At 44.8% G+C, this 144,179-nt stretch overlaps 1 protein-coding gene across 1 annotated transcript; it reads right to left on the bottom strand.

The window, feature by feature from the left end:
- Positions 1–80,239: 80,239 nt before the first annotated feature.
- LOC109908671 (protein FAM135B) lies at positions 80,240–143,972 on the bottom strand. Its single transcript, XM_020507324.2, has 20 exons — positions 143,566–143,972; positions 133,462–133,558; positions 125,282–125,361; positions 120,027–120,181; positions 117,595–117,665; positions 116,421–116,594; positions 116,001–116,133; positions 97,227–97,380; positions 96,985–97,034; positions 95,900–96,055; positions 92,492–92,565; positions 92,133–92,287; positions 89,579–91,874; positions 89,234–89,400; positions 88,881–88,972; positions 88,582–88,679; positions 85,752–85,903; positions 85,079–85,189; positions 84,489–84,602; positions 80,240–84,324 (listed from the first exon to the last, which is right to left on the bottom strand). Exons 2-20 carry the CDS (start codon positions 133,536–133,538, stop codon positions 84,119–84,121), a joined length of 4,515 nt encoding a protein of 1,504 aa, XP_020362913.1. The 5' UTR covers positions 133,539–133,558; positions 143,566–143,972; the 3' UTR covers positions 80,240–84,118.
- Between the last annotated feature and the right edge of the window lie 207 nt (positions 143,973–144,179).

Raw genomic sequence — 144,179 nt, 5'->3', positions numbered from 1 at the left:
GTATGACTGTGGCAGTGAGTGTTGGACAAAACCCAATAGCTCGATGATGGCTCCGAAAGCATTTTGGAGTGGGTCTGTGGACTTTTCCATGTGAATATTAAAGTCACCAAAAATGAGAATATTATCTGCCATGACTACAAGGTCCGATACGAATTCAGGGAACTCAGTGAGGAACGCTGTATATGGCCCATGAGGCCTGTAAACAGTATCTATAAAAAGTGATTGAGTAGGCTACATAGATTTCATTCTGGTTTTTTATGTAAATTGAAATTTGCTATCGTAAATGTTAGCAACACCTCCGCCTTTGCGGGATGCGCGGGGGATATTGTCACTAGTGTAACCAGAAGGTGAGGCCTCATTTAATACAGTAAATTCATCAGACTTAAGCCATGTTTCAGTCAGGCCAATCACATCAAGATTAGGATCAGTGATTAGTTCATTGACTATAACTGCCTTGGAAGTGAGGGATCTAACATTAAGTAGCCCTATTTTGAGATGTGAGGTATCATGATCTCTTTCAATAATGGCAGGAATTGAGGAGGTCTTTTTTCTAGTGAGATTCCTAAGGCGAACACCGCCATGTTTAGTTTTGCCCAACCTAGGTTGAGGCACAGACACGGTCTCATTAGGGATAGCTGAGCTGACTACACTGCCTGTGCTAGTGACAGACTTCACTAAGCTGGCAGGCTGGCTGACAGCCTGCTGCCTGGCCTGTACCCTATTTCATTGTGGAGCTAGGGGAGTTAGAGCCCTGTCTATGTTCGTAGATAAGATGAGAGCACCCCTCCAGCTAGGATGGAGTCCGTCACTCCTCAACAGGCCAGGCTTGGTCCTGTTTGTGGGTGAGTCCCAAAAAGAGGGCCAATTATCTACAAATTCTATCTTTTTTTTTTTTTTTTTTACCTTTATTTAACTAGGCAAGTCAGTTATTAAGAACAAATTCTTATTTTCAATGACGGCCTAGGAACAGTGGGTTAACTGCCTGTTCAGGGGCAGAACGACAGATTTGCAACCTTCCGATAACTAGTCCAACACTCTAACCACTAGGCTACCCTGCCGCCCCTTTTGGGAGGGGCAGAAAACCGTTTTCAACCAGCGATTGAGTTGTGAAACTGCTGTAGAGCTCATCACAGAGACAATTACTCGATGCCGACACATCTTTCTAACTGATTTACACGCTCAAGCTATGTTGCTTGACCTCTGACTGTTTCATCCTAACATCGTTGGTGCCGAAATGGATAACAATATCCCTATACTCTCTACACTCGCCAGTTTTAGCTTTAGCCAGCACCATCTTCAGATTAGCCTTAACGTCGGTAGCCCTGCCCCCTGGTAAACAGTGTATGATTGCTAGATGATTCATTTTAAGTCTAATACTGCGGGTAATGGAGTCGCCAATGACTAGGTTTTTCAATTTGTCAGAGCTAATGGTGGGAAGCTTCGGCGTCTCAGACCCCGTAAAGGGAGGAGTAGAGACCAGAGAAGGCTCGGCCTCTGACTCCGACTCGCTGCTTAATGGGGAGAACCGGTTGGAAGTTTCTGTCGGCTGAATGAGCGACACCAGTTGAGCATTCCTACAGCATTTCCCTCACGAAGCCAATAGAAAGTTGTCCGGCTGCGGGGACTGTGCGAGGGGATTTATACTACTATCTGTACTTACTGGTGGCACAGGCGCTGTTTCATCCTTTCCTACACTGAAATTACCCTTGCCTAACGATTGCATCTGAAGCTGGGCTTGCAGCACAGCTATCCTCGCCATAAGACGATCGTTCTCTTGTATATTATGACTGCACAGTGACTGCAATAAGAAGGCATCATGTTAATGTTACTACTTAGCTTCGGCTGGTGGAGGTCCTGACGAACCACGTCCAGATAAAGCGTCTGGAGCGAAAAAGTTGAATGAAAAAAAAAGAAGTTGAGTGAGGGAAAGCAAAAAATATAAATGGTAATTAAAAAGTAAAAACCGTAAAGTTGTCAGGTAGCAGAGTAAGGTTAGCAACAAAACGCACAGCAGCAAGTAAACAAGTCTGCAAGTTGTGTCAAAATGACATGTGTGGTTCTCACCGTCCAAAATGTATTCCATTTTTTTCCCTCCACAATGTAAACACAATACCCCATAATAACAAAATTAAAAAATATGTTTTTACAAATGTTTGCTAAATTATTCAACATAAAAACATGAAATATCATATTGACATAAGTATTCCGACTGAGTTCTTTGTTGAAGCACCTTTAGCAGTATTACAGCAACTGTATTTGGGGAGTTTCTCCCATTCTTCTCTGCATATTCTCTCAAGCTCTGTCAGGTTGGATGGGGAGCGTTGCTGCACAGCTATTTTCAGGTCTCTCCAGATATTGGGGTCAAGTCCGGGCTCTGGCTGGACCAAGGCACCCCCAATGCTCAGTTTGACCGGGCGGACAGCTCTAGGAAGAGTCTTGGTGGTTCCAAATTTCTTTCAATTAAGAATGATGGAAACCACTGCGTTCTTGGGGACATTCAATGGGAATAGGGTAGCATTCGGCACACAGGCATTGTCTGTTTTGTTGCTGATGTACAAAATAAATGATTCATAAAGAAGGTTTAGTGACCCAGAACACTTCAGCAAAATCTTGGTGTCATGAAGGCATCCTAGCAAGAAATGGAGCAGAACCCACTCAGTCAAATGGACAACTCAATATAGTCAAATTTATTTAAACTACCCTCAATACACTTGTACACAGTTCGATGGATAAATATTCAACCCAGAACATCAACATATTCTTCCTCTAACATGCTAGCGTGTACACACACACACACTTAGAAACACAGACACTTGCACACACACACATGCAGGTGCGCACACACACATGCAGGTGCGCACACACTTGCAACATGCAGGTGCGCACAAGAATGGGTAAGCCAAAGCGCAACGTGGTACGTGTTCATGATACCTTTAATAGACTGAACACTGAATACAAACGAACAAGAGAATAAAGGAAAACTGAAACAGTCCCGTATGGTGAAAACACTGAAACAGAAAACAACTACCCACAACCCATAGTGGGAAAACAGGCTGCCTAAGTATGGTTCTCAATCAGAGACAACGATTGACAGCTGCCTCTGACTGGGAACCATTCCAGGCCAAACACCTAGAAATATCACACAAGAACAAGAACAAAACATAGAATGCCCACCCCAACTCACGCCCTGACCAAACTAAAAGAGAGACATAAAAAAGGAACTAAGGTCAGGACGTGACAATGCAGACATGCACAGTAACTAACCAACAATCAGTCAACTCATATTCAATCATTACTGAGGGCCTGTTATGCACAGTGTTGGTAATCAATATCCTGGTGAATCTCCTACAGGGTATATGCCACACACACACAGCCTGAAGGAGCATAGAGGGGTCTGGTGCATAGTGGTGGAAAAAGTATCCTATTGTCATACTTGAGTAAAGGTAAAGATACCTTAATAGAAAATGGTATGGTTTTAAATATACTTAGGTAACAAAAGTAAATGTAATTGTTAAAATATACCTAACTATCAAAAGTAAAAAGCATAAAATAATTTAAAATTACTTATATTACAGTTCTTTGCGATTGCTTACACACGGAATTTGTCTCATTGTGTCAAAACTCTCCCCACAAGCCAAATAAGTGTCACGACTTCTACCGAAGGTAACTCCTCTCCCTGTTCTGGCGGCGCTCGGCGCTCGGCGTCGCCGGTCTACTAGCCGCTACCGATCCCTTTTTCTTTTTCTGGTTGTTTTGTCTGTGTTCCTTTTCACACCTGGTTTTCAATTGCTTTGATTTCTGTTGGTATATAGGGCACCTGTTACCTGCCGTAATTCGTGCAGGATTAGACTTGTGTGTATTGCGCTCGAGTGTATTTGATGTTTGTTGTTTTTTCGCTATTACGCACGTGTATGTAAAGTGTCGGAACTGTGTTTGTTCCTCCGTGAGTATTCGAGAGCGTAGTTTTGGGATTTGTTTCTGTGCCGTTTGTATTGGTGGACTATATTATTAAAACACGCTTCTCAGACATCCCTGCTCTCCTGCGCCTGACTCCTACACCTCTCACCAAGACGCATGTTATCACAGAATCCTGCACCAATATAATTATGGAGTCAGCAGGAGCGGACGCACTTCCAGGGTCCGTGGAGGAGCGAGTTCAACACCACACGGCAGTGTTACACCGACCGCCATGGATCAGGTGATGGCGACGATGGAGAGATGGGAGAGAGGTGGCCTTCCCACACCGTTATCAGCTACACCCCAACCAGCACCACTACCCTCTCCTTCATTGCCTGAGCACAGTGGAATTCGACTCGCCCTCCCGAGGGAGTATGATGGGACGGCGGCCGGGTGCCAGGGCTTCTTACTCCAGATGGACCTATACCTGGCGACTGTTCGTCCGGCTCCTTCGGGGGGTGAGAGCGTGAACGCCCTCGTCTCCTGCCTCGCAGGTAAAGCCCTGGAGTGGGCCAACGCGGTATGGAACGATCCTGACTCGGCGAGGGACCACTACCCAGAGTTCACCCGCCGCTTTCGGGCCGTGTTTGATCACCCACCTGAGGGTCGAGCGGCGGGTGAACGGCTGTTCCATCTGAGGCAGGAGAGGAGGAGTGCTCAGGACTTTGCTCTAGAGTTCCGGACCTTGGCCGCTGGCGCGGGATGGAACGACAGGGCCTTGATCGATCACTATAGGTGTAGTTTGCGTGAGGACGTCCGTAGGGAGCTGGCCTGTAGAGACACCACCGTGTCCTTGGACCAATTGATCGACATGTCCATTCGTTTGGACAACTTGCTGGCGACCCGCGGACGTCCAGATCGGGCTCTGTCAGTTCCATCTCCCAGCTCCACCACTCCAACACCCATGGAGCTAGGAGGTGCTTCAGCAAGGGCGACCGGAGGAGGGGGCCTTTCCTGTGCCAGCTGTGGTCGCAGAGGGCACACTGCTGACCGGTGCTGGGGGGGTCCCCCCGGTAGTCGAGACGCCAGGCCGAGCACTGCCCGGACACCTCAGGTGAGTCGGCACCAGGCTCACCCAGAGCCCCCTGTTGGTCACATGTATGTATGGATTGTTTTTCCTGAATTTTCCGCTCTGTCCCGGCATAAGGCGCTAGTAGATTCAGGCGCGGCGGGGAATTTTATTGACCGTGGTTTAGCGAACAGGTTAGGGATTCCCCTTGTTCAGCTGGACAAACCCTTCCCAGTGCACGCCTTAGATAGCCGACCATTAGGGTCAGGGCTAGTCAGGGAGGCCACTGCTCCACTGGGAATGGTTACGCAGGAGGGTCATGAGGAGAGAATTAGTCTCTTCCTCATTGATTCTCCTGCGTTTCCGGTGGTGTTGGGGATCCCCTGCTTGGCCCGTCACAACCCCAGGATTTCGTGGCAACAGAGGGCTCTACAGGGGTGGTCGGAGGAGTGCTCAGGCAGGTGTGTAGGAGTTTCCATCGGTGCTACAACGGTGGAGAGTCCAGACCAAGTCTCCACCGTGCACATTCCCTCAGAATATGCCGATTTGGCTATCGCCTTCTGTAAAAAGAAGGCGACCCAATTACCACCTCATCGACGAGGGGATTGTGCGATAAATCTCCTGGTAGGCGCTGCACTTCCCAGGAGTCACGTGTATCCCCTGTCACATGAGGAGACGGTGGCTATGGAGACATACATATCGGAATCTCTGGGGCAGGGGTTCATTCAGCCCTCCATCTCACCTGCCTCCTCGAGTTTCTTTTTTGTGAAGAAGAAGGAGGGTGGTCTGCGTCCGTGCATTGACTATAGAGGTCTAAATTCCATCACGGTGGGGTATAGTTACCCGCTACCTCTCATTGCCACGGCGATTGAGTCATTTCACGGAGCACGGTTTTTCACAAAACTGGATCTCAGGAGTGCATATAACTTGGTGCGTATCCGGAAGGGAGATGAGTGGAAGACGGCGTTTAGTACCACATCCGGCCATTATGAGTACCTCGTCATGCCGTACGGGTTGAAGAATGCTCCAGCAGTCTTCCAATCTTTTGTGGATGAGATTCTCAGGGATCTGCACGGTCAGGGTGTGGTGGTTTACATCGATGATATTCTGGTCTATTACGCCACACGGGCCGCGCATGTGTCTCTGGTGCGCAGGGTACTTGGGCGACTGTTGGAGCATGACCTGTATGTCAAGGCTGAGAAATGCTCGTTCTTCCAACAGGCCGTCTCCTTCCTTGGATATCGCATTTCCACATCGGGGTTGGTGATGGAGGATGACCGCATTGCAGCCGTGAGTAATTGGCCGACTCCAACCACGGTAAAGGAGGTGCAGCGGTTCTTAGGGTTTGCCAACTACTACCGGAGGTTTATCCGGGGTTTTGGGCAGGTGGCAGCGCCCATTACGTCACTGCTGAAGGGGGGGCCGACGCGTCTGGGGTGGTCGGCTGAGGCGGACAGGGCTTTTGGTCGCCTGAAGGCTCTTTTTACCTCTGCTCCCGTGCTAGCGCATCCGGACCCCTCTTTGGCATTTATAGTGGAGGTGGACGCATCCGAGGCTGGGGTTGGAGCCGTGCTCTCCCAGCGCTCGGGTGCGCCACCGAAGCTCCGCCCCTGTGCTTTCTTTTCTCGGAAGCTCAGCCCGGCGGAGCGAAACTATGACGTGGGGGATCGGGAGCTGCTAGCTGTTGTCAGAGCCCTGAAGGTGTGGAGACATTGGCTTGAGGGGGCCCAGCACCCTTTCCTCATCTGGACTGACCACCGTAATCTAGAGTACATTCGGGCAGCGAGGAGACTGAACCCTCGTCAGGCAAGGTGGGCCATGTTTTTCACCCGATTTAGGTTTACCATCTCCTATAGACCAGGCTCCCAGAACACTAAGGCAGACGCACTGTCCCGTCTATATGATACAGAGGAGCGGGCCATTGACCCTGCGCCCATCCTCCCGGCTTCTTGTCTAGTGGCACCTGTAAGGTGGGAGGTGGACGCAGACATTGAGCGAGCATCGCGTGTTGAGCCCACTCCTCCACAGTGTCCAGCGGGACGGGTGTATGTTCCGCTGGAGGTTAGAGACAGGTTAATTTGGTGGGCTCACACATCCCCCTCCTCTGGTCACCCGGGGATTGGGAGGACGGTGCGATGTCTTAGTGGGAAGTACTGGTGGCCCACTTTAGCCAAGGACGTGAGGGTTTATGTGTCCTCCTGCTCAGTGTGCGCTCAGTGCAAGGCTCCTAGGCACCTGCCCAGAGGGAAGTTACAACCCCTTCCCGTTCCACAGCGGCCTTGGTCACACCTGTCGGTTGACTTCTTGACCGATCTGCCACCGTCACAGGGCAACACCACGATCCTGGTCGTTGTGGATCAGTTTTCTAAGTCCTGTCGTCTCCTCCCTTTGCCCGGTCTCCCTACGGCCCTACAGACGGCGGAGGCCCTGTTTACTCACGTCTTCCGGCACTACGGGGTGCCTGAGGATATTGTTTCTGATCGGGGTCCCCAGTTCACGTCCAGGGTGTGGAAGGCGTTCATGGAACGTTTGGGGGTCTCGGTCAGCCTGACCTCTGGGTTTCACCCCGAGAGTAATGGGCAGGTGGAAAGAGTGAACCAGGATGTGGGTAGGTTTCTGCGGTCGTATTGCCAGGACCGGCCAGGGGAGTGGGCGAAGTACATCCCCTGGGCGGAGATGGCCCAGAACTCACTCCCCCACTCCTCTACGAACCTGTCGCCCTTCCAATGTGTGTTGGGCTATCAGCCGGTCCTGGTACCATGGCATCAGAGCCAGACCGAGGCTCCTGCGGTGGACGATTGGGTGAAACGCTCAAGGGAAACCTGGGAGGCCGCCCACGGGTACCTTAAACGGGCCGAAGGGCGGCAGAAGGCCAGTGCCGACCGCCATCGCAGCGAGGCCCCGGTGTACACACCGGGGGACCGGGTCTGGCTCTCGACCCTCCACCTGCCCCTCCACCTGCCCTGCCGGAAGCTGGGTCCGCGGTTTGTGGGGCCATTCAAAGTCCTGAGGAGAATAAACAAGGTGTGTTATAGGTTACAGCTCCCCCCGTATTACCGTATTAACCCCTCGTTTCATGTGTCTCTCCTCAGGCCGGTGGTGGCTGGTCCGCTTCAAGAAGATGAGGTGCGGGTGGTCCCTCTGCCCCCCCTGGACATCGGGGGGGCGCCGGCGTATGCAGTTCGGTCCATACTGGACTCGAGGCATCGGGTGGGGGGTCTTCAGTACCACGTGGACTGGGAGGGGTACGGTCCGGAGGAGAGATGCTGGGTGCCGGTGGAGGACGTACTGGATCCACCTATGCTAAGGGAGTTTCACTGCCTCCATCCGGATCGCCCTGCGCCTCGTCCTCCGGGTCGTCCTCGAGGCCGGCGTCAGGGGGGGGTACTGTCACGACTTCTACCGAAGGTAACTCCTCTCCCTGTTCGGGCAGCGCTCGGCGCTCGGCGTCGCCGGTCTACCAGCCGCTACCGATCCCTTTTTATTTTTCTGGTTGTTTTGTCTGTGTTCCTTTTCACACCTGGTTTTCAATTGCTTTGATTTCTGTTGGTATATAGGGCACCTGTTACCTGCCGTAATTCGTGCAGGATTAGACTTGTGTGTATTGCGCTTGAGTGTATTTGATGTTTGTTGTTTTTTCGCTATTACGCACGTGTATGTAAAGTGTCGGAACTGTGTTTGTTCCTCCGTGAGTATTCGAGAGCGTAATTTTGGGATTTGTTTCTGTGCCGTTTGTATTGGTGGACTATATTATTAAAACACGCTTCTCAGACATCCCTGCTCTCCTGCGCCTGACTCCTACACCTCTCACCAAGACGCATGTTATCACAATAAGACAACACTTGGAGATAAGCATCTCACTTCTATGTCAAAATGAATCTCTGCAATCAAAACCTAACAATCCTTTTTCTAAATGGCATTTTTCCAACAAAATGATACCCACATGCACCGTTTGAATGACTCTTTCAAAGCAGCAACACCACACTGATGTACTTTATACAAAACACTGTCTTTAGTACTTTGTATACCTTTTTGTTCTCATACAGGCTTCTGTGAAAGATGGTTCCAGTACAGTACATTTACTCACATTTCAATAAACACAAAAATAGAAAGGCTTCCGAAAAAAATATATTCAGCCTATTTTTTTGCCATGGCAGGTTTCTACAACAAAAAAACATAAAGAATAGTAGAATTACAGTACAATCGTCAATACAATATGTTACTGTAAACTCAAGGAAACAAAAATACTAAAATTACAGTGCGATAAACCCAAAATAGTATTGTATGGGATTATATGGGATTGTAAGGGATGGTGTGGATGGTTTATGGATCCCGCCTTCTATTAGGGTCTGGCCACTTCACCTCATCCACATGAAGCAATGTCATCCCTGGCTAGGCAACAGGGAAAATGTCGCCAACCCTGGACTGACCCCCAACTCAATGTCTCCGCATGCCTCTACCATTGCTCGCAGAAAAGGCAGGCGGGCATGTGGTTGGCGTTCAAACGCTTTCCAACGCCAAGCAGAAAATAATTCCTCAATCGAATTGAGAAATGTGGAGTAAGGGAGCAAGTACACAACTATGAATTGTATTGTGGTTGGTGAACCAGTCCTTGACCAGAGCAGCCTGGTGGAAACTAACATTATCCCAGATGACAACAAACCTGGGCTGCTCTGGTCCGTCCTGTACAACTGCATTATGTAGTGCATCCAGAAATATGATTATGTGTGCAGTATTGTAGGGACCGAGGGTGGCATGGTAATGGAGAACTCCTTGCAGACTAATGGGGGCAAACAAGGTGACATTTCCCCCCCTGCTGCCCAGGGACATTCACAACGGCTCTTTGTCCTATAACATTTCGGCACCGACGCCTGGTTTTAGCTAGATTGAATCCAGCTTCATCAATGAAAATGAACTCATGAGGCTGTACAGTTGCATCAAAGTCCTGGACTCTCTGTAACAGAAAATGCACACACTGTATCGTGAATGTGGTGTACCTCAAAACACAGGACTACAATGTCTACATTTTCACACAAGGATGGGAGTGGGGGGTAGGTTGGGTCAGACACATTCAGTCAAAACTACATGCTACAGGCAAGGCAGGTGCCCCACCAGACAGCCCCCCACCCCCAGAATGGGGGCACCTGCCTAGGTCACATAATGCTTTGTCTGAATGCATCTATACAGTGCCAAATGGACACAATCTACTGCCATTACTGTATTACAGTATAGTACAGTGACACTTACTAGCACATCGTCACAGCGAAGGTCTTTGACTCTAACACTGTTCCTCTCAAATGGAACCCTGGACAGCTGCTTCATCGTAAGTTGGTGTTGACGCAAGACGCCGAAGAGTGTCGACATACTGACATGGTTGATATTATGGAATGTTGTGTGATCTGAGATTATTTGCTCTCGTGGTTGATGTCGGCGGATGGTGTTTGCCAACACTAGATTGACAACGGCCAGTTCCTGTTCATGGTGAACAGACGTAGCCTTTCACCCTCAGGAGGTCGTCTGGCCGTTCTCTCGAAAATACAACAGTATGATGTCATTGGTTAGGTTCTTTTTTACATATTGCACTGTCATACTGTACACAGTAACATCACAACTGTATTACATGTACTTCACAGCACTATACCTATTTTTTTTATCCACTGAGGATATATTGTAGGACTACATTGTACTGGGATGCAGAATGACAATTACATACGTACAGTCTAGTGTAGAAAGTTGAAGACATACCTGTTCTCCAGTCTAAATGTCCGTATTATGGATGCTGCCGTGTAGTGGCTAAGATTTGGCTAGACTCCCTCATCGTCAGGCCATGATTTATGACATGGTCCATCAAAGTGACCCTAATGTCGTCGGAAATATGTCTCCGTCTATTGCCTGGTCCCCTTCTTTGTTCTTGTCCTCGTCCTACTCCTCTCTTTCTTCCTCTTCCTCTACCTCTTCCTCTTCCTCTCGCTCTCACTGCCTCCATGTTTGCAAAGTTCTCACAAAAGAGGTGAGCTTTCCTGAGCTCTATTTGTAGTGTTTTCATGTTTGTTTGTGTGTGTTGCCAATTTCAGGTATGTTTTGCATTAAGAATATAAGTGTTTTCCCAATGATTGCAAGAGATTTCATTCTTGAACGAAGTGTCTAACGTAAGACTCGTTGTGTAGTGTTTTACAAGTGTGTTGCAGAATTGCAAACAAAGTGCAAAGCAGAAAATGTGTTTGTATTTTTGGTGCCTTTGTTTAAGGGATGGTTACACAAGTTGAGGGTTTGGTGCCTTTGTTTAAGGGATGGTTACACAAGTTAAGGGTTTGATGCTTTTGTCTAAGCATTCACTTTCAGTGTGTAAGCAATCGGCAAAAACTTTAAGCAAACCAAACGGTACCATTTTTATTAGATTTTTTTCAGATAGCCTGGGGCACATTCCAACACTCATTCATCATTTACAAATAAGGCATATGTGTTTAATGAATGTACCAGATCAGAGGCAGTAGGGATGACCAGAGATGTTCTTGATAAGTGGGGCGGCAGGTAGCCTAGTGGTTAGAGCATTGGGCCAGTAACCAAAAGGTTGCTGGATTGAGTCCATGAACAAGGCAGTTAACCAACTGTTCCCTAGTAGGCCGTCATTGTAAATAAGAATATGTTCTTAACTGACTTGCCTAGTTAAATAAAGGTTATATATAAGTGTGTGAATTGAACCATTTCCCTGTCCCGCTAAGCATTGAAAATGTAATGTGTACTTTTGGGTGTCAGGGAAAATGTAAAAAGTACATAATTTAATTAGGAATGTAGTGAAGTAAAGGTAAAAGCTGTCAAAAATATGAATAATAATGTCCAGATACCACAAAAAAAATATTAAGTAGTACTTTAAAGTATTTTTTAATTAAGTACTTTACACCACTGCTGGCGCACACTGTACAATGTAGAAAGGGATTAGAGTGTGTTAGTGCTCTAGCTAGCAGCTTCTTCTTGTTAGTGGTGTGTGTGTTTGTGTGTGTATTGCTTGTATTGTTGCCTTCTTCCCCTGGCTGTCCTAATGGGCTGCAGAGGCTCCGAGTACACGTTGCTTTTAAGGTCAGGGATGCGTTCGAATGGCACCCTATTCCCATATAGTGCAATACTTTTGACCAGGACCATAGGTCTCTAGGAAAAAGCAGTAAACTGTGTTGGGAATAGGGTGCCACTTTGGATGCACCCCAGCAGAGTATCTCCCGGTCACAGCATTCTGATGCTGCCGTACTGTTGTTGTCGTTGTATTTGCCATGTCTTGACGATATACAATTTCTCTCTCTTATCTGGCATTTTGTTTGTTGAGAACGCGATTTTCATCTATTATTACCACAGTATGGTCTGAGAAATGAAGTCTTTATTCTTACAGCCTCTATAATATCAAACATTGAGTTGTTCTGATTGACCAGCAACACAGTATTCTGTACAAAACGCAGCGTAATGATGTCAGGCTGACGACTGACAGACCATATGTTTAGGTTAGAGATTGATTGTAAGCGGAGGTCATGACGCTGACCTCCAGACAATCTCCAATACAACCTCCACAAAGACCTCAAAACGTCGCACCCAGTTTTCAACCAGACAAAAACGTCATAACACTGCGTACCAAATCTGGTCACACACCTGTAGGCACCCTGCAAGCAATTGATCTTGAATCTCGACCCAGATGGCCTGACCTGTGTTTGAATCTGATGATAACATACGTTACGAAGATGACTCGGATGAGAACCCCCAATGCCTCTATCCTGCTTTTTGATCACAACCCTGCAATTTCATTCCTGGTCCCTCTGTCCCTGTGTCTTCAGTCTGCAGTCTACATGGAGGTTGTAGAGTCAGGTTCAAAATGATTGGCACCTTTGATAAAGATGAGAATAAAAAGACTGCATATAATCAAATATTATGAGATTGGAGAACACATTGGACCGATCTCTTCAATTCAAACCACAGGTTTTCAATGGGATTCATGTCCGGAGACTGAGATGGCCATTGCAAAATGTTGATTTAGAGGTCAATTAACCATTTCTTGGTGGATTTTGATCAGCGCCTGGGGTTATTGTTGTGCTGGAAGCTCCACTTGCGGCTCCGGTTTTGGACCTGGTGTTTTATAAAGTTCATGATGTCGTTGACCTTAACAAGGACCCAAGGACCAGTGGAAGCAAAATAGCCCCATAACATTAAAGATCCACCACCATATTTTACCGTAGATATGAGATACTTTTCTGCATATGCTTATGTTTTCATGTCATCTGACCATAGCACCGGTTGCAATCCAAGTGCCAATGCCGTTTATCAAACTCCAGGCGGTGCTATGTTTACATGACATGAAAACAGAGCTCTTTGGCAACGCATGTCACCGGCAACTTTGGACCTGACTGTATGTATGACTAGCATGCTTCCAACGGTACAGCAACAGCCCAGACCCCATTCTCATTCATTTCATCATTCATTGTTCTCAATTTCCACCACATATTAATTTCTTTCAGGAGGAAGTCATCTATAAAACATTAAATAGCCGTCTAGTACCGACCACTGAGAAACAGGCCAGGATTGATATCCAGCAAATAGAACCGACAAAAAAATATGGTTCTGCGCAAATTGCCTGAGTTTTCCCTGGATGGGAATCATCATGTGTTTTTTTTGTCAGCCATGGTGATTGTTTATTTATACATGCAAAAGATATGCATTCACTCTGATATCTGACTGATCTGAGAGGTTTTCTTAACATTCCCCCTTGAAATGTGTCCCATACTTTATTCATGAAATATACAATAGTACATGGTGTGGTTAAGTATGCTCATATTGGGACTTCCCTAAAATAGCTGAATTGTGAAAAAGCTTTTTGCTAAATGGTATATGCGGTTCTGTACAGGCTCACTCCTCTCAAACACCCCTGTATACAGTAAGCCTTATGCAACGTGAGGTCATGCAAGTTAGCTGAGAGCGCTGTGGAAGTTCCAAACAGAGAAGGCAACAGTACACAACAGTGGGAGTAATGTTAACCTGGCACAACAGAAATATTCAAATATTTTGTAAAAATGGTCATGCATTATGAACTATAGCTTAAAAAGACTCCTATTTCCAACTAACTCAATAAGTAATTACTTTATCTTAGTCGTCAAAGTAGTACTTATGTATGCAAACACCTTGGATGGGGTGAAAATAATATGTATCACTTTGATGGAGAGGTAAAAAGGACAATTCTAGTAAAACATTTTGGACATTGACAAAATCACATGGATGTCCATTGTGTACAGTCCATTTCCCATCCATTTCCTTTCACACCCAACATTTGGCCACATGTAGGCTGGGATTCATTCAAAGGGCCGTTGGACTAGCAAATGCGTCGTTTCCACAACTTTCCCGGATATTACATTCATAGTAAATGCTGCGGATGTCTGCTCAAGCTAGCAAGCTATACATGAGGCTAGCTTCAACATGCTATAGGTGGGGCTAGCAGCTAGCTTTAATATCATTTTGGATATCAATCCTGGCCTGTTTCTCAGTGGTCGGTACTAGACGGCTATTTAATGTTTTATAGATGACTTCCTCCTGAAAGAAATTAATATGTGGTGGAAAATGAGCTAGCTTTAAGATGATAGAGGTGGGGCTAGCAAAAAAATGCTAGATGGGTGCTAGCCCTAACACGCTAGAGCGGTGTTAGCTTAAACACGCGAAAGGGGTGCTAGCCCTAACATGCTAGAGGTGGGTTTAGCTTCAACATGCTAGAGGTGGGCAAACTTCAACATCCTAGAGGTGGGGCTAACTTCAACATGCTAAAGGGTGGGCCAGCTTCAACATGCTACAGGTGGGGCCAGCTTCAACATGCTAAATGTGGGGCAAAATTCAACGTGCTAGAAGTGGGGCTAACTTCAACCTGCTAGAGGTGGGGCTAGCTTCAACATGCTAGAGGTGGGGCTAACTTCAACATGCTAGAGGTGGGGCTAAGTTCAATATGCTAGAGGTGGAGTTAACTTCAACATGCTAGATGTGTGGCTAGCTTCAACATGCTAGATGTGTGGCTAGCTTCAACATGCTAGAGGTGGGGCAAACTTCAACATGCTAGAGGTGGGAATAGCTTCAACATGCTAGAGGTGAGGCTAACATCAACATGCTAGAGGTGGGGCGAACTTCAACATGCTATAGGTGGGGCTAACTTCAACATGCTAGAGGTGGGGCTAAGTTCAATATGCTAGAGGTGGGGTTAACTTCAACATGCTAGATGTGTGGCTAGCTTCAACATGCTAGATGTGTGGCTAGCTTCAACATGCTAGAGGTGGGGCAAACTTCAACATGCTAGAGGTGGGAATAGCTTCAACATGCTAGAGGTGAGGCTAACATCAACATGCTAGAGGTGGGGCCAGCGTCAACATGAGAGAGGGGTGCTAGCCCTAACATGCTAGCGGTTGGGCTAGCTTCAACATGCTAGAGGCGGGGCTAGCTTCAACATGCTAGAGGTGGGGCAAACTTCAACACGCTAGAGGTGGGAATAGCTTCAACATGCTAGAGGTGAGGCTAACATCAACATGCTAGAGGTGGGGCCAGCGTCAACATGAGAGAGGGGTGCTAGCCCTAACATGCTAGCGGTTGGGCTAGTTTCAACATGCTAGAGGCGGGGCTAACTTCAACATGCTAGAGGCGGGGCTAACTTCAACATGCTAGAGGTGGGGAAAACTTCAACATGCCAGAGCTGGGGCTAAGGAGAACATGCTAGAGGTGGGGCTAGCTTCAATATGGAAGAGGTGGGGCTAACTTCAACATTCTCAAGGTGGGGATAGCTTCAACATGCTAGAGGTAGGACTAACTTCAACATGATAGAGGGGTGGCTAACTTCAACATTCTAGAGATGGGGATAGCTTCAACATGCTAGAGGTGAGGCTAACTTCAACATGCTAGAGGTGAGGCTAACTTCAACATGCAAGAGGTGGGGTCAGCCTTAACATGCAAGAGGTGGAGCTAACTTCAACATGCTAGAGGTGGGGCAAACTTCAACATGCTAAATGTGTGGCTAGCTTCAACATGCTAGAGGTGGGGCTAACTTCAACCTGCTAGAGGTGGGGTGAACTTCAACATGCTAGAGGTGGGGCTAACTTCAACATGCTAGAGGTGGGGCTAAGTTCAATATGCTAGAGGTGGAGTTAACTTCAACATGCTAGATGTGTGGCTAGCTTCAACATGCTAGATGTGTGGCTAGCTTCAACATGCTAGAGGTGGGGCAAACTTCAACATGCTAGAGGTGGGAATAGCTTCAACATGCTAGAGGTGAGGCTAACATCAACATGCTAGAGGTGGGGCGAACTTCAACATGCTATAGGTGGGGATAACTTCAACATGCTAGAGGTGGGGCTAAGTTCAATATGCTAGAGGTGGGGTTAACTTCAACATGCTAGATGTGTGGCTAGCTTCAACATGCTAGAGGTGGGAATAGCTTCAACATGCTAGAGGTGAGGCTAACATCAACATGCTAGAGGTGGGGCCAGCGTCAACATGAGAGAGGGGTGCTAGCCCTAACATGCTAGCGGTTGGGCTAGCTTCAACATGCTAGAGGCGGGGCTAGCTTCAACATGCTAGAGGTGGGGCCAGCGTCAACATGAGAGAGGGGTGCTAGCCCTAACATGCTAGCGGTTGGGCTAGTTTCAACATGCTAGAGGCGGGGCTAACTTCAACATGCTAGAGGCGGGGCTAACTTCAACATGCTAGAGGTGGGGAAAACTTCAACATGCCAGAGCTGGAGCTAAGGAGAACATGCTAGAGGTGGGGCTAGCTTCAATATGGTAGAGGTGGGGCTAACTTCAACATTCTCAAGGTGGGGATAGCTTCAACATGCTAGAGGTAGGACTAACTTCAACATGATAGAGGGGTGGCTAACTTCAACATTCTAGAGATGGGGATAGCTTCAACATGCTAGAGGTGAGGCTAACTTCAACATGCTAGAGGTGAGGCTAACTTCAACATGCAAGAGGTGGGGTCAGCCTTAACATGCAAGAGGTGGGGAAAACTTCAACATGCTAGAGGTGGAGCTAACTTCAACATGCTAGAGGTGGGGCAAACTGCAACATGCTAAATGTGTGGCTAGCTTCAACATGCTAGAGGTGGGGCTAACTTCAACGTGCTAGAAGTGGGGCTAACTTCAACCTGCTAGAGGTGGGGCTAGCTTCAACATGCTAGAGGTGGGGCTAACTTCAACATGCTAGAGGTGGGGCTAAGTTCAATATGCTAGAGGTGGAGTTAACTTCAACATGCTAGATGTGTGGCTAGCTTCAACATGCTAGATGTGTGGCTAGCTTCAACATGCTAGAGGTGGGGCAAACTTCAACATGCTAGAGGTGGGAATAGCTTCAACATGCTAGAGGTGAGGCTAACATCAACATGCTAGAGGTGGGGCGAACTTCAACATGCTATAGGTGGGGCTAACTTCAACATGCTAGAGGTGGGGCTAAGTTCAATATGCTAGAGGTGGGGTTAACTTCAACATGCTAGATGTGTGGCTAGCTTCAACATGCTAGATGTGTGGCTAGCTTCAACATGCTAGAGGTGGGGCAAACTTCAACATGCTAGAGGTGGGAATAGCTTCAACATGCTAGAGGTGAGGCTAACATCAACATGCTAGAGGTGGGGCCAGCGTCAACATGAGAGAGGGGTGCTAGCCCTAACATGCTAGCGGTTGGGCTAGCTTCAACATGCTAGAGGCGGGGCTAGCTTCAACATGCTAGAGGTGGGGCAAACTTCAACATGCTAGAGGTGGGAATAGCTTCAACATGCTAGAGGTGAGGCTAACATCAACATGCTAGAGGTGGGGCCAGCGTCAACATGAGAGAGGGGTGCTAGCCCTAACATGCTAGCGGTTGGGCTAGTTTCAACATGCTAGAGGCGGGGCTAACTTCAACATGCTAGAGGCGGGGCTAACTTCAACATGCTAGAGGTGGGGAAAACTTCAACATGCCAGAGCTGGGGCTAAGGAGAACATGCTAGAGGTGGGGCTAGCTTCAATATGGAAGAGGTGGGGCTAACTTCAACATTCTCAAGGTGGGGATAGCTTCAACATGCTAGAGGTAGGACTAACTTCAACATGATAGAGGGGTGGCTAACTTCAACATTCTAGAGATGGGGATAGCTTCAACATGCTAGAGGTGAGGCTAACTTCAACATGCTAGAGGTGAGGCTAACTTCAACATGCAAGAGGTGGGGTCAGCCTTAACATGCAAGAGGTGGAGCTAACTTCAACATGCTAGAGGTGGGGCAAACTTCAACATGCTAAATGTGTGGCTAGCTTCAACATGCTAGAGGTGGGGCTAACTTCAACCTGCTAGAGGTGGGGTGAACTTCAACATGCTAGAGGTGGGGCTAACTTCAACATGCTAGAGGTGGGGCTAAGTTCAATATGCTAGAGGTGGAGTTAACTTCAACATGCTAGATGTGTGGCTAGCTTCAACATGCTAGATGTGTGGCTAGCTTCAACATGCTAGAGGTGGGGCAAACTTCAACATGCTAGAGGTGGGAATAGCTTCAACATGCTAGAGGTGAGGCTAACATCAACATGCTAGAGGTGGGGCGAACTTCAACATGCTATAGGTGGGGATAACTTCAACATGCTAGAGGTGGGGCTAAGTTCAATATGCTAGAGGTGGGGTTAACTTCAACATGCTAGATGTGTGGCTAGCTTCAACATGCTAGAGGTGGGAATAGCTTCAACATGCTAGAGGTGAGGCTAACATCAACATGCTAGAGGTGGGGCCAGCGTCAACATGAGAGAGGGGTGCTAGCCCTAACATGCTAGCGGTTGGGCTAGCTTCAACATGCTAGAGGCGGGGCTAGCTTCAACATGCTAGAGGTGGGGCCAGCGTCAACATGAGAGAGGGGTGCTAGCCCTAACATGCTAGCGGTTGGGCTAGTTTCAACATGCTAGAGGCGGGGCTAACTTCAACATGCTAGAGGCGGGGCTAACTTCAACATGCTAGAGGTGGGGAAAACTTCAACATGCCAGAGCTGGGGCTAAGGAGAACATGCTAGAGGTGGGGCTAGCTTCAATATGGTAGAGGTGGGGCTAACTTCAACATTCTCAAGGTGGGGATAGCTTCAACATGCTAGAGGTAGGACTAACTTCAACATGATAGAGGGGTGGCTAACTTCAACATTCTAGAGATGGGGATAGCTTCAACATGCTAGAGGTGAGGCTAACTTCAACATGCTAGAGGTGAGGCTAACTTCAACATGCAAGAGGTGGGGTCAGCCTTAACATGCAAGAGGTGGGGAAAACTTCAACATGCTAGAGGTGGAGCTAACTTCAACATGCTAGAGGTGGGGCAAACTTCAACATGCTAAATGTGTGGCTAGCTTCAACATGCTAGAGGTGGGGCTAACTTCAACATGCTAGAGGTGGGGCAAGGTGCTTGCTTATCTGTGCAAGACAAACAACAAAAGATCAGTTTGAAGAAGTAAATGTCAGCTATTAATTCATCCTCCCTGAGGTGGTAACTGCCTGTTCTAGTCATCACCTCAGAAGCTTATGTTTCTCACCTCTTTGGCTAATTATTTCCTCCCAAAACGTCGATGAAAGGACCCTGTTTAACCTTTATGGCAGTGGTTCCCAAACTTTTTAGAGTCCCGTACCCCTTCAAACGTTCAACCTCCAGCTGTGTACACCCTCTAGCACCAGGGTCAGCTCAATCTCAAATGTTGTATTTTGCCATCATTGTAAGTCTGCCACACATACACTATACAATATATTTATTAAAACAGAGGAATGAGTATGAGTTTTTGTTACAACCCGGCTCGTGGGAAGTGACAAAGAGCTCTTATAGGACCAGGGCACAAATAATAATACAATAATAATACATCATTTTGCTCTTTATTTAGCCATCTTACATTTAAAACCTTATTTGTTCATCAGAAATTGTGAATAACTCTCCACAGATTAATGAGAAGGGTGTGCTTGAAAGGATGCCCATAACTCTGCAATGTTGGGTTGTAATCTTAACAGCGCGATTTGCCAAGGCAGGATACTGACTGCAGCCCAATCCAGAAATCTGGCAGTGGCTTCTGATTAAATTCAATTTTCACACAACCGCTTGTTGCAATTTTGATGAGGCTCTCTTGTTCAGATGTAGGTAAGTGGACTGGAGGCAGGGCATGAAAGGGATAACAAATCTATTTGTTTGTGTCGTCCATTTTGGGAAAGTACCTGCGTAATTGCACACCCAGCTCACTCAGGTGGTTCGCTATATCGCATTTGACATTGTCCGCGAGCTTGAGTTCATTTGCACACAAAAAAATCATACAATGATGGAAAGACCTGTGTGTTGTTCTTGTCAATGCAGACAGAGAAGAGCAGAGAAGAACTTCTTACTCATAGCCTCAATTTGGTCCCGCACATTGAATATAGTTGTGGAGAGTCCCTGTAATCCTAGATTTAGATCATTCAGGTGAGAAAAAACATCACCTAGATAAGGCAAATCCTGTGAAAAACTCATCATCATGCAAGCGGTCAGACAAGTGAAAATTATGGTCAGTAAAGAAAACTTTAAGCTTGTCTCTCTTCAAGAAAACGTGTCAATACTTTGCTCCTTGGTAACCAGCGCACTTCTGTATGTTGTAAAAGCGTTACATGGTCGCTGCCGATAACATTGCATAACGCAGAAAATACAGAAAATAACTTTAACAAAGTTAATCATTTTCACTGTACTGTCCAAAATGTCTTTCAAGCTGTCAGGCATTCCCTTGGCAGCAAGAGCCCCTCGGTGGATGCTGCAGTGTGCCCAAGTGGCGTCGGGAGCAACTGCTTGAACGTGCGTTACCACTCCCTGTCATGGCTTTGCGCCATCAGTACAGATAACAACACATCTTGACCACCAAAGTCCATTTTATGTCACAAAGCTGTCCAGTACATAAAAAATATCCCCTCCTGTTGTCCTGGTTTACAATTGTTTGTAGAAGAGAATGTCAGAGAACCGCCATCGATAAGAGACAATACTGTGCAGCTGTATTCATCAACCTGGCCAAGGCTTTCGACTCTGTCAATCACCACACTCTTATTGGCAGACTCAACAGCCTTGGTTTCTCAAATGACAGCCTCGCATGGTTCACCAACTACTTCTCAGACAGAGTTCAGTGTGTCAAAGGGCTTGTTTCTGGCAGTCTCTATGGGGGTGCCACAGGGTTCAAACCTCGGGTTGACTCTTTTCTCTGTATACATCAATGATGTCGCTCTTGCTGCTGGTGACTCTCTGATCCACCTCTACGCAAATGACACCATTCTGTATACCTCTGGTCCTTCTTTGGACACTGTGTTATCTAACCTCCAGACGAGCTTCAATGCCATACAACACTCCTTCCGTGGCCTCCAACTCTTGAATGCATGCTCTTCAACTGATCGCTGCCCACACCTGCCCGCCCGCCCAGCATCACTGCTCTGGACGGTTCTGACTTAGAATATGTGGAAAAATACAAATACATAGGTGTCTGTTTTTTGTATTTGATATATTTCACCTTTATTTAACCAGGTAAGCTAGTTGAGAACAAGTTCTCATTTACAACTGCGACCTGGCATAGATAAAGCAAAGCAGTGAAATAACAAAATAAAAAATAAAATGGTTGTAGCAGTACTACCAGTAGAGCTGGTCATATGTACCTCTATGGACACAGGCCTTACTTTTTTTAACCATTTATCAATTTCCGAGCAAACGGAATGAACAGCAGATACGTTTGGCTACATTTGGACCATTAGTAGAATTCCCGCGAGAGTGTAATAGTTAATGTGATTGGATGTTCATTATTTGACTAGACTACCTGTATTTGACATTGTGTTGATATTTCACTGAACACTAGACTAGGTTTCGTTTTATTTTTGGCAGTGAAAAGGAGCTACTCAGGTGAGAAAAAAACATCACACAAATGTTTAGCTCTGTTGTAAAATCTAAATGGAGTGTTTGAAACGGCATTGCGCATACCCTTGGAGGTACGTGCACCCCAGTTTGGGAATAGCCGCTCTACGGGATTGGTGTCCCTGTACCGGGACGGTTGTTGCTCAGTATGCGATAACTTTCCGGGACATAGACGTTTCTTATATGGGCAGAAAGCTTATATTCTTGTAAATCTAATTGCAGTGTCCGATTTACAGTGGCTGTTACTGAAAAAAAATACCAGACTATAGTTTGAGGATAGTGCACAACAACATAACACTTTTATCACAGCAACTGGTTTGATACATTCACCTCTGAAGGTAAATAATGTACTTACATTCAGTAATCTGGCTCTGATTTGTCATCCTGACGGTCCCAGAGTGTAGTTTTGTTTGAAAAAAATTATTTTTGTATTCCAATGTAGGAACTGGGTTCTACAGTTACACCCACCCAGCCCGGTCATCTATATGTGTCCCTCCTGTAGGGAAGCTACTAATCCATCATGCATGACATTTCTGGGAGTGTGTAAACTAAAAAAAAATACAACCATAGAATATTTGTATGTTCTCTATACTTATGTACTTGAAAATTTACAAATTGACAAATTCGGGACATTTGGGCCAACTCCTGGCAGACTTGATACAAAGTGTAGTATTGTAATTATACACTGGATCAGTCTAAAACTTTCATCACACACTGTGACCATCTTGTGGACAACATCTAAATTACACCTAAATTCCTAAATTGACAGCCTTTTTCTTGCGTTTCAAAGATGATGGCACAAAAAAATGGAATGTTTGGACTATCTTTTACCAGATCTAATGTGTTATATTCTCCTACGTTAATTTCACATTTCCACAAACTTCAAAGTGTTTCCTTTCAAATAGTATCAAGAATATGCACATCCTTGCTTCAGGTCCTGAGCTACAGGCAGTTAGATTTGGGCATGTCATTTTAGGCAAATATTGAAAGAAATTTGAAGAAAGTCCCCAGAGCATTGTTCCAACATCTAGTGGAAAGCCTTCCCAGAAGAAGGGAGGCTGTTATAGCCACAAAGAGGGGACCAACTCCATATTAATGTCCATGATTTTGAAATGAGATGTTCGTTGAGCAGGTGTCCACATACTTTTGGTCGGGTAGTGTAAGCCCCATAAGTAGATTTTTCATCACATTTTTCAGGAGGCTAAATATAATACCAAGGAGCTGTATGGTGTACGTGAGCAATGAAAGGAAAAGTGTTGTTATGAACACTTTTCACTGTGTGTGTGTGTGTGTGTGTGTGTGTGTGTGTGTGTGTGTGTGTGTGTGTGTGTGTGTGTGTGTGTGTGTGTGTGTGTGTGTGTGTGGGCGCGTGTGTGTGTGTGTGTGTGTGTGTGTGTGTGTGTGTGTGTGTGTGTGTGTGTGTGTGTGTGTGTGTGTGTGTGTGTGTGTGTGTGTGTGTGTGTGTGTGTGTGTGTCTGTGCACCTGCGTGTGTACCATTATGACAATGTCAGTGTCTGTTGACATCACCCAGTAAGCAAACACACGTACATTGGCACCTATGGAAAGACCCCAAAGACCTGTAGATCCACATGTGATCCTTCCATATTGCACATTAAAGGTGTTAAACAATCCTGTCAATTTATCTAGTCAGTGTAACATGCAATCAGTTGAAGGCAGATACACTCTCCAGTCATATCCAAGGAATCCCTGGTACGGAGAAAAATCAGAGGCCTGCTTTTAAAAGCATCCATTAACTGTCTCTAATGGTAGTTCTGTACATATTGTAAAAGACAGGCTACCTTGATTGATATCATTGTCGTGGGACATATTCATTAATCGGCTGTGGCAGCCTATTGGGTAAGCAGGGTAGAAGGGGTCATGGATAGGGTTGAGGGGGCAGCGGGATTGGGTTTGAGGGGTGTAATTTAGATTAGATTAGTTGATTTGACAATGCACCTGGAGTCCAGTTGAAATAGGATGCTAAAGGTACAGTGCCTTGCGAAAGTATTCGGCCCCCTTGAACTTTGCGACCTTTTGCCACATTCAGGCTTCAAACATAAAGATATAAAACTGTATTTTTTTTGTGAAGAATCAACAACAAGTGGGACACAATCATGAAGTGGAACGACATTTATTGGATATTTCAAACCTTTTTAACAAATCAAAAACTGAAAAATTGGGCGTGCAAAATTCATCAGCCCCTTTACTTTCAGTGCAGCAAACTCTCTCCAGAAGTTCAGTGAGGATCTCTGAATGATCCAATGTTGACCTAAATGACTAATGATGATAAATACAATCCACCTGTGTGTAATCAAGTCTCCGTATAAATGCACCTGCACTGTGATAGTCTCAGAGGTCCGTTAAAAGCGCAGAGAGCATCATGAAGAACAAGGAACACACCAGGCAGGTCCGAGATACTGTTGTGAAGAAGTTTAAGGCCGGATTTGGATACAAAAAGATTTCCCAAGCTTTAAACATCCCAAGGAGCACTGTGCAAGCGATAATATTGAAATGGAAGGAGTATCAGACCACTGCAATTCTACCAAGACCTGGCCGTCCCTCTAAACTTTCAGCTCATACAAGGAGAAGACTGATCAGAGATGCAGCCAAGAGGCCCATGATCACTCTGGATGAACTGCAGAGATCTACAGCTGAGGTGGGAGACTCTGTCCATAGGACAACAATCAGTCGTATATTGCACAAATCTGGCCTTTATGGAAGAGTGGCAAGAAGAAAGCCATTTCTTAAAGATATCCATAAAAAGTGTTGTTTAAAGTTTGCCACAAGCCACCTGGGAGACACACCAAACATGTGGAAGAAGGTGCTCTGGTCAAATGAAACCAAAATTGAACTTTTTGGCAACAATGCAAAACGTTATGTTTGGCGTAAAAGCAACACAGCTCATCACCCTGACCACACCATCCCCACTGTCAAACATGGTGGTGGCAGCATCATGGTTTGGGCCTGCTTTTCTTCAGCAGGGACAGGGAAGATGGTTAAAATTGATGGGAAGATGGATGGAGCCAAATACAGGACCATTCTGGAAGAAAACCTGATGGAGTCTGCAAAAGACCTGAGACTGGGACGGAGATTTGTCTTCCAACAAGACAATGATCCAAAACATAAAGCAAAATCTACAATGGAATGGTTCAAAAATAAACATATCCAGGTGTTAGAATGGCCAAGTCAAAGTCCAGACCTGAATCCAATCGAGAATATGTGGAAAGAACTGAAAACTGCTGTTCACAAATGCTCTCCATCCAACCTCACTGAGCTCGAGCTGTTTTGCAAGGAGGAATGGGAAAAAAAATCGGTCTCTCGATGTGCAAAACTGATAGAGACATACCCCAAGCGACTTACAGCTGTAATCGCAGCAAAAGGTGGCGCTACAAAGTATTAACTTAAGGGGGCTGAATAATTTTGCACGCCCAATTTTTCAGTTTTTGATTTGTTAAAAAAGTTTGAAATATCCAATAAATGTCGTTCCACTTCATGATTGTGTCCCACTTGTTGTTGATTCTTCACAAAAAAATACAGTTTTATATCTTTATGTTTGAAGCCTGAAATGTGGCAAAAGGTTGCAAAGTTCAAGGGGGCCGAATACTTTCGCAAGGCACTGTATATGTGCTGTATATATACTGTAAATATATTTATTTTTATCATTTCCACCAGATCCTCCAACCAGGGGAGGGGATTGCAGGATGGGGCTTGAGGGGGCCAAATAATTCGGTTTTATTCACTGCAGCTTTCTCTCTCCGGGCGGATGGCCCCTAAACGACCGGAGCGCCTTAATGGCCAAATCAAGTTAGGTAAATCACCACCTGTGCCTTAGTGAACAGGATAATAATAGTTCAGCTAGCTGGGGACTGGCGAGCAGAGAGCCGGGGGCCAGGCCAAAGAATGAGCAAGTTTGTCTTCTCGCTCTCGCTCTCTCACTCGGGATGACTGGGCTCTAATGGGGCATTTTGTATAATTCTTTATACAACGTACCCAGATGAGACGATCTGTACCGGTCATTAAATAATAGTTATTTAGTCACTTATCGCCTTATTTATTTCTTCTAATATCGAGATATTATACACATTTGTTCTCACATTAAGATGAAAGGATTTGAAATGATGTTCACCAGAACAAAAGGTTTCTATGTATGCAGACCATACCAAAGTTCCTTTCAGCCCACATCCCGGGTCATTGTAAACAACCAAAAATATCACGAAGAATCATCAAAATGTTCATTTTCAAAAATCTTCTTACATTCTTCTTTTACTAAACCGTACTCACCGTAATCCAGGTGAAGGAATGTACACAGACTACTGTCAGTCCTGAACAATACTAGATGATATTAAACTGTTGGGAGGAAGGTATGCTGTAGGTTTCTATAGCAACAATACTAGATGGTATTGAACTGTTGGGGTGAAGGTATACTGTAGGTTTCTATAGCAACAATACTAGATGGTATTGAAATGTTGGGAGGAAGGTATACTGTAGGTTTTTACAGCAACAATACTAGATGATATTGAACTGTTGGGGTGAAGGTATACTGTAGGTTTCTATAGCACAAATACTAGATGGTATTGAACTGTTGGGGTGAAGGTATACTGTAGGTTTCTATAGCAACAATACCAGATGGTATTGAACTGTTGGGGTGAAGGTATACTGTAGGTTTCTATAGCAACAATACTAGATGGTATTGAACTGTTGGGAGGAAGGTATACTGTAGGTTTCTATAGCAACAATACTAGATGGTATTGAACTGTTGGGGTGAAGGTATACTATAGGTTTATATAGCAACAATACTAGATGGTATTGAACTGTTGGGGTGAAGGTATACTGTAGGTTTCTATAGCAACAATACTAGATGGTATTGAACTGTTGGGGTGAAGGTATACTGTAGGTTTATATAGCAACTATACTAGATGTTATTGAACTGTTGGGGTGAAGGTATACTGTAGGTTTCTATAGCAACAATACTAGATGGTATTGAACTGTTGGGGTGAAGGTATACTGTAGGTTTCTATAGCAACAATACTAGATGGTATTGAACTGTTGGGGTGAAGGTATACTGTAGGTTTCTATAGCAACAATACTAGATGGTATTGAACTGTTGGGGTGAAGGTATACTGTAGGTTTCTACAGCAGCATGAGAAGAGCCGTTTGACAACTAATTACTGTCGGCAGCTGTCAGATCTGTAATGGCGTCGCTTTGAAAGTTTGATACTATGGTTCTATTTTTATTTTTACAGCTCTCACGGCTCTCCCAGGGATGATCGGGTAGCTAGTTATGAATATGCTTCAGAGAGAGGAGCAAAGAAGAGAGAGAGAAAGAAAGAAAGATAGAAAAAGAGAGAGAGAGAAAAAAAATCTGAATTCCCTCCTGCTGTAAATGTGACCACATTAATTATAGAACGGCAGTGCAGTACTTATATCAGTTAGATTCTTGCCACATATTTTTACAATATGAAGGGCTGATTTCTTTCTTTAATGGAGACGACAGGTGTCAGCTCAGCTCCAAAAAAATGACTGAAATGTACCTAAAGTTGTCAGACGGTGACATTCTGAGGAGGTTGAGGTGTGAGTTGTCTATTCCTGTATCCTTAGCACAAGGGGAAAGGGGATGGGGGTATGGAAGAGGCTGGGGCCTGCAGAGTGGAGTGGAGGGTGGGGGATTAGTGGGGGAGCTTTGAGAGGGAGCAGGGTGGGGGATTAGTGGGGGAGCTTTGAGATGGAGCAGGGTGGGGGATTAGTGGGGGAGCTTTGAGAGGGAGCAGGTTGTTGGGTTGGTGGAGGAGCTTTGAGAGGGAGCAGGTGGGGGATTAGTGGGGGAGCTTTGAGAGGGAGCAGGTTGTTGGGTTGGTGGAGGAGCTTTGAGAGGGATCAGGTTGTTGGGTTGGTGGAGGAGCTTTGAGAGGGAGTAGGTTGTTGGGTTGGTGGAGGAGCTTTGAGAGGGAGCAGGGTGGGGGATTAGTGGGGGAGCTTTGAGAGGGAGCAGGGTGGGGGGTTGTTGGGAATGTTGAGTATCCAATTATTCCAACCTGTAACCTATTTAATGTTCTGGAAACCACATCCCCTGTACTGTACATGACCAGCAACACACACGCACACAGATGCACGCACACACACACACGCACACACACACACACACACACACACACACACACACACACACACACACACACACACACACACACACACACACACACACACTATGCACTTCACTTTATTTTCTTCAGAGGGCTGTTCTGTAGCTACTCAAATAATGTTTCTTTCAAAGGCTTTGACGTCAACACAGTAACTCACTGGGTTGTAACTGTAGATTCGATTATAGCAGCCCACTTATCAAATATAATATCCTTCATCAACATCTTTGGGATCTTACACACAAACAAACAAGCAGGTTCCAACAACACGTATCTGTTAGCTATAATTATCCATTAGGTAGAGTAGAGTTTGCTGCTGCATGACTAATGGAATAAGAAAGCCATTAGTGTCTCTCCAACTTGTCCTAAGAGCCACTGTTGTTAAGGGACCAAGTTCTTCTCAGATGACTGGAAGAAGAAGCTATCATGTCATTACGCTTTGGCAGGATACACACAACGCATCCCTCCCGAAGCAATTTGCTTACTACATCAATTAAATTAAAGATGTCTTTGAGGTAATTTGAAATGCACAAGATGAATTTGTCCGTAAGAGTGCTTCCCATTTCTCCTGAGTCTCTTTTGGAAGGTTCACCTTGGGTTGAGGTTTGTTCCCCCATCTGGTGCAGAAGGATCAATACCCAGACTAGCAGAAAAGGGCAGGTGACATGGATGGCTGTGAAGGAGAGAAGTGATAATGGACCCACGGCTTGTCTGATAGCAGCAAGTCTCAACCTCTCCCTCATCCTGTTACATATCAGGTGATTGTTTCCAAGGTGACTGTATTACGATTCAGGGACAAGATGCTTCTGGTGCTGTGTTGCTGTTGTAGGATCCTGTGTGGCTCAGTTGGTTGCCAAAAGGGTGTTTAGCATCCCCAGTGGCTCTGCAAGTGCGGGGAGGATATTCTCCACTGCTGACCTGCTCTCCAGGCACCATCGCATGAGCCTGAATCCACAGACTCTGGTTAAACTTCAAAGGCACTAATAAATGATTTTTTTTGGTTAATTTGTATTTATTTCTAAGTAAGTCACAGCCTATATGCTCAATGTATAGATTGTAATGATTTAATACAATGAAAGGTTGTTTAAATGCTGAGTGCTTTATGTCCCTACCGGCCTATTGTGTCGCACTTGCAAATGCTTCCCAATATAGGCTTTAGCCTTGAAATAATTGTAATAATATAGCCTTAATAATGTATTTTCGTTCCTTCTTAGGCTCCCTGTCTGGCTCCTGACCTATTTAGAGTGTTTATATGCCGTTTAATATGACATGAAGCCTATGAAGCCCATGAAGTCTTGGTGTCCACATCAACATGTGTACATCAACTTGGTGTCCACATCAACAACAAACTAGAATGGTCCAAACACACCAAGACAGTCGTGAAGAGGGCACGACCAAGCCTATTCCCCCTCAAGGAAACTAAAAAGATTTGGCATGGGTCCTGAGATCATCCAAAGGTTCTACAGCTGCAACATTGAGAGCATCCTGACTGTTTGCATCACTGCCTGGTACAGCAACTGCTCGGCCTCTGACCGCAAGGCACTACAGAGGGTAGTGCGTACGGCCCAGTACATCAATGAGGCTAAGCTGCCTGCCATCCAGGACCTCTACACCAGGCAGTGTCAGATGAAGGCCCTAAAAATTGTCAAAGACCCCAGCCACCCCAGTTATAGACTGTTCTCTCTACTATCGCATGACAAGCGGTACTGGAGTGCCAAGTCTAGGACAAAAATCCTTCTCAACAGTATTTACCCCCAAGCCACAGGACTTCTGAACAGGTAATCAAATGGCTACCCGGACTATTTGCATTGTGTGCCCCCCCCACCCCTCTTTTTACGCTGCTGCTACTCTCTGTTTATCATACATGCAATAGTCACTTTAACTATACATTCATGTACATACTACCTCAATTGGGCAGACCAACCAGTGCTCCCGCACATTGGCTAACCGGGCTATCTGCACTGTGTCCCACTGACAACCCGCCAACCCCTCTTTTACGCTACTGCTACTCTCTGTTCATCATATATGCATAGCCACTTTAACCATATCTACATGTACATACTACCTCAATCAGCCTGACTAACCAGTGTCTGTATGTAGCCTCACTACTTTTATAGCCTCGCTACTGTTTTTAGCCTGTCTTTTTACTGTTGTTTTATTTCTTTACCAACCTATTGTTCACCTAATACATTTTTTTGCACTATTGGCTAGAGCCTGTAAGTAAGCATTTCACTGTAATGTTGTATTCGGCGCATGTGACAAATAACCTTTGATTTGATTTGATTTGAAATAGTGTGCTTCTTACGTTTACCTTTTCATGTGTATTTAAATACTTTTCATTCAAATTCAACAGCTCAACTCCACCCACATGGCTCTGGTCAGAACACTGATTTAATTCACTTTAATTTCCTCTGAATTACATGGGAATAAAAGCGCTCAGGGTTCCTGTGACAACCATACAATAACTATATAGGTTAATAAAAGGAAAAATGCACCATGCCACTCACAGGAACTGCATATAGCCACAATGGGAAGAAAGAAAAGCTTTGGGTCAAAACGATTATGATGTCGAGACACGCCCGCTTCTGTCACTTAGTCACTAGTTTAACTCTTACTTTTGTTCAGAAAGACAAACACTTCAGATGAAAGGAGTTGTGCACTGACAATGTAAACGCCATGACAGTCAACCATCTCCAAGTTGTAATGCTTCCGCAGTGACAGTCAATGTTGAGTTGTACTGTGTATTTAACCATGTGATTTTCTACAAGTGGTGCATGTTGTATTGATGTTAGAGCAGAGGAAGGTGTGGCCTCTATTGATGTTGAACTGGGCCATCTTTGGTCAGCAGCTAGGGCAAGGCAGTCCTCAGGCATTATGTTTTGTTTTCCATGACAAATGATTCATTATTGATCAAATATATTTCCTGTACCAGTATTATGACAAGCAGATTTTTATTTAATTTTTTTAACTCCTGAGTGGCGCAGCGGTCTAAGGCACTGCATCTCAGTGCAAGAGACGTCACTACAGTGCCTGGTTCGAATCTGGCCGTGACTGGGAGTCCAATAGGGCGGCGCACAATTGGCCCAGCATTGTCCGAGTTTGGCCTCGGTAGGCTGTCATTGTAAATAAGAATTTGTTCTTAACAGACTTGCCTAGTTAAATAAAGGTTAACAAATTTGAAGCCCATGCCACCGTCATGCATTTAGGAACAGTAACCTGCAATATACCCCATTCTGTGGTTTCAAGTTGAGAACCTGCAGTATCTGGGACTACTGACCTTTCCTGCTCAGAGATAAATGGAGAAGTTTACAACTACATTTTGGCCTGTGGTGAATCACACTTAAATGCTCTGCTTATTATCTAAAATAATGCAGCAACTGGTTTTAGACTCGTTTTTCTCAGGATTCTGTATGGTTATTTTCATATAAGTAATTGATTGCCCTTTAACAGAGCTTGTGTAAGAGAGTATAGGTCACATCATTAAGGTGTGCCTCTCTTCCCTCTCTCCTGCAGATCTGTAGACCATGGAGACATTAGCATAATGTTTCTCCAGCCAATCTGGGTCTAAATTGGAGTCCTAAATGGCACCCTGTTCCTTATGGGCCCTGGTCTAAAGTTGTGCACTATATAAGGAATAGGGTGCCATTTGGGAAGCAGCCTGAGATGAGATGAGATGAGTCGTGAGCTCCGCTTCATCAGGAAATGAAGTGTAAAATAAAGCCAGAGATGAGACCTTGTTGTTTTCCTGGGATGGACAGATCAAAATAGAGAGAGATGGAGACAAAAAGAGATGGAGATAGAGAGATGGAGACAAAGAGAGATTGAGATAAAGAGAGATGGAGATAAAGAGTGATGGAGATAAAGAGAGATGGAGATAAAGAGAGATGGAGATAAAGAGTGATGAGATAAAGAGAGATGGAGATAAAGAGAGATGGACAGATGGAGATAAAGAGAGATGGCGACAAAGAGAGATGGAGACAATGAGAGATGGAGATAAAGAGAGATGGAGATAAAGAGAGATGGACAGATGGAGATAAAGAGAGATGGAGACAAAGAGAGATGGAGACAATGAGAGATGGAGATAAAGAGAGATGGAGATAAAGAGAGATGGACAGATGGAGATAAAGAGAGATGGCGATAAAGAGAGATGGACAGATGTAGATAAAGAGAGATGGAGATAAAGAGAGATGGACAGATGGAGATCACCTCGAATAAGAAGGTGTGAGGTTTATGATACTGATTGTCATTATGAATATCCTTCCTTCATATTCACAAAACAACAGCAGCAGATGGTCTGATACAGTACATGGCTTAAATAATGTGTATAATTCTGTTTGTTGTGTTATCACTTTAAAGCATGACTTACTTACTGAGATGTATTTGCTCAGCAAATAACACTACGGACAGTTACAAGAGAGATTATTACTGTCGTAGTACTCTATACAGGCAATAGGGTGTAATTTGGGAAGCGGACTATATCTGTCATAACATGACTTCAGTTGAAATACGAAAGTCCTCAAGTGTCAATAATGACATTTAGTCCCTATGAGTATATGAACTATACAGTGGTGGAGAAATCAATCATTTGTACCTACAGTCCATGAGGCTCATATATATTTCCCTATTCTTGTAGACGAGTGAGAACCTTCCTCCTAAGGCTCAGCTTGGGTAGCACCCAAATAGTCCCCTATTACCTATATAGTGATATACTGTTGACCAGGGCCCATAGGAATTACTGAAGAAGGTGCCATTTCAGACACAGCTTCGATCTGTAATTAGCGAGCCACTGGTTTCAACCCTTCTGCTGCCACTGACGCATTTGTATCCTCAATTACCTTTAAACATTTTGGACGCGGATCAGACGAGACCCGTCTCCGAGATGCTGCTGTCTCGCTGCCGAGCGCAGAGCAGAGCTGTCATTGATTTGACGCTAATGGAATTTTAAATCTCCCCTCACAGCGGAGTAGTTCTACGTAAGTGCGAGTCCCAATTAAGAGGAGGGTAATTTAGCCTGATCTCCAAGGGGGCGACGATAGGCCGTAATCAATATCTAAATGCAGGGCTTAGCCGCTTAGCAGACGAGCTATTTCCTCTTGTGGTGACACAAGCCAGGTTGGCTACTTCTCCTGCTGCATTCAGAGCAAGAGCACAGGGCAACGTCTACCCACTTCTCTCCCAACCTGGACTCAGGGGTAGACATAACATATTAAATGTAAATCATACTATGTTATGACTAGACTATAAGACCAGGCTGTGGCTTCAGAAATATTCAGAGATCATCTCTAAAGTGGTTGTACGTAACGTGAAACAATACAACGTCTTCAAGAACTAAGAGCTGCTTTTTTAATCAAAACATGAGATTTTAGAGCGTACAACTCAGAAGAAACTCAAACAATTTCGGTCTACAAACACTCTTATGTACAATATACAATCTGCACACACACAAAACAACATTATCATCATGTACAGATGTAGGATCTTAATTTGAGCTAGGTTAATAATACTGCAGCAACAGAAAATGTGAATTATTATGTGGATTATTAATCATGGACATTGTTTGTAAGGGAAAATTACAGTCTTCAGGAGCCTTTTTAAACATCAAATACACTACAAAATGTAGTGCAAAAGTTATCCTGCAACAGAGTGATCAAATTAAGATCTGTAGCACATCATGGGGTGAATTCTTAACTCACATAGACTATCACACACCTCATTCCCATAGTAAATACCCAATATGACTGGTTAGATATATTAGCTGTATTCTATGAATAGGGAGGGTATTATCATTCAGCTCTATTTCCACTCACCTCTTCAATTTTACATTACATTCTTTTGATTTTCATCTCGGAATAATTTCCCCTGGCCGACAGGAGATGGATCGTCTTAATCAATAACTTCAGACAACACAATGAATTATAAATACTATGCGTGTCCCATTTGGTACCTTATTCTCTAAATAGTGCACTACTTTGACAAGAGCCCTATTGGCCCTGGTCAAAAGTAGTGCACTAGAAAGGTAATAGAGTGCCATTTGGGACACAGTCCATATCCCTGCATATCCCTGCCCAACTTTTATTCAATGACTCCCAGCACCATTATTAGTATCTATCTCCCTGTGCCATACACACACTATAACCAGCTTGGTGATGTTAAAACCTTGTCCTAAATAGATTAGCCTCTATTAAAACTACTTCACCGTGACATGGCTCTTCAAGGTGCGTACGCACTCACTGTCAAGGACAGCACGGTAATGAGTCTGGACTTTATTTTCCCATTTTAATGCAGTCTGTGGAGGATAAGGCAGGATAAGGCTGGGTACAGGAATACGCCCTTCACTCAGTGAAAAGCCATTTACTGCCAGAGTAGGATCACTGTTCTGCATCACAAATGGCATCGTATTCCCTAAATAGTGTAATACTTTTGACGGGAGCCCTACGTGCCCTGGTCAACAGTAATGCATTATATAGGGAATAGGGTGCCATTTGGGATGCATTCTGTGTCAGTTGGGTCACCTAACAGAATGTATCCACTTGAGATGCCTGCTGGTGGGGGAGAATGATTTGTGTTGCAGTCTCCTCCTTCACCGGGACTGATTCTGCTGTATGTATGTATTACATACAAAGCCTTTCTTTGTAATACACTTCAGCTTCTAACCACAAAGTCAACACATAGGCTACCCATTTGGACACACACACGTATACAGTGAGAATTCCTGATAATACTTTTCATTTCATTGCTCTTACACCTGTGTATATCCACTCGTATAATAGCAAATACAAAACACTTACCACTGTTACATTCTATTTCCCCTTCATTTCAGTGCCGGTCACTTATTTAACAAGTTTCACTTTAGTAAAGGTCATCAAGATCATAACAGTTAAGATGTTATTTCAATTTATAGAATGAACAAATCAATCAACGAACCAAGACAACCATTTATCTTCCTCATTCAAGATTCTTCTCTCTAATTTCTAATTCTGCTGTAGAATGTGCAAAGCATTTGGCACAATGGTTGTGATAGAAGTTCTATTTTTTAGGGTGACAAAACAGAGTGTTTGTCTCACAATTCTTTTTTTTACCCAACCATTGTGCGGTGTTTCGCTCTCCACAACGCTTATGTAATTACTTTTGCGCAGAAAAACTCTCTGTTGTATCACAACGGTTGTATGCCAAATGTGTTGTACATCGGTTGTACAACTCCAGTGTGTATAGGGCCAGATAAATCTGTTTGTGTTAGTTCATTGGTCTGGATTCATGCAATGTGTTTGTGTCTATTCCAGGGTGTGAACAAATGGCAGCAGAAAAGTGGTGGTTTCTCCTCTGAGGTCAGTAGAGTCAATGAGCATATCATATCACATCAATAGTTATCATGTCACATTCATTTTAAGAGGAAGCCTGAGCGCTCTCCTCTCACTCACACACACACACACACACACACACACACACACACACACACACACACACACACACACACACACACAACTAGTGTACACACTTGCGAGCGCACACATGCACAGCAACACACACCAGACCACTGTGTGTAAGTGCATAATTTAGAAGAGCCTCAAGACATTAATTAAACCTGGATATCCTGGTCCCGGGTATTGCTGAAATCCCACTTCCATCTACGGGAGGTGGGGAGAGAGCGAGGCAGAGATATCGTCACAGTATCCTCTCCACTGCGCTGAGTATGGCTGAGTATTAGGTTATCAGTGGAACACCAATAATTGCATTATTATTTCTCACATAAGGCCTGCTGCAGAATGTCTAGATATTAATTCCAGATGTCTGCAAATATGGGTACCCATAGGGCGCTGGTCAAAAGTAGTGCACTATAAAGGGAACAGAGTGCCATTTGGGATGCAACCTTAGACTGACTCCAGATTAAAATGTCAGCACAGCCAACGCACACCCACCCTGTGACCCCTGCTGAATGTCAATTAATGCGATATTTAGTAGTCGTTTTTTTTCTTCTCTGTGCCCTCCAGGCTGTTTGATTATCCTGAGCAGAGGGGTACGTACTGTACCAGTGTCTATTAATGTTCATCGGACTGTAAATAGGCAGTGGTGGAAAAAGTACCCAATTGTCATACTTGAGTAAAAGTAACCTTAATTGAAAATTATTCAAGTAAAAGTGAACGTCACCCAGTAAAATACTAGAGTAAAAGTCTAAAATGATTTGGTTATAAATATGCTTAAATTTTGTTAAACTCGGACAAAACAGAGATGCTTGTTCTAGGTCCCAAGAAACAAAGAGATCTTCTGTTGAATCTGACAATTAATCTTAATGGTTGTACAGTCGTCTCAAATAAAACTGTGAAGGACCTCAGCGTTACTCTGGACCCTGATCTCTCTTTTGAAGAACATATCAAGACCATTTCGAGGACAGCTTTTTTCCATCTACGTAACATTGCAAAAATCAGAAACTTTCTGTCCAAAATGATGCAGAAAAAATAATCCATGCTTTTGTCACTTCTAGGTTAGACTACTGCAATGCTCTATTTTCCGGCTACCCGGATAAAGCACTAAATAAACTTCAGTTAGTGCTAAATACGGCTGCTAGAATCCTGACTAGAACCCCAAAATTTGATCATATTACTCCAGTGCTAGCCTCTCTACACTGGCTTCCTGTCAAAGCAAGGGCTGATTTCAAGGTTTTACTGCTAACCTACAAAGCATTACATGGGCTTGCTCCTACCTATCTCTCTGATTTGGTCCTGCCGTACATACCTACACGTACGCTACGGTCACAAGACGCAGGCCTCCTAATTGTCCCTAGAATTTCTAAGCAAACAGCTGGAGGCAGGGCTTTCTCCTATAGAGCTCCATTTTTATGGAACGGTCTGCCTACCCATGTCAGAGACGCAAACTCGGTCTCAACCTTTAAGTCTTTACTGAAGACTCATCTCTTCAGTGGGTCATATGATTGAGTGTAGTCTGGCCCAGGAGTGGGCAGGTGAACGGAAAGGCTCTGGAGCAACGAACCGCCCTTGCTGTCTCTGCCTGGCCGGTTCCCCTCTTTCCACTGGGATTCTCTGCCTCTAACCCTATTACAGGGGCTGAGTCACTGGCTTGCTGGGGCTCTCTCATGCCGTCCCTGGAGGGGGTGCGTCACCTGAGTGGGTTGATTCACTGTTGTGGTCATCCTGTCTGGGTTGGCGCCCCCCCCCCTTGGGTTGTGCCGTGGCGGAGATCTTTGTGGGCTATACTCAGCCTTGTCTCAGGATGGTAAGTTGGTGGTTGAAGATATCCCTCTAGTGGTGTGGGGGCTGTGCTTTGGCAAAGTGGGTGGGGTTATATCCTTCCTGTTTGGCCCTGTCCGGGGGTGTCCTCGGATGGGGCCACAGTGTCTCCTGACCCCTCCTGTCTCAGCCTCCAGTATTTATGCTGCAGTAGTTTATGTGTCGGGGGGCTGGGGTCAGTTTGTTATATCTGGAGTACTTCTCCTGTCCTATTCGGTGTCCTGTGTGAACATTTGAACATCTTGGCCATGTTCTGTTATAATCTCCACCCGGCACAGCCAGAAGAGGACTGGCCACCCCACATAGCCTGGTTCCTCTCTAGGTTTCTTCCTAGGTATTGGCCTTTCTAGGGAGTTTTTCCTAGCCACCATGCTACTATGCCTACATTGCTTGCTATTTGGGGTTTTAGGCTGGGTTTCTGTACAGCACTTTGAGATATCAGCTGATGTACGAAGGGCTATATAAATACATTTGATTTGATTTGATTGGATTTGATTTAAATATCAAAAGTAAATGTAATTGCTCAAATATACTTAAGTGTCAAAAGTAAAATAAAATTATTAATATTTTCAAATTCCTTTCCTTGGTGCAGATGGTGCAGGCTATCAGATAACTTCTTATGCTTTCGCCGAAAAGCATTTTTTAAATCTGACATGTTGTCTGGATTCACAACGAGTGTAGCTTTAATTGAGTATCGTACATGTGTGATTTAATGAAAGTTTGAATTGTATAGTATTTTATTTGAATCTGGCGTTCTGCATTTTCCCTGGCAATTGGCCAGTTGAGACATTTGCGTCCCGCCTATCCCTAACTAGTTTTAAGCAAACCAGACGGCACCATTTTCTTTGATTTTTAAATTTACCGATAGCCAATACTCAGTCATAATTTACAAACAAAGCCAGATCAGAGGCTGTAGGGAAGACCAGGGATGTTCTCTTGATAAGTGTATGAATTAGACAATTTTTCTGTTCTGCTAACCATTAAATATTTTACAAGTACTTTTGATTGTCAGGGAAACTGAATGGAGTAAAAAGTACATAATTTTCTTTAGAAATGTCGTGAAGTAAAAGTAAATGTAATCAAAAATATAAGTAGTAAAGTCAAGTACAGATAAGTATTTTACACCAATGTACGTAGGCATGTATTTAGCCAGCATTCCGACCACATTCACACATACGCAGGCACACGCAGGCACACACACACACACACACACACACACACACACACACACACACACACACACACACACACACACACACACACACACACACACACACACACACACACACACACACACACACACACACGCAACCTGGGTTCGACAATGTTCTGGGTTCAACAGTGTTTATTCTCACAGACAAATGGCCAATATGACATTTCAATTCTCTGGGTAAAACAGTCATTATATAATACTGGAGAGCTGGTGGCAGAATGGAACTGTACCCATAATTGGTCATGTTTCATAATCATTTTCTGATTTTCACTGTATTCATGTTTCCCCCTATCCTAACACAATGAGACTCCGTTCCAGCTCCTTCCTCCCAATTTAACCCCAGATTACGTGTTCCTCACATACTTTACGAATATACTTAAATCATTTGCTTTTCAAAGTTACAGAATTGCAAGAGCCTGTCTGTACGAACCACGTTCAACAGATGTAGATGGCCCTATAGCGTATCTCAAAAGCAAGGGGTGCTTAACCACAATGGTTAAGGTTTATTTAAGGCTACACGGTCATATCATGACTTCCTGTATATTGTAGTACGTGCTCAAGAAAGTTCATTTTCAACCCAGTTGGAGAAATATATGTAAAAGCATCATCCCTTTTGGGCTAAGTTGAACCAAAGGGTTAAATGAGCCATCACTAGTTTCTAGGAAACCATACACAAAATGAATCATGTGACCAAAATGTAGGTAGAGGTCATCATTTCATGGAGTCTGTGAAGGAAGGAACCAAATAGAAAAAGTGGTAAGCAAGTTAGGTCCAAAAATGGATTTTCACAAAGTCAAATTAATCTATTGTGTTAGAGGTTTCATTATGCTTGTTTTTCAACAGACTTCGATAGTTTTAAGATTGTTCTGTCCATCAGTTGGGGTTTATATAATCTACAATATGAGGATTTGAACCTAGCATGAAAGTGTATCCTCGTATCTGTGTGGACTAATATAGTCAAAATGTTTGCCTTGGATTAAGTTGAGCCAATGGCCACCCAAAACAAGTGACGATTACATTTTGTCCGTTTTATGCACAACATATGCATAGTATTTTTGCAATGTGTCATGCATATGAACTCAATATTGATATGGTTACAGAGGAGACATCATCATGTATACAAACCAGTGGTCTACCCCCCTTGAGGTTCTTGAGAGAGCAAACAAGGAAGTGAAAGATACACAACATCCTGAAATATATTTCGATATCTTTGTTAGAGAAAGAATGCTATATTTCCCTTGACGTAGTGACGCTGAATGGAAAACATGACTCAACATACACCACTCTCCACCTTCAGCTTTACTCAGAAAATCGGATAAGCCAAGAATGACATCGTGTTCTCAGTGTCTACGAACCCAGAGGTGGCCATGGATCTCTGTCTCTGTCACTTCCCCTGCTAGAGCAAACACCCCAAACCAACTGGCACATGACGATGTGTTATTCATACCAGCACATGAATTAGTGACATCATAAATTCGTCCCTTTAATGAGAAAACATCATCACACACCTCTATTTGTTTCTGGAGCCAGTGGGCAAAACTGGTCGAAAAGACATCTGCCTGATGATTTTTGTCATGGTCCGTTTGTATAGTTATTGAAAATGTTTTTACCTGGTTGTAATCTGGTGAGCTGACATTTCTAACAAGAAAAGCAGATTGCAACTCGAAAATGATACCATGACTTCCCATATCATTCTGCTGTAAAGCTGGCGAAACTAAATGTATTCTAAGTAACTGAACACATGTCCACTGATTGCCTGTGTCGATATAATGGAGTGATTTGTCATTTAGAGGATCTCATTTCAGAAAGAATGTCCTACATTTTCCTGGGCCAATGTCTGAAATGGGTTATTGACACATATATACACACAAATTGAGAACAGATGATGATAAGTTTGTCTGAGTCAGCGTTTACTCTCCCTTATGCCCACGTAGTAAGGCACGGAATACGTCTGGTCCGGGAAGAGCTGTGAATAGGCCTGCATGCATACAACCATTATTCATTAAATTACCATTTAAGCACAAAATACAGTAGATACTGTATGTCTGGTTTGTGGAGCTACAGTATATGAATAGAAACACACTAACACAGTGTACAACAGTATACAACACAGTTCCTCTCCTCTACAATACCACAGTTGCTATAACAGAGCTTTATCGTCTCCACAGTGTGCTCTGAGACAGCCAGATGATCCCTGTGTCACGGAAAACGCTGCAATTTATCCGTTTCTGAGGACTTAGAGCTTTATCACCAGGGTGTTGTTGTGCTGACTGTGCTTGCCTATTGGGAAGTCACAGACAGGGCCAGTAATAGCTGTAAAAAAAAAGGGATGTATCCTATTGGCCCTGGTCAAAAATAGTACACTAAATAGGGAATAGGGATATTATCTAAACGTTTTTAAGGAACCAAAAGTTGTCAGTGTAAACATGCATTGTTCCTGGTACTACAGACTTCCCTGCACCAACATAAATGTTCCTTTAGGGAGATAGTTAGACACCAAACTTATATTAAAGTCTTTATTAGTCAGTGTCTCGGCAGACGTTGAGTCGATCCAGGGACCAAATCCCTTTCAAACACAGTGACATGTCTCCCCACCATCCTCCACAACAGGAGTGATACCCTTCTATTCTCTCCCTGACAGTACAACACAGAGGCCACCATGTTCTGTCTTCATCCCCTTTAATACAGCTTTTACATTTCATGAAAGGTAAACGAGAAGAGAGAAAATATAAGAGCCTCTAAAGCCACCAGCAGCAGGTAATTTGATTAACCTCCAGAGGTTGAACCATTGGCATTTATAGCGGCTGGGAGAAGGAGAGGGCACAGAGGGTACAACCAATCCCATCACTAAACACAGCTGTGACAAATAGCTCTGACAATCCTGTCAGTGTGGTTAGGCAGGCGGCTGGGGGGGGGGGGGGCGTCAGGCAGTGGCGTCGTCTGTGAGGCGTCTCATTCTGAATGGAGACACGCCAGGTCCTCTGTGACAAATCACCTCACAACGACAATCTGTTTCTGAGCAGAACTTTCAGCTGTCAAAGGATCTGGAGCCTCTGAGATGACTAAAACTCTGCTTAGTTGTCTTCCATTTATTGTGTGTGTGTGGAGGGGGAGGGGGTTGCTTTTTTATTTCCATTCTTGAACTTCTAAGTTATTACTTGACTAATACCTGCGCTATTTAGAGCTTTCTGTGAAAAGTCCCATTTCCAATGTACTCATTATAAAGAGCACTTACTTCTCAGTTGAAACAGTTTGCATGAGACACAAGGCTATTTAGTTGAAAATGCCAAGTATATTAACTTTCCATATGGCCACACTGGTCCTTGAAATCTGTTGACAAAGCTTTTTACATGCTCTTTTTTTTCTACCACAGCAAAATCTCAAAAGGCTATCAACCATTTCCCTGTTTCCAAAACAATTGTCCCATAGAGAGATGTTCGCTATTAGGCATGGCATATTAAAGGTATGAGGAGCTATCAAATGACGCAATGCTGAGGAAGTTGTTGACCACAAATGTTTAGATTTTGACATTGACAGTCATCTGATGTCCTAAAATAAAAAATCGAAACATTCCGTTCTATGATGACTTAATTATTTTTCCCTAATTTAGGTATAAAGTCATATAACTGTGGATGGGAAAGATTATCCCCACTCCTATGGGCCCTGGTCAAGTGAAAGTGAATGAAGATGCCATTTGGAACACATCCCCAGCCACATTCAGCCAGATGAGACATTAGGCTTGCAGCATCTCTGTCTCAGATCACTCTAATGTCTAATGGCCTCTTGCACGCGCGCACGTGCGCACACACACACACACACACATATAGTAATTCCCAGTGGCATTTAGAGGAGGTGATTTATCTGATTGGGGCTTCCCTCCCTGTTCCCTCCAGCGGGGCCGTCTACACTAGGTGAGGGTTTCTCATTGTGCTGAACAGATGGAGGCTCATGCTGCACTGCTCCTGATGGAGTTTCATGCGAGTGTAATCTCCCATCGCTGGGCAGTACCTGTACGAGAAGGGGGGAGGCAGAGGTCTCCTAATACTGTTTGGTTACTAGCTTAGATGTTGTTCTGCTATAGCATGTGACTACTCAATACAATGTATACATTTGATAGATTTGCATGTTTTGAGTGATTTCAATTTGTTTGTGGTATGTATCCACTCGTTCAAAAACTGAAATCCTTTCCTGGCATTTGGTTTATTGCTTTGCATGAGCAAATAGGTCATTTAATGTAACCTTACACCCCTTCCCTTATTATACATGATGAGGCCTGGGTTCTTCTCTTCCACGTCAGGTTCAGTGTTACTTAGGTACTGTAACCGAAGAGGAGGAAGGCTCCCTTTCCATCTCACATAACCATTCATCTTGTCATAGTACCATCCTCCTCCATATCTTTAAATATGCATTTAAAAGAATGAAGTCATTCCGTATATTTGGCATATAAAAGATACGGGCTCATCATTAAAAATCCATGTAAGCCCTTTAAGCGGAAGAGAGGTGATTTCACACATGACTGCGTTGTTTAGCGGGGTGCTGTTACCCAATCCCGCACCCCCCAGATGCCGATGATGTCCTTGGTTCTACCTCTTCCCCCGTACCATGCCAGACGAGGCGAGGAGCGTTGCCGTGGCGGCGGAGTGGCGGGATGGATATGTTGTCGGGACTAATGAAGCACATAGAACAGATGCTGAGAGAGGAGGGGAAGGAAGGAAGGAAGGATCAAGGGAAGGAAAGGGAAGGGATGGGAAGAGAGGCTCTCTTTCTGGAAGGGCATCGCTCAAGAGATGTTGTAGAGCCTGTTCCTAAAGGACAGCTACTGTAGGGTACCATACAGAAAGAGCAGAATTCTCCCTCTTCACCATTTTAACTATGTAGTGTAGTAAAAGGCCTCTGAGATACACATGTTTGTTATATCTAGTATCACAACAGTGTACTAATTTCTGGAAATATTCTGTATTGTGTGAGTCTTAAAGTACCATGCTCGTAATGACAGAAATGCTACCAAATATCCCATAAAGTATCCTATCCCATCTGGGTTTCCATAATCATAAAAACATGATTTGGCTTTCTGATTAATCCAGTATTCTCAGGCTCCGGTCTCTCCTTAGCAGCCCAGCAGACCTAATGTTACATCTACTATGCACGACTTGGTCTTAATGGACTTCTCACAGGGAGGCTGGGAAGAAGGTTGGCCCGGACTGGGCTTGGTTATTAGGAGGCAAACTCATGTGGAACGAACTTTGTCCTCTGGGGAGAGAATTATACAAGTTCAGAGGAAACACACATTACTGGGAGTGAAAGACAGGGGGAAAGAAATACAAAAGAAAGCATGTTTTTTCGTATACAATTTACAATGAGGATAGGATTCCCTACAGGCCAGGGAAAACTCTGGGCCCTACTTATGGCCTCTAATAGGGCCTCGTGTTTTTCCTGGTCAGGCACATAGACAGGGAAGATACTGCTATGTGAATCACGAAAAATACTTAATTTTACACTGAGAGTGTCAAAATAACACTTGAGTAAACATGCAGATTCACACCAAAAGGTGGTGCTAAATGTCTGGAAACTATTTAATCAGCTATATTCCTTTATCACTGCACATATTTAACAGGCAGTGAAAGCTATTTGCATGGTGACCAATAGGGCACCCATGGGGATCTGGTAAAAAGTAGTGCACTATACAGGGAATTGATTGCAATTTGTATCCTGTTCCATGGACTCAGGTTGGCAAATAAACAGTCTGAAGGGCCCAGTGTAAATAACAGAGCCAGTCACAGTGTTGAATTAATCACCTCCTCCAGCTGTGTTCTCTAATTGGAATAATCAGCTAAAAGGCTATCAACACTCTACGAGACAATATTAACCAACCGCTTACCTGAGACAAACGTACACACAGGCACGCAAGCACGCACACACACACACAGTCTAAGATGCAATATTAATCAACCACTTACTGTACCTAACTCTCCCTCCCTACTCACACCAATCAATCAATCAGTCAAATGTATTTATATAGCCCTTTTTACATCAGCCGATGTCACAAAGTGCTTTACAGGAACCCAGCCTAAAACCCTAAACAGCAAGCAATTCAGAAGCACAGTGGCTAGGAAAAAGTCCCTAGAAAGGTAGGAACCTAGGAAGAAACCTAGAGAGTAACCAGGCCCTGAGGGGTGGCCAGTCCTCTTCTGGCTGTGCCGGGTGAAGATTATAACAGAACATGGCCAAGATGTTCAACCGTTCATAGATGAGCAGCAGGGTCAAATAATAATAATCACAGTGGTTGTAGAGGTTGCAACAGGTCAGCACCTCAGGAGTAAATGTAAGTTGGCTTTTCATAGCCGAACATTCAGAGCTAGAGACACAGGTGCGTTAGAGAGAGAGTCGAAAACAGCAGGTCCAGGACAAGGTAGCACGTCCGGCGAACAGGCCAGGGATCCACAGCCGCAGGCAGGACAGTTGAAACCGGAGCAGCAGCACGACCCGGTCGACTGGGGACAGCAAGGAGTTATCAGGCCAGGTAGTCATGAGGCATGGAGGGGAGGGAGAGGAAGAGAGAGAGAATTAGAGGGACCATAATTAAATTCAAACAGGACACCGGATAAGACAGGAGAAATACTCCAGATACAACAGACTGACCCTAGTCCCCAACACAAAACTACTGCAGCATAAATACTGGAGGCTGAGACAGGAGGGGTCAGGAGACACAATGGATCCCCATCCGACGATACCCCTGGACAGGGCCAACCAGGGAGGATATAACCCCATCCACTTTGCAAAAGCACAGCCTCCACACCACTAGAGGGATATCTTCAAACCACCAACTTACTACACTGAGACAAGGCTGAGTATAGCCCACAAAGATCTCCCCCACGGCACAAACCCGAGGGGGGCGCCAACCCGGACAGGAAGATCACGTCAGTGACTCAACCCACTCAAGTGATGCACCCCTCCTAGCGCCGGCATGGAAGAGCACCAGTAAGCCAGTGACTCCGCCCCCATAATAGGGTTAGAGGCAGAGAATCCCAGTGGAGAGAGGGGAACCGGCCAGGCAGAGACAGCAAGGGCGGTTCATCGCTCCAGTGCCTTTCCGTTCACCTTCACACCCCTGGGCCAGACCACACTCAATCATAGGACCTACTGAAGAGATGAGTCTTCAATAAAGACTTAAAGGTTCAGTCAGAGTCTGCTTTTCTCACATGGGTAGGCAGACCATTCCATAAAAATGTAGCTCTATAGGAGAAAGCTCTGACTCCAGCTGTTTGCTTAGAAATTCTAGGGGCAATAAGGAGGTCGGTGTCATGTGACCATAGCGTACGAGTAGGTATGTACGGCAGGACCAAATTGGAGAGATATTGTAGGTAGGAGCAAGCCCATGTAATTCTTTGTAGGTTAGCAGTAAAACCATGAAATCAGCCCTAATCTTAACAGGAAGTAAGTGTAGAGAGGCTGGCACTAGATTAATGTCATCACATTTTTTGATTCTAGTCAAGATTCTGGCAGCTGTGTTTAGCAATAACTGAAGTATATTTAGTACTTTATCCGGGTAGCCGGAAAATAGAGCATTGCAATAATTTAAGCTAGAAGTGACAAAAGCATGGATGAATTTTTCTGCCACATTTTTGCGTAGATGGAAAAAATATGTCCTTGAATTCGTCTTGATATTATCGTCAAAAGAGCAATCAGGGTCCAGAGTAACAGCGAGGTCCTTCACAGTTTTATTTGAGACGACTGTACAACCAAGATGAATTGTCAGATATGACAGAAGATCTCTCTGTTTCTTGGGACCTAAAACTAGCATCTCTGTTTTGTCCCAGTTTAAAAGAATAACATTTGCCGCCATCTACTTCCTTATGTCTGAAACACAGGCTTCCAGGGAGGGCAATTTTGTGTCTTCACCATCTTTCATCAAACTCTTCAGCTGTGTATTTTCCGCATAGCAGTGAAAGTTAACATTATGTTTCTGAATGACATCACGAAGAGGTAAAATATGTAGTGAAAAGAATAGTGGTCTTAAAACGGAACCTTGAGGAACACCGAAACGTACAATTGATTTGTCAGAGGACAAACCATCCACAGAGACAAACTGATATCTTTCAGACAGATAAGATAGCCATCACCTGCTTGTGTGTGTGTGTGTGTGTGTGTGTGTGTGTGTGTGTGTGTGTGTGTGTGTGTGTGTGTGTGTGTGTGTGTGTGTGTGTGTGTGTGTGTGTGTGTGTGTGTGTGTGTGTGAATGTGTGTGTGAATGTGTGTGTGTGTGTGTATCAGTTGGTTTTTGGCTGACAAATTCTTGGTGATCTCCTTTCAGAAACCTATGAGGGTGCATTCGTAAATATCAGAAATGTTAACAATAGTGTTTAAATAGTGTTGTGAACCAAAGCCTTCTATTCACCGTGTCCTGTGAATCACCTTCGATAGACACATCCACCACACAAAGAGATTGAAATATGATAATAGAGTCCACACAATATGGCAAACATCAGTTCTGAAAGGACATGGTTTGAGCTCAATGATATTACATGATATAAAGTGGGAGCTTACAGACCTCCCTTGCCCACTGTAATTATGCATCTGAATGGTGCCAATGCATTTCAAGCAGCCGCATTATTACAGCTGCCAGACAGTCGCTTCCTCTCCCGATCTCTTCAGCACACACGCACACACCTCAACTCTATTTAACTATTCAACGGGAGGCCATTTTCCTACGGATCCCCAGATGGTTGTCAATTTGATACAAAGTGGAAAAAGGGATTTCGGCTCAAATGAATACATCCCAGTCATACAGGCCAGACTGAGAGCTGAAGTGAAGCATGGGAGGTATGGGCTGTGTATGAAATGGCACCCTATTCCCTATACAGTGCACTGCTTTTGATCGGGGCCCATATGGAATAGTGTGCTATTTCGGACGCACAAAAACACCTTACTGTGGTACTTGTCTTTCAAACTAGCACTGATTTAGCTGATAGCTGCTTTTTTGTGAGGTTTGACTTGCAATGACTGTCAAATGTGGTCATCTTACTCACATGACCTTAAATGCACTGCTTGTAAGTAGTTCTGGATAAGAACGTCTGCAAAATGACCAAAATATACTATAATTATAAAATGTTTCATATCTCTCTGACACAACAGATGTTAGCAGTGGGTACTAGGTCTCTGAGAGAGGGGGGAATTTGGTATGTTTTAAAAAGTTGACATGCTTCACTGTCACAGTAAACTTTGACAGAACAGCCAGGCTGGGCTTTCACTAAGCCATTTATTCTCATTAAAAACTCCCTCTATACAGTGGTCTGCTTTCAACAGACCATTAACACAACTCTCACAGAGACAGGACCCTGTCTTTACCCAGCTCATACTGTCACAACACTTGACATGGGATGTGCCTAAAATGGCACCCTATTCGCTTTACACTGTAAACACCAATGTGCTGTTATTACTCAAACTTTGGTGGAAACCTATTGTGCTACCATATCAGAGTACAGTTACTTGAAGTGATGTTGTCCTTGCTCAAACCAATAGAGTTACTCTGACCCTGTAGGGGGTAGGGCTGTGGGGGTCATGAACTTTTGTCTGCCGGTTATTGTTAATATTGTTGATTAAGGTTAGAACACAGACATTTTATAAATGAATATATTTTTGTAACAAAGATGACATAATCAATATTTTCAAGCTGTTGCTACTTAAACTTATTTCCAAGCGTTTTGGGTGCAATAAGCATATTTCTTTGTTTTTCCCCACTACAAAGAAAGTATTTGATCCAGTTTGTAACACAACATGTTAGCACTATACAATATTAAAACGTTTAATAAAAAATGTGCAATAGCATAACAGAGAATTCAGGAGGGAACATTAATGTTCCCCTCTGCCTCTAACACTTCTGTAAGCATTTTCAATAGCTTTAGAATTTACTACTGCCAAACCAACAGACCACATTAACTTCAACAACATTCTCAGTAACGATTACAGAAGCGTTTTAGTTTTTAGTTGTAGTTTTTTTGCATGTTGTCATGACGTTGGCCTGGGGGTAGGTTTATGACAGTCATAAATACCTCTTTCCCCCTTTTTCCTCTCTCTACCCTACTGATGTTACATTTGCAAACCCTTGGTTAACATAGAGATTCTGGGAACATCAGAAGGTGTTGGGAAATGAACAACATTCTGGTAATCCGACCAATTGAACATATATGCAGTGGTACTTAATGAAGAATATGATGTCATTTTGGTTGTCATCTGAGACATTCTCATCAATGATAAGATGACATAAACTCTACAGTGGAAAGTATACACATCAGAGTTATCGGATTCACATGGAATTGTTGTTCAATTAAATGTTTGAATATGAAATTATTCGTGATGGGATGAAATGTGATTTTAGCTTCTAAAATGTGAGATTTGGGTTTTCATAGGGCTCTGCTCAATCAGCGGCCCGCCCCTGTGAAGGGACAGGGGCTATGAAACTTTTCAAACACGCCCTCCTCTCCCTTCCTATATAAGCCCTTGACGACAATATAACCTCCTGTTCCGAGGACGTGAGGACGACGGTCCAATGTCAGAATGGTTCAGATAATGACTACAGAATGAAGCCAACATCAGCGTGAGCTTTGGTTGCGAATGGTATCAAATCAAATGTATTTTTTCAAATCAAATTTATTTATATAGCCCTTCGTACATCAGCTGATATCTCAAAGTGCTGTACAGAAACCCAGCCTAAAACCCCAAACAGCAAGCAATGCAGGTGTAGAAGCACGGTGGCTAGGAAAAACTCCCTAGAAAGGTCAATACCTAGGAAGAAACCTAGAGAGGAACCAGGCTATGTGGGGTGGCCAGTCCTCTTCTGGCTGTGCCGGGTGGAGATTATAACAGAACATGGTGGTTCGTACAGACAGGCTCTTGCAATTCTGTAACTTTGAAAAGCAAATGATTTAAGTTTATTCGTAAAGTATGTGAGGAACACGTAATCTGGGGTTAAATTGGGAGGAAGGAGCTGGAACGGAGTCTCATTGTGTTAGGATAGGGGGAAAACATGAATACAGTGAAAATCAATCAATTAATAGATTTCTATTCAGAAAATGATTATGAAACATGACCAATTATGGGTACAGTTCCATTCTGCCACCAGCTCTCCAGTATTATATAATGACTGTTTTACCCAGAGAATTGAAATGTCATATTGGCCATTTGTCTGTGAGAATAAACACTGTTGAACCCAGAACACTGATGAACCCAGAACATTGTCGAACCCAGGTTGCGTGTGTGTGTGTGTGTGTGTGTGTGTGTGTGTGTGTGTGTGTGTGTGTGTGTGTGTGTGTGTGTGTGTGTGTGTGTGTGTGTGTGTGTGTGTATGTGTGTGTGTGTGTGTGTGTGTGTGTGTGTGTGTGTGTGTGTGTGTGTGTGTGTGTGTGTGTGTGTGTGTGTGTGTGTGCCTGCGTGTGCCTGCGTATGTGTGAATGTGGTCGGAATGCTGGCTAAATACATGCCTACGTACATTGGTGTAAAATACTTATCTGTACTTGACTTTACTACTTATATTTTTGATTACATTTACTTTTACTTCACGACATTCCTAAAGAAAATTATGTACTTTTTACTCCATTCAGTTTCCCTGACAATCAAAAGTACTCGTAAAATATTTAATGGTTAGCAGAACAGAAAAATTGTCTAATTCATACACTTATCAAGAGAACATCCCTGGTCTTCCCTACAGCCTCTGATCTGGCTTTGTTTGTAAATTATGACTGAGTATTGGCTATCGGTAAATTTAAAAATCAAAGAAAATGGTGCCGTCTGGTTTGCTTAAAACTAGTTAGGGATAGGCGGGACGCAAATGTCTCAACTGGCCAATTGCCAGGGAATATGCAGAGCGCCAGATTCAAATAAAATACTATAAAATTCAAACTTTCATTAAATCACACATGTAAGATACACAATTAAAGCTACACTCGTTGTGAATCCAGCCAACATGTCAGATTTAAAAAATGCTTTTCGGCGAAAGCATAAGAAGCTGTTATCTGATAGCCTGCACCATCTGCACCAAGGAAAGGAATTAGAAAATATTAAAAATTTTATTTTACTTTTGACACTTAAGTATATTTGAGCAATTACATTTACTTTTGATATTTAAATCAAATCCAATCAAATCAAATCAAATTTATTTATATAGCCCTTCGTACATCAGCTGATATCTCAAAGTGCTGTACAGAAACCCAGCCTAAAACCCCAAACAGCAAGCAATGCAGGTGTAGAAGCACGGTGGCTAGGACTCCCTAGAAAAACTCCCTAGAAAGGCCAATACCTAGGAAGAAACCTAGAGAGGAACCAGGCTATGTGGGGTGGCCAGTCCTCTTCTGGCTGTGCCGGGTGGAGATTATAACAGAACATGGCCAAGATGTTCAAATGTTCATAAATGACCAGCATGGTCGAATAATAATAAGGCAGAACAGTTGAAACTGGAGCACCAGCACAGTCAGGTGGAAGTTGAAACTGGAGCAGCAGCATGGCCAGGTGGACTGGGGACAGCAAGGAGTCATCATGTCAGGTAGTCCTGGGGCATGGTCCTAGGGCTCAGGTCAGTTGAAACTGGAACAGCAGCATGGCCAGGTGGACTGGGGACAGCAAGGAGTCATCATGTCAGGTAGTCCTGGGGCATGGTCCTAGGGCTCAGGTCCTCCGAGAGAGAGAAAGAAAGAGAGAAGGAGAGAATTAGAGAACGCACACTTAGATTCACACAGGACACCGAATAGGACAGGAGAAGTACTCCAGATATAACAAACTGACCCCAGCCCCCCGACACATAAACTACTGCAGCATAAATACTGGAGGCTGAGACAGGAGGGGTCAGGAGACACTGTGGCCCCATCCGAGGACACCCCCGGACAGTGCCAAACAGGAAGGATATAACCCCACCCACTTTGCCAAAGCACAGCCCCCACACCACTAGAGGGATATCTTCAACCACCAACTTACCATCCTGAGACAAGGCTGAGTATAGCCCACAAAGATCTCCGCCACGGCACAACCCAAGGGGGGGGCGCCAACCCAGACAGGATGACCACAACAGTGAATCAACCCACTCAGGTGACGCACCCCCTCCAGGGATGGCATGAGAGAGCCCCAGCAAGCCAGTGACTCAGCCCCTGTAATAGGGTTAGAGGCAGAGAATCCCAGAGGAAAGAGGGGAACCGGCCAGGCAGAGACAGCAAGGGCGGTTCGTTGCTCCAGAGCCTTTCCGTTCACCTGCCCACTCCTGGGCCAGACTACACTCAATCATATGACCCACTGAAGAGATGAGTCTTCAGTAAAGACTTAAAGGTTGAGACCGAGTTTGCGTCTCTGACATGGGTAGGCAGACCGTTCCATAAAAATTGAGCTCTATAGGAGAAAGCCCTGCCTCCAGCTGTTTGCTTAGAAATTCTAGGGACAATTAGGAGGCCTGCGTCTTGTGACCGTAGCGTACATGTAGGTATGTACGGCAGGACCAAATCAGAGAGATAGGTAGGAGCAAGCCCATGTAATGCTTTGTAGGTTAGCAGTAAAACCTTGAAATCAGCCCTTGCTTTGACAGGAAGCCAGTGTAGAGAGGCTAGCACTGGAGTAATATGATCAAATTTTTGGGTTCTAGTCAGGATTCTAGCAGCCGTATTTAGCACTAACTGAAGTTTATTTCCTAACGAGGGTTAGGAAGGAACAGACAGAGTATCCCGTCTACCACACAACGACGTTACTACAACGTATTCAATTACCAGCAGAGACATTCTTCAAAGGACAAAGGACTCGGTTGGGCAACACGGCCTTCCATCTACCACCAACCTACCGAAGCGCAGCTCAGAGTAAATATTTACTGCATTTTCCTTTTCCAAATGGGCGGTAATTTAGAATGCATAAGATACTGTATTTACGATAGCACAGCTTCGCCCTTTGTTCCTCAGTCTTCCTCCTCTTTCACTTTCACCCAGCCCCTTTTCTTTTGTGTAACAAGCTGTCATATCTGTTCCGCCTGCTAGGGACGTTTTCCTTTATGACGTAATTTGTAATCAAGTTATGATTTAATTATGTGTATATGTAAATCTGTGTGATTAGTTAGGTATTTAGTAAATAAATAATTAAACCCAATTTTGTATTGCTGATTCAATTTGTTAGCCAGGGTTCGTGCAGATAACCAAGAATTTACAACTTTCAGATGAAACTGAATTAAGATGACCATTAATATTGACGATTAATATTGACTCTTTAAGAGTTTATTCGGAAGATAACAGCTCTATAAATATTATTTTGTGGTGCCCGACTCTCTAGTTAATTACATTTACACAATTAGCTCAATCAGGTAATATTAATTACGGAGAAATTATTTCATAGAATAGCATGTCATATCACTTAATCCGGCATAGCCAAAGACACGACAATGTGGTTGTTTATCTACCTGCGTTTTTATTTTTTACACATCTACCAATAGGTGCCCTTCTGTGCGAGTCATTGTAAAACCACCCTTGTATGTGTGGGGTACAGAGATAGGGTAGCTATAAAAAAAAGTATGTTAACCACTATTATTGAACACGGAATGAGTCCATGCAACTTTTTTGCAATTTGTTAAGCACATTTTTACTCATTTAGGGTTGCCATAACAACGGGGTTAAATAATTATTGACTAAAAACATTTCAGCTTTAAAAAATAAAAAAATAAACATTATGGGGTATAAAACCTCAATATAATCAATTTAAAATTCAGGCTGTAGGTCAACAAAATGTGAAAAAAGTAAAGAGGGTGTGAATACTTTCTGAAGGCACTGTATATTATATAATTTGTGGATTATGTTTTAAATGCTAATAAAAGTGTGGTAAATGTGTACATTTTCCTGTTTCAAAAATATATTGTTCAAACAAGATGTTCAGTTACTTACAACTCTGCCCCTCAGTGACTGCAAGCAACAGAAGCTCTGCCTCTGTGGACACATAGGCCGTGCAAAAATTGCTTGGATTGTTTTGCCATCTATTTGCTATGAGGGGGAACGAATATGATAAAAGCACGAAGTAAATGGACCGTCCTGGGGCCCGTTCAGTCAGAACTTCAGTCAGAACTTCTGTCAAAACTTCAGTCAAAACTTCAGTCAGAACTTCTGGGTCTGCTCGTCTACCTCGACTAGGTCTGATTTATCAAGTACAGATGGCACTAAAGCAAAAAGCAAATTGTAATTAACTTGTAAATAAATAATCATAACAGTAATTGGAGCCTGGGACCTGATAAACCAGACAACTACATCCAACAACAGTTGAAGGACAGAGGAACACTCTGAAATATGAAGTTCTTTCAGAATCAACTTTAACTGGTTAGCGCATTATACTTTGTGACATTATACTTTGTAACACAAGTTAGCTAGCTATCTCCAGTTTGATAGTATGTTTTCACTTATGGCATCCGCATGATTGTTGTGTTCTCCCTGGTGCACTCATTTGTTTGTGACGTGAGCTGGCCGCTCACGTCAGTGGCTATTCGGTTTTTGGCATGCAAAGGTGAAATAGGTGTTTTCATGTTGTTGTTCAAATGCACAGATCACTTTGTTTATCTTTCCAAAGAAACTACTGGTAGTTCAAAAAATTGGCAGCATATTTCTGTTTTGTTGACAACTCCAACCACTTCATGCCCCGGGTATTCACCCAATCAGCGGCCATCGCTGGTTAGAAGTTTAGAACAAGAAAGTATAAGCTATATAGAAATAATGACACTCAAATTGAAAAATCATTGAACAATAAGGATCAAGGTGTGGATCACAACACATTCCACATTCCAAATCACCTAAATAAAAACAATGAAACTACTATGCAGTTCTCAGTTATCGTGGGTTAAGGCGGAACTGATTATATCTAGCCCTGCCTGGCACACCAGATCTTTATTTTCTGGATCCTTATCAACTCATCATGGGACTATTTAATTGAAGGGTAGCCAGGTTTTATTATATTGTCATCATGGCACTACATGCATATTCCAGAGAATGAAACCACAGCCTATTTGGTAATAAAATCATCTTCTGTATAATATCTTTAGAAATAGCCTACAATAATTAATTCAGAGGAATTACAGTACAACAAAGAGCTACAAGGAAGAGCTACCGTAGTGATGGCACATTGAAATTTGAGTACAGAGGCGTTTGTGGTGTGTGTTCGTGCAGGTGACTAGATACAACAACTATCAAAAATTGTCATAGCTTTTGTTTTAGCCACATCAGAAAGGTAGGCCTACATATTCGTTGCGTCCCCGACATCGATCCTTCTGCAGTTAAGTGGATGGCTTTGTTTAGCCCTGATAAAGTGACCAATTTTACCATGACAAAAACCCGATGTTTAATAGTCCCAAATCTATATTTCATTAAACTGATGACACAGCATACCCCTCTCTCTCCTCTCTCTCTCTCTCTATACTCCTGGTTTATAGATCTGCTGTGTAGTGAATAATACATGGTTTTACTGCTGGTGGTAGGGCTGGTGTTACTCTGTTAAAAACTTCCCCTTTCATTACTTATCTGATGAACCACAGTGATTCCACCAGGATACTGCTTAGTGTGAGTCCCCAATGACGCCTTATGAGCCCTGAGAAAAAGTAGTGCACTATATATTGTATGCAATAAGGTCCAATTTCAGACTCAGACATAGGGGGACCACACCCATTAAAGTATTATTTCTCCAGATTTAAGGTTGATATATTTTCAGCGTTTTGGCTGGCTGCCAAATAAAGTGCTGGACCAGGGAAGAGCAGGGAACAGCTTGGATTGCCCCCGTATACTCACAACAGAGTTGTGTTGAAGTAGCAGGAGAATCTATCTCACTTAGTTGTTCATAAGGTTTCCATTTTCAGTTTTCAGAGGACAATCGAACAACAAATACTACTATTGAATGTGGTCCTGTGAATATCAGACCATTGTTGCAGTCTGGTTGTCACAGGTGTTTCTAGCAGTGGTGTAAAGTACTAAGTCCTACTTAAGTCGTTTTTTGTGGTATCTGTACTTTACTTTACTATTTATATTTTGGACAACATTTACCTTACTACATTCCTAAGGAAAATAACACCGACATCTTGCTTCCAGACAAACTAAACACCTTCTTTGCCTCTTTGAGGATAATACAGTGCAACCAATGAGGCCAGCTAACAAGGACTGCGGGCTCTCCTTCTCCGTGGCTGATGTGAGTAAGACATTTAAACGTGTTAACCCTCTCAAGGCATCCCTAGCCACATCCACAGAGCATGCGCAAACCAGCTGGCTGGTGTGTTTACGGACATATTCAATCTCTCCCAATCCCAGTCTGCTGTCCCCACATGCTTCAAGATGGCCACCATTGCTCCTGTACCCAATAAGGCAAAGGTAACTGAACTAAATGGTAAGGCAAAGGTAACTGAACTATCTCAACCCCGCACTGTGCAATTGGTTTCTGGACTTCCTGACGGGCCGCCCACAGGTGGTGAAGGTAAGAAACAACATCTCCACTTCGCTGATCCTCAACACTGGGGCCCCACAAGGGTGCATTCTCAGCTCTCTCCTGTACTCCCTGTTCACCCACGACTGCGTGGACACGCATCCAACTCAATCATCAAGTTTGCAGACGACACAACAGTAGTAGGTTTGGTCACCGACAACGACGAGACAGCCTATATCGAGGAGGTGAGTGCACTCAGAGTGTGGTGTCAGGAAAACAACCTCACACGCAACGTCAACAAAACAAAGAAGATGATCATGGATTTCAGCAGAGCGAGCACCCCCCCCATCCACATCGACGGGACAGCAGTAAACACAGTGGAAAGTTCCTTGGCGTACACATCACGGACAAACTGAAATGGTCCACCCACACAGACAGTGTGGTGAAGAAGGCGCAACAGCGCCTCTTCAACCTCAGGAGGCTGAAGAAATTTGGCTTGTCATCTGAATCCCTCACAAACTTTTACAGATGCACAATCGAGAGCATCTTGTCGGGCTGCATCACCGTCTGGCACGGCAATTGCACCGCCCACAACCGCAGGACTCTCCAGAGGGTGGTGCGGTCTGCACAACGCATCACCGGGGGCTAACTATCTGCCCTCCAGGACACCTACAGCACCCGTTGTCACAGGAAGGCCAAAAATATCATAAAGGACAACAAACCACCCGAGCCACTGCCTGTTCACCCTGCTACCATCCAGAAGACGAGGTCAGTACAGGTGCATCAAAGTTGGGACTGAGAGACTGAAAAATAGCTTCTACCTCAAGGCCATCAGACTGTTAAACAGCTGTCACTAACACAGAGAGGCTGCTGCCTATATACAGACTTGAAATCATTGGCCACTTTAATAAATAGATCACTAGTCACTTTAATAATGGCACTTTAATAATGTTTACATATCTTGCATTACTCATCCTGTATGTATATACCATCTATTGCATTACTCATCCTGTATGTATATACCATCTATTGCATTACTCATCCTGTATGTATATACCATCTATTGCATTACTCATCCTGTATGTATATACCATCTATTGCATTACTCATCCTGTATGTATATACCATCTATTGCATTACTCATCCCGTATGTATTTTTATACCATCTATTGCATCTTGCCTATGCCGCTCAGTCATTGCTCATCCATATATTTATATGTATATATTCTTATTCCATTACTTTACTTTTTGTGTGCATTAAGTAGTAGTTGTGGAATTGTTAGTTGTTGTTAGATATTACTGCACGGTCGGAACTAGAAGCACAAGCATTTTGCTACACTCACAATAACATCTGGTAACCGTGTGTGTGTGACCAATACGATTTGATTTGATTTACCCGCCTCTGATCTGGCAGACTCACTAAACACACATGCTTCTTTTGTAAATGATGTCTGAGTGTTGGAATGTGCCCCTGGTTATATGTGAAAATTAAAACAAGAAAAGGGTGCCGTCTGTTTTTTTTAATAGGAATTTGAAATGATTTATACTTTTACTTTTGATGCTTAAGTATATTTAAAAACAAATAATTTTAGACTTTTACTCAAGTAGTATTTTACTGGGTGACTGTCACTTTTACTTGAGTTGGTTTCTATTAAGGTATCTTAATAGAATGACATGACAGTTACGTAGGACAGTTTAGTACTTTTTCCACCACTGGTTCAGTGATTAGTTCATCTACTCTGCTACATTTATAACAAGTTTCTCTCTAAACATATCTAATAATCTCATCTCTCTCTGCTCTCTTTCTCTGTGCTCTCTCTCTCTCTCCATCTCAGAGAAACACATGGAAATACTCAACATTTAGAGCCCACCTACCTTGAAAGCAGATTCTAGATTAAGTTATAAAAATGCATGCTGTGTAATAACCAGCGCAAGTCAACATCTAGTGCAAGACTCAATATCTGAGCACGCACAACCTCTGCTGCCCTATGAAACAGACTCTCAGATGACAATCTATTCCCCATATAGTGCACTTCTTTAGACCAGGGCCCATAGGGCTCTGATCAAAAGTAGTGCGCTATGTAGGGAATAGGGTGTCATTTGGAACAGAGACTTAAGAATGACCTTTACCATTCAAGCTCACTATAATATCATACAGGAATAGAACCCAGACATCTTTCTGCTTCTGTTTTCCCTCTTGATATTTCCACTCAATGAATCCTTAACACAGGACCCTGACAGGCTGAGAGGCTGAAGCTGTAATAGGAACCTGTATGTGGTTATGATAAATACCAGCCAACCTGTCTCCTTCTTGAGGGTAAACACTTTTGACATTTGTCACCCATTTCAGGAAGCTAGGCATGTGTCGCACATCACAAATTTACTGGAGAGGCATTTGTATGATTTTTGTTTTCAAAACGCGTTTTTGGGCCGAAATGCATTCTGGAACAGGTGGACTTTCATGTGCCTTAACTTTTGTGACTAGGGGGCAGTATTTTCATTTTTGGAAAAATAACGTTCCCGTAGTAAACGGGATATTTTGTCAGGACAAGATGCTAGAATATGCATATAATTGACAGCTTAGGATAGAAAACACTCTAAAGTTTCCAAAACTGTAAAAAATATTGTCTGTGAGTATAACAGAACTGATGTTGCAGGCGAAAGCCTGAGAAAAATCCAATCCGGAAGTGCTTCATGTTTTGAAAGCGCTGCGTTCCAATGAGTCCCTATTGAGCAGTGAATGGGCTATCAACCAGATTACTCTTTCTCCGTATTCCCGAAGGTGTCTACAGCATTGTGACGTAGTTTTACGCATTTTTTTTTTTAACGCAAATTGCGCAAGTGGTCACCTGATGGCTCCCAGAGTGACTCTGGCGTAAAAAAGAGAGGTAGCCATTATTCCAATCGGTCCTACTGAAAAACAAATTGTCCTGACGGATATATTATCGAATAGATATTTGAAAAACACCTTAAGGATGGATTATAAACAACGTTTGCCATGATTCTGTCGATATTATGGATCTAATTTGGAATATTTTTCTGCGTTTTCTTGACTGCAATTTCTGGGCGATTTCTCAGCCAAACGTGAAGAACAAGCGGAGCTATTTCGCCTACAAAAGTTATCTTTTAGGAAAAAAGGAACATTTGCTATCTAACTGGGAGTCTCGTGAGTGAAAACTCATCAAAGCTCATCAAAGGTAAACGATTTAATTTGATTGCTTTTCTGATTTTCGTGACCAAGTTACCTGCTGCTAGCTGGACAAAATGATATGCTAGGCTATCGATAAACTTACACAAATGCTTGTCTAGCTTTGGCTGTAAAGCATATTTTGAAACTCTGAGATGACAGGGTGATTAACAAAAGGCTAAGCTGTGTCTCAATATATTTCATTTGTGATTTTCATGAATAGGAATGTTTTCTAGGAATATTTATGTCCGTTGTGTTATGCTAATTAGTGTCAGTCGATGATTACGCTCCCACATTCGGGATGGGTAGTCACTAAAGGTTAATATCAAATGTGTATGCCATCTGTAAATATGAATATAATTGCTAAATTATGAGCCTAGTTGGTTTAGCCAAGGAAAAACCCAGGAACCTTCCCGCTAGCCATGATTGGCTAAGATGATGGATGGGTTGGACATGCCTAGAGATGTGTTCGGATTCATCTGCCATGTAGCATGCTTCTGTCTATAACATGAGCTGCTCAGTATGTGTAGATAATCCTTGCTTCCTTTATAAAGATATAACTTTAGCCACGGAGAACTGCAAAAGTGAAATCTTTGGTTGTTTACTAGGTATTTGGAAATTGCTCCCAAGGATGTACCGGACTTGTGGAGGTCTACAATATTTTTGCCTGAGTTCTTTTGATTTCCCCATGATGTCAAGCAAAGAGGCACTGCGTTTGAAGGTAGGCCTTGAAATACATCCACAGGTACACCTCCAATTGACTCAAACATTTCAATTAACCTATCAGAAGCTTTTAAAGACATGACATCATTTTCTGACATTTTTAATGGCACAGTCAAGTTAGTGTATGTAAACTTCTGACCCACTGGAATTGTGATACAGTCTATTATAAGTGAAAAAATCTGTCTGTAAATAATTGTTGGAAAAATGACTTGTGTCATGCACAAAGTAGATGTCCTAACTGACTTGCCAAACAATAGTTTGTTAACAAGACATTTGTGGAGTGGTTGAAAAACTAGTTTTAATGACTCCGACCTAAGTGTAAGTAAACTTCCGACTTCAACTGTAGGTAACGTTGAACCCAGTTGGTTAGCTTTAGCTGACTTCGGATTCATGCTACAGCATTTCATGCACGGTGGCTAGCTATGGCAATTTGTTTGCACTGTAGCGTTGCTAGCTACATGTCTAATCAAAAGGCTCCACTTCGCCAGATGATTACATGACACATCAAGTTAGCCAGGTGTGTCTGGGGGTGATTACAGCCATCTATTATATTTCATGAACATGTATACATGTCTAGACAATAGTGACCCATTGACTTAGTTAGATGTGGCTGGGGCTGGTTATAACATTTACTTCACATGACCCATCAATTTAAACAAGTGTGAAAGCATCATCTGATAACTGTGAAATATTTGTACAATATTTTTATCTGGACACATTCTAGTTTTGATATTGCTACTATGCAAGTAACCATTTCACTGTCCTGTTTTACACATTCTGTATCCTGTGCATGTGACAAATAAACGTAGATGTTATTTGATATAGTGTGTGTTTACCAGAGACGGTAATGTGAAGAACAACGTGACCTGCTCCGAAGTCAGATTAGGATATGGGCCAAGGACTAGATCAAGTGTATTTGTACTACTACTCTTTGCAACTGCTTTCACTACTTTAGTCTTGAAATCTTTGGTTGTTTACTACACTACCCTACTCTGTTTACCTCATGGCCTCACGTGTGAATCCTTAAAGAGATGGGTTGTGCTAAGGCTTAAGAAGGTGTGAACTATGCTGAATGGGTGTAGACAAAGAGCTCTCCAGTAGGTGTACCAACATACATTCAAGGCCATTTTCACAAAAGTGGGGTTACACGTTTATCAACCTTCATAGCAGAATAACTTTGTTCCTCAACTGCAGTGTACAATATACCATGTTGTAGCTCTGAGTCTCTACTTTTATCCAATGTAAAAAAATTTTTTTTAAATGTTGCTCCATAAGACCAAATTGAGGTGATGGGTCACATTTAATGTTGACTGTCTCCCATCTATTGAGCTAGATGTTCTTTGACCCACAGAGAGGGATCAGTCCTGTTGTTCTGGTTGCATCATATAGCATGACGCTATAGCAAAACATAAAGCATTGCTTTAAACTGTCCTTGTCCTTAGAGTGAACTTGTTGTTTCTAATATACTCTATTTCACCAGTGCTGTCACAAGTCTAGCCTGTTCACTGTTGTAGCCTTATGAGCCTTTCTCTTATTTCAATGTGACACAACTGACATTTCCTTGCAGCCTATAACAACTAAAACAATATTTATGACATGACGGTAAAAATGTCTTCCCAGTTAAGATGTTGCTGTAGTATGTAAAGTGTTGGTTCATCACCCTCATGAATGACTCCTATACCCTGTTTGTAAGTCTTTAATCATGAACTCCTCTCACAGAGTTTCTCTGCCCATCTCATTCTGAATGCGACGAGACCACTGAGCTCTGAGCGTTGAGAGCATTATAATGCCGGTAGTTTAACCTGAACCTCAGCTTTGATTACAGAACAGACCGGGCCTGGAATAAACCAGGTGCTACATGACAACAGCTTCCTGTGAATAAATGCATACTGATCATCAGCAAACATTGGCTTCTTTGGCCCTTATTATGCTAATACAGGATTGGATGTTGAGGGGTGTGTAGTGTGTAGTGCGTGTGTGTGTGTGTGTGTGTGTGTGTGTGTGTGTCGAAGGCCAGTGACTGGGCGGGTGGTTTGTTTGCAGGAGGATTTAGCTGCTGCCTGGCAGTCATATGCTGTTGATTAACAAACTAATGGACAACCAGACTGTGAGGTGAAGTAATTTCATACCAATCACTACTCATTACTTAATGAGAGATGATGATGCTGGGTCTCTCTCTCTCTCTCTCTCTCTCTCTCTCTCTCTCTCTCTCTCTCTCTCCCTCTCCCTCTCCCTCTCTCTCAATTCAGTTTCAATTTAAGTGGATTTATTGGCATGGGAAACATGTTTACTTTGTCATAGCAAGTGAAATAGATAATAAACAAAAGTGAAATAAAACAATAAAAGGTGATCAGTAAACATTACACTCACAGAAGTTACAAAAGAATAACGACATTTCAAATGTCATATTATGTCTATATGCAGTTTTGTAATGATGTGCAAATAGTAAAAAAGGGAAAATAAATCAACATAAATATAGGTTGTATTTAGAATGGTGTTTGTTCTTCACTTGTTGCCCTTTTCTTGTGGCAAAAGGTCACAAATATAGCTGCTGTGATTGCACACTATGGTATTTCACCCAATAGATATGGGGGTTTATCAAAATTGGATTTGCTTTAAAATTCTTTGTGGGTCTGACAGAAATAAGTGTCTCTAATATGGTCAAACATTTGGCAGGAGGTTAGGAAATGTAGTTTCCATCTAATTTTGTGGGCAGTGTGCACTTTGATGGGCTTTCCCAATAGCAAGGCCATGCTCACTCAGTCTGTACAGAGTCAAAGATTTGCTTAATTTTGGGTCAGTCATGGTCAGGTATTCTGCCACTGTGTAGTCTCTGTTTTGGGCCCAATAACGTTCCAGTTTGCTCTGTTTTTTGGTAAATTATTTCCAATGTGTCAAGTAATTATCTTTTTGTTTTCTCATGATTTGGTTGGGTCTAATTGTGTTGCTGTCCTTGGGGCCTGTTTGTGTTTGTGAATAGAGCCCCAGGACCAGCTTGCTTAGGAGGCTCTTCTCCAAGTTAATTTTCTCTGTAGGTGATGGCTCTGTTATGAAAGGTTTGGGAATCGCTTCCTTTTATGAGGTTGTAGAATTTAACGGCTCTTTTCTGGATTTTGATAATTAGCGGATATCTACCTAATTCTGCTCTGCATGCAATATTTGGTGTTTTCCGTTGTACACTGTCACACCCTGACCTTAGAGATCCTTATTTATTCTCTATGTTTGGTTAGGTCAGGGTGTGACTCAAGTGGGAAAATCTGTGTTTTCTATTTCTTTGTTGTTTTGCCGAGTATGGTTCACAATCAGAGGCAGCTGTCTGCCACTTTCCACGCTGCGCTTTAGTCCACTCTTCCTTCCACCGACGAGAGCCGTTACAGAACACAGCACCAAAGAAGGACCAAGCAGGGTGGCTAGGAGGACGGGACAGGGGAGGAAATCCTGGAGGGAGAAGGACCCTGGACACGGGCCGGGAAGGTTCGCCGTCCAAGGGAGCAGATGGAGGCAGCGAGAGTGGAACGGCGACTATACGAAGAGTTAGCTCAACGACGGAAGCACGAGAGGCAGCTCCCCCCCAAAATGGGGGGGAGGGCACACAAGGAGATTGGTGGAGGTAGGGTTTAGACCTAAGCCAACTCCCCGTGCTTACCGTGGGGAGTGTGTGACTGGTCAGGCACCGTGTTATGCGGTGATGCGCACGGTGTCTCCAGTGAGCATTCACATGCCAGTGCGCTCTGTGCCAGCGCCCCCGCATTTGCCGGGCGGAAGTGGGCATCCAGCCAGGACGGGTTGTGCCAGCTCTACGCTCGAGACCTCCAGTGCGCCTCCACGGTCCAGTGTATCCCGGGGCCTGCTCCACGCACCAGGCTTCCAGTGCATCTCCCCAGTCCGGTGAGACCTGTTCCGGTTCCACATACCAGGCCTCCAGTATGTCTCCCCAGCCTGGTAAGCCCTGTGGCAGCTCTACGCTCCAGGCTTCCAGTCCGGAGCCTCCAGCGACGATCTACGGTCCGGAGGTCCCGGTGACGGTCCCTGCACCGAAGGCGCCAACGAAGTGTGGGGAGCCTAAAGCGGAGCGGGGTCTGCGTCCCGCACCGGAGCCCCCACCGAGAGTAGATGCCCACCCGGACCCTCCCCTATAGGGTCAGGTTTGCCAGAGTCCGCACCTCTGGGAGGGGGGGGGGGGGGGGGTACTGTCACGCCCTGACCTTAGAGATCCTTATATATTCTCTATGTTTGGTTAGGTCAGGGTGTGACTCGGGTGGGAAAATCTATGTTTTCTATTTCTTTGTTGTTTTGCCGAGTGTGGTTCCCAATTAGGGGCAGCTGTCTATCGTTGTCTCTCATTGGGGATCATATATAAGTTGTGATTTTCCGTTTGGGTTTTGTGGAGTGTTATTTTCTGTTTCGTGTCTGTGCCTGACGGAACTTTTTGCTTTCGTTTTTTGGGGTTTGTTATTTTTGTTTCAGTGTTTCTTGAAAATAAATATCAGGAACACTTTCCATGCTGTGCTTTGGTCCACTCTTCCTTCCACCGATGATAGCCGTTACATACACAGAGGAAAGTTTTGGAGAATTCTGCATGCAGATTCTTCATTTGGTGTTTGTCCCATTTTGTGAATTCACAAACATGAAGAGCAAAGGGTTCCATAACTGATTAAAGTATTTTTTTAGCCAGATCCTAATTGATGTGTCGAATTGTATGTTCCTTTTGATGGCATAGAATGCCATACGTGCCTTGTCTATCAGATCGTTCACAGCTTTGTGGAAGTTACCTGTGGCGCTGATGTTTAGGCCGAGGTAAGCATTGTTTTTGTGTGCTCTACGGCAACGGTGTCTTGATGGAATTTGCATTTGTGGTCGTGGCAACTGAACCTTTTTTGGAACACCGTTATCTTCGTCTTATTGAGATTTACTGGTCTGACAGAATATGCGCAGAAGATCTAGGTGCTGCTGTAGGCCCTCCTTGGTTGGGGACAGAAGCACCAGATCATCAGCAACAGTAGACATTTGAATTCAGATTCTAGTAGGGTGAGGCCGGGTGCTGCAGACTGTTCTAGTGCCCTCGCCAATTCGTTGATAAACAGTACCAGTCAAACGCCTGGACACACCCACTCATTCAAGGGTCCTTCCCCACTTCCACTACTTTCCACACTGTAGAATAACAATGAAGACATCTCTCTCTCTCCCTCTCTTTATTTCTCTCTCTCTTGCTTTCTCTCCATCTCTCTCGCAGTGATTTATTTATTTATTTATCTTTTAAGAGATAACAGGGTCCAGGAATATAATTCAGACAAACAGGGGCAATTATTTTCTAAAGCCTAATTAGTCTTGTTTACAGAGCAGATACGCTAATACTCACAGTTAATTTAATTAAATAAAGTGATGGAAATATGCTATTTATTTTGAAAAGTATAAGGGTTAACCTCTAGTGACACCCCATCCCGTGAACGGGACCGTTGTCATCATCTGACACTAATTAGCATAACGCAACGGACATAAATCTTCCTAGAAAATATTCCTATTCATGAAAATCACAAGTGACATATTTTGGAACACAGCTTAGCCTTTTGTTAATCACCCTGTCGTCTCAGAGTTTCAAAATATGCTTTACAGCCAAAGCTAGACAAGCATTTGTGTAAATTTATTGATAGCCTAGCATAGCATTATGCCTTGCTAGCAGCAGGCAACCTTGTCAGAAAAGCAATCAAATTAAATCGTTTACCTTTGATGAACTTCTGATGTTTTCACTCACGAGACTCCCAGGTAGATAGCCAAATATTTTTCCCAAAATATAATTTTTATAGGCGAAATAGCTCTGTTTGTTCTTCACGTTTGGCTGAGAAATCGACCGGAAATTGCGGTCACGACAACGCCGAAATATATTCCAAATTAGCTCCATAATATCGACAGAAACATGGCAAACGTTGTTTAGAATCAATCCTCAAGGTGTTTTTCAAATATCTATTCGATAATATATCCACCGGGACAATTGGTTTCTCAGCATCATGTGACCACTTGCGCAATGTAGCCCCCTACGGGTATTCTTCAACATAAATGCGTAAAACTACATCACAATGCTGTAGACACCTTGGGGAATATGTAGAAAGCCTAAGCTTGTTCATAGCACATTCACAGCTGAATGGGGACTCATTGGCACGCAGCGCTTTCAAAACCTGGGGCACTTCCGGATTGGATTTTTCTCAGGTTTTCGCCTGCAACATCAGTTCTGTTATACTCACAGACAATATCTTTACAGTTTTGGAAACATTAGAGTGTTTTCTATACAAAGCTGTCAATTATATGCATATTCTAGCATCTTGTCCTGACAAAATATCCCGTTCAAAACGGGAACGTTTTTTTTCCAAAAATGAAAATACTGCCCCTAGAGTCTCAACAGGCTAGGCCACAGTCTCGGCGAAGAGTTCCAAAACTTTCGGACTCCCCTAACACACTTAAAATGTGATTTTGATCATGTTGAAAGGCAGGCTGTGCACAACCTTCATTGTGTCTGTCTTTCTATGATAATGCAGGATACATATGTTGTCATTTCCATCTTCAATTTGCAACTAAGATACTCTGTTGATAAATGCCTTAATAAATGGTTTATTACTGGATGTTATTATAAAGCATTTCCCCTGCAGCCGTTAGCTCTCGTTCTCTGCTGGAATCCATCTTTACAGATCAGAATCACAGCGAGTGGTTCGGTAAAGAACAGCACATGACACAAAGTTCCTGATGGACAGCTCCACCTCATGAGCTTTGTCCTTTATTCCGGTCTGCGGGAGGCCAACATAGCATGCTGGGAAATTAGAATTCCCATGCAAATTTGATGCTAAGCTGACATGGAGATTGACGCAAGGTCTCACTGGCTCAGAGCCTTTAGTTAGGGGGGAATGGGCTTGACAGTGGGAGCTGCACACAGGTCATTAAAGTAGGAACAAGTGGCACTGAGAAATGTTGAGGAGGAGGATGAAGCAGAGCGAGAGGGAGGAAGAGGAGGAAGAGGAGGATACTCAAAGCATGTTCTAGTGGGATGATGGGAATGTGTTTTGCATAAGAGCTTCTACCTGCTGATAATGAATGTAAAAAGTTACCAACACGACAGAAGTGGAGAAAAAAAATCTGATCCATATGATTAATGTTATTTTGTATGTAAATATTCAATTAAACATTCTATCCTATCTTCTCTCCCTCCAGTCCTCTCTGGATGTTTGATCTATTATCACTGAACAGGTGCTGTTTGGGATGTATCTCACTGTGTATCTTGTATCTTACAGTTTATCTATGTGTGTCTGTGGAGGCTGGTGGGAGGAGCTGTTGGTGGACAGGCTCATTGTAATGGCTGGAATGTCACTCTCCTGGTCAAGTTCTGCAATAATCTCATCGAAATGTGTCTACTTGAAGTTCGATTTAGCGTTTACTCTCTTAGTAGCCATGTTGTACTTTTTCAGTGTTGACAAAACCTTGTAGATGAAAGCGAGAGCTGCGTAACTAACATAAACTGACCTGCGGTCCTCTGGATTTTCAAAGGAGAACAAATCATTTTGTACGCAGCCATGGGACAATGGCAGTTAGTCCTACAAAGGGCATTAACATACTCATGTAAAGCCCAGATCATTGGCTATCTAGCTAGCTGTGTTTCAAAATGATAGGTGGTCATTGCACCAAGTGACTGTCAATCAACTGAACACCGCCTGTCTCATTGGTGCGTAATGATGGTTGTCCTCCATGGACTAATTGACATGTTGTGTAGCCAATACGTAATGTTGAATGATGAGACAAAGTTTGGTTGCCTTCTAGAGTGCACAGGATTGCACAGAAACCGAATTTGACCAGATGAAACAAGTTAGATTTCATAGATTGGTTTGTTGCAAGTTGAAAGAGTCGGAATTCAGGCAAAATGCTGTAAACAACATGGATCATGTTAGGATATAAAAATAGATTTTTATCAAACACAACTACGCTACATTCTATCTCTGGAACCCTCAGGATGACAAATCAGAGCAAGATTACTGAAAGTAAGTACATTATATAGGGTCGGAGGTTGATGTATCAAACCAGTTGCCTTGATAAAAGTGTTATGTTGTTGTGCACTATCCTCAAACAATAGCATGGTCTTTTTGTCCTGTAATAGCTACTGTAAATTGGACACGGCAGTTAGATTAACAATCATTTAAGCTTTCTGACCATATAAGACATGTCCATGTCCTGGAAAGTTGGCTTTCATTTACAACACCACTCTAGTAAAGTAGCTATGAGCAAAGTTAGTGCTAGTAGGGAGGGGAGAATTGGTTCAGAAATTGTGTATATATATATATATATATATATATATATATATATATTTTTTTTGTATCTCAGTGTATTTGTATTTTTTTATGTTTTTGTTTGTTTTTCTGCTTTTCTGCTGTGTATCTTATCATATTCACAGACCCTCCTTCCTCTGTATTGAGGAATACATCATGTTTCCCTGTATCTCTGCCAGCTCCTGAGTGGCGCAGTGCTAAAGGTGTCACTACAGACACCCTGGTTCGACTCCAGGCTGTATCACAACCGGCCGTGATTGGGAGTCCCATAAGGCGTCGCACAATTGGCACAGCATCGTCCTGGTTTGGCCGGTGTAGGCCGTCATTGTAAGTAAGAATTTGTTCTTAAAGTAACTTCCCTCGTTAAATAAAGCTAAAAATCAAATCAGCCTCACCATTGGCCAGTATTTCACCATGGGTGTTGTCTGTCAGTGCTCTCTCGCTGGATTGATTTTGTTCCGTAGATCACGTTGCAGCTCAGTAAATCTGAATGATGCTAACATGGTATTAGATGGGGGAAGACTCCATCCATATGGCCCACCGTCGTGTCTACTGAGGCATCCTTTATGTCTGAGTGATGATGACCACTAAGATGGTAGTTTTATGATAAGCTTAACAATGACCATTAAGGCTCATAGTAATGGCTTGCATGGAACGGTATCAAACACCTGGTTTCAGTGTGTTTGATACCATTTCATTCACTCCAATCCAGCCGTTATTACGAGCTATCCTCCCCTCACCAGCCTCCTGTGATCCCCGTTGATTTAGCCCGCACGGCTGATGTTATATGATGTAGAACCAGCTGAACATCTGATCCTCTTTGATTCTCTCGGTTTTATCCAGGTTAACGTTTATTTATTGATGGTACAGTATCTAGGTGTTCTGACTGCAATTGGAGCCCACTGTAAATGGTTCCACCCATCCAGAGAGTCATCAATTAAAGCTGACTCCTACCTTCTCTCTGTTGGACTCCAGCTAATCTGGGTTTATCTCTCACCTCTTCGTTGCCAAGGCCCTCCTCTCTCCTCTCTTCCTCCTCTCTCCTCTCTTCATTAATTCACCTTGCAGGCGTTCCCGTTTCCTCCTTGCGATGTATTCTCCAATCCGGGAGCCTGCCAAGCTTGAAATGATAATGAAGATGAGAGAGAGCGAGAGCACTACAGGCGGCTGGCCGTCGGTCCCAGACCTTTTCTCTCTGGTAGGCAGGCATAGATGATGTGATGTGGTCTGCCTGAGGAGAACTCGGGGGCTCCTCTCTGTTCTAACATTCTAAGTGGTAGCCGTGTTCTGAGAGGGGCCATGGCTCAGGAAGATTCTGATGATGATTCTAAAGAGCCAGTTTGTGTTCTTTCCTCACCACCATTCCGCTGATATTTTTATTCCTTTCATCCTTTATGAAGTTCTGTTTCCTCTCTCTCCTCCCAGAGGAGAATGGCTGCCTCTCTCTTTATTGAAGCAGAACAGGGAAATACACTTTTTAAGAAGAAGCATCATCAGCATTTGGCCACATTCAATGTACTCACTTCACTGTGAGTTTGAAAGGAATATTGCGCAAACCATTTCACAAGGCTGCAGACAGGACTTATACCTAGATGAGATACTGAAACAACACCTAGTACTGTATTTGTTGCAGGTTATCAATGTGTGAATGTCTTGCAAGTCCGCTGAAATGGAATCTGAGTAGTCAGGTGAAGGCAATCCCCTGTAAATCCTTTGTCCTCCATATCTCTACAACCGTAGCACATCTTGTGCTGATTAAATGGCTCAGTCATTTTAAAAGTTGGCCATAAATCATATAATTTTTATTAATGGACTTTTCCCTCACAGACTACCAGTCAGCGGAGCGGACTATATCTCTGAGAGATGAATACCCTACTTTTACACACACATTAAATCCTGAAATTTAATCAAATTGCCAATTAACTGTATTGGCAGGGGTGACTGCACGCTGAGAATTAATAGTTTTTCTTTGCTTTAATGAAAACATCAGACGAGATAAGCCCTATGGGGAATGACCTTTTATCTATTTATCCATTAATTAACTTTGAATGAATTTCACGTTGATGCGTTACTATGTACCTGGACAGCCACCTGTGTGAACTACAATGTGTCCAAAATGCAAACAGTAATTTCCTAGGAAAACATTATAATGAAGGGTGCGATAAGGCTAGCGACCCGAGTTATGCGTGCGTAAATGGAACATCATTTTTATGAACCTTTCTCTCTACTCCTATTCCAACCTTTAATTTAGGCATGAGAGTGGTATGCGGAAGTTTGGCCACAGATACACCGTATTCTGACCTTGAATTAATTCCCTCGTATTTCCACCACCATAAAGCATGATGAAACGCTGAATACGGCTGAGCAACCTGTCTGTTCCAAGTGGAACCACATCTACTTTATTTTTTCCCTCTATAGAAACAACACCGTTCTCCATGCACTGTAATTTACAAACTGATAAGAGCTATCGATAAGAGCTATCGATAAGAGCTATCGATAAGAGCTATCGATAAGAGCTATCGATAAGAGCTATCGATAAGAGCTAGGTAAATTAGTAAGCCATTTGGATAAGGGGATTGTAAATATAAATTACAATTGTTTTATGTCTATTGTACCTTCTCATCGCTTGAGACAAATGTGAAACCAGTCACATGGCAGCGAACTGAAGCATATCGACATATTACCTTTTCCACAGTGACGTTTTTGAAATGTTGGCCTTATAACTGAAATGTGGAGACCCAAGATTCTGTAGCCACGTGCAAATGACAGTATAGCGCCAAATCTACCCTGTTGATTTATGATTTCTAGAATGTCTTAATTATACGGCCAGGCATTTCACTGTATTTTTATTACAATTTGCATCTTGTTAAATATTAACCACTATCTGGAGCCACTGTCAGTTATCCCGGCATACATTTATAAGTGTCACTTTAGGGTTAGTTTCCTTACATTTAGCATCATTCCATCACATCGTGATTTTACATTTGTGTGGGTGTTCCTGAGGATCGCTGGCAATAGCGTATCATAATAGGCTGACGTATTACACATTGTGCAATTGTAACGGATGTGAAACGGCTAGCTTAAGTTAGCGGTGCGTGCTAAATAGCGTTTCAATCGGTGACGTCACTTGCTCTGAGACCTTGAAGTAGTAGTTCCCCTTGCTCTGCAAGGGCCGCGGCTTTCATGGAGCGATGGGTAACGATACTTTGTGGGTGACTGTTGTTGATGTGTGCAGAGGGTCCCTGGTTCGTGCCTGGGTATGGACGGTCTAAAGTTATACTGTTACACAATAATTTGGAACATGTAGCTTATATGAATCCTTATGGAACCCAGACCACACATAGCTGTTTAAACCTGGAACCTGCGCAAGGTTCACCATGACTGGACCCTAGTCATCACACTTCCATGATTAGTGAGGATTATTAGGGTAGATTTCTGGGACTACCGTTCAACACCTATTGTACACTTCCTCACTTTCCAATATTTCAAGGATGGAACAACTGAATGTGAAAACTTTTAGGATGAATCTGTATTGGCAAAGGCTCTCCAAACCTGTTTTTGTATTATTCATAAACACTTCAAACCCTAAATAATATGCAAGATCAGAGTATTTTTAAATCTACCACTTCGTGCTGAAAAGGAGAATAATATGCGTGTATTTAGACTGTTTTCTGTCATTGATCCCTATTCTGAACCGTTCTCTTGATATACATTCTAGTGAGTCTGTTGAGAAAATTCTAATTACAGGTACACCGTATTTAAAGGGATGGCTATAGATAAATGTACTGAAATCTGTATGAAAATGAAAACATCACAAGAAAATATGTTGGCCAGAGAGTGGGAGTGTTTTCAGCAGTTTAATTCAATTTAGTGCGCGCAAGGGAGCCACACCTGCAAAGCCCCTTAAGCCTGAACACCAAATACTGAGAAGAATTTAAATCAAAACACGTAAAGAAGGAATAAGTCAGATTCGGGCCATTATTGCAGAACACAGAAGAAGCCTTTTTTTAAATGTATATTCTGTGGCCCATAGCAGAGAGTTCTGTAGGCCTCTCTCTGTCTCTCTCTCTCTCTCTCTCGCTCTCTCTCTTTCTTCAGTCTCCAGCACAGTTTACACCCACCCCAGCCTTCTCCACTGCTAGGAGAAAAAAGTGAGAGACAGAAAACTCAAAGATAAAGCGAGTAAACACAGTGTGCAGACTCGAGGTCGTAGGTCTCCCCTTCCCCTCGTTGCCACTGCTCCTTTCCTCCCTCGCCTTCCTCCTGCCTCTACTGTTCCTCTCCACTCTCCGCTTCCCCTGCTCCAGACACCAACTAGACATGACCTAGACACCTCTTTGTGGGAGAAACACAAGAAGATACAGAGGGAAATCAATGCTTCTTTCAGCGTTCCTCTGTGTAAGGCTAAACTAAAACATGAATGACAGTATGTTCACCGAAGGATTGGGGACGCGTTTCAAAAGCACATCATATGCATTTATCACAGAGTGGATAATCCCCAGATTATGTATGGCTCGAGGTTAATCTGTAGTTAAAAAGGAAATGGATTTAAAACACGTCAAACTGTCACATCAAAATATGTCTCTTCAGTAAATGGTACAATCTTAGGAGAAAAGGCTTTCTGTCCCCATAGGAGAACCCTTTTTGGTTCCAGGGAGAACTATTTTGGGTTCCTTGTAGAACACTCTGTGGAAAGGGTTCTACATGGAACCAAAATGATTCTACCTTGAACCAAAAAAGGTTCTTCAAAGGGTTCTACGGGGACTGCAGAGGAACCATTTTAGGTTCTAGATAGCACTTTTTTTCTAAGAGAGTAGCTATACAGTATTTCCCTCCACTGTTACAACATATCTGGTCCACAGAGAGAGCCACTGAATGGCTTGCCACTCTCTTCAAAGTTCACACGGACACACTCGACGCACCCACGCGCACAGTGTGTTCCCTCTGCCGTCTGTATTTCTCCTGACAGAGTGGACCTGGACCTTTGTGATGCACAGCCATCATTATGTGGGATTAGCATTTCTTTGCATGCTGTGATCTCCCAGAACTAAAGCACATGATTTCATGTTTAAAACCACTGGGTTGACAGATTTATAGTTTTATCTTTTTACATCCAGCAACTATGGTTAAGAAATTAAATCCTGCTGCTGTTCAGTGTTCCTACGGGACCTACGATACACTCTTGTTTGAATGTCTGAAATGTTCCAAAAGCATAGCTGTAAACCTTGGAGGTCCCACATTCAAGTTGCTGTCCTTGGAGAGGGTCTCGGATTGGTTTTGTTGATAGTCGTTGGCCATTCTCTCCCCGAAGCCGCAAGCTACAGTATATAGCCAATCCCAATGTGACTGATAGTTAAGTAAATTGGTCTTATTGTTGTGGATGCTTGAGTGAACAGAAAGAGGACGAGCTGGAGAGACATTTGTTGACAAAGTAAACCTGAGTCGCATTCAAAACAATACCTGAACTCTCAGTGCACTATTCTGTCACACATTTACTTTATGTTCACTTCATAGTGGCCTACCTTTGACCAGGGCCAATGGGGCTCTTGTCAAATGTGATGCACTATACAGGGAATAGAGGGCCATTTGGGACACAGACATATTGTGACTATGGCTCATATTGGATAGTAGGCAGGACATCATTAACAATGCAGAGAGCAGTAAAAACTGACTGTGGCATCACTGTGGTCACAGTCACTGTGGTGACTGTGGTCCTGTTGTTCTACTGTCCCTGTCATTACAGTATTGGCATTAACTGCAATGATAATGTCATGTGGTTACTGTGCTGATTAGGCATATGTATTTTACTGAGCCATTCACAGTAGACTATGCTTTACTTGACTCACACAGCAATGAATGAATGACCACTTATCAGTAAGAAAAGTGGAAGAGCCAGATGCAGGTGTGTGTAGTAGGGACGTCTTTGGCCAGGCTGTCAGTTTTAGGATGGAACTTTTTCGGTGTGCGATATTAAGGTCACTTTTGGAGGTCTGATTCCAATCTCCTTTTGCCCCCACACCACTCCCCACCCACCTGTCTCCTGCTATCTTTGTCTACAGGTGTAGGATCTTCATTTTATTCCTATTTTGTTCATGAGAATTCTCAGATTAACTTTGTAATTGACATATGTTCACTGAAAACCCACACTAACCCACAGTTATATGAACAGTATATCACTTTTCATGCAGCCTATTTTTGACCAGCTAATAGCCTAACCATCGCTCAAGCAACATTATGGTCTAAACGTTGAAATCCTGTTGCTGCAGGATTATTTTGCTGTGGCAATATAGGTCAAATTAAAATCCTACATATGTACAGTACATCTCTCTCTCTGTCTCTCTCTCTCTCTGTGTGTGTGTCTCTCTCTGTGTCTCTCCATCTGTCTCATTCTCTCTCTCTCCATCGTGTTCTCTCGCTATCTCTCTTGCTCTCTTGCTCGCTCTCTCTCTCTCTCTCTTTCACAAAGTATACATCTCTCTATGGATGTTAGTGAGAACATGTTGACCTCTGCAGCAACAGTAACAGACAGATCTAGATGTGTCCAAGTGCATTCTCCACCAATTGGTGGGTGTTGCCAGTAATGTGCACAAAGCCAGGATGTTACTTATCTACATTACAGGGTCTTGGAGAAGCTGATAACCTTTGAAATGAAGGGGGACGGGAGCTGCTGTGGTCAAAACAAGAGCTCACTATTTGTCTGTAACATGCTCTGCGTGGCTCATAACTTATGGATCCCTTTTTGAGGATCACGTTTGTTCTCCGTTGTTTCGACAGGAAGGATGGACTCACCCTGACAATGAATCACCAGTGAGGGTTCTACATGAAATGTCAAATACTTCTGGATCAATACTTTGGCCTGTACCTCTGTCTGTGAGTCTCCTCGCCTCCTCGTTAAGTATGCCTCTGACCTATAGATCCCTTCACAGCCTACAGACAAACATGCCCAGACTCCAGGAGGTATCCCTTTGAATTCCACCAGAATCCATGTGCACGATGACTAAAGATGATAAAGAAAAATAGTCTGTGTTATCAGCAAAAGATTATCATCCGCCTATGAATAAGGTGAGTGACTTGATATTCAATTTAATCATAACATGAAGTGCCACAATAAACTGAACCCAAAGTAATTTCAAGCTGCCTTTCACGCTGCCTCACAGTGTTCTAAACGACAAGAATAGAGGAGGCTAATGCCATCTTCTGGAGAGTCTGATTATAACAGATATTTCCATGACGGAAAATTGGATTGGTAAATGGAATGGGGTGGCTGTGTGTAGCCCACAGGAGGCTGCTGAGGGGAGGACGGCTCATAAACATGGCTTGAATGGAGAGAATGGAATGGTATCAACCACATGGAAACCATGTCGTTGATGAATTTGTTACCGTTGCATTGATTCCGTTCCAGCCATTACTATGAGCCCTTCCTCCCCAATTAAGGTGACACCAACCTCCTGTGGTGTAGGGCTACAGCAGTAGGCCTATGTCGTTGTGTCAGAAAAGGGTATGTGTTTGTGGTTAACCATATTGCTACCAGAGTTAAGGATGTTGGTTGGACTGAGAGAGCAGATTCTGGAGACGAAACCTATAGAGAACATCTATGAAGACGCTCGTTAACTGGTATCTGAGTTCTGCGACAGCTTTATTTGGTGAAATGATCATGGCTTTGATTTGAGGGGGTCTGACTAAACCATGCTTAACTCTACAACAGTGTTGGCGAGTAGTTCCATTACATGTAAATTCAACTAGTAACATTTTTTGGACTAGCATTGTAGTGTTTTTAGTACATAATTCGTTTTTTGCCATGTACTGGTGTAGCTAACTACCTGAACTGCCCATAACATTTTTGCACACAAAAAAGTACTAAATTATTAGCACAATAACTACACCCTTATTTTTTTTCTCCATGACCACTGGGCTAACCCGACACACTCAGTCTTTAGATGTCACAAAGAGCGCACTACACTGTGAACATTTGATGTGTTCCTGTAGGCATGTTTCTTAACTTGACATTTCAGATTCTGACGAGGTAGTTTTGATCAGTGTACTACTTTTTCAAAGTAACTTTAGTTAAACAAGCGGTAGCTGTACTGTATTTCATCTTCCAGTGTGAGTAATTGGTAGCTTGGTAAACTATATTTTTAGATTAGCTTCCCCAACAACAGATACAGTATATCTGTTAATTTTGTGGTGGTGTGTAGGCCACACAAGGTCAGGTCACTCCTGATCTGTCTAGCCACTGTTTTTTCTCATATGGTGGTGAACTGAACTCCACATGCTCATAGTGAATGCTTGACTACCCCTGCAGGACATAACTTCAGCAGAGACCACACTATAGGTTCACAGTAGAGACCCGCACCATGTCACGACACACCACCTCTGTAACCGGGTAGAAACCAGTAGATCCACCATCTCTGTAACCGGGTAGAAACCAGTAGATCCACCATCTCTGTAACTGGGTAGAAACCAGTAGACCCACCAGCTCTGTAACCGGGTAGAAACCAGTAGATCCACCATCTCTGTAACTGGGTAGAAACCAGTAGACCCACCAGTTCTGTAACCGGGTAGAAACCAGTAGACCCACCAGCTCTGTAACTGGGTAGAAACCAGTAGAACCATCAGCTCTGTAACTGGGTAGAAACCAGTAGACCCACCAGCTCTGTAACCAGGTAGAAACCAGTAGAACCATCAGCTCTGTAACTTGGAAGAACCCAGTAGACCCACCAGCTCGGTAACCAGGTAGAAACCAGTAGAACCACCAGCTCTGTAACTGGGTAGAAACCAGTAGACCCACCAGCTCTGTAACTGGGTAGAAACCAGTAGATCCACCACCTCTGGGCGGCAGCGTAGCCTAGTGGTTAGAGCGTTGGACTAGTAACCGGAAGGTTGCGAGTTCAAACCCACGAGCTGACAAGGTACAAATCTCTCGTTCTGCCCCTGAACAGGCAGTTAACCCACTGTTCCCAGGCCGTCATTGAAAATAAGAATGTGTTCTTAACTGACTTGCCTGGTTAAATAAAGGTAAAATAAAAAAATATATAAAAAACAGATAGAAACCAGTAGACCCACCAGTTCTGTAACTGGGTAGAAACCAGTAGAACCATCTGCTCTGTAACAAGTAGATGCAGAGATTATAATGCATCCACAGAAATATATTGTACTGTAGCCTAGAAAATACCTAGCCTGGTCCCAGATCTGTTTGTGCTTTTGACCATTGTCAATGCCATTGTCAAGCTAAACATTTGGCAAGACAATTCCATAAGGAGAGCAGAAACAGACTGGCACCCAGGCTAGAAAATACCACCTAGGTTGTCCATCACAATGTCAATGGTTTGATAGATTTATATCTTATTTAGAAAAGAAACATTATATTCAGACATAAATGTTGATAGAAGTGGTGTGCTTGCTGGCACTACAACCCATCATGTTTTAATTCAATAAATCTCATTAAACATGTTTTTAATATGACAGATAATCATTTCCTTCTGCTTGTTTCCAGTGGATTTGACACATCTGTCTACAGTACAGCCGATGTTTCTTCACATGATCTTTTTCATGATTCATATTCTGACACATACCACCTATAACCTCTGAACAGAGAGACCAATCTTTAATACAATGGGATGAAACTGAGAGATTGATTCCATTGTGTGTGGTCAGTAATTATGAAAGGGGTAGAGATAGAGGGGGAGAGAGATAGAAAGAGAGATTTTCTCTGTGCAGTGGTGTAGAACATTGTCCCCCTGTACGGTGGTGACCTGTAGAGGCCTGCCCAGGTGGACGGTACAGGACCAGTCAGCAGCAGCCTCACTGAGCAGGTGGAATGACTTTCATGCCCTTTGAGTCAAATCTATTAGACATGTTCAGCTCTCTGTAAGGCTACTTGCACTTACCGACTTAGCAAACAGATGTTTGCCCTCGAAGGGAGAATAGTGGAATGTGTTGCACACTATGACTAGTTATCTGCAGTTGAAGTCGTAAGTTTACATACACCTTAGCTGAATATATTTAAACTCAGTTTTTCACAATTCCTGACATTCAATCCTAGTAAAAAATACCCTATTTTAGGTCAGTTAGGATCACCACTTTATTTTAAGAAGGTGAAATGTCAGAATAATAGTAAAGAGAATGATTTATTTCAGCTTTTATTTCTTTCATCACATTCCCAGTGGGTCAGAAGTCTACAAACACTCTATTAGTATTTGGTAGCATTGCCTTTAAATTGTTTAACTTGGGTCAAACGTTTCAGGTAGCCTTCCACAAGCTTCCCACAATGAGTTGGCCCATTCCTCCTGACAGAGCTGGTGTAACTGAGTCAGATTCGTAGGCCTCCTTGCTCACACACACTTTTTCAGTTCTGCCCACAAATCTTCTATAGGATTGAGGTCAAGGCTTTGTGATGGCCATTCCAATACCTTGACTTTGTTGTCCTTAAGACATTTTTGCCACAACTTTGGAAGTATGCTTGGGGTCATTGTTCAATTGGAAGACTAATTTGCGAGCAAGCTTCAAGTTTAACTGATGTCTTGAGATGTTGCTTCAATATATCCATGTCATTTCTTGTCCTCATGATGCCAACTATTTTGTGAAGTGCACCAGTCCCTCCTGCAGCAAAGCACCCCCACAACCTGATGCTGCCACCCCCGTGCTTCACGGTTGGGATGGTATTCTTCGGCTTGCAAGCGTCACCCTTTTTCCTCCAAACATAACAATGGTCATTATGGCCAAACAGTTCCATTTTTGTTTAATCAGACCAGAGAACATTTCTCCAAAAAGTACGATCTTTGTCCCCATGTGCAGTTGCAAACCGTAGTCTGGATTTTTTATGGCGGTTTTGGAGCCGTGGCTTCTTCCTTGCTGAGCGGTATTGGACTCATTTTACTGTGGATAGAGATACTTTAGAGATACTTTGTACCTGTTTCCTCCAGCATTTTCACAATGTCCTTTGCTGTTATTTTAAGATTGATTTGCACTTCTCTCACCAAAGTACGTTCATCTCTAGGAGACAGAACATGTCTCCTTCCTGAGCGGTATGACGGCTGTGTGGTCCCATGGTGTTTATACTTGCATACTATTGTTTGTAGAGATGAACAGGCGTTTGGAAATTGCTCCCAAAGATGAACCAGACTTGTGAAGGTCTACCATTTTCTGAGGTCTTGGCTGATTTCTTTTGATTTTCCCATCATGTCAAGCAAAGAGGCACTGAGTTTGAAGGTAGGTCTTGAAATACATCCACAGGTACACCTCCAATTGACTCAAATTATGTAAATTAGCCTATGAGAAGCTTCTAAAGCCATGACATCATTTTCTGGAGTTTTCCAAGCTGTTAGTGTATGTGAACTTCAGACCCACTGGACTTGATACAGTGAATTAGAAGTGACATAATCTGTCTGTAAACAATTGTTGGAAAAAGGACTTGTGTCATGCACAAAGTAGATGTCCTAACCGACTTGCCAAAACTATAGTCTGTTAACACGAAATTTGTGGTGTGATTGAAAAATGTGGTTTAATAACTCCAACCTAAGTGCATGTAAACTTCCGACTTCAACTGTACGTTATAGTATTGCTACTTGTGTTATATTGTACTGTACTGCGCAACATAATATTAGAAAGATGAGTGAGATCATAGTTTTTTATGTATTGGTAAGGTTAGTAAATATCATACAGAAAATGCATGGTTTTCAGAGGGTTCAGTATTCAGGGTTCAGGAGTATTTTGTGGGATACAGTCCTATTAAACTGCACAACCATATGGTACTAGCCTTTTTTCAGGGGGTAGATCAGCTATAATATTGAAGGTAGATTGTGACTACCATCAATGTAATTGTCTGCATAATTTCCAATCCCCCATGTTTTTTTGTAAATATATATATCAAATACATAGATTTTCCTTTATTTTCCCCTAACCCTGAAACCCTCCCCTAATTGGAGTAAACTAATGAACGACAACACTTAGGCTTCTACTTCCAACTTATACAGTACATACAGTACTATATTTGTTTTACAGAGACAGTATATTTTACAATAGTTATCTTTTTGTTTGTTTTTAGTCCCATCCTTCATCCTTTATGCTACAAGGCTTTGTTCTCTGATGGTTGTAGTCACCTGTACTAAGCTTAATACAGACATATTGCATTTACAATGAGTTTCTTTAGCTGAGAACAAAGAAGGCAAGCTCCACAATTGCATTAAGAAACATACTTTTTTTATTATAATATAATATTGATATTGTTTATCATAATGTTCTGAAATATATGTATGTATATGTTTTACATGGGCACAAGCTACTAAGGAACACATACAGTAAGCAAACTTAGAAAAATATTAGATTAGTATTATTGGCACAGATTAAGTTCTATTATATTGTTAGCAAAAAAGAAAATACTTGATTGAATAAATAAATACAATGTCACTCACAAGTCAAATGTTTTTATGGAACATTCACACCAAACAGCTGGAAATGGGTCATAATCCTCAGCAGACAGACGATGATAATAAATAAAACCACTACACAAACATGTCACAAAGCTGCCTTGGAGCATTTTATGCAAAAGCACACAGAGGACACACGCGTGTACACACACACACACACACACTACAGGAGGCTGCTGAGAGGAGGACGACAAATCATTTTGCTGGAATGGAGTGAACGGAATGGTGCTCGATACCATACCATGTATGCCATTCCAGCCGTTACTATGAGCCCGTCCTCCCCAATTAAAGTGCCACCAACCTCCTGTGACACACACACACACACACACACACAAACAGTGTAACAAAGGACGATTCACTCTCCCAATGACAAATAATAATCAAATAAAATAGAAAAAGTTCAGTCAACATATCAGGGGTTGCTTTGCTGACAGAGGTAAGTCATGTCTTCTGTAGGAAAATATTAATGTTTTAAATCATTTGAAATGGGAAGTGTTTCTCTTCATAACAGCACCAGAACAGCAGCCCTCTCTGACTGTGTGAAGCAGGCAAGTTTTTTCCCATCAGAATGTTTTGCTAAACCAAAGAAACATAAGGCATAAAGTCCATGTAGGCCTACAGCTACTGTATTATGTACCTTCAGGGAAAACACAGAAGCTCACAAAAAACTAGTATGACATGTCAATGAATTAAACCACACAACCTGTAAAGCATGAATATTAAAATCCCAATCCACACCTGCCCTTGGAGAGCATGAAAACTCAAATCTTTAATTCACGAAATATGTGGCCCTTTGGACAAGCAGATCGTGGCCCTTTAGACAAACAGTTCATGGCCTTTTGGACAAACAGATCATGGCCCTTTGGACAAACAGATCATGGCCCTTTGGACAAACATTTCATGGCCTTTTGGACAAACAGATCATGGCCCTTTAGACAAACAGATCATGGCCCTTTAAACAAACAGATCATGGCCCTTTTGGGGGTAAAAGCAAACGGGCAAGAGGGATGTCAGAAGGAAATTATGCGTGAAGTCTGCTAGCTCTACCACACTGCTGACATTCACAACCAGCCATTCCCTCATTGTCCTGACGGGAACAACCCAGCCCCCTTTCTATTGCTGTGTGTGTGTGTGTGTGTGTGTGTGTGTGTGTGTGCGCGTACGTCTTAACGGAAGCCATTTAATTAAAGTCAATCCCAGTGACACTCTGCTTACCAGTCAGCACTGCAGCAAACAGAGCAGCCGCAGGAGACGACTTGGAGATGTCACATTTTGCACTGCAAGGACACTAGGAAAGGGCTTAATGACAGTGACAGCAGAGCACCAGGAGATGGGACATTACAATAGGAGACGAGTAAGGTCAAGCTTTGTCGCTTGCCGCTAGCTGCATGGACACATCTTTGAAAGCTGACCCGCGAGCGGAGAACGGAATATGTACAAAATCTATTGAAACAGCAATACACGAAGGACAATGTTGGAGTGCAAGGACTTCGTCAAGCAAGTGTATCTGTAGGTCTACTTGCTGTAAACGTCCAGCATAAAGTGTACTTGTCAGTCAAACCAGTGCAAAGAATAACTACAGGTCTGTCGGTACATGAAAATGTAAACATTCATTTAATCTCGATGGACAGAAGCATAGTACCTACTAGTAAGTGCCCATAGTAGAGACACTGTTCTGGGATGCAGGGTGACTCCCTCCTTATTATACTGTTCCTGGCACAGACAAGGTAGCGACATTAAAGGTTCAATGCATACAAAATCTAACTCTAAAAGCAGCGCACGTACAGTATGAGAAATCAGAGAGAGATCTATAGGTCATTTCCAAGGGATATGAGCCATAGTGATTCATACTTCATGATTCTGTATTTCAAATCTATTTCAAATATTAATCAACCAAGATAAATTACACAATGGACTCGGTTGCAGTAATACTCATATCTCAGTATAGTAATACTCATATCTCAGTATAGTAATACTCATATATCAGTATAGAAATACTCATATCTTAGTAGTAGTAGTAATACTCATATCTCAATAGGATCACTATAGTCGGTAGAAGGTACATAATAGCTTATGAAGGAAGTTGGGATATACCTTATTTTAAAGAACACAAAGGCATTACAAGGTTGATAAGCCTTCAACTCAACTCAGCAGTTTGATGGACACACATAAATGCTTTCAACAAGCATACACTATTTTAGATATGTAATATACTGTATATAAACGTATACAAGAAATATATAGACCACCTTTCTCTGGCATTGTATGTATAGAAGGTTCACCTCTTGATTTGGCCTTCATGTTACGTGTTGAAATTGTATGATATAAAATCCACAACACAATGGTCATAGTCTGACAAACGTATGGATATGGTATAATTTAAAATACATCATTTAAAATGATATATAAATAATTTTCGTAAAAAGAAACATTTGTACAATATAACATCACCACAGTTCTATGTGGAGTTTGATACGTGTATTATAACATTTACAATTACGGAGTGAAATTCCAAACAACTATCTCCTTCTTTTTTTAAACAAATGCATACATGTACTCCTTCGTCCAGTGATTCGTAGATCCTTCGTCCAGTGATTCGTAGATCCTTCGTCCAGTGATTCGTAGATCCTTCGTCCAGTGATTCGTAGATCCTTCGTCCAGTGATTCGTAGATCCTTCGTCCAGTGATTCGTAGATCCTTCGTCCAGTGATTCGTAGATCCTTCGTCCAGTGATTCGTAGATCCTTCGTCCAGTGATTCGTAGATCCTTCGTCCAGTGATTCATTCAGACTAGCCACTTCAGGTCAGGATACATACCAAAATGAAATGTTCTTGATTTGGTAGTGCTTTGGGATGAACATTAGTTGTACAATATACTGAGGGGTAAGGGATGAAGGGGTTCATAAGGCCTATGCAACACCAGTATGAGCCACACGGTGCGCCACGTCAGTTGTTTCACTTGACATACTTGTATACAGCTGTTAATATGGATGGGATGTATAGAGCTTATGACCACCTCTTTGACAACAGGGGTAACATAGGTATACATACTTTAAATATACACTGTACATAGTCATGGTGCAACCCCTTTTCTCTCACCAAATCCTTCTATCCTGTTAACCACAACAAAGAGGTCTTCATATACACCTAGAGCCTCTCTGAGCCAGTTTCTCTATAGCTACAGCTCAATTTGAAGTAGTGGTTCTACTTTTTTAAATATTTGAGCCTCTATTTAAAGGGATACTTCAGGATTTGGTCAATTAAGCATTTTATTTACTTCCCCAGAGTCAAATGAACTAGTGGATACCATTTTTATGTCAATGCATCCAGTATGAAGGAAGTCAGAGGTAGTTTCGCGAGCCAATGCTAACTGGAGTCAGCCCATTGACTGGAAGTCTGCTGTATCAACTAGCAGGCTAGCAGTTTCCATATACTTCCAGTCATTGCCCTAATGCTAGTTTGCAATTGTGCTCCTGCTAGTTAGCAACTTCCTTCAAACTGCACACAGAGACCTAAAAATGGAATCCACAAATTCATCTAACTCTGGGGAAATAGCTAAAGGGCTTCATTGTCGAAAATCCTGATGTATCCCTTTAAAGTAGTTTGAATTACTATATGAAGTAGTTTTAAGTTCTATTTGAAGTAGTTGAGCCCTGCGACCAGGAAGAACTTCTCCAAGAAGAGTTCAGAGTCGAGCACAGCGATGTGAGCGGCTCGGCCAATCAGAGTGTTGGCGGTGTTGGGCAGGGCGTGGAACACATTCTGGCGAATCAGACAACAGTCCTTAGCCCCCACCAACGGCTGGAGTAGGTTGTTGATCATCTCTGTGTACACTGGACCTTGAATATGGAGACAGAAACACGCACGTCAACAGAGACAAAGGTACAGTACGTGATGACGATTGTTTACTATGCAAACCATGATTCTTAGATGTATTTGGTGGAGAATGCAGGCATCTGGTCTTTTTAATAAGAACATAGGAGCTGCAGTGAGTGGTGCTAACCTGTGGTCCTGTCTTTGAGTGCAGTCCTGCACATCTCTATCCTTGCAGAGTGGAAGGGAACATATCGGTCCTGAGGCGATGCCACCAACACCACATTCTTGAAGAACTGGAGCCCTGAGAAACCAGACAAACAGAGGGCGTAGACAGAGAGACAGAAATAGAGTGACAGAAAGTGTTTGTGGGTTATATTTCTATATTACTTGGTGCCATCATCATTGTTTGACAGCCCTCGACTGATGAAACTGTGTTATTTCTCGTGTCTCCTGTCACTGTGCTCTTAAAAGAGTGCACTACTGAGTTTCAAATGACAGGGTTTGGATCATTTTGTCAGCCCGGCACAGCTAGAAGAAAAAAAGTGTTTTTCTGGGTTATGTACTTGGAGTCTTTGACAAACGGATGCTTTGTTCATCTCACACTGTGGGGGTGCTTCCCAGAACAGAGCTAGCTAGCTAGTGGAGTCTGTGTGTTAGCCAAATTACATATGGAAAGGAAAAGAGGAAAAAAAAGACAAGATGAACAACATTTTAATGAATATTTGAGCTAATTGTGCTCTTACAGTGTAGTTCCTCCTACATTATAGCAGTATCTACCTGGTTTCTGACTGAGAAGATAGAGGAAGGTTTTCCGAGGATCGGTGTGATCTCTGCAGGTGAGCTGCAGCAACGATCCAGATTTCTTCAGCTTCTGCATCAGCCACAGACCTAAAACAACCACAGACGTCAGCCACAGACCTGTAACAACCACAGACATCAGCCACATACATACATCAACCACAGACATCACCTAGAGATCTAAAACAACCACAGACATCACCTACAGACCTAAAACAACCACAGACATCACCTACAGACCTAAAACAACCACAGACCTAAAACAACCACAGACATCACCTAGAGATCTAAAACAACCACAGACATCAGCCACAGACCTGTAACAACCACAGACATCACCTAGAGATCTAAAACAACCACAGACATCCCCTACAAACCACAGACAGCCAGAGACCTGATTCAACCATCTGAATAAAAGACACACACATCCCCCATTGAAGACAACCCTGGGATGATCTCAGGGCAGAGCTAAATACAGTACAGTTAATACAGACTGGTAGGAAGCTGCTGAGGAGACAAAACCAGAATCAGTATACAGTACATACAGTCTGCACTGTTTCTATTCTCCATGCTAAGTCAACGATGCCCTATGTTTTGCAAGGATTACAAAGACCCGACCTCCCTCCCTACCTCACCTCCCTCCCTACCTCACCTGTGCTGACCAGCGTGCTGTTGTTGTACAGCGTTCCCAGGTGTGGTCCAGACAGAGACAGGAAGGTGTGCAGCTTGACCAGGTAGCAGCGGAACCGAGGCCTTGTCAGCACCGACCGGATAATCACGTTCCCCAAAGAGTGACCGATGAAACTGAGGGTCGGAAAAAGGAGACAAACAGAACAGAAACAAAACAGACAAACAAAACAGATCAATACATTACTCTGCTGCTGCCCAGGTCTCGTTAGACCTAAAGAATGAGCAAATGAAAAGACTGCCAAGACTGACTGCACAGTTTCTTATTATAGAATAGAAACTATGCACAGCAAGAGTGTGCCTCCAATTCCTTGGCCCCCTGCTATTTACTCTATCAACGTGTTCAGGACGAGGGTAGCTCATCCCAATCTAGCCCCTTGAGTTTTGTCAAGAAAATAGATCTATATGTTTTTAACTCCATAGAGATGATTAATGTCCAAATAAGCAAGGTGACGTCTTGACGTCTTAATGGCTAAGATAGTAATTAGCTGCTTTACCCCAGTAGTCCATGGGGCGTTAGATTTCCTTAGATGTTAAGTTCTCATCTGCTAATTACAGTAGTATCACCGTCATCACAGTACTGGGCAGCATCCCTTAACACCAGCTACAAACCACCTCATCTGTTACCTCTATCACTAAATATAGTAGAGGCGATGAGGAGAGAGACAGCTGCTACTGTGGCACTCCATGTCTTTAGTCACATTTCTCCAGAGTATAAACTATGTTGAAAAGAATGCATACTTAAATAGCACACACGGAAACTCAGATAGGAAAATTGGCATATTTAGGGCAATTATTGTACATGATGAATCACTGTACTTGATTTGGATCCATTAGTGTTCTGCTGCGGAGAGAAATATGTTTCAGTTCTTCACATCAAAGACAATGCTAAGTGGTTGAAAGTGCATGGGAATATCCCCCATTACTGGGTTATTAAAACCTTCTCTAACTCAGAGGGGGCTGGTGGGAGGAGCTATAGGAGGACGGGCTCATTGTAATGGCTGGAATGGAATAAATGGAACGATATGAAATACATTAAACATATGGAAACCGGTTGACCCCGTTCCATTTCTTCCATTGCAGCCATTACAATGAGCCCGTACTCCTATTGCTCCTCCCACCAGCCTCCTCTGCTCTAACTGGCAATCAGTTTGATAGGGTTGAGGATTGAACTGAGATAGGGGGGTTTTCTCATTTGGGCAAAAGTCCGTCCTCTGTCCTCTCCTCCGTGCCCCGGAAACCGATAAGTGGTCGAGGAGTGTGTCAATTCAAAGAAACTTGCACATGTTTAAAAACAACTCATTTTTTCATCTATAACATGTCTTGCACAACTAACTTCATTTGTTTGATCACTTTACACATTTATTTGAGGATCCACCCCTGTAAACATCATTTGCCTAATGACAGCCGTCTCATTTCATCCACGTTCACTTTCCTCGCAGACTCTCCTTTGACCTACTTCAAAAGGAGGCGAGAGAAGACGGAGGAGAGAGGACGCATACTCCTAGTGTGCTTTCTCCTCGTCTCCTTCTCAAAACTAATTGGAGGAGTAGGAACCTCTGCCTTTCTCATACAATGGGTTTTAAGAAGGTGACGAGGAGAGAGGACGTGAGGAGGATGCAATTGAATGCAATTCCCAGTGAATATCATAATGTATTCATATCCTGCCATCTAGTGGCTATTGGGCTGTTTTGTTTCTCCATTGCCTCCTATTACTGTACCTGTGTCTTTATGTTATGTGGTAGTAAGAATACTGACATTAATGTTGTGTGGTAGGTAGAACGGACCTTAATGTTGTGTTGTGGTTAGGACACTGACATTAATGTTATGTAGTAGTTAGAATACTGACATTAATGTTGTCTGGTAATTAGAAATTACCTTAATGTTGTGTGAGGGTTAGGACACAGACCTTAATGTTGTGTGGTAGTTGGAACTGTGGAAGTTAAGGCAATGGGCCCAGTTGCATGAAACACCTTAAGTTCATTTCCCCCTCATCTCTTTCCTTAGTTTCCTTAACTTTAAGTCTGTTGCACAAAACATTTGAATGTGAATTCCCCCATGAAATTAGGTGAATAAGTTAAGGGTGTCCGTGAGGTCCCTAAACAGCTTCATTCAGTATGGTTATCAATGCAAACAGAATTTGTGGAGGTGGATGTTGCTTTCATCTGCCCTTGCTACAAAAGGAAAGCATCAACCAGCTAGCGACTTAGCTAAACAACAGAAGATGCACAATCCATGGCTACACTGGGATACATTGGTGTACAACTGAATGCATTCAACTAAACCCCTCTGGATCAGAGCGGTGCAGGGGGCTGCCATAACAGACATCCACGGCACCCCGGGAACAGTGGGTTAACTGCCTTGCTCAGGGGCAGAACGACAGATTTTTACCTATTCAGTTCAGGGATTCGATCCAGCAACCTTTCGGTTACTGGTCCAACACTCTAACCACTAGGCCACCTGTCACTGGCAGTTAGCTGGCAGTTAGCTGGCAGTTAGCTGGCAGTTAGCTGGCAGTTAGCTGGCAGTTAGCTGGCAGTTAGCTGGCAGTTAGCTGGCTACTCTGTAATATAGCTTGAAGTGCTCGAAAGTAATAAAAAAACAAGTTGAGAAAAAATGTACAACAAGAAACGTTGTTTATTATCTTCTGAAGCAATATGGTTATCCTGTCTTGATTGTAGAAGTTCTATTTTACTATCTCACAAAATACATGTATGATAGTTAGAACTGACCTTAAGGTTGTGTGGTGGTTCGGAGACTTGACCTTAATGTTGTGTAGTGGTTAGGATACTGACCTTATCCGTCCGACGGTGAGGTTGTACAGCTGAATGTGCTGGATGATCTCGTCTATTAGCCTGTCCGTCATGGTGTCAAAATCTGCAAACGTGTCCGTCTGCAGCCAAGTGAGAGGAAAACAACCAACATATTTTGACATTTATTTAACCAGAAATCCTATAGAGATTCAAATACCTCTTTAACAAGGGTGCTCTGGTATAAGTAGCTAAAATTTAAAGCATATTCACAGGATTATTATCGATTTACAAAAATCTATGTTTATTGTATTAATGTGCAGACAGAATATTCTGTATTTTACCTGGTTCCTCTCAGACATGAGGAAGTCCAGTCTGGACCCTGGTAAACCCAGTTCTATGAAGGTCTTCACCAGGCGAAGGTCTGCACTGTTCCCTAGGAGGACACAATAAAACAATACACCTTCAAACTGCTGGCCCCTGATCTGTATGTAAGCATAGAGGGGGGACCCAAACGATATTCTGGACTGTGCAGTTCTTTTGATTAAAGTTGCATTGTCCTAGCATTGGACAACATTGTATGCTGTTTTACCATCCAGGCCATGGACATATACAATCAGGTGGATCAGGTGATTGGTTAATTTGGTTGATTTGGTTGATTTAATTGATTGCTTGATTGATTGATTGATTGTCTCACCATCAAGGCCGTGGACACAGACAACCAGGTGTATGCCATCCTCAAACTCCTCATCCTCCTCCTCAGGGGGGAAATAGGGCAGGTCGGAGGCCAGGTGAGGGAGGTCACTGTACAGGGTTGCCTGGAACACCAGGGCTTTCACCAGATCCTCTTTGGACCTGTAGAAACTGGAAAACAGTGTGGGCAGAGGGGACAAGTGATGGTCAGAGGTGGAATCATTGTTGGAAATAACAACAGCATCATTATGGGAAATCACCCACTCACAAGAACTCATCATCAAAGAGGTAAAAGAGCAAACATCTGACTTCCGTCTCATTCAAAAACTAGAAAGAAAAAACGACTCACTGCAGCATCCTCTCGTTTGTGTCGTCGTCTGTCCCCAGGGAGTTGGACGAGGATGAGGAGATGATGCCGAAGGACCCCAGAGGCTGATGGGTAATGGGGGATGCGGCTTGTCGAGTGGAGATGCCGCTAATGGACGGTGAGTCCCGGAGGACGGAGGAGAAGGGAAGACAGGTCGGAGCACAGGACACAGACATATTCACCACCTCCACCACCTTCCTGTTCATAAAGGACAGGCCTGACCCTGAGGTTGACCCCGAGCCTGACCCTGACTCCGAGCTACTGGGAATCTTAGCCGGCTTGGTCTGACCGTTGAGATCCAGCTGCTCTCGCTCGTTGGCCGGGAGCCCTATGAGGTCATCAGACCTGGCCCTATCATTGACAGTAAGGCCTATGAGGTGGATGGGTCTCTCTGTGTGGTTGGGGATAGAGGGGATAGGCCTGGGGTCATGGAGGCTCTTCCTCTGTGAGACCACCACTAGGTCACGCAGCCCGACCCGATGGAGGCTCTGGCAGGGAGTATGATGATGATCCAGTAGGTCCTGGTCAACAAGGTCATTCAACCCAATCTGATGGAGACTCTGACAGTCATTCCTGACTGGATTATCCTCCACATCATCCACCAGCACACCGCTGTCATGTTCACAGGGTTTTGTCTCACAGCTACAGGGGGCGAAGTCTACTTCACAGGGACCTGGGTCCACTGAGTTTGGGACACCACGGCTATCGCCTCTGTGATGTTTCTTATCCTCCATCTGACTGACTACAGCTGGATCCTTCACATCATCATGGCATTCAACATACTGTTGGAACAGCAAGACTTCCGGTACTCGACTAATGCCACTTAACACTGCTTTCATGTCCTGAGTGTCTAACAGGGCCACTGGCAAAGCAGATTCATTAGATCTAAGAGTTTCTTTAAGAGCATGACAAATCTCCATATGAGCTCTGGTCACATGCTGGGGTAGTGAGGGCGCAGCTACCCAGTCCAACAGACCAACCTCAGGCAGCTCTCCCTCTTGGATGTCCTCTAGAGAGGAGTAGTTTCCCCCGGATAAGGACTCCTGGTGTCTAATCAAGTCCCCAGTCATTACATGGGTGGGAGCAGTGGAGATGGAGGAGCATCCCACCTCCTGGTCCTGGTACCCGCTGGTCCCCTCGCTCTCCGTGTCTACCTCCGCCTCCGCTCCTCCCTGGTCCTCTTCTGTGTCCTCAGGGCTGGAGATCTGAGGAGCTGAGACAGACTTGGTCAGTTTACTGAGCTGTTGCTGGTACCTCTGTTCCTCGTCGTCCTCGTAGGGCAGGGACGAGATGGAGGTGAGGGAGGCCTGGATACCCATACTGCCACCCCCTCCGCCGGGCAGGCTGCCCCCACTGGCTCCACTCTCTGTCTGCAGGCCCTCCAGGGAGCTGCGGTGGGCTGGGTGTCTCCTCTCCAGGCGCTGCAGTACCATTATCTCCTCCGGAGGGCGCCCTCCTCCAGTCCGGTGAGCGTCCAGGAGCCAGGCCATCGAGCTGGGCTCACTCTCGATGCCTGAGTCAGAGATGATGGAGGGGGAGCGGTTCATTATCTTGGGGCCCCCCACCCCCACCACCCCTCGGTGGGCCAGCTCTCTCCTCAGGTCCGTAGGTAGAGGGTGCGTGAGGGGATGATCTTTGAGTGGAGCCTGGGGGTAAGTGGTTAGACGGCTCAGAGGAACATACTTGCTGTCATCATCCATAGCAATGTCATTCTCTTCTACATCCAAGTCAATTCCTGTACTGATAATGCTCTGGTATCTCTGTGTGATGATGTCCTGGTGGTTCTCCAAGTCTTTCCAAGTCGTGTCTTCACGGTTAGAGGTATGTTGTGGGTCCGTACACTGTTTGTGGTTGGAGGAGATCATTAGCACTGCCTCTCCTCTGAATGGATCCACATCAGTGGGCCTGACTCTGATTATTCTCAGGCCTAAACCAGGGCTCTCCTCTGATTTCTCCTCTGCGTTGGCCTGCTCCTCTGGATCCCCTGGCTGGACTGGCTCTCCCTGGTCTGGTTCTCCCTGGACTGTGTCTGCCTTGTCTGGGTCTGATGTCTCTCCTATCTTGTCAGTAATAATGCTGGTGCTCTGCTCTCCTATGAGAGACCTGTGTGTAGACATATCCATGCAGTCCTCACTGTCTTTAGGTTCCTGGGTTGGTATTGCTGGTGAGCTGGTGAGCTGGTTCAGGGGAGGAGGGCTATTGTTGGCATCAGTGACAGGAGGGTCGGGGATGGCCTGCTCACTGGTGGACATAGGTGTTGGTATATATGATCCCCAATCTAGAAGGAAAGATGGATAAAAATGTTAGGTCTTACGCTAATACTAGATGTTTGAATTATGCTTATCTACACTACCTGAAAAGTAGGAATCTGAAACAGATAAGAGTATTGTTAGCACAAATAAAAGCAGACTCGGGCCAGGATTCAAACTTAAACAGATTAGCAACCTATTAAGCACTACTTAAAGGGGAATTCTTGTTGAGCCATCAGCGATTATAACATCGCTGTTGAATGAAATCCCGGACTTAGTCAACTCACCTGACCGTGGAGACTCTACATATCTATCTTCGAAGATGATAGGCAGGCTGTTCCAGTCTCCGTCAATATCCAGGCATTCTACAGGTAACGGTGGCATCCTGGTCAGGTAGTTGGAGCTACGCACCTCCACAGCTATCTGACCGTGTCTGTTGATCCTTTAACCAGGAGAAAGAAGATAGAGGAAGAAGACGATGTTAAGAGGAGAAAGAAGAAGAAGAGGACTTTTTGCTATCTATCATAACGACTCGAACACATTGGACTTACATTTCCTCCATTCATAGAATGAAATCTCAGGTGAAGCATTGACATAACATTTAGTGTAAAACAGAGTGACAAAACTACACCATGCCAATACTCACAGGTCCTCTTGAAATGTCAGGGATGTCTCTTTGGGGTGTTCTGTGAAGAAGTATGCCTCTGAAAACCGCCTGACCTGACACCAGCACAAAATACAAACGAGAACCACCTTCATTTTCTCACTGAGAAACCTACAGAGTTAGTACTGTATGCATGAAAGGCAAAGATTTGATCTTCAAAATGGTGTAAAAGTTAATAGTGTAAAAATGGTTCAAATGTAGGTAACTGCCAAAATAAAGGAAACACTTGAGTAAATGAGCGAGACGATGTATTTTGAAAGCAGGTGCTTCTACGCAGGTGGGCTTCCTGAGTTAGTTCACAATTAACGTTCCATCATACTTAGAAAATGCCCAGTTGCCCATTATTTTGGCTAGAAGAGATCTCAGTGACTATGAAAGAGGGGTCTCAAAGGAGTATAGGAGGTTTAACGGATGTGTGTGTGAGTGTGTGTGTGTGTGTGTGTGTGTGTGTGTGTGTGTGTGTGTGTGTGTATATCTGTATCTCAGTCACAAGGGGCCTCATTTATAAACCGTGCGTACTTAGAAAATATATCCCAAAGTGTGCTTGTGCCGGTTTTCCAGCAAGAGTTAGCGTTTATAAAAATTGAACTTAACGTGACAATTTCCTTTCCTCCACGCAAACTTCAGACCATGCGTACGTACATCTTATAGTGGTTGAAGTATTGTATTGCAAGCAGGTATTTTGTGGGGGATATGATGACAGGCTTATTGATCAAATAATCATAATAACACGATGTAGCCTATTTCATTTAGTTGGAATGTAAAATAATTAGACATAGGAATCCATTTCCTATTTCTGTCATTTTTAAAAAACCATTGCAGAATAAATTCCTCACCTTTTGTAGCTGTGATGGGTTCACATTACTGATGGTACCAGACGACACATCACCATGCGCGTCTCTAATTTAACTGGGCCTATTTAAATAGATAGGCTATGCATTTCAAGTTTGGCTGTATGTGATCCCATGAGCAGTGTGGTTTATAGCCTACAGATCATTTTAATTAGGTGAACATCAAAACAAGTTGCTCTTTTACTATGAAGTATGTACAGTGCATTCCGGGAGGTATTTCCTTTTGTCCACATTTTGTTATGTTACAGCCTTATTCTAAAATGGATTCAATTATTTATTTGTTCCTCAGCAATCTACACACAATACCTAATAATGACAAAGCGAAAAAAGGTTTTGAGAAATATTTGCAAATGTGTAAAAAAAATTACAAATAAATCCCTTATTTACAGAAGTATTCTGACCCTTGGCTATGAGACTCGAAATTGTGCTCAGGAGCATCCTGTTTCCAATGATCATCCTTCAGATGTTTCTACAAATTGATTGGAGTCCACCTGTGGTATATTAAGTTGTTTGGACATGATTTGGAAAGGCACAGACCTGTCTAGATTAGGTCCCACAGTTGACAGTGTGTGTCAGAGCAAAAACAAAGCCACGATGTCGAAGGAATAGGCCGTAGAGCTCCGAGACAGGATTGTGTCGAGGCACAGATCTGGCAAAGGGTACCAAAAAAATTATGTAGCATTGAAGGTCCCCAAGAACAGTGGCCTTCATTATTCTTAAATGGAAAACGTTTGGACACTTCCTAGAGCTGGCCGCCCGCAATTGGGGGAGAAGGCCCTTGGTCAGGGAAAATAAAGTGTTCAATTATGTTTGACTTCTGGCATTTTGCAAATGTCATTTATTTGAACAGTTTCAATACCATGTTGCCTTTGATACCATGCATTATCAGAAAGAAAATTATCCCCACTGAACTAAACCTGTCTTCTGTTTATAAAGTCAGAGCGTGACAGAGACAGAGAGTCAGAAACATCAGGATAATTACAGAATAAATGTTTATTGAAATCACACCCATCCTGTGGGTGGAAGCATGAAACTAACCACTGAGGGTAAACTAACATGGAGACATACTGTGTTTATTATGATTCACAGACAGACAGACAGACAGACAGACAGACAGACAGACAGACAGACAGACAGACAGACAGACAGACAGACAGACAGACAGACAGACAGACAGACAGACAGACAGACAGACAGACAGACAGACAGACAGACAGACAGACAGACAGACAGACAGACAGACAGACAGACAGACAGACAGACAGACAGACAGACAGACAGACAGACAGACAGACAGACAGACAGACAGACAGACAGACAGACAGACAGACAGACAGACAGACAGACAGACAGACAGACAGACAGACAGACAGACAGACAGACAGACAGACAGACAGACAGACAGACAGACAGACAGACAGACAGACAGACAGACAGACAGACAGACAGACAGACAGACAGACAGACAGACAGACAGACAGACAGACAGACAGACAGACAGACAGACAGACAGACAGACAGACAGACAGACAGACAGACAGACAGACAGACAGACAGACAGACAGACAGACAGACAGACAGACAGACAGACAGACAGACAGACAGACAGACAGACAGACAGACAGACAGACAGACAGACAGACAGACAGACAGACAGACAGACAGACAGACAGACAGACAGACAGACAGACAGACAGACAGACAGACAGACAGACAGACAGACAGACAGACAGAAGCAGACAGGACAGACAGACAGACAGACAGACAGACAGGACAGACAGACAGAACAGACGGACAGACAGACAGACAGACAGACAGACAGACAGACCAGACAGACAGACAGACAGACAGACAGACAGACAGGACAGACAGACAGGACAGACAGACAGACAGACAGACAGACAGACAGACAGACAGACAGACAGACAGGACAGACAGACAGACAGCAGACCAGACAGACAGACAGACAGACAGACAACAGACAGACAGACAGACAGACAGACAGACAGGACAGACAGACAGACAGACAGACAGACAGACAGACAGACAGACAGCAGACAGACAGACAGACAGACAGACAGACAGACAGACAGACAGACAGACAGACAGACAGACAGACAGACAGACAGACAGACAGACAGACAGAACAGACAGACGACAGACAGACAGACAGACAGACAGGACAGACAGACAGACAGACAGACAGACAGACAGACAGACAGACAGACAGACAGACAGGAGATCTGAAACGAACACTGTGAGAGACAGTTTACGTTAATATGATTCATTCCAATGATTAGATGGAAATTACATTTGGGATTCTCAGATATAATTCTCAGATAGAGGTCTATAGGGACTAAGTTGGTGTATTTTACCTGGCAGTAATACTCTTACGCAATCTGACACACAAAACCTAATCAGAATAGTGGGCTTTGGAGAGTTCAAGACCTCGGCTTTAAAACAGATTAGATAGAATGTATGGGGGGTGTGTGATGTTCCTGAGGAGGTCAGGGCTTGGAGGTCAGGGGTTAGGGCTCACCCTGAGTGTGTGGTGTTCCTGGGCCAGGTGGGACAGGATATGTGTGTTGGGAACGGCAGCCTCCAGGAAGCGTGTCCACAGGGCCGACAGTTGGGAGCAGAGTTGGGTCAGGTCTCTACAGATCTGTTCTGCTACTTTCTCATGCCCCTCCTGCAGCTAGAGAAGGAAAGGAGAGAGGAGACAGACGAGGGTTAGGGTCAGCGTGTGGTGCTGGTTAGAGGGGTTAGAGGCTGGTTAGAGGTCAAAGGGCAGGTTAGGTAGAGCAGAGCTGTGTCAGGTCTCTACTGATATGTTCTGCTGCCTTCTAATGGAGGAGAGAGTGGATACAGATAGTATCTCTTTATATGCTCAATTAATTTATGGTATCTTAGATACTGTATATAGTAAAAGTACAGGTAACTGCCAAAATAATGGAAACACTTGAATAAATAGATAAGTCTATTCAAAGCAGGTGCTTCCATACAGATGTGGTTCCTGAGTTCATTAAACAATTAATATCCCATCATGTTTAAGGTCATGTATAAAAATTCTTGGCAGGCCATTATTTTGGCTGGCGTGGCTATGCCCTCATAGGATGACAATGCCCCCCTCCACAGGGCACGAGTGGTCACTGAATGGTTTGATGGTTATTATGAAAACGATGTAAATCATATGTAAATCATATGCCATGGCCGTCTCAGTCACCAGATCTCAACTCAATTGAACACGTGTTGGCGATTCTAGAGTGGGGCCTGTGACAGTGTTTCCTACCAGCATCTACAAAACACCAAATTGGGTAATTTCTCATTGAAGAATGGTGTGGCATCCCTCCAATAGAGTTCCAGACACTTGTAGAATCTATGCCGAGGTGCATTGAAGCTGTTCTGGCTTGTGGAGATCCAACACCCTATTAAGATGCTCTATTGTGTTGGTGTCTCCTTTATTTGGCAGTTACCTGTATGTTGATAAAGTAAAACACTTTAACAATGGAATTGTTTTATGGAAATACTAGTCGAACATTGGAGAGGAAAGAGAACATAGCTAATATAAATGTGGATACTGATCTTGGTTTTAATCAGTACTCTATGTCTCATACACCCACCTACCTGTAATTCTGTTCTGAGCAGATTTAGTGTTTCTTCCACAGGAAGCTCGTCTGTGGAGAGAAAGACAAGAGAAAGAGATTATTACAGCAAAGCGCGGCTCTACTCAGTCTTACACAGTATGAAGTAAACCCACTGTAAAAACTAAAAATACAATTGAACAATAAATGATTGACTTGATTGATTGCCACAATAGACATAGCTAAATAATGAGGAAATGCTATTGTAACATGTTGTTGCCTCACCTATGTCCACCTGGTCCAGCTGTGGTATCTCCTTCATCACCGTGGTGTAGTAGGAACGTAGGCCTCTGTGTACCACCAGTAGGAGGCGACAGAGTCTACCATGCCATGTGTGAGCTCTCTGTAAACAGTTCTCACTGGGGACGTAGAAACTCCCCTGGGGGGAAGAGGGAAGAAGGAGAGGAGGAGAAGAGAGAGGATAAACACGTGGAAGAGGGGAGAGACACATGGGAGACAGGAGAGACAGGGGAAGAGAGAGGATAAACACATGGAAGTGGGGAGAGACACATGGGAGACAGGAGAGACACATGGGAGACAGGAGAGACACGTGGGAGACAGGAGAGACACGTGGGAGACAGGAGAGACATGTGAGAGACAGGAGAGACACATGAGAGACAGGAGAGACACATGGGAGACAGGAGAGACACGTGGGAGACAGGAGAGACACGTGGGAGACAGGAGAGACGGAGAGACACACGGGAGAGAGGAGAGACACATGGGAGACAGGAGAGACACGTGGGAGACAGGAGAGACACATGGAAGACAGGAGAGACACGTGAGAGACAGGAGAGACACATGGGAGACAGGAGAGACAGATGGGAGACAGGAGAGACGGAGAAACACATGGGAGACAGGAGAGACACATGGGAGACAGGAGAGACACGTGAGAGACAGGAGAGACACATGGGAGACAGGAGAGACACGTGGGAGACAGGAGAGACACATGAGAGACAGGAGAGATGGAGAGACACATGGGAGACAGGAGAGACACATGGGAGACGAGAGAGAGATGGGAGACAGGAGAGACGGACAGACACATGGAAGACAGGAGAGACGGAGAGACACATGGGAGACAGGAGAGACACATGGGAGACAGGAGAGACAGATGGGAGACAGGAGAGACGGAGAGACAGGGGAAGAGACAGGAGAGACACATGGGAGACAGGAGAGACACATGGGAGACAGGAGAGACACATGGGAGACAGGAGAGACACGTGGGAGACAGGAGAGACACGTGGGAGACAGGAGAGACACATGGAAGACAGGAGAGACAGATGGGAGACAGGAGAGATGGAGAGACACATGGGAGACAGGAGAGACAGGAGAAACACATGGGAGACAGGAGAGACAAATGGGAGACAGGAGAGACAGATGGGAGACAGGAGAGACACGTGTGAGACAGGAGAGACACATGGAAGAGGGGAGAGACACATGGGAGACAGGAGAGACAGGGGAAGAGAGAGGATAAACACATGGAAGAGGGGAGAGACACATGGGAGACAGGTGAAACGGAGAGACAGGGGAAAAGAGAGGATAAACACATGGGAGAGACACGTGGGAGACAGGAGAGACACATGGGAGACAGGAGAGACACATGGGAGACAGGAGAGACACGTGGGAGACAGGAGAGACACGTGGGAGACAGGAGAGACATGTGGGAGACAGGAGAGACACATGGAAGACAGGAGAGACGGAGAGACACATGGGAGACAGGAGAGACACATGGGAGACAGGAGAGACAGGGGAAGAGAGAGGATAAACACATGGAAGAGGGGAGAGACACATGGGAGACAGGAGAGACACATGGGAGACAGGAGAGACACGTGGGAGACAGGAGAGACACATGGAAGACAGGAGAGACATGTGAGAGACAGGAGAGACATGTGGGAGACAGGAGAGACACATGGGAGACAGGAGAGACACATGGAAGACAGGAGAGACGGAGAGACACATGGGAGACATGAGAGACACATGGGAGACAGGAGAGACACATGGAAGACAGGAGAGACGGAGAGACACATGGGAGACAGGAGAGACACATGGAACACAGGAGAGACAGATGGGAGACAGGAGAGACGGAGAGACACATGGGAGACAGGAGAGACATGTGGGAGACAGGAGAGACAGGTGGGAGACAGGAGAGACGGAGAGACACTTGGAAGACAGGAGAGACGGAGAGACAGGGGAAGAGAGAGGATAAACACATGGAAGAGGGGAGAGACACATGGGAGACAGGAGAAACGGAGAGACGGGAAGAGAGAGGATAAACACATGGAAGAGGGGAGAGACACATGGGAGACAGGAGAGACACATGAGAGACAGGAGAGACACATGGGAGACAGGAGAGACACATGGGAGACAAGAGAGACAGATGGGAGACAGGAGAGACGGAGAGACACATGGGAGACAGGAGAGACGGAGAGACAGGGGAAGAGAGAGGAGAGACACATGAGAGACAGGAGAGAAGGACAGACACATGGAAGACAGGAGAGACGGAGAGACACATGGGAGACAGGAAAGACACATGGGAGACAGGAGAGACAGATGGGAGACAGGAGAGACGGAGAGACAGGGGAAGAGACAGGAGAGACACATGGGAGACAGGAGAGACACATGGGAGACAGGAGAGACACGTGGGAGACAGGAGAGACACGTGGGAGACAGGAGAGACACATGGAAGACAGGAGAGACAGATGGGAGACAGGAGAGATGGAGAGACAAATGGGAGACAGGAGAGACAGATGGGAGACAGGAGAGACACATGGGAGACAGGAGAGACACATGGGAGACAGGAGAGACGCATGGGAGACAGGAGAGACATGTGGGAGACAGGAGAGACACATGGAAGACAGGAGAGACACATGGGAGACAGGAGAGACACATGGAAGACAGGAGAGACGGAGAAACACATGGGAGACAGGAGAGACACATGGGAGACAGGAGAGACACGTGAGAGACAGGAGAGACACATGGGAGACAGGAGAGACACATGGGAGACAGGAGAGACACGTGGGAGACAGGAGAGACACGTGGAAGACAGGAGAGACAGATGGGAGACAGGAGAGATGGAGAGACACATGGGAGACAGGAGAGACAGGAGAAACACATGGGAGACAGGAGAGACAGATGGGAGACAGGAGAGACACATGGGAGACAGGAGAGACACATGGGAGACAGGAGAGACGCATGGGAGACAGGAGAGACGCATGGGAGACAGGAGAGACACATGGAAGACAGGAGAGACACATGGGAGACAGGAGAGACACATGGAAGACAGGAGAGACGGAGAAACACATGGTAGACAGGAGAGACACATGGGAGACAGGAGAGACACGTGAGAGACAGGAGAGACACATGGGAGACAGGAGAGACACGTGGGAGACAGGAGAGACACATGGGAGACAGGAGAGATGGAGAGACACATGGGAGACAGGAGAGATAGGAGAAACACATGGGAGACAGGAGAGACACGTGTGAGACAGCAGAGACACATGGAAGAGGGGAGAGACACATGGGAGACAGGAGAGACAGGGGAAGAGAGAGGATAAACACATGGAAGAGGGGAGAGACACATGGGAGACAGGAGAGACACATGGGAGACAGGAGAGACACGTGGGAGACAGGAGAGACACATGGAAGACAGGAGAGACATGTGAGAGACAGGAGAGACACGTGGGAGACAGGAGAAACACATGGGAGACAGGAGAGACACGTGTGAGACAGCAGAGACACATGGAAGAGGGGAGAGACACATGGGAGACAGGAGAGACAGGGGAAGAGAGAGGATAAACACATGGAAGAGGGGAGAGACACATGGGAGACAGGAGAGACACATGGGAGACAGGAGAGACACGTGGGAGACAGGAGAGACACATGGAAGACAGGAGAGACATGTGAGAGATAGGAGAGACACGTGGGAGACAGGAGAGACACGTGGGAGACAGGAGAGACACGTGGGAGACAGGAGAGACACGTGGGAGACAGGAGAGACGGAGAGACACACGGGAGACAGGAGAGACACATGGGAGACAGGAGAGACACGTGGGAGACAGGAGAGACACGTGGGAGACAGGAGAGACACGTGTGAGACAGGAGAGACACATGGGAGACAGGAGAGACGGAGAAACACATGGGAGACAGGAGAGACACATGGGAGACAGGAGAGACACGTGAGAGACAGGAGAGACACATGGGACACAGGAGAGACACGTGGGAGACAGGCGAGACAAGTGGGAGACAGGAGAGACACATGAGAGACAGGAGAGACACGTGGGAGACAGGAGAGACGGAGAGACACACGGGAGACAGGAGAGACACATGGGAGACAGGAGAGACACGTGGGAGACAGGAGAGACACGTGGGAGACAGGAGAGACACGTGTGAGACAGGAGAGACACATGGGAGACAGGAGAGACGGAGAAACACATGGGAGACAGGAGAGACACATGGGAGACAGGAGAGACACGTGAGAGACAGGAGAGACACATGGGACACAGGAGAGACACGTGGGAGACAGGCGAGACAAGTGGGAGACAGGAGAGACACATGAGAGACAGGAGAGACGGAGAGACACATGGGAGACAGGAGAGACAGATGGGAGACAGGAGAGACGGAGAGACACATGGGAGACAGGAGAGACGGAGAGACAGGGGAAGAGAGAGGAGAGACATGAGAGACAGGAGAGACGGACAAACACATGGAAGACAGGAGAGATGGAGAGACACATGGGAGACAGGAGAGACACATGGGAGACAGGTGAGACAGATGGGAGACAGGAGAGACGGAGAGACAGGGGAAGAGACAGGAGAGACACATGGGAGACAGGAGAGACACGTGGGAGACAGGAGAGACACGTGGGAGACAGGAGAGACACATGAAAGACAGGAGAGACAGATGGGAGACAGGAGAGATGGAGAGACACATGGGAGACAGGAGAGACAGGAGAAACACATGGGAGACAGGAGAGCCAAATGGGAGACAGGAGAGACAGATGGGAGACAGGAGAGACACGTGGGAGACAGGAGAGACACATGGAAGAGGGGAGAGACACATGGGAGACAGGAGAGACAGGGGAAGAGAGAGGATAAACACATGGAAGAGGGGAGAGACACATGGGAGACAGGAGAAACGGAGAGACAGGGGAAGAGAGAGGATAAACACATGGTAGAGACACACGGGAGACAGGAGAGACACATGGGAGACAGGAGAGACACATGGGAGACAGGAGAGACGCATGGGAGACAGGAGAGACATGTGGGAGACAGGAGAGACACATGGAAGACAGGAGAGACGGAGAGACACATGGGAGACATGAGAGACACATGGGAGACAGGAGAGACACATGGAAGACAGGAGAGACGGAGAGACACATGGGAGACAGGAGAGACACATGGAACACAGGAGAGACAGATGGGAGACAGGAGAGACGGAGAGACACATGGGAGACAGGAGAGACACGTGGGAGACAGGAGAGACAGGTGGGAGACAGGAGACAGAGAGACACATGGGAGACAGGAGAAACGGAGAGACGGGAAGAGAGAGGATAAACACATGGAAGAGGGGAGAGACACATGGGAGACAGGAGAGACACATGGGAGACAGGAGAGACACATGGAAGACAGGAGAGACGGAGAGACAGACGGGAGACAGGAGAGACACGTGGGAGACAGGAGAGACACATGGAAGACAGGAGAGACGGAGAGACACATGGGAGACAGGAGAGACACATGGGAGACAGGAGAGACACATGGGAGACAGGAGAGACGGAGAGACACATGGGAGACAGGAGAGACGGAGAGACACATGGGAGACAGGAGAGACACATGGGAGACAGGAGAGACACGTGAGAGACAGGAGAGACACATGGGAGACAGGAGAGACACATGGGAGACAAGAGAGACAGATGGGAGACAGGAGAGACGGAGAGACACATGGAAGACATGAGAGACGGAGAGACACATGGGAGACAGGAGAGACACATGGGAGACAGGAGAGACAGATGGGAGACAGGAGAGACAGAGAGACACATGGGAGACAGGAGAGACAGAGAGACACATGGGAGACAGGAGAGACGGAGAGACACATGGGAGACAGGAGAGACACATGGGAGACAGGAGAGACACATGGGAGACAGGAGAGACGGAGAGACACACGGGAGACAGGAGAGACACGTGGGAGACAGGAGAGACAGGGGAAGAGAGAGGATAAACACATGGAAGAGGGGAGAGACACATGGGAGACAGGAGAGACACATGGGAGACAGGAGAGACACGTGGGAGACAGGAGAGACACATGGAAGACAGGAGAGACATGTGAGAGACAGGAGAGACACGTGGGAGACAGGAGAGACACGTGGGAGACAGGAGAGACACGTGGGAGACAGGAGAGACGGAGAGACACACGGGAGACAGGAGAGACACGTGGGAGACAGGAGAGACACGTGGGAGACAGGAGAGACACGTGGGAGACAGGAGAGACACGTGTGAGACAGGAGAGACACATGGGAGACAGGAGAGACAGATGGGAGACAGGAGAGACGGAGAAACACATGGGAGACAGGAGAGACACATGGGAGACAGGAGAGACACGTGAGAGACAGGAGAGACACATGGGAGACAGGAGAGACACGTGGGAGACAGGCGAGACAAGTGGGAGACAGGAGAGACACATGAGAGACAGGAGAGACGGAGAGACACATGGGAGACAGGAGAGACAGATGGGAGACAGGAGAGACGGAGAGACACATGGGAGACAGGAGAGATGGAGAGACAGGGGAAGAGAGAGGAGAGACATGAGAGACAGGAGAGACGGACAAACACATGGAAGACAGGAGAGATGGAGAGACACATGGGAGACAGGAGAGACACATGGGAGACAGGTGAGACAGATGGGAGACAGGAGAGACGGAGAGACAGGGGAAGAGACAGGAGAGACACATGGGAGACAGGAGAGACACATGGGAGACAGGAGAGACACGTGGGAGACAGGAGAGACACGTGGGAGACAGGAGAGACACATGAAAGACAGGAGAGACAGATGGGAGACAGGAGAGATGGAGAGACACATGGGAGACAGGAGAGACAGGAGAAACACATGGGAGACAGGAGAGCCAAATGGGAGACAGGAGAGACAGATGGGAGACAGGAGAGACACGTGGGAGACAGGAGAGACACATGGAAGAGGGGAGAGACACATGGGAGACAGGAGAGACAGGGGAAGAGAGAGGATAAACACATGGAAGAGGGGAGAGACACATGGGAGACAGGAGAAACGGAGAGACAGGGGAAGAGAGAGGATAAACACATGGTAGAGACACACGGGAGACAGGAGAGACACATGGGAGACAGGAGAGACACATGGGAGACAGGAGAGACGCATGGGAGACAGGAGAGACATGTGGGAGACAGGAGAGACACATGGAAGACAGGAGAGACGGAGAGACACATGGGAGACATGAGAGACACATGGGAGACAGGAGAGACACATGGAAGACAGGAGAGACGGAGAGACACATGGGAGACAGGAGAGACACATGGAACACAGGAGAGACAGATGGGAGACAGGAGAGACGGAGAGACACATGGGAGACAGGAGAGACACGTGGGAGACAGGAGAGACAGGTGGGAGACAGGAGACAGAGAGACACATGGGAGACAGGAGAGACGGAGAGACAGGGGAAGAGAGAGGATAAACACATGCAAGAGGGGAGAGACACATGGGAGACAGGAGAAACGGAGAGACGGGAAGAGAGAGGATAAACACATGGAAGAGGGGAGAGACACATGGGAGACAGGAGAGACACATGGGAGACAGGAGAGACACATGGAAGACAGGAGAGACGGAGAGACACACGGGAGACAGGAGAGACACGTGGGAGACAGGAGAGACACATGGAAGACAGGAGAGACGGAGAGACACATGGGAGACAGGAGAGACACATGGGAGACAGGAGAGACACATGGGAGACAGGAGAGACACATGGGAGACAGGAGAGACACGTGAGAGACAGGAGAGACACATGGGAGACAGGAGAGACACATGGGAGACAAGAGAGACAGATGGGAGACAGGAGAGACGGAGAGACACATGGAAGACATGAGAGACGGAGAGACACATGGGAGACAGGAGAGACACATGGGAGACAGGAGAGACACATGGGAGACAGGAGAGACGGAGAGACACATGGGAGACAGGAGAGACGGAGAGACACATGGGAGACAGGAGAGACACATGGGAGACAGGAGAGACACGTGAGAGACAGGAGAGACACATGGGAGACAGGAGAGACACATGGGAGACAAGAGAGACAGATGGGAGACAGGAGAGACGGAGAGACACATGGAAGACATGAGAGACGGAGAGACACATGGGAGACAGGAGAGACACATGGGAGACAGGAGAGACAGATGGGAGACAGGAGAGACAGAGAGACACATGGGAGACAGGAGAGACAGAGAGACACATGGGAGACAGGAGAGACGGAGAGACACATGGGAGACAGGAGAGACACATGGGAGACAGGAGAGACACATGGGAGACAGGAGAGACGGAGAGACACACGGGAGACAGGAGAGACACGTGGGAGACAGGAGAGACACATGGAAGACAGGAGAGACGGAGAGACACATGGGAGACATGAGAGACAGATGGGAGACAGGAGAGACGGAGAGACACATGGGAGACAGGAGAGACACATGGGAGACAGGAGAGACACGTGGGAGACAGGAGCGACACATGGGAGACAGGAGAGACACGTGGGAGACAGGAGAGACACGTGGGAGACAGGAGAGACACATGGCAGACAGGAGAGACACATGGGAGACAGGAGAGACACATGGGAGACAGGAGAGACGGAGAGACACATGGGAGACAGGAGAGACACATGGGAGACAGGAGAGACACATGGGAGACAGGAGAGACGGAGAGACACATGGGAGACAGGAGAGACAGGGGAAGAGAGAGGAGAGACACATGGGAGACAGGAGAGACGGAGAGACACATGTTAGACAGGAGAGACGGAGAGACACATGGGAGACAGGAGAGACACATGAGAGACAGATGGGAGACAGGAGAGACGGAGAGAGAGGGAAGAGACAGGAGAGACACATGGAAGACATGAGAGACCGATGGGAGACAGAAGAGACGGAGAGACACATGGGAGACAGGAGAGACGGAGAGACACATGGGAGACAGGAGAGACACATGGAAGACAGGAGAGACGGAGAGACACATGGGAGACAGGAGAGACACATGGGAGACAAGAGAGACACATGGGAGACAGGAGAGACACATGGGAGACAGGAGAGACGGAGAGACACATGGGAGACAGGAGAGACAGGGGAAGAGAGAGGAGAGACACATGGGAGACAGGAGAGACGGAGAGACACATGGAAGACAGGAGAGACGGAGAGACACATGGGAGACAGGAGAGACACATGGGAGACAGGAGAGACAGATGGGAGACAGGAGAGACGGAGAGAGAGGGAAGAGACAGGAGAGACACATGGAAGACATGAGAGACAGATGGGAGACAGGAGAGACGGAGAGACACATGGGAGACAGGAGACACATGGGAGACAGGAGAGACACGTGAGAGACAGGAGAGACACGTGAGAGACAGGAGAGACACATGGGAGACAGGAGAGACACATGGGAGACAAGAGAGACAGATGGGAGACAGGAGAGACGGAGAGACACATGGAAGACATGAGAGACGGAGAGACACATGGGAGACAGGAGAGACACATGGGAGACAGGAGAGACAGATGGGAGACAGGAGAGACAGAGAGACACATGGGAGACAGGAGAGACGGAGAGACACATGGGAGACAGGAGAGACACATGGGAGACAGGAGAGACACATGGGAGACAGGAGAGACGGAGAGACACACGGGAGACAGGAGAGACACGTGGGAGACAGGAGAGACACATGGAAGACAGGAGAGACGGAGAGACACATGGGAGACATGAGAGACAGATGGGAGACAGGAGAGACGGAGAGACACATGGGAGACAGGAGAGACACATGGGAGACAGGAGAGACACGTGGGAGACAGGAGCGACACATGGGAGACAGGAGAGACACGTGGGAGACAGGAGAGACACATGGCAGACAGGAGAGACGGAGAGACACATGGGAGACAGGAGAGACACATGGGAGACAGGAGAGACACATGGGAGACAGGAGAGACGGAGAGACACATGGGAGACAGGAGAGACAGGGGAAGAGAGAGGAGAGACACATGGGAGACAGGAGAGACGGAGAGACACATGTTAGACAGGAGAGACGGAGAGACACATGGGAGACATGAGAGACACATGAGAGACAGATGGGAGACAGGAGAGACGCATGGGAGACAGGAGAGACATGTGGGAGACAGGAGAGACACATGGAAGACAGGAGAGACGGAGAGACACATGGGAGACATGAGAGACACATGGGAGACAGGAGAGACACATGGAAGACAGGAGAGACGGAGAGACACATGGGAGACAGGAGAGACACATGGAACACAGGAGAGACAGATGGGAGACAGGAGAGACGGAGAGACACATGGGAGACAGGAGAGACACGTGGGAGACAGGAGAGACAGGTGGGAGACAGGAGACAGAGAGACACATGGGAGACAGGAGAGACGGAGAGACAGGGGAAGAGAGAGGATAAACACATGCAAGAGGGGAGAGACACATGGGAGACAGGAGAAACGGAGAGACGGGAAGAGAGAGGATAAACACATGGAAGAGGGGAGAGACACATGGGAGACAGGAGAGACACATGGGAGACAGGAGAGACACATGGAAGACAGGAGAGACGGAGAGACACACGGGAGACAGGAGAGACACGTGGGAGACAGGAGAGACACATGGAAGACAGGAGAGACGGAGAGACACATGGGAGACAGGAGAGACACATGGGAGACAGGAGAGACACATGGGAGACAGGAGAGACGGAGAGACACATGGGAGACAGGAGAGACGGAGAGACACATGGGAGACAGGAGAGACACATGGGAGACAGGAGAGACACGTGAGAGACAGGAGAGACACATGGGAGACAGGAGAGACACATGGGAGACAAGAGAGACAGATGGGAGACAGGAGAGACGGAGAGACACATGGAAGACATGAGAGACGGAGAGACACATGGGAGACAGGAGAGACACATGGGAGACAGGAGAGACAGATGGGAGACAGGAGAGACAGAGAGACACATGGGAGACAGGAGAGACAGAGAGACACATGGGAGACAGGAGAGACGGAGAGACACATGGGAGACAGGAGAGACACATGGGAGACAGGAGAGACACATGGGAGACAGGAGAGACGGAGAGACACACGGGAGACAGGAGAGACACGTGGGAGACAGGAGAGACACATGGAAGACAGGAGAGACGGAGAGACACATGGGAGACATGAGAGACAGATGGGAGACAGGAGAGACGGAGAGACACATGGGAGACAGGAGAGACACATGGGAGACAGGAGAGACACGTGGGAGACAGGAGCGACACATGGGAGACAGGAGAGACACGTGGGAGACAGGAGAGACACGTGGGAGACAGGAGAGACACATGGCAGACAGGAGAGACGGAGAGACACATGGGAGACAGGAGAGACACATGGGAGACAGGAGAGACACATGGGAGACAGGAGAGACGGAGAGACACATGGGAGACAGGAGAGACAGGGGAAGAGAGAGGAGAGACACATGGGAGACAGGAGAGACGGAGAGACACATGTTAGACAGGAGAGACGGAGAGACACATGGGAGACAGGAGAGACACATGAGAGACAGATGGGAGACAGGAGAGACGGAGAGAGAGGGAAGAGACAGGAGAGACACATGGAAGACATGAGAGACCGATGGGAGACAGAAGAGACGGAGAGACACATGGGAGACAGGAGAGACGGAGAGACACATGGGAGACAGGAGAGACACATGGAAGACAGGAGAGACGGAGAGACACATGGGAGACAGGAGAGACACATGGGAGACAAGAGAGACACATGGGAGACAGGAGAGACACATGGGAGACAGGAGAGACGGAGAGACACATGGGAGACAGGAGAGACAGGGGAAGAGAGAGGAGAGACACATGGGAGACAGGAGAGACGGAGAGACACATGGAAGACAGGAGAGACGGAGAGACACATGGGAGACAGGAGAGACACATGGGAGACAGGAGAGACAGATGGGAGACAGGAGAGACGGAGAGAGAGGGAAGAGACAGGAGAGACACATGGAAGACATGAGAGACAGATGGGAGACAGGAGAGACGGAGAGACACATGGGAGACAGGAGACACATGGGAGACAGGAGAGACACGTGAGAGACAGGAGAGACACGTGAGAGACAGGAGAGACACATGGGAGACAGGAGAGACACATGGGAGACAAGAGAGACAGATGGGAGACAGGAGAGACGGAGAGACACATGGAAGACATGAGAGACGGAGAGACACATGGGAGACAGGAGAGACACATGGGAGACAGGAGAGACAGATGGGAGACAGGAGAGACAGAGAGACACATGGGAGACAGGAGAGACGGAGAGACACATGGGAGACAGGAGAGACACATGGGAGACAGGAGAGACACATGGGAGACAGGAGAGACGGAGAGACACACGGGAGACAGGAGAGACACGTGGGAGACAGGAGAGACACATGGAAGACAGGAGAGACGGAGAGACACATGGGAGACATGAGAGACAGATGGGAGACAGGAGAGACGGAGAGACACATGGGAGACAGGAGAGACACATGGGAGACAGGAGAGACACGTGGGAGACAGGAGCGACACATGGGAGACAGGAGAGACACGTGGGAGACAGGAGAGACACATGGCAGACAGGAGAGACGGAGAGACACATGGGAGACAGGAGAGACACATGGGAGACAGGAGAGACACATGGGAGACAGGAGAGACGGAGAGACACATGGGAGACAGGAGAGACAGGGGAAGAGAGAGGAGAGACACATTGGAGACAGGAGAGACGGAGAGACACATGTTAGACAGGAGAGACGGAGAGACACATGGGAGACATGAGAGACACATGAGAGACAGATGGGAGACAGGAGAGACGGAGAGAGAGGGAAGAGACAGGAGAGACACATGGAAGACATGAGAGACCGATGGGAGACAGAAGAGACGGAGAGACACATGGGAGACAGGAGAGACGGAGAGACACATGGAAGACAGGAGAGACGGAGAGACACATGGGAGACAGGAGAGACACATGGGAGACAGGAGAGACACATGGGAGACAGGAGAGACACATGGGAGACAGGAGAGACGGAGAGACACATGGGAGACAGGAGAGACAGGGGAAGAGAGAGGAGAGACACATGGGAGACAGGAGAGACGGAGAGACACATGGAAGACAGGAGAGACGGAGAGACACATGGGAGACAGGAGAGACACATGGGAGACAGGAGAGACAGATGGGAGACAGGAGAGACGGAGAGAGAGGGAAGAGACAGGAGAGACACATGGAAGACATGAGAGACAGATGGGAGACAGGAGAGACGGAGAGACACATGGGAGACAGGAGACACATGGGAGACAGGAGAGACACATGGGAGACAGGAGAGACACATGGGAGACAGGAGAGACAGATGGGAGACAGTAGAGACGGAGAGACACATGGGAGACAGGAGAGATGGAGAGACACATGGGAGACAGGAGAGACGGAGAGACACATGGGAGACAGGAGAGACGGAGAGACACATGGGAGACAGGAGAGACGGAGAGACAAGAGGAAGAGACCGGGAAGAAAAAAAATGTTGGTTACTCCATCTAGGTCAAACGATAACGAGCTGCTTTAATGACGGCCAAGTCCACATACTGGGACTCTACGGCCTCCCCAGTAGGAACCAATGAGCTCCCTCTGTGTAGCCTTGCCATTGATCTTGGTCTGGAACAGGACTTTATTTAGGACCTAGTGAGTTAACACCAATGTGTAAAGTCTCAGTCACCACAGGAGGTTTTGGACTCAAGCAGCTCCTAAACATAGCTTGGTACCCGGTAGTAAAACAACATTGATGTGGACGTGGTACTGGAAGATATAGAAGACGTGACCTGACAGTAGTTGTTTGACCTTTAACATGTCCTGTGGACAGGAACTAACTAACCTCACACTACCCAGTAACCACTAACTACCCAGACATCAGTAACAATCACTGGTGATGTTTCATACAACATATATTAGACTGGGAAGGTAATGGATTGAAAGCTTAGCCAATCTGTTCATCAATGTTACTGTACTACCATTTTAAGGAAAGTATTTATTAGTAGTAATTCCTATTTATCACCAGCAGGTGGCTCTCTAACCACAAACCCACAGCACTTTCACCTCTGACACTGAACCAGTCCCAACACACACAGGCCCCAGCCCCTTGGGATGCCAGCGTCTGGCCTCTGTCACTGTTTTCTGGACAGGGTCCATCTTCCTGTGACTGGCTGGCTGTTCTGGCTGCTTTGACAGTTTTGTTTTAAAGATATGTAATGATGGTGTATGTTTGGATAATGCCTGTGTATGTGTGTGAGTTTTAAAGGCATGTAATACTGGTGTATGTGTGTGAGTTTTAAAGGCATGTAATACTGGTGTATGTGTGTGAGTTTTAAAGGCATGTAATACTGGTGTATGTGTGTGTGTTTTAAAGGCATGTAATACTGGTGTATGTGTGTGAGTTTTAAAGGCATGTAATACTGGTGTATGTGTGTGTGTTTTAAAGGCATGTAAATACTGGTGTATGTGTGTGAGTTTTAAAGGCATGTAATACTGGTGTATGTGTGTGAGTTTTAAAGGCATGTAATACTGGTGTATGTGTGTGTGCACTATAATTTACCTTGGGGCAGTAAAGCGCAGTGCCCTATCATCATAGCTCTACTCTGCTCTGTAATAACAGATAATACTTCTGGATCCTCCACAACCAGGAAGGAACATCTGTATGTTTACTTTCATAGTTCCTTTGACCTTTATAGTGGCATACTGGGATATGGGGGTTGTGACATGGAACACCTCCAGGGGTAAAAATGAAAAATAGCTATTTCTGTCACTATGAACGCAGTCATTATCCCCCTACCCCACAAAGCAAAACTATTTTTTTCCCTCACTGACAAGCCTAAGAGTCTCAACACACTTCACTCCATCGATCGACATCGGAGCATGTGCATGGGCAGAATCAGATTTTTGGGAGCAAACCTTTGTCCACATCGTCATTGCGTTCCACCCAGAGAGGAAGTCTGCCTTGTGTAGTGTATATCTACCAGGGGGCTTGGGGTGCCAGAGTAGCTTACCAAGCAAGAGGGGCCGAGGCAATCTTTGTGTAAATACAGTATATTTCTTATGCGAAGTAACCTTCTTTGGATACTGTATTACAGTCTTCTTAAGTCCTAATTGTCAGCACCAGCCACATGCAAAGCTGACCGTCTGTTACAGGAACACAAGGCTGAGTACACAGGTTACACGCTGGATCTGATGGCTGCTGCAGTGCACCATGGGATACGTAGTTACAGGGGGTCCATCTGCTCCGACAGAAATACAACTCAGAGTTACAAAACAATGACATGAATGGGAATTCCTGCTCTAGTAATTATATTTCTATGGCTCACTCTACATCTACAAGCCAGCAGCTTGTCAGGCAGACAGGTCTCTCTCTCGAAAAGGCCTGAGCCTGTGTGCTTTCAGTATCTGAAGGTATCCTGCCTCTTGCTCTTGCATTGGTACCTGACATTCTCAACCACCCCACGAGGGTCCAAGATGAGTATCTCCCTCAGGGAAATCTTTATCGCCTCTGATATTGCTGAGATACACATTTTTATACCAATGAGGAAATATGAACGATGTAAAGAAAGTCCACATCCATGTTCTGCCCACCACAAGAGGCAGCACCACTATAATTCAGCTGACATCAACACAATTTTCCAACGACACGTGTCCAGATTGTGCAATAACAACACTCTTAATAATGAATAAAGAAAGAGTGTGGAAAAGCTGTGGCAGTATAAATAGGGTAGTGCTGAAAATGTGCTTATAGCCTCCAGGTAGAAAGCCTTACATAAATAAGGGGTTTGAAGAGAGGAGAAAGGGAGAGAAGGATGGCACTCACACACACGCATGCACACACACTCACACTGTGCTCTATACACATTTCTACCGCAGGTAAGCTACGTGGCGGTTGGAGGAGTACTCATTACGGGGATCAAACACCGCCCCCCGCCCGGCTAAATGCAGTGCTTATTAAAGTTCCCTGTTGGAGGCGCTGTATAAAACCCATGAACAGGGGGGACGAGCCCGGTGTGTGTGTGTTTGTGTGTAACCCATGAACAGGGGGGCCGAGCCCGGTGTGTGTGTAACCCATGAACAAGGGGGCCAAACCGAGAGGAGGGGCTATGAGTGGGGCAACCCAGCTCTCATTAAGATTTAGTGCTCAGTCTGTGACATCTGTCCACAGGGCCAAAGGGCTGGATCAGGGTGTGTGTATGAGGCACATGTTGGTGTGAGCAACAGCTTTTGCAATCACAGTAGCGACCTGCCGGAGGAGGACAACCATACCGTTATCACTCACACACACACTTTACACAGACCTCATACAAACACACACTTTACACAGACCTCATACAAACACACACCTCAAACACACACTTTACACAGACCTCATACAAACACACACCTCAAACACACACTTTACACAGACCTCATACAAACACACACCTCAAACACACACTTTACACAGACCTCATACAAACACACACACCCTCACACACACACTTTACACAGACCTCATACAAACAAACACACACCTCAAACACACGCTTTACACAGACCTCATACAAACACACACATACCTCAAACACACACCCTCACACACACACTTTACACAGACCTCATACAAACACAAACACAAACACACACACACCTCAAACACACACTTTACACAGACCTCATACAAACACACACATACCTCAAACACACACCCTCACACACACCTCAAACACACACTTTACACAGACCTCATACAAACACACACCTCAAACACACGCTTTACACAGACCTCAAACACACACACACATACCTCAAACACACACCCTCACACACACACTTTACACAGACCTCATACAAACACACACACACCTCAAACACACACCCTCACACACACACTTTACACAGACCTCCTACAAACACACACACACCTCAGACACACACCCTCACACACACACATTACACAGACCTCATACAAACAAACACACACCTCAAACACACGCTTTACACAGACCTCATACAAACACACACATACCTCAAACACACACCCTCACACACACACTTTACACAGACCTCATACAAACACACACACACCTAAAACACACGCTTTACACAGACCTCATACAAACACACACACACCTAAAACACACGCTTTACACAGACCTCATACAAACACACACACCCTCACACACACACCTGGAAACCATGGAAACCATGCGTTTGATCTGTTTGATACCATTCCACTGACTCCACTCCGGCCACGAACACGAGCTCATCCTCCCCAATTAAGGTGCCACCAACCTCCTGTGACTGAGAGCTGCTGTCGTTTCTCCTCCAGACGCCAGGCCACAGTCGCTCAGCCGGTCTCAGTGTCCTGCTAGCCTCGGGCCGCGTCCGAAAAGGAACCCCCAAAATGCACTGCTTTTGAACAGCGTCTTGGGTTCCGGTCCAAAGTAGAGCTCTATATAAGGAATAAGGTGTTCTTTAAATGCAGCCTTGGTGTCCTGCGAGCCTGGTCTGGCCACGTGGGTTAATGAGACATTAATAGGGACGCAGCCTCAGTGTCCTGCGAGCCTGGTCTGGCCACGTGGGTTAATGAGACATTAATAGGGACGCAGCCTCAGTGTCCTGCGAGCCTGGTCCGGCCACGTGGGTTAATGAGACATTAATAGGGACGCAGCCTCAGTGTCCTGCGAGCCTGGTCTGACCACGTGGGTTAATGAGACATTAATAGGGACGCAGCCTCAGTGTCCTGCGAGCCTGGTCTGGCCACGTGGGTTAATGAGACATTAATAGGGACGCAGCCTCAGTGTCCTGCGAGCCTGGTCTGGCCACGTGGGTTAATGAGACATTAATAGGGACGCAGCCTCAGTGTCCTGCGAGCCTGGTCTGGCCACGTGGGATAATGAGACATTAATAGGGACGCAGCCTCAGTGTCCTGCGAGCCTGGTCTGGCCACGTGGGTTAATGAGACATTAATAGGGACGCAGCCTCAGTGTCCTGCGAGCCTGGTCCGGCCACGTGGGATAATGAGACATTAATAGGGACGCAGCCTCAGTGTCCTGCGAGCCTGGTCTGGCCACGTGGGTTAATGAGACATTAATAGGGACGCAACCTCAGTGTCCTGCGAGCCTGGTCTGGCCACGTGGGTTAATGAGACATTAATAGGGACGCAGCCTCAGTGTCCTGCGAGCCTGGTCTGGCCACGTGGGATAATGAGACATTAATAGGGACGCAGCCTCAGTGTCCTGCGAGCCTGGTCTGGCCACGTGGGTTAATGAGACATTAATAGGGACGCAGCCTCAGTGTCCTGCGAGCCTGGTCCGGCCACGTGGGTTAATGAGACATTAATAGGGACGCAGCCTCAGTGTCCTGCGAGCCTGGTCCGGCCACGTGGGATAATGAGACATTAATAGGGACGCAGCCTCAGTGTCCAGCCTCACTGTCTCTAATACTTCTAGAGGGACCTGACTGATGACCTGTCATTACAATAGTGGAGGGAGGGAGCGACAGAGAAAGGCAGCTTTGATTCAGTTCTTCTGTCTCTTGGCTCTCTCATCTTCAGTGTGAACTCTGTGGGCCACTTTCCCATATTCAGGTTGCCATTTGAGTATTACTTTAAGTCAAGGACTAGGCTTGTTTGTGTTGACCAGTTACTGTCCTCTGTAAGGTTTATTGAGAAACCTTGTACTCGTGCACTTACAATACAGTTTGACTTGATTTGACTGTACCTCTGTGATGACAGGTTTGCAGTATCCAGCCCCGAACATCAGGTTCTCCATGGACACCCCCATGGCTGACGGGTCAGTACTGTTCTCTGGGGAGCCCTTTCCCAGCCAGGAACCCTTCCCTGTATGGGCAAAACTATGGAGAGAGCGAGAGAGAAGAGCAGTTAGTCATTATGTAATTCAGTTCGGGTGTAATCAGGGAAAAGAATTGGCTGAACATTCAGGTTAAGATTTTGCCAAGTGGTTTTATCAAGTGTTTGAAAAACAACTTATTCAAGTAGCAGGCCAGTGGATGCACTCTCAGAACAGGTTGCCAAACTAAACCCATTCTAACAGGAGAGGAGATACTGTACGTGGTGTGAGAGCTAAGAAGTGATCATCAGTGTGACATGTACACACACAAAGACACACACGCAGCGTTACCTGATGAGTGGTTGATGCAAGGCCACCAAGGATGCGTGTATGGAGACAGAGATGACGGACAGGTGGAAGTAGTCGAACATGACAGGTACATGGTGGTGGAGACCTCTCCTGGGGTGGAAGTGGAGACCCAGGGTCCTACTGCTGATGACTGGGACTGTCACGATGTCCCCTAACCTAGAGACAACACAGTTAGCATCTAACCCCGCCTGAGAACAACAGCAGAGAGATGCCATGCCAGAACAGTATACAGTTTCAACATCATGCCAAAGACAGTGGATGCCAGTTTCAAATACATTGTGCAAACTATTACCCATTTAAAGGACATCATGTAATGGGTTATCATCCAGCTAGGACAATAGACATTTCAAGAAAGCACACCGGTGTGGTGAACAAATGAATCTCCCTCCGGGGCAATAACGTTGAAACTTGAACATGGTAATACTCTTCACACACTAACACCGGGTGACTCCGAATGGCATAAGTTCTGAGCAGCAAAGTCTGAGAAGTTGTAAGCGCTCCAAATGGGATGTTTAATGAGCCCTCCAGGACACATTACAAGTCATCTATCACCTGTCGGTGGCCTACAGTAACTGTCGAGCTACTGAGCAGAGCCACAGCACAAACACGCAAACGTTGGACGTTGGAGTGACAGCATTCAACAGTAACTCATCCTTTATTACACACACACACACACACACACACACACACACACACACACACACACACACACACACACACACACACACACACACACACACACACACTCACTCACTCACTCACTCACTCACTCACTCACTCACTCACTCACACACACACACACACACACACACACACACACACACACACACTCACACACACTCAGACAGACAGACAGACAGACAAATACACACGTGCACAGAGTCACACTCATACAAATGTGTACAACACATGCAAGTCTGCACAGAGACGTGGGTAAAGTAGTGTTTTTAATTGACTAGTGTTTTTTCCTGACAGTGCAGCCTGTCAGTCTGTTAGAGCCAGAGGCTTTTCACTGGCAGGACATCATTAAGACCTGGGCCTCAGCACTACTAACTGACAGGACAGATAGGGGAGGGGGGAAAGGAGGAGAGATGGGGAGAAGGTGAAAAGAAAAGTGCCAGAGAAAAGGGAGTATGTAGCCGAGTGTTTAACGTACTGTTGCTCGTTGTCTGTGAAGTGAAGATCCAGCTTCAACTGAAAGTCCACTTCACTCAGAGCCTCTTCCACCTGTGAGAACAGAAACACAGTCACAATATCAACAAGACTGTAACAACTAGAATTAGACAAATCAGCAATGAAATTCAATGGGTATAGAAAATAAATGGTGTAAAACCATACCAGTGTAACAACACTATCGTGAGACTTTAAACCATGAGCAGCTGTTAATGTGTGTATAGTGTTGGCATTAGTATCTCTACTGTGTCTTCTGTCTGGTTACGCTGTAGACTGAACAGTATGGTTCCTATCATTATGAAGGTAAAAGGCAGGTAGTTGGATTTGGGGTAATCAATTGAACCCTATTTGAATAAAGCAGTGAAAAACAACAAAGCCATACACTACTAAAGAGTACGCCGTTGTGAGAAATGAACAATCACTGGAAGAAATCTCTCCCTACTGTATCTCTCACTACTGTATCTCTCCCTACTGTATCTCTCCCTACTGTATCTCTCATTTATTTTCACACATCCTACTTCTCTCTCTCCCACTCTCTCCTCTCTCTCTCTACACCATCTCTCTCGTCTCTCTCTCCTCTCTCTCACCCTCTCTCTTTCTCTCTCTCTCCCTCTCTCTCTCCTCTGTCTCTCCTCTCTCACACTCTCTCCTCTCTCATTCTCTCCTCTCCCTCTCCCACTCTCTCCTCTAGCCTACTCTCTATCTCTCCTCTCTCTCTCACTCTCTCTCTCGTCTCTCCCCCCCCCTTTTCTCCTCTCTCTTGCTCTCTCTCTCCTCTATCCCTCCCTGTCTCTCTCCTCTCTCTCGTGCTCTCTCTCTTCTTTCTCTGGCTACCTCCCTCTCACTCTCATCTCACTCTCACACACACACACACACACACACACACACACACACACACACACACACACACACACACACACACACACACACACACACACACAAATACACAACATGCCCTGTGTAGCAGAACAAACAGCATTGTCAAATCCTATTGATATTCTGATTGGATAAACACACACACTGGGGAAATCGAGTTATATTTTGTCCTTCTTATCAGAGTGAGGGAAGAAGAGGGAAGGAGAGAGAGAGACAAAGAGATAGAGAATGAGTGAGAGAGAGGTGGAGGAGAGGGGGAGAGGGAGAGAGGGGGGAAGAGAGAGAGAGAGGGGGAAAAGAGAGAGAGGGAAAAGAGAAGAATGAGAGGGAGGGAGAAAGAGAGCGGGGGTAGAAGGGGAGAGGGAACAAGGGAGTAAGAGAGAGCGATAGACAGAGAGAGAAAAGGGGATGTCTGAAATCTGATCGACGTTCCAGCCGACAGCTTCTCTCTCACCACCTTTGCATAAATAATGTGTCATACATTTAATGACAAAAATCTAAATTTAGGAGACCTCAAAGGTAGGTAACCGACATTCAAATAAATAAATTAGATGAGTTGACCTGCCATGTAGCCAATAAGCTGATGATTCTAACAGTCACATTCTGACTGAACCAGGGTTCCTGTTTAACTCTGTAGGTTAGATTGTAGGTAAGATACCTGTACAGTGCATTTGGAAAGTATTCAGACCCCTTGACTGATTCCACATTTTGTTAAGTTACAGGCTTATATTAAAACAGATTAAATATATTTTTTTCCTCATCAATCTACACACAATATCCCATAATATTTAGCTAATTTATTACATATAAAAACAGAAATACCTTATTTACATAAGTATTCCGACCCTTTGCTATGAGACTCAAAATTGCGCTCAGTTGCATCCTGTTTCCATGAATCATCCTTGAGTTGTGGTGAATTAAATTGATTGGACATTATTTGAAAAGGCACACACCTGGTCTATATAAGTTTACAGTGCACGTCAGAGCAAAAACCAAGCCATGAGGTGGAAGGAACTGTCCGTAGACCACCGAAACAGGATTGTGTCGATGCACATATCTGGGGAAGGGTACAAAAAACTTCTCCAGCATAGAAGACTGATGAGGAATTTAGTTTTTTAATACATTTTTGATAAGGTTGTAACGTAACAAAATGTGGAACAAGTCGAGGGGTCTGAATGCTTTCCGAAGGCGCTGTAGCACAGTCCAATATGCAAACATTCCATTCCAGCTAAACAATGGATGTGTAGCGTTTGGCAAAAACAATTGCTGAATTAAAAACCTGCGAACGGTAATTTTTTACACACACATATGAAGGTACCAATAAGGTATCATTTCTGAGGAAAAGACACAAATGTGAAAAATTGGTTGGATATAGCATTTTGGAAATAAACTGTTTAAAGGGGTTAAATTGAGCTAGTGTGTGTGTGTGTGTGTGTGTGTGTGTGTGTGTGTGTGTGTGTGTGTGTGTGTGTGTGTGTGTGTGTGTGTGTGTGTGTGTGTGTGTGTGTGTGTGTGTGTGTGTTTGTGTGTGTGTCTCACCCTCTCCCCATCCAGCAATAGGTGGACCTTGAAGAGCATGCGGTCATCGACGTTGACCTCTTCGTTCCGGTAGAGGATCTGGAAGATCCGACTGAACACCGTAGTGTCCTCATGGACCCCATCATGGACCCCCGCAGAGCTGAAACTACAGTCACCTGGGGGGGAGGGAGGGCAGAGAGCATCAGCAGGTACCCTCGTCGTCATCGTCTGCCGATACGCAGACGAGGTGCTATGTTTTTTGAGAGTCAGCTGGGGGTCTCAATTTACTGTTGGGAGTTAGAATACACAAGGTGTAGTTGTACATCAGCACTTTTTATCTTGTTATGTCAGTCACTGACAGTCACTCACTTAGTCCATGTCAGCTAACATTCTATAGATTGCTAGGTAAGTTAGTCTAGCCAGCTATCTAAACCTTGTAGTAATCAGGGCTGAATAACTGAATTACTTACCGGGCAAGCAAGGCACGTGCCCAGGGGCCCTGAGCCTGGGAGCCCACATTGATTTTATTAGTCACTCTCACTCAGATATCACATGAACCTGGTTTAAGTCATGGCAAAATTGCTTGGAACTAGCTTTTAAAACTGCAAAATGCTCTCTCTGCCCATGGCAAAATTAGTAGAATTGCATGACATTAGTTTTAATTAAAACTGCAAAATGCTCTCTCTGCCCCATGGCAAAATTGCAGGAAAATAATTTAAAAGGTTTTGCCCGCAAAGTGGTGGGGTCCCCCGAACAGATCTCGCTTCGGGCCCCCAAAGCCTCGAGGCGTCCCTGATCATCATCATACATGACAAACACATCAACTTTCCCATCACTTTCATTTCATGTCCTCCACATACTGTAACTGAGACTCAGAAGCAGTGACTATTGCATAGCTGAATGGATAAATATACAATCTGACATTTCTCTGGGTATCAAAATAAATGGTTTTCCATTACATCTCTATATAGTCAGTGGTGTTTTCTGCTTGTTCCTGAAAAGTAGATGTGAGGAAGCAGCTGTCTGCATCCGGCTGCTGGATGTGCAGCTGTGATAGGCCTTTGAAGGAAGCATCCCACTGAGGTGCTCTCCTTTTATCTACCTCGACATGCACTCTACACCCCCTCCTCTCTTTCTCTCTCTCTCTCTCTCTCTCTCTCTCCCTCGGTTTCTCTGTTTCTTCTCCCTGTTCTCCCCTTCTCTCCCTCTCTCGGCAGCCCTCTCCAGAAAGAACAGTCGCTTCAACCAGCACGAGTGGCAGGCTATTTTGTACAACCTTTAGATTTAGTGAAAGAATGTTGTGTTTTGGCAGCATGATGTGATACTGCAAGCGCAAATAGTCTTATTTAATTCCAAACCAATCATAGCCTGGCTGTTACAGAGGAACAGTCCATTTGTCAACAGAGTTGTAATGAGGGTGAATGCTCAGTGCTCCCGGCCAATCTAAAAACACGCCATCTCTAGTTCTGCTCTACAGGGATAGAGGGAGAGGAACTAGCAAGGCATTAATGAGGCTTCACTGAGACTCCTCCTTGTGATAATGAGGTACTAATCAAGTTATCAATCAAAATACTGTACATCGTTTACACGTTCTGGCACTACATGTGATTTAAAGGAATGCAATTACTCGTGTACGCAATCAAAGGGCTCATGCAACATACAGGAGTTACAGGGAGCTTCCCCAGTGTTAGACCCTCCAACTTTAAGCCTTCAACCACTGTGCCTCTGCACCAGAAGTGACCGGCTCACTGCTGCACATACACTCACTATCGCTTTCTTTTCTCTCGCTCTCAACTCCATTCAATATCATTCAATTCAATTCAAGGGGCTTCATTGCCATGGGAATCATATGTTTCATGGCCAAAGCAAGTTCAATGGATAAGCACAAGTACCAGAATAATAAAATCATTCCAAATGTCATATGTCTATATACAGTGTTTTAGCCGTGTGCAAATAGTTAAAGTACAAAAGGGGAAATAAATAAATATGGGTTGTATTTACAATGGTGTTTGCCCTTCACTGGTTGCCCTTGTCTCTCTCTCTTTCCCTCTCTCTCTCTCTCTCTCTCTCTCTCTCTCTCTCTCTCTCTCTTTCTTTCTCAATGTCTCACTCTCTCTTCCCCTCTCTCTCTCTCTCTCTCTCTCTCTCTCTCTCTCTCTCTCTCTCTCTCTCTCTCTCTCACTCTCTCTCTTTCTTTCTCAATCTCTCACTCTCTCTTTCCCTCTCTCTCTCTCTGTCTCTTTCTTTCTCAATCTCTCACTCTCTCTTTCCCTCTCTCTCTCTCTCTCTCTCTCTTTCTTTCTCAATCTCTCACTCTCTCTTTCGCTCACTCTTTTGCTCCTTCTACCCTCTTTTTTCTCTCTCTAGTCCCTATCCTCTCTGTCTCTCTGTCTCTCTGTCTCTCTCTCTCTCTCTCTCTTTCTCAGATTTTCTCCTACTGTTTGTGTGTCATAATACCTTTATAGTTAAGCTACTGTAAGGAGGCAGCAGAACGGTAAATGCTAAGCTAATTCATATAACACCATCCTGACTTAACACACCACAATGTTTGTCTGTATGAATCACAGACATTAACTGGCTGGGCTTCAGAAGCGAGACAATCCGTCACACCTTTCATTTCTCTGCTTGAAATGTCAAGTACACAACACTTTCATTTCCCACAGTACTCTGGGTGGATCATTTCCCAAGTCTTTGTGGTTGATAAATGTCTTTGTCCTGGCTGGCTGGAACGGAGTGTGTCATTGGCTGGTGAATTTATGTCTGGGATCCCTGTCTGTCCTGTCTGTCTGTGAGGCTTTTGGCCGTAATGCGTGACCTTGTAGAGGAGGAGCTGCAGGAGAGGGGAGGGAGATGGGGAAGGGGACTGCGGCTAAGTCCTCCAATTAGAATATGGATACATACTGTTATGTTACTGTACGTTCCATTGCTGCAATGGAGCTAGCGACACTCACTGTGTACAGATACTCTGGCACTGCTGCACTGTGTGTGTGCAGGGAATCCTGATACTAGGCTAGGCTATATGAATATTCTGCACTACAGCAAATTATTTGCTGATGTTATCATCTGGCAGTGCAGAGATCATCACTACAACCTATTATTGCTGAAAATGAACATATTATGGACAATAAACTAAACATTATCGACAACGGACTGGACATATTATGGGGGCTAAAAGCTGCAAAGTCGTTCAAGTTGATGCCCTCCACTCTACGCAGTTCTCCTATCCAATCATATATTGGATCTAATGCATACGGTAGCGAAAGATGCAGCTAACCTCTCATTATATACTGCTCTGTACTTCACAAATTGATACAGTAAAATACTGTGCTGTTTTATGCTGCACAGCACCATGTGAAGCTCCATCATACAACAGGTCGCATTGGTCTGATCAATCCCTCCCTGACTTCCCCACAGAGGTCAGAGTGACATCCAGATTATCACAGTCAGTAGGAGGCTAGGAGCAGGTGGCTGGAGGGTCTGAAGAAATGCCTGAGTGTCACATCTCAATGTCAGTGTCAGACCAACACAATAAACGGCTTTTGCAGCCCGAACCATACACACACTTACCCCCTCACACACACACACACAGTTCCCTGCGTCCTGTTCCAATCATAATGTACTAATAATAGATTTTTTTTATTACAGCAAATCAGAGACGCCTGGGATATGGCTTCCTGCTTATCCAGGGGACCAGATCTGTCTGCTGATGCTGATGGGACTACAGTACAGTACAAAGACAGTGTGTGTCAGCCCGGTCTACTGGAACGGTCTTGCGCACCGAGAAAATATATTCTCAACACTAACATTTTAGTAACGGCCACTGAAGTCAACAAAAGTTCAGTTGTAAATGCGCCACAAAGGGAGGAATCGCATCATGTACTTCAGCCAGATTCATCAGCCTGATTTTCCTCACAGAGAGAGAAGGAAGCACTCTCCACCAATAACAACAAGGCTTATTACTACTAAACAGAGAACACGAGAGGAAGCGGTCAGCCAGAAGTAACACACTGTTACTTCTCTGTTGGTGTGTCCAATGCCAGATGTCCTCTGTTTTAACTCGTCATTCAACTCTGTCATGTTACAACAAAACCCTTCGATCTTCTTGTGAATACGTTCACACCCCTAAACCGATTGTTTGAGACAATGTAAGACAGGCAGGAGACACTCGGTGTCTCTTTCTGTGGGACTGTATCTTCTCGAGAAGAGAGGGACTACTTTCTCCGGTGCAGAACATGCATAGTCTACATCAAAACTCAATGCAATACAAATGAATGTGCACGTGTTAAAGGCAGCTGTGACACTTGCACTGTTTAAATCATTAGTCAAAACGATGATGTTCAATAAACCTTTTGGTTTCAAATCAAATCAAATCAAATCAAATTTATTTATATAGCCCTTCGTACATCAGCTGATATCTCAAAGTGCTGTACAGAAACCCAGCCTAAAACCCCAAACAGCAAGCAATGCAGGTGTAGAAGCACCACACCTCTAAGACAAAGACAGGCCGTTTTCATGGCTGTCTCAGATTCCTTATGCAACCCTGAAGCACCCATAGTTAGGTGCTAATGGTGGCCTGTTGTATGAGGCCTAACCAGATGATACAACACATCAGAAACATGAATAATATGGGCCATACAAACAGCTAGCATGTGGTACAGACTTCATTCCTCCAAAACGTTGAGCCCCCTGATAAAAAGTCAAGACCAAGGCTCCAACACAGCACACCAGCAACACACTACTGTTCCCATACACTATAGTTTCAGTGGCCAAATGCAATAAAAAGCAGGTGTTGTTTTCAGAAACATCAAAGGAAACTGTACTTCAGCATGTGTGTCATTGTGGCTAAGAATGTGGATCACAGAAGATGATTGTAATCATGTAGCAGGGTAACCAGACAAGCATTATCATCTCACACTCAACCCACAACAGTCCCTGGCCTAACAGACTGCATAGACACAGTGTCCCAACCACTGGTATGTTATGCATGAACTCAAACTACCTGTATAGAAGTCTCGGTATGCTACAAGCTGGTGTGGGTCTTGCCCACCTGTCCATTACTGGAATCAGTGAGGTACATTTATGTGGGAATTAGTATCTGTAAAACTAAGAAACTGTGTATCTATGTATCTTTCAGCATGACCTGACCAGAACCTGCTCAGGAAAAAACTCCTGGCCCAATCTATGGCAAATGGAAAACATACTGCTGCTTCAAAGTACAAACGATCCATTAAAAACACCCAACATTTTTCAGATTTAACTCAATGTGAGAACATTACCTGTATTCCCTGGTGTTGTCGCTATCAACCTGTGTGGTACACGTGGAGAGACCTTCAGCCCTGCTCGGACCTGGTAGAATCTGGAGGGAGAAAACCATGCAATACATTCAGTTACTACACAGATGTAGGATATTCATTTTGAGCCAGTTTGCTACAGCAGAACAATATACCTGCAGCAACAGGAACTGTGAATTGTTATGTGGATTATAATTCATGGAAATCTTTTGTAGGGGTCGATCCATTTTGTTATTAGGGCAAATCAAGTCTGACATTTTAAAGTGGAAATTACAAACTTTAGAAGCCTTTTTTAATCCTCAAATACACTACAAGTTTGCATTACCTGTGCAGGAAAATTCCTTCAACAACAGGAGGATCAAATTAAGATACGGCATCTGCAAATATAGCTAATACACACATACCGGTGCTACGCATCACTAAGCATACCACACACACACTATAGCATATGAAATCAATGTCCATAATGGAATGGAAAGAACTGCTGCTTTCCATGACATCAGACCCGGGGCTATAGCACTGTCATGTTAAACACAGCTGTTAAGGAATTTTACAAATTTACCTTCATTATTAACGAGGACCGGATAAAATGGCAAATAAATAAGAAATGACTCATCATAATGCACCATTCAGTGGAGTCTGCTGCTGTCTGCTGCTGTCTGTGCTTGAAGGTCAACGGTAGTAGAGCTCTGAACAATAGCTGATCAAACTACATCCCTAATACTATCATTTGGAATTGCCTCATGCATACTATTATCATCCTGCAAATGCTGACATATAGCATTCCTTCGTAAAAAAAATATATGGGTATGAAAAGTGCAGTGAAACACGTATCTTTCAAAGATCACTTTCAGTATTGGAGTATGAATGGATGTGGTTCTGTGTAAAAACACATTGTGTCCCCTGCAATTGCACTTTCCCACCTAGACAAAATGAACACCTATGTTAGAATGCTATTCATCGACTACAGCTCAGTGTTCAACACCATAGTGCCCTCCAAGCTCATCACTAAGCTAAGGACCCTGGGACTAAACACCTCCCTCTGCAACTGGATCCTGGACTTCCTGACTGGACACCCCCAGGTGGTAAGGGTAGGTAACAACACATCCACCACGCTGATCCTCAACCCGGGGCCCCTCAGGGGTGCGTGCTCAGTCCCCTCCTCTACTCCCTGTTCACTCATGACTGCATGGCCAGGCACGACTCCAACACCATTATTAAGTTTGCCAATGACACAACACTGGTAGGACTGATCACAAACAATGATGAGACAGCCTATAGGGATGAGGTCAGAGACCTGCCCATGTGGTGCCAGGACAACAACCTCTCCCTCAATGTGATCAAGACAAAGGAGGACTGAGCATGCCCCCATTCTCACCGACAGGACTGAAGTAGAGCAGGTTTCAGAGCTTTAAGTTCCTTCGTGTCTACATCACCAACAAACTAACATGGTCCAAACACAATAAGGCAGTCGTCAAGAGGGAACGACAAAGCCTATACCCCCTCAGGAGACTGAAAATATTTGGCATGGGTCCTCAGATCCTCAAAAGGTTCTACAGCTGCATCATCGGTTGCATCACTGCCTGGTATGGCAACTGCTCGACCTCCGACCCCAAGGAACTACAGAGGATAGTGCGGACGGCGCAGTACATCACTGGGGCCAAGCTTCCCGCCATCCAGGACCTCTATACCAGGCAGTGTCAGAGGAAGGCCCTAAAAATTGTCAGACTCCAGCCACCCTGGTCATAGACTGTTCTCTCTGCTACCGCAAGCGGCAAGCAGTACTGGAGCGCCAAGTCTAGGTCCAAAAGGCTTCTTAACAGCTTCTACCGACCAAGCCATCAGACTCCGGAACAGCTAATCAAAGGGTTACCCAGAGTCCTTTTTTACGCTGCTGCTACTCTCTGTTTATTATCTTTGCATGGTCACTTTAACTCTACCTACATGTACATATTACCTCAATTCCCTCGACTAACCAGTGCTGTTATTTTAGTGCTGCTCTTTAATTATTTGTTACTTTTATATTATTCAATTTTTTAAAACTATTTATCTATTTTTTACTTCACACATTTTTCTTCTTAAATTTTTAAAGCATTGTTGGTTAAGGGCTTGTATGTAAGCATTTCACTGTAAGGCCTACACCTGTTGTATTCGGGGCATGTGACAAGAGCCTAGCTGTGAACAGACATGGTACCATCAGGGTTTTAGCAAGCGACCGCCTCTGGGAAAAGGAGGCGTGACAGTGAAAAGCAGGGAAAATGTTTTGGAGGTTGATAAATAAGGATATAGACTTAGCTACGAAAAAGGTTCAAGGCAGATCACTGTGTGAAACCCATTGTAGAACATGTTATGGTTAGAGTGTATTGTGGGAAAAAGATAGCAGAGAGAAAGAGATGTGAATGACATACAGTATACCTGTAGTTTGTCCTGATATCATGCACTACATCATTGACATATGAGCACGTTTCCAATAAAAACAAAAGAGCAAACATTCATTAATTGTACTAGTTAGAACGTCAGAAACAGATGCTTCATGGTTGAAGACGTGCATTCTGTGTATCACACACTGTGATTCAAATGGACTTCAAATGGGCATGCTCCTAGAAACTACAGCCAGGATTATCAATCAAACCTGATTAGAGCATCAAGAGCAACGTTATGTCGTGACTAATTCGCCATCCGCTCGGCTCAACTAAAAGGCCTGTGCTGCTCTTATCACCCTCTCCTGGTTTTTAAACATCAAACACAGACTTTCGTTTAATACAATCACTCTTCTATAGGGTTTGTATAAAACGTACATGGGAATAGCTTTTTCAGGGCTGTATATAAGATTTGCATAGATGTTTAACCTAATGGTCTTTCTTTGTACATTTCTCCTTATCTCACAATAGCCAATGACTGTGTTTTCTTTACACCAGTAGTCACTTGGACAGGAGTCTTTGACTCTATCTCCATCTGTTCTGTCCTCCGATCAGACCTACTTCCTCCATGTTGCTGTTCGGGGCGGAAACATGCATAAGAACAAATATATTAGTGCACTCAGGCTCAGCTAAGCAGGATTATATTTGGCCAAAAGCTTGAGCCCTCCCTGTCCTGTTTGGAGCCAGGAAAATCTAATCTGGGTAAAGCTGGCCATTCAGTCTGCCAGAGTCACATCCCACAGGCTAGCCAGATGCCCGGTTATAATCTGACCCTATTCTACCTCGTGTCCCAGATAGCACCCCATTCCCAATGTAGCGTACTAACAGGTCCAATATCTGTCCTCAAACACATCCTACTGTACGGCATAAAGATGACACTTTCCTAAATAATAACTGTCCGTTTTATCATTAATATGAACTATGAAGCAACCAGAGATACAGGCGGAGACTGTCAGTGGGTATTAATATGAACTATGAAGCAGCCAGAGCTACAGGTGGAGACTGTCAGTGGGTATTAATATGAACTATGAAGCAGCCAGAGATACAGGTGGAGACTGTCAGTGGGTATTAATATGAACTATGAAGCAGCCAGAGATACAGGTGGCGAATGTCAGTGGGTATTAATATGAACTATGAAGCAGCCAGAGCTACAGGTGGAGACTGTCAGTGGGTATTAATATGAACTATGAAGCAGCCAGAGATACAGGTGGAGACTGTCAGTGGGTATTAAGTGAAGCAGCCAGAGATACAGGTGGAGACTGTCAGTGGGTATTAATATGAACTATGAAGCAGCCAGAGATACAGGTGGAGACTGTCAGTGGGTATTAATATGAACTATGAAGCAGCCAGAGATACAGGTGGAGACTGTCAGTGGGTATTAATATGAACTATGAAGCAGCCAGAGATACAGGTGGAGACTGTCAGTGGGTATTAAGTGAAGCAGCCAGAGATACAGGTGGAGACTGTCAGTGGGTATTAATATGAACTATGAAGCAGCCAGAGCTACAGGTGGAGACTGTCAGTGGGTATTAATATGAACTATGAAGCAGCCAGAGCTACAGGTGGAGACCGTCAGTGGGTATTAATATGAACTATGAAGCAGCCAGAGCTACAGGTGGAGACTGTCAGTGGGTATTAAGTGAAGCAGCCAGAGATACAGGTGGAGACTGTTAGTGGGTATTAATATTAACAATGAAGCAGCCAGAGCTACATGTGGAGACTGTCAGTGGGTATGAAGTGAAGCAGCCAGAGATACAGGTGGAGACTGTTAGTGGGTATTAATATTAACTATGAAGCAGCCAGAGATACAGGTGGAGACTGTCAGTGGGTATTAAGTGAAGCAGCCAGAGATACAGGTGGAGACTGTTAGTGGGTATTAATATTAACTATGAAACAGCCAGAGATACAGGTGGAGACTGACAGTGGGTATTAAGTGAAGCAGCCAGAGATACAGGTGGAGACTGTTAGAGGGTAGCAATATTAACTATGAAGCAGCCAGAGCTACAGGTGGAGACTGTCAGTGGGTATTAAATGAAGCAGCCAGAGATACAGGTGGAGACCGTTAGTGGGTATTAATATTAACTATGAAGCAGCCAGAGATACAGGTGGAGACTGTCAGTGGGTATTAAGTGAAGCAGCCAGAGATACAGGTGGAGACTGTCAGTGGGTATTAAGTGAAGCAGCCAGAGATACAGGTGGAGACTGTCAGTGGGTATTAATATGAACTAAAAAGCAGCCAGAGCTACAGGTGGAGACTGTCAGTGGGTATTAATATGAACTATGAAGCAGCCAGAGCTACAGGTGGAGACTGTCAGTGGGTATTAATATGAACTATGAAGCAGCCAGAGATACAGGTGGAGACTGTCAGTGGGTATTAAGTGAAGCAGCCAGAGATACAGGTGGAGACTGTTAGTGGGTATTAATATTAACAATGAAGCAGCCAGAGCTACATGTGGAGACTGTCAGTGGGTATGAAGTGAAGCAGCCAGAGATACAGGTGGAGACTGTTAGTGGGTATTAATATTAACTATGAAGCAGCCAGAGATACAGGTGGAGACTGTCAGTGGGTATTAAGTGAAGCAGCCAGAGATACAGGTGGAGACTGTTAGAGGGTAGCAATATTAACTATGAAGCAGCCAGAGCTACAGGTGGAGACTGTCAGTGGGTATTAAATGAAGCAGCCAGAGATACAGGTGGAGACTGTTAGTGGGTATTAATATTAACTATGAAGCAGCCAGAGATACAGGTGGAGACTGTCAGTGGGTATTAAGTGAAGCAGCCAGAGATACAGGTGGAGACTGTCAGTGGGTATTAAGTGAAGCAGCCAGAGATACAGGTGGAGACTGTCAGTGGGTATTAATATGAACTAAAAAGCAGCCAGAGCTACAGGTGGAGACTGTCAGTGGGTATTAATATGAACTATGAAGCAGCCAGAGCTACAGGTGGAGACTGTCAGTGGGTATTAATATGAACTATGAAGCAGCCAGAGATACAGGTGGAGACTCAGTGGGTATTAATATGAACTAAAAAGCAGCCAGAGCTACAGGTGGAGACTGTCAGTGGGTATTAATATGAACTATGAAGCAGCCAGAGCTACAGGTGGAGACTGTCAGTGGGTATTAATATGAACTATGAAGCAGCCAGAGATACAGGTGGAGACTGTAAGTGGGTATTAATATGAACTATGAAGCAGCCAGAGATACAGGTGGAGACTGTCAGTGGGTATTAAGTGAAGCAGCCAGAGATACAGGTGGAGACTGTCAGTGGGTATTAATATGAACTAAAAAGCAGGCAGAGATACAGGTGGAGACTGTCAGTGGGTATTAAGTGAAGCAAACAGAGATACAGGTGGAGACTGTCAGTGGGTATTAAGTGAAGCAGCCAGAGGTACAGGTGGAGACTGTCAGTGGGTATTAATATGAACTAAAAAGCAGCCAGAGATATAGGTGGAGACTGTTAGTGGGTATTAATATTAACTATGAAGCAGCCAGAGCTACAGGTGGAGACTGTCAGTGGGTATTAATATGAACTATGAAGCAGCCAGAGATACAGGTGGAGACTGTCAGTGGGTATTAAGTGAAGCAGCCAGAGATACAGGTGGAGACTGTTAGTGGGTATTAATATTAACTATGAAACAGCCAGAGATACAGGTCGAGACTGACAGTGGGTATTAAGTGAAGCAGCCAGAGATACAGGTGGAGACTGTTAGAGGGTAGCAATATTAACTATGAAGCAGCCAGAGCTACAGGTGGAGACTGTCAGTGGGTATTAAATGAAGCAGCCAGAGATACAGGTGGAGACCGTTAGTGGGTATTAATATTAACTATGAAGCAGCCAGAGATACAGGTGGAGACTGTCAGTGGGTATTAAGTGAAGCAGCCAGAGATACAGGTGGAGACTGTCAGTGGGTATTAAGTGAAGCAGCCAGAGATACAGGTGGAGACTGTCAGTGGGTATTAATATGAACTAAAAAGCAGCCAGAGCTACAGGTGGAGACTGTCAGTGGGTATTAATATGAACTATGAAGCAGCCAGAGCTACAGGTGGAGACTGTCAGTGGGTATTAATATGAACTATGAAGCAGCCAGAGATACAGGTGGAGACTGTCAGTGGGTATTAAGTGAAGCAGCCAGAGATACAGGTGGAGACTGTTAGTGGGTATTAATATTAACAATGAAGCAGCCAGAGCTACATGTGGAGACTGTCAGTGGGTATGAAGTGAAGCAGCCAGAGATACAGGTGGAGACTGTTAGTGGGTATTAATATTAACTATGAAGCAGCCAGAGATACAGGTGGAGACTGTCAGTGGGTATTAAGTGAAGCAGCCAGAGATACAGGTGGAGACTGTTAGTGGGTATTAATATTAACTATGAAACAGCCAGAGATACAGGTGGAGACTGACAGTGGGTATTAAGTGAAGCAGCCAGAGATACAGGTGGAGACTGTTAGAGGGTAGCAATATTAACTATGAAGCAGCCAGAGCTACAGGTGGAGACTGTCAGTGGGTATTAAATGAAGCAGCCAGAGATACAGGTGGAGACTGTTAGTGGGTATTACTATTAACTATGAAGCAGCCAGAGATACAGGTGGAGACTGTCAGTGGGTATTAAGTGAAGCAGCCAGAGATACAGGTGGAGACTGTCAGTGGGTATTAAGTGAAGCAGCCAGAGATACAGGTGGAGACTGTCAGTGGGTATTAATATGAACTAAAAAGCAGCCAGAGCTACAGGTGGAGACTGTCAGTGGGTATTAATATGAACTATGAAGCAGCCAGAGCTACAGGTGGAGACTGTCAGTGGGTATTAATATGAACTATGAAGCAGCCAGAGATACAGGTGGAGACTGTCAGTGGGTATTAATATGAACTATGAAGCAGCCAGAGCTACAGGTGGAGACTGTCAGTGGGTATTAAGTGAAGCAGCCAGAGATACAGGTGGAGACTGCTAGTGGGTATTATTATTAACTATGAAGCAGAAAGAGATACAGGTGGAGACTGTCAGTGGGTATTAAGTGAAGCAGCCAGAGATACAGGTGGAGACTGTCAGTGGGTATTAATATGAACTAAAAAGCAGCCAGAGATACAGGTGGAGACTGTCAGTGGGTATTAAGTGAAGCAAACAGAGATACGGGTGGAGACTGTCAGTGGGTATTAAGTGAAGCAGCCAGAGATACAGGTGGAGACTGTCAGTGGGTATTAATATGAACTAAAAAGCAGCAAGAGATACAGGTGGAGACTGTCAGTGGGTATTAATATGAACTATGAAGCAGCCAGAGATACAGGTGGAGACTGTCAGTGGGTATTAAGTGAAGCAGCCAGAGATATAGGTGGAGACTGTTAGTGGGTATTAATATTAACTATGAAGCAGCCAGAGCTACAGGTGGAGACTGTCAGTGGGTATTAATATGAACTATGAAGCAGCCAGAGATACAGGTGGAGACAGTCAGTGGGTATTAATATGAACTATGAAGCTGCCAGAGATACAGGTGGAGACTGTCAGTGGGTATTAATATGAACTATGAAGCAGCCAGAGATACAGGTGGAGACCGTCAGTGGGTATTAATATGAACTATGAAGCAGCCAGAGATACAGGTGGAGACTGTTTCAACCCAAGTTTCCTACATGCCACAGGAGTGTGTTAGCCCTCTGAGCTAAAGCCTAATCATTAGCTTGGGCAGTCTTAAGGTCTCAAGGCAAGTTTACTCATCCCAGGAGCGGGGTTCACCGGTCCACCTCCATTACACTCACCCTCTCTGGAAGAGATCCACATTGTGAAACTTGTTCAGCTCTACAGAAAACTCCAACGTCCCCTGTACTTCAGACATGATATTTTCCAGGTCATCCCCTGCAGAGAGGAAAGAGAATATATCCATCGATTTAAGATGGGTAAAAATGGAGTCCCAATAGACACGTCTGGATGCATACTGTATTGCAGTGTGAGGAGCACACTGGAAAATGCTCTATTGCACTACCCCCATTGTTATATGATTGAAGTGACAAAGCCATTAGCACCTTCATGATTCATCAGTGAATTCATGGCCAACGAAGCATCCTTTCATACAATAATACAAAAAGGCATTCACAAGGAATCAAAATCGAATCGTGACGTTTATCATCTAATCATTGAACACTGTCATTTGTCTTCTTCACTGTAGTGCTTCTATGACTCTGTTGACCTCCGGAGGCCTCATAGTGAGAGGCACACTGGCATTTAGGGAGGTAACCCCAGACTGGATATAGAAGCTCCTCTACACACACACACACACACACACACACACACACACACACACACACACACACACACACACTCACACACACTCCTCCACCATGGTTTCTAATTAGACAAACAATGAGTCATTCAGGAAGCGTTTGCCTTGGTCCTTCCATCTCCCAGGGAGCTATTCACAGAGCCAACACTCAACAGACTGCACACAACCTCAGCATGAAACATTGAGAGGAATGGTGAGAGAGACACCCGCGATGAAGTTTTAGAAAACGGTTATAAATTGATGGGATGGAAAGTGTTGACTCACAATATCATGTTGAAGTCTGTGTTCTTTAAGACATTTACATGTACATGCTAGTCATTTAGCAGACGCTCTCATCCAGAGTGATTTACAGTCAGTGCGTTCAACTTAAGTAGTTAAAACAACCACATATTTCACAGTCACGAATAAAGAATTCTAGCCTTCTTTTCATGAGTGCCTTCTATCATGATAGTAGTAGAGGTAGTTGGCAATAGCATGGGTAAGATTGATACCACCTTGTTACCGTTGCCGCACTGCTACTGTTACTATAGTAACATAGTAGCCGTTGTATTTATTGCCTGTTTTAATTCAGATTTAAAGCCCAGAGGCTGACATGCTAAACCTCTACTAACGAGTCACAGTTATTCAAAAGATGATAATTGAGCTTGTTTGATCCCCATTTAATAACTCTACCAAATCAAATAATATATGCCATTTAACAGATGATACATTTGAAATATACTGTAGATGGCCCACGGGAATGGAACCCACAACACTGACAGTGCGAACTCCATGCTCTACCAACTGAGCCAATGAAACAACAGCATAGCCGTGCCTGTAGGACAGTAAACTAAGCATCACATTTGCTATGTGACATGATCTGCATTCAAATCTACTTCAAAAAGCTGTTTGTCCACATTAGACTGTTCTAGCTTCACAGACACATGAAAACAAAGGGATAACGGATCATAACAATCATTTGACGCCGTAAAGCAACTACGCAGAAGTAAGCAAGAGAAACGCAATAACAAAGCCTCGTTCTCCACCACTGTGTGGTCCATTATCCCATTGCTGTTGAAAACCAGCTAAAGGGAAGGAAGATATATGTCAAACAGCATTGCTGCCTTCTGCTGACATGACTTCTTGTGTTACATGAACACACACACACACACACACCCCTGCCCAAACTGGCGACTTTAATAAAGGTTATGGTAGGGAACTGAGGTTTGTGCTGTCAGTCCGTGGGTCATATTAACAGTGACCTGTCCTGACACAGAGCCTTGACCCAACAACCTTGAACAGCTGGTGGAGAGAGAATATGTGGAGGATATTGTGCTGCTGTGTAAAGTATGTTGTATTGTACATCAGTGTTGTATTGTACATCAGTGTTGTATTGTACATCAGTGTTGTATTGTACATCAGTGTTGTATTGTACATCAGTGGTGTATGTTGTATTGTACATTGTATTGTACATCAGTGTTGTATTGTACATCAGTGTTGTATTGTACATCAGTGGTGTATTGTACATCAGTGGTGTATGTTGTATTGTACATTGTATTGTACATCAGTGTTGTATTGTACATCAGTGTTGTATTGTACATCAGTGTTGTATTGTACATCAGTGTTGTATTCTACATCAGTGGTGTATTCTACATCAGTGGTGTATGTTGTATTGTACATCAGTGTTGTATTGCACATCAGTGTTGTATTGAACATTGTATTCTACATCAGTGTTGTATTCTACATCAGTACTGTATTGAACAATGTATTGTACATCAGTGTTGTATTCTACATCAGTGGTGTATGTTGTATTGTACATTGAATTGTACATCAGTGTTGTATTGTACATCAGTGTTGTATTCTACAACCGTGTTGTATTCTACATCAGTGTTGTATTGAACATTGTATTCTACATCAGTGTTGTATTGAACATTGTATTCTACATCAGTGTTGTATTGAACATTGTATTCTACATCAGTGTTGTATTCTACATCAGTGTTGTATTCTACATCAGTGTTGTATTCTACATCAGTACTGTATTGAACAATGTATTGTTCATCAGTGTTGTATTGTTCATCAGTGTTGTATTGTTCATCAGTGTTGTATTGTACATCAGTGTTGTATTGTTCATCAGTGCTGTATTCTACATCAGTGTTGTATTGTACATCAGTGTTGTATTGTACATCAGTGTTGTATTGTACATCAGTGTTGTATTGTACATCAGTGTTGTATTGTACATCAGTGGTGTATGTTGTATTGTACATTGTATTGTACATCAGCGTTGTATTGTACATCAGTGTTGTATTGTACATCAGTGTTGTATTGTACATCAGTGGTGTATGTTGTATTGTACATTGTATTGTACATCAGTGTTGTATTGTACATCAGTGTTGTATTGTACATCAGTGTTGTATTCTACATCAGTGGTGTATTCTACATCAGTGGTGTATGTTGTATTGTACATCAGTGTTGTATTGCACATCAGTGTTGTATTGAACATTGTATTCTACATCAGTGGTGTATTCTACATCAGTGGTGTATGTTGTATTGTACATCAGTGTTGTATTGCACATCAGTGTTGTATTGAACATTGTATTCTACATCAGTGTTGTATTCTACATCAGTACTGTATTGAACAATGTATTGTACATCAGTGTTGTATTCTACATCAGTGGTGTATGTTGCATTGTACATTCTATTGTACATCAGTGTTGTATTGTACATCAGTGTTGTATTCTACAACCGTGTTGTATTCTACATCAGTGTTGTATTGCACATTGTATTCTACATCAGTGTTGTATTGAACATTGTATTCTACATCAGTGTTGTATTGAACATTGTATTCTACATCAGTGTTGTATTCTACATCAGTGTTGTATTCTACATCAGTGTTGTATTGTACATCAGTACTGTATTGAACAATGTATTGTTCATCAGTGTTGTATTGTTCATCAGTGTTGTATTGTTCATCAGTGTTGTATTGTTCATCAGTGTTGTATTGTTCATCAGTGTTGTATTGTACATCAGTACTGTATTGAACAATGTATTGTTCATCAGTGTTGTATTGTTCATCAGTGTTGTATTGTTCATCAGTGTTGTATTGTTCATCAGTGTTGTATTGTTCATCAGTGTTGTATTGTTCATCAGTGCTGTATTGTTCATCAGTGTTGTATTGTTCATCAGTGTTGTATTGTACATCAGTGTTGTATTGTTCATCAGTGTTGTATTGTTCATCAGTGTTGTATTGTTCATCAGTGCTGTATTCTACATCAGTGCTGTATTCTAAAAAAAAAATGTCTAAAGTGTATTACACAATGGAAAAGGCGTAATTTATTTGGTTTAGTCAACATTTCCCAAGTCTCACTTGAGCCCAGTTCTAGTCAGCTGTTGTCAGTTGTCTCACATTGAGTCAAAAGCAGGAGCTCTGCATTTTCATCTCTCTGTCTGGGACATATACAGGCTACAGCTGGGACTGAACACTGTGTGCCTTACAGAAACACAGGAGGTTGCATATCAGTCAATCTCTCTCTCACTGGTTCTCGCTGTCACACACACACACACACACACACACAATCCCAGGGTAACCGCTAGATCATGCTGACTGTCAACAGAAGTACTGTATATGGCAGACGCTGCATTATCTCCCCTGCTAATCAACCGAGGCAGAAGTTGATCAATAGTTGAATGTAAATAGGTCACAGACACAGTATCTCCAGACCATAGATTTACATAGAACTTTGACAGGATCTCTGTTATACACAAAAAGTTTCAAGGGTATTACATGTTTGCAATAATTCCCTTACTTCTACTGAGCGTGTCTGCCTGCGCTGATGATGATGAGGATGAGGGGAAGGATGACGATGAGGAGGAGGATGATGATGAAAAAATTGACCTTACCATCTCGTCTCTACTACTCTGTTGAGCCATCAGCTTCCATTTCAAAGTTGACTATTGACGTGAAGAAGCCTGCTGAATGTACAGTAGTGGGTTAGTCATAGCAATAGAAGAGATGTGTGGGTCTGATTGCACAATGTACCAGCCTGGTAACAAAGAATCCACATGATGAATGAATGGCATTGAACTACAGAATTTAATAGATGCTGCTAAATGTCCCTGACCTACAGTACACTGCTCCAGCTACACATTGTCCCTGACCTACACTGCTCCAGCTACACATTGTCCCTGACCTACAGTACACTGCTCCAGCTACACATTGTCCCTGACCTACACTGCTCCAGCTACACATTGTCCCTGACCTACACTGCTCCAGCTACACATTGTCCCTGACCTACAGTACACTGCTCCAGCCACACATTGTCCCTGACCTACAGTACACTGCTCCAGCTACACATTGTCCCTGACCTACATTGCTCCAGCTACACATTGTCCCTGACCTACACTGCTCCAGCTACACATTGTCCCTGACCTACACTGCTCCAGCTACACATTGTCCCTGACCTACAGTACACTGCTCCAGCTACACATTGTCCCTGACCTACAGTACACTGCTCCAGCTACACATTGTCCCTGACCTACAGTACACTGCTCCAGCTACACATTGTCCCTGACCTACACTGCTCCAGCTACACATTGTCCCTTGACCTACAGTACACTGCTCCAGCTACACATTGTCCCTGACCTACAGTACACTGCTCCAGCTACACATTGTCCCTGACCTACACTTCTCCAGCTACACATTGTCCCTTGAACTACAGTACACTGCTCCAGCTACACATTGTGCCTTGACCTACAGTACACTGCTCCAGCTACACATTGTCCCTGACCTACACTTCTCCAGCTACACATTGTCCCTTGACCTACAGTACACTGCTCCAGCTACACATTGTGCCTTGACCTACAGTACACTGCTCCAGCTACACATTGTCCCTGACCTACACTTCTCCAGCTACACATTGTCCCTGACCTACACTTCTCCAGCTACACATTGTCCCTCACCTACACTGCTCCAGCTACACCTTGTCCCTGACCTACACTGCTCCAGCTACACCTTGTCCCTGACCTACACTGCTCCAGCTACACATTGTCCCTCACCTACACTGCTCCAGCTACCCATTGTCCCTGACCTACACTGCTCCAGCTACACATTGTCCCTGACCTACACTGCTCCAGCTAGACATTGTCTCAGGCTGGGTCAACTGCGGTGGCTTTGTCTCTCAGTTTAATCAAAATGTTCTCTATAGTCAGTTAAATGACACTTACTGTATGTACAAGATAAGCCAGAAAAGATCCTCTGTGAATCAAAGAGACCTTCACTTAAACTGTAGTTCAAGTGTTAAGACAGATGAAGTCTAGACAGAATACTAAGACCTGGAGATTGTTCTCCAGTATGATATGTTCTAGGTCTGTCCCCGACTAAAAAATATCTTGGTCGACGAAGAGTCTTCTGCTCTGTCAACCAATCGATTGGTCTGAATTTTTAAACGTGTATTTTTCCACATATAGATACATCCTATGTGTTTTAATCAAATCAACTCGATTCACTAAGCTTATCTGATGCTTTAAGCACACTGTTTGGTTAAATAATTAAGACACACAGATGACTAGAGGGAGTCTGACCAGCAATTGATTTGATTGTGCCAGGCCGGGCTCAGACTTGCTGCGCCGTGTTAAAAAAAGACAGCAAGTGACTGTGACAAACACCCGTTGCCTCTCTCTTCTCCCTGCTGCAGCGACCACCACAGAACATCAAAGTGTTTATCACACTGTCCATGTTGCTGAAGCTGCAACATAATTACAGCCATTCTGTGACCAAAAACATTCCCTATTCCCTCAACCCTCGCTCTCTTTATGTGACACATGTATGCATCGGATGCACGTGACCAATAGGGCCTGACCTCTAGCATATCCTATGCTATGGGGTTTCATTATGTGGTTTCCTCTCTACTCACTTTCCTTGGGCAATAAGACAAGGGCTACAAGGGTCTCCTCATTCTGCTGCTGCATCCGCTCTCAACCCCACTTTGCTGGTAAACTTTGCTATTATGCACATAGCAACATGGTCGAGGAAAAGGTGCCAATTCAACAGTGCACTGGTGTGTTTCAGAACCGCGGACAGCGACCACTATCCGACGCAGGAGAAAGTGCATTTGCTTTAAAATAATATCATTTTTCTTCGCGTTGCACCATTGTTCTTACATAATTTAACCATATAGCATTTCAGTACCACATGTCAGACTGATGGACTGTGCCATCCCCACAAACTCCAAATGGATCAGTCCACTCAGACAGGCACCAATAAGACAGGTGTCTTGTGTGGCATGATGTTCATGTTTTTATTTGTCACTGCTTGACTAAAGTCATCTCGGTCCATCTACAGCCAGTCGACTAAATGGGTTCAGCCCTAAAAGGCTCTTCACCATGTACCATGCTAGTAGCTGATGGGGATGCTCTGAAGTCCAATTACAATAGACCCTTTAATGTGCCGATGCTTGTGACCATATTCTGCCGTTCTGTTGAGCCTGCAGGTAAAAATCATTCAACCCTAATCATGACAAAGTGCCACCTGCTTGGGTTAAAGACACACTTTCAGATGACTATTTAATGCAGAGTATTATATCACTAATGAGTCTGAGGCTCTATGAGGTTATTACAGGTTACACTGCTGAGGCTGGGGCTCTATGAGGCTATTACAGGTTACAGTGCTGAGGCTGGGGCTGGGGCTCTATGAGGCTATTACAGGTTACAGTGCTGAGGCTGAGGCTGGGGCTCTATGAGGCTATTACAGGTTACAGTGCTGAGGCTGAGGCTGGGGCTCTATGAGGCTATTACAGTTATAGTGCTGAGGCTGGGGCTCTATGAGGCTATTACAGGTTACAGTGCTGAGGCTGAGGCTGGGGCTCTATGAGGCTATTACAGGTTACAGTGCTGAGGCTGGGGCTCTATGAGGCTATTACAGGTTACACTGCTGAGGCTGGGGCTGTATGAGGCTATTACAGGTTACAGTACTGAGGCTGGGGCTCCATGAGGCTATTACAGGTTACAGTACTGAGGCTGGGGCTCTATGAGGTTATTACAGGTTACAGTACTGAGGCTGGGGCTCTATGAGGTTATTACAGGTTACAGTACTGAGGCTGGGGGTCTATGAGGTTATTACAGGTTACAGTACTGAGGCTGGGGCTCTATGAGGCTATTACAGGTTACAGTACTGAGGCTGGGGCTCTATGAGGCTATTACAGGTTACAGTACTGAGGCTGGGGCTCGTTGAGGTTATTACAGGTTACAGTACTGAGGCTGGGGCTCTATGAGGTTATTACAGGTTACAGTACTGAGGCTGGGGCTCTATGAGGTTATTACAGGTTACAGTACTGAGGCTGGGGCTCTATGAGGCTATTACAGGTTACAGTACTGAGGCTGGGGCTCTATGAGGCTATTACAGGTTACAGTGCTGAGGCTGGGGCTCTATGAGGCTATTACAGGTTACAGTACTGAGGCTGGGGCTCTATGAGGCTATTACAGGTTACAGTGCTGAGGCTGGGGCTCTATGAGGCTATTACAGGTTACAGTGCTGAGGCTGGGTCTCTATGAGGCTATTACAGGTTACAGTGCTGAGGCTGGGGCTCTATGAGGCTATTACAGGTTACAGTACTGAGGCTGGGGCTCTATGAGGTTATTACAGGTTACAGTACAGAGGCTGGGGCTCTATGAGGCTATTACAGGTTATATGCTAGTGCTCTATGGGGACTTGAGTTGGTCACCACTAATCTCTCAACCACAGCAAGCACAACAAGCCCCTGGCTCTTCTCTCACTGACCTGGCTTGTATGTTCAGCTTGCAAATAGACTGACATTTCAATAACTGAAATAAGGACAAACCCAGTACACTCGTAGTATTCATACATTAGCCTACAAGTAGTTCGTAGACCTGAAATAGTCTAGAAAAATTAAGGTCAGCACAATAATATGGATTCAAATGTTATTTTTCACCACAGACTTTCCTACCTGCACTCTGCAGGTAGGCTATCCTCTATTTTTCCCCTTCTGAGAGTATAACCAAATATCTCAGGATCAGACATTATTGAGAGTATAGCAGCCTACTGTAGCTACTTTCCTATATTTGGAGTGCATATTTGGAGAGTCATAACTGAGACAACTGGCCAAGCGTAGACGTAATCCTAGGACAGTCGCAGTGTCATGACAACCAGCTGAATGTTTACACAACACCGTCACATGACAGGAAATGAATCTCACACACTCACTTCATAATGAACCTCCATCTCATGAAGCAGACTAGAATAAAAGGCAAACACACCGTCCCTACAAATAAATAGAACACACTGGAATACAACAACACCATCCCACAGAATAGACACTCCAGCACACTGGTATCCTTATACTCCATGCCACACAATAAATGAAATGGCTATTTTCTTGGTTTAAAGACAAATCAGCCTAAATGTGTTGTTGAGCTACAAGAATAGCAGTAGGCTTATGCTGAACTTGTACACTGATCTGTCCCTCCATGCACCGACTGGAACTAGGCTATATGAGATGTGTGAACTACCCGCTTCTTAAAAGTCACAATCCCCAGGAATGAAGCACCAAGTAAGGAAGGGAGCTGCAGCAAAAAATATGTGATTCAGGGAGAGTCTAACTGACTGTGTAACGAGAGAGAAGATTATGTAAATGGTGTGATAGTGAACTCCGGGCCAACTTCTTCTCAGGACATTAGCTACTGTAGAAATACTAGTTTCGTTCACAGTCACACACACATTTCTGGAAGGGTGAAGAGTGGGTGAGGGTTGCAGTGACTTACTGAACTTGCACTTCTGTTCTGTGCTGATAACAATGTGTAAAATTTCTCCAAAGGCTCTAATATAATATATCATAGTAATTCACCCCATCAAGTCATCCAACTAGCCAAGGAACATAACATTGCTGTGGCCTGTGTGCTGTTGGTACAGCGGTTGGGGCTGTTGGTAGAGTGGTTGGGGCTGTTGGTACAGTGGTTGGAGGGTTGATGGAGGTGGAATAAGATCTGTCTAACAGCAGATTGTGTGAAACGTCAATGCTGTCTTAACACAAAATTCCCATGTGGTCTGACTACATTTTGCCCGGAGCGGATGGACCTGGGTGGGTTGAAGTCAGATAGGAAAATCCTTGTTTTATCACTTCAGGAATCTGCTGTAGGGGTCTGCTGAGGTGCTAGGAAAGTAGACTGTTCACCAAGTGGACAGCTGCATGCAGTGTGTAGCAGACAAAGCACCTGCACTCCACTAAGCAGCTATGGGGGTTTGCCAAATGTTTTCCATAAAATGATTTGCTCTGTGTGCGCGTGCGTGTGTGTGTGCGTGCGTGCGTGTGAGTGAGTGTGTGAGTGCGTGGAAGACACAACGTTCTACTGTTGGTATTTTAGTGATGCTGTTACAGCCAACGCTGCTATTATAGACTCATCAACCTTTTAACCGCAACTAAATTATGAGCTGGAGCGTCGGCAACAATTTAGCAGACAGGTCTGTTACAACCTTGTCAAAACATTCTGTTTCACAATACAACAGCAAGCAACAGCCGGCCCGTTATATTCTCTGTCTGTCCCACTGCACTGTGATGGACAATGAGGATGCTAGCTACAATGTAACAAACCTTACCTTACTCACTGATGCGCTGCGAATCCCCACGCAATAACCAGTGTCCACCACTGTCTAATATCCACAAGGCTTTGGCTTCACAACCTACAGCGACCCTTGCCTTTCAGATCTACGGAGGTATGATGCCTTGTCTGTGTTCAGTGGTTATATCGCTGCTGTAAGCTGCTGCTCACCGCTTCTCCTGCTGCTGTTGCCATGGTTATCCATTCAGCCCCTGTATCCTCGTCTTCTGCAGTGCAAAACACTAGAAGTCAGCCTCCTAGCTTAGCTTACGTTTCCCCCAACATGACAGTAATGTTCAATTTGTCTAAGTGGTGCGCCTGGCCTGTCGCGTGGTTTAGCTTCGTGTTTATCCTCTTTCTGGTGGTTGACACATCGTTTCGGGAGAATATTAACAGTCAGCATGCACAGGGTGGACCAGAGTCCTGCCGTGGCTGCTGCATGCTTGTGCACTGTGCTTACAATAGACGGGCTGACGTCAACGCCGGTTGAGAAATTAAACACTGAAAGAGTCCACCTGACACCTTTCACCATCGCTATCAACACAAATACAATAGGCTATGTTTACAGTCATTAGGTTGTTAGCATTTCTTAGTTCGGTGTATTCTACAACT

The sequence above is a fragment of the Oncorhynchus kisutch genome, linkage group LG17 (assembly GCF_002021735.2).
Source record: "Oncorhynchus kisutch isolate 150728-3 linkage group LG17, Okis_V2, whole genome shotgun sequence".
Classification (NCBI taxonomy): Eukaryota; Metazoa; Chordata; class Actinopteri; order Salmoniformes; family Salmonidae; genus Oncorhynchus; species Oncorhynchus kisutch.
This window is presented reverse-complemented; position numbering and strand designations above follow the sequence as displayed.

Bases quoted from the DNA above. Each gene is read 5' to 3' on its own strand.
- LOC109908671 (XM_020507324.2), bottom strand. From the start codon at position 133,538: ATGTCTGAAGTACAGGGGACGTTGGAGTTTTCTGTAGAGCTGAACAAG. The intron at 120,182-125,281 runs GTAATGTTCTCA...CCTCCCCCCCAG, and splicing joins GACAACACCAGGGAATACAG to GTGACTGTAGTTTCAGCTCT. The intron at 88,973-89,233 runs GTGAGACAATCA...GTGTCCTCCTAG, and splicing joins CTGTGTCCACGGCCTTGATG to GGAACAGTGCAGACCTTCGC.